At 39.9% G+C, this 104,131-nt stretch overlaps 1 protein-coding gene across 5 annotated transcripts; it reads left to right on the forward strand.

Moving 5' to 3' along the window:
• The first annotated feature begins 25,209 nt into the window (after window positions 1-25,209).
• stat3 (signal transducer and activator of transcription 3 (acute-phase response factor)) lies at window positions 25,210-74,833 on the forward strand. 5 transcript variants are annotated; one of them, XM_060848978.1, is made up of 26 exons: window positions 25,210-25,456; window positions 27,296-27,375; window positions 45,139-45,325; window positions 46,405-46,554; window positions 47,558-47,702; window positions 48,649-48,747; window positions 49,594-49,686; window positions 53,659-53,740; window positions 53,881-53,975; window positions 54,104-54,255; window positions 54,385-54,543; window positions 55,147-55,239; window positions 56,063-56,122; window positions 58,262-58,291; window positions 59,323-59,416; window positions 61,523-61,570; window positions 63,084-63,167; window positions 63,720-63,818; window positions 64,899-65,034; window positions 65,827-65,879; window positions 66,267-66,361; window positions 66,656-66,795; window positions 70,673-70,885; window positions 71,720-71,762; window positions 71,968-72,083; window positions 72,223-74,833. In XM_060848978.1, exons 4-26 carry the CDS (start codon window positions 46,427-46,429, stop codon window positions 72,276-72,278), a joined length of 2,313 nt encoding a protein of 770 aa, XP_060704961.1. In that variant the 5' UTR covers window positions 25,210-25,456; window positions 27,296-27,375; window positions 45,139-45,325; window positions 46,405-46,426; the 3' UTR covers window positions 72,279-74,833. The 5 variants fall into 5 exon arrangements, with proteins under 5 accessions (XP_060704961.1, XP_060704964.1, XP_060704963.1 ...); XM_060848979.1 differs by lacking the exon at window positions 25,210-25,456 and adding an exon at window positions 25,477-25,589; XM_060848981.1 differs by lacking the exon at window positions 45,139-45,325.
• Window positions 74,834-104,131: the final 29,298 nt, after the last annotated feature.

The raw sequence follows: 104,131 nt of genomic DNA on the forward strand, positions 1-104,131 counted from the left end.
CCAACAAGTCCACACCGACCCGCCACATCTAACACTAATCTGCACATTTTTGGACTGTGGGAGGAAACCGGAGCATGCGGAGGAAACCCACGCAGACACGGGGAGAATGTGTAAACTCCACACAGACAATCACCTGAGGCAGGGATTGAACCTGAGTCCCTGGCGCTGTGAGGCAGCAGTGCTAACCACTGTGCTACCATGCTGCCCGCTAACATGCTCCCATTTTGTCGAAGCTACTCCTAAGTCACACTGGGATAAACTTAAACATTTTCCAGTTCATACACACCCTGAAGCAAACAAAAAATCTGACAACCGGCTAACATTTCATCAAACATCCACACACACTCAAATGTTACTGGACACTTGCATTGGTAGAATCTGAACAACCTAACTAACAGCCAGTTGTGAAATAGAGGAGAGCTGTGGCCCTTTATCATGTTACCGAAAAATAACTGAGTGGACAAATTAACACTGAACTACCAAAATATTTTTGAAGAATGTAAATGCATTGGAAATAGTTCTGAGGAGGTTTACTGTACTGATCTTTGGAATGATTGAGTTGTCGTATGAGGATAGATTGAACTCATTGGGTTGGTTTACCCTGGAGTTGAGATGAGTGGGCGGTGATTTGATCAAAGAATATAAAATCATGAATGGTGCAAGTGGAAAGGATATTTCCTTTTATAGGTAAATCCAGACAAGGGAGCACTGAGTTAAAATTAGGTCTCACTCTAAGAGAACAGAAACATTTATTCTCAGAGTACTGTGCGGGTTTGGAACTCACTGCCTCTGAAGGCAGTGGAGTTGGGAGCATTAAGCATACTTAAGGTGGAAATTGTTAGATTCTTGTTAGCCAGGGAAATAAAGGGCAAGATGGGAACATGGGAGGTGAAACATAAACAGATCAGCTATGATCAGCTGTGAATGGTAGAGCAGAGACAAGGGCCCAAATGGTCTGCATCTGTTCCTATTTTATATGTTCATAAGAACTTCATGCTTTCCTTAACTGGCTTCACCATGTAAAAGAATGGCAGGCTACTCAACTGTGGATAGGGTTAAAAAAAGGCTGACAGTACCACACATATCTACTTTTACTATCTGGTTATCAGACTCCACTGTCCTAAACTTTGCATACTAAAATACTTTGTTGTGGCAATTCTTGTATAGAAATACAGATTGCGAAACTTGGGTAGCAAGCTCAGGCACTCAGCAGTTGATCACGATGAGAGACAAAATAGATCCCCAATCCTGCTGAGATCCTGATCTGCTGTTTAGAGGGACTGATCAGAAAGCCTGCTCCTCCCAGCAAGTTGGAGGAGAAATGAATGAGGACATTCTCACCCGGTCAGTTCCCAAGTCCCCAGAACATTATCGAGGTATTTGGAATGGCAGTCCAGCAATGATACCACAACACTACCACCTCTCCAGATCTCACTTATTCCACTGAGTAGTACCATTGCCGTTTTGTCTATTTAATCCAGTGTAATATTTCAGTGGGATAATGTTTTCCACACTGATAGACAATATCCATTTAAGATAAATAATGAATTTTGAGTAACAGCTGCTTGATCCTAAATGGCACATTTACTCCTCTCTAGAGAAGAGTCTATTACAGCAAACATATGGCTCTCAAACAGAAAGAGTAAAGTTCACCAAGAGTAGCTAAACTCAGAGAAACAACTCAATAACGTATTACCAGCTTTTTTAAAAAATTGGGCTCAATCTTTAAAAACAGGGAAATTTACACTGCACAAGACTAAAATAATTGATGCTTTGACCATGTGGATGGAAGGATTTTCTATCCCACTCCTCCACTAATTATAACAACGAAATGTGACCAGAGTGGTGATGTGGACAATTATATGGTTATCTGCTTGAGTATTAGAAACAAAATAACCAGTTTTCTTTTATGAACAAAGAATAAGTAGTTTCTGACAAATTGTCAAACCTATCACCTTATCTTTACAACTGAATTTCTCAATGTTCACTGCCCGCTGCCTCTTGTAGCACAAATTGATATGCCAAAAATTTATCACAATGAACTTACATTCCTAGACATTGGCACTGGCGCTGGGAGAGATGGCACTGAACAAGCTGGACAGGTTGCAGCTGAACAAAGCTAGGACTGAGTTCCTAGTAAAGTGTTTTTCTGATTCTGTTTGGATATTTCAACAAACCAGGAGAGAGTACTAAGAATTGATATCTGGGTACAGAACACACTGGGAGAGATGGATAACACTAAAATAGAGACTCACAAGTCCCCACTCATAGGTGGAGTTCAAGTAAGAGAGAAAGTGATGAATTCTAAATCAGAGTCATATGCACACAGATAAATATATGGAGTACAGTTAGAATAGCAATTTTATTATCACATGTACTTTTCTAAAAATAATCCGTGAATTGCTTTTAGAAGTCGCCATACCACAGTGTCTAAAGTAACGACAGATGTCATAAATAAGAAGAAAAAAAGTAAAGGTTCATTACAGTTCAATCAATGACTCCTAGATTTGGAGTAAACTGGAAAACCAGATCAAAACTGTCACACAAAGCAGGGCTGAGACCGCACCAAACTCCAAGACAAGACCCACACACTAGGACTCAACCTCCATACTGGGACTAGACCTCCACACTGGGACTAGACCTCTACGCTGGGACTAAACCTCCATATGGGGACTAGACCTCCAGACTGAAACTAGACCTCCACGCTGGGACCTGACTTCCACACTGGGATTCGACCTCCGTGCTGCACTAGACTTTCTCGCTGGGACTAGACCGCCACACTGCACTAGAACTTCACGCTGGGACTAGACCTCCACACTGGGACTAAACCTCCATACAGGGAACTGGACCTTCACACTGAGACTAGAGCTCCACGCTGGGCCTAGACCTCCACGCTTGGACTAGACCTCCACACTGGGACTAGACCTACACACTGGGACCAGACCTACACACTGGGACTAGATCTCCACACTGAGATTAGACCTCCACGCTGGGCCTAGACCTCCACACTGGGACTAGATCTCCACACTGAGACTAGACCTCCACACTGAGACTAGACCTCCACACTGGGACTAGACCTACACATTGGGACTAGATTTCTACTCTGGGACTAGACCTCCACACTGGGATGAAACGTCTACTCCGAAACTAGATCTTCACTCTGGGACTAGACCGCTATGCCAAGACTAGACCTCCATGCTAGGAATGGACCTCCACGGTGGGACCAGACCTCCATGCCGAGACTATACTTCCACGCTGGGACAAGACCTCCATGCTGGGACTAGACATCTACTCCCGGACTAGACCTCCACACTGGTACGAAATGTCCACTCTGGGACTAGATCTTCATGCTGGGACTAGAACGCCACACTGGGACTAGACCTCTATTCCCGGACTAGACCTCCACGCTGGGACTAAACCTTCACCCTGGGACTAGGCCTCAATGCTGGGACCAACCTCCACACCGGGATTAGACGTCCACACTGTGATGAAACCTCCATGATGGGACCAGACCTCCATGCTGGGACTTCCACATTGGGACTAGATTTCTACTCCCGCTCTAGACCTCCATGCTGGGACTAGACGTCTACTCCGGGACTAGACATCTATGCTGGGACTAGACCTCCACGCTGGGACTAAATGTCTACTTGGGGACTAGGTCTCCAGACTGGGACTAAACCTCCACTCTGGGACTAGACTTCCACACCAGGACTATACGTCTACTCCAGGAGTAGACCTCCACGCTGGGACTAGACCTTTGCACTGGGACTAGATTTCCATACCTGGACTGGACCTCCACTTTGAGACTAGACTTTCACACTGGAACTAGATCTCCACGCTGGGACTCGACGTCCACGCTGGGACTAGACATCTATGCTGGGACTAGACGTCTACTCCAGGACTAGACCTCCGTTCTGAGACTAGATCTTCACAGTGAAACTAGACCTTTACTCTGGGACTAGACCTCCATGCTGGGACTAGATGTCTACCCCAGCTCTAGATCTACCACGCTGGGACGAGATCTCTAATCCAGGACTAGACCTCCACACTGGGACTAGACCTCCGTGCTGGGACTAGACCTTCATGCTGGGACTAGACATCTGCTCCAGGACTAGATCTTCACACTGGGACTAGACAACTACTCCTGGACTAGGCTTCCACACTGGGACTAGATCTCTAATCCAGAACTAGACCTTTGCAGAGACTAGACATCCACACCAGGACTAGAACTCCATGCTGAGACCACAACTCAACTCACGGACAAATCTTTACGCTGAGACCAGACCTCCATGCTGAGGTCAGACCTCCACACTGGGACGAAACCTCTATTCCAGGACTAGATTTCCACAATGGGACTAAACCTCCACACCGGGACTAGGCCTCCATGCTGGGAATAAACTGCTACTCCAGGACTAGACCTCCACCTTCCATGCTGGACCAACCTGCACACTGGGACTAGACCTCCACACTGAGGTCAGACCTCCACACTGGGAAGAAACCTCCATGCTGGGGCCAGACCGCCATGCTGGGACTAGACCTCCATGCCAAGACTAGACCTCCATGCCAAGACTAGACCTCCAAGATGGGACCAGACCTCCATGCCAAGACTATACCTCCATGCTGGGTCTAGATTTCCACACTGGGATTGGACATCTACTCCAGGACTAGACCTCCACGCTGGGACTAGATTTCCACACCGGGACTAGACCTCCACACTGGGACAAGACCTCCACACTGAGACTACTTCCATATTGGGACTAGACTTCCACATTGGAACTAGACTTCCAAGCTGGATCTAGACTTCCACACTGGGGCTAGATGTCTACTCCAGTACTAGACCTCCAAGCCAGGATTAGACGTCAACTCTGGGACTAGACGTCCACACAGGGTCTAGACTTCCAGACTGTGACTAGACCTCCACACTTTGACTAGACTTCCATATCAAGACTAGACTTCCACCCTGGCACTAGGTGTCTACTCCGGGACTAGACCTTCGTGCTGGGACTAGACCTCTACTCTAGGACTAGATCTCCATGCAGAGACTAGACGTCCACACCAAGACTAGACCTCTACCGTGGGACTAGGCGTCTACTGCAGGACTAGACCTTCGCGCTGGGACTAGACCTTCATGCTGGGACTGGACATCTACTCTGGGAGTAGACCTCCATGCTGGGGCTAGACCTCCATGCAGAGGCTAGACATCCACACCTGGACTAGAACTCCATGCTGGGACTACACCTCTGCATCAAGACAAGATCTCCAGACTGGGACTAGACCTCCAAGCTGGAACTAGACTTTCACACCGGGACTAGATGTCTACTCCAGTACTAGACCTCCATACTCCAGTACTAGACGCCAACTTCAGGACTAGACTTCCACACCGGAACTAGACTTCCATACTGTGATTACATTAAAAATCACACAACACCAGGTTATAGTCCAACAGGTTTAATTGGAAGCACACTAGCTTTCGGAGCGACGCTCCTTCATGATGAAGGAGCATCGCTCCGAAAGCTAGTGTGCTTCCAGTTAAACCTGTTGGATTATAACTTGGTGTTGTGTGATTTTTAACTTTGTACACCCCAGTCCAACACCGGATCTCCAAATCAAATTGTAACTAGACATCCACATTGGGACTAGACTTCCACACCAGGACTAGACCTCCATGCTGGAATGAGACGTCTACTCTGGTACTAGACCTCCATGCAGAGACTAGATGTTGAAACCAGAACTAAAGCTTCACCCTCGGACTACACCTCCACCCCAGGACTAGACCTCCACAGTGGGACTAAGCCTTCACCCCGGGACTAGGCCTCCACGCTCATACCACCACTACACCGGGGCTAGACCTCCAAAACGAGATGAAACCTCCACGCTGGGACCAGACCTCCACATTGGGACTAGACCTCCACACCAAGACTAGGTCTCCACGCTGGGTTTAGACTACCATGCCTGGACCATACCTCCACACTGGGACTAGGACTCCATGCTGGGATGAGACCTCCATGCCAGGACTAGACCTGCATACTAACAAAGGAGAGAATCTGTGTTTATCGTCAATGCCAGGTTGCAAATACAATTGAGAACCTGGCTGAATACAGAGGATCAAAAACAGAGCCTGAAAATTGTAACGATTGGAATGAGATATAGATGGATCTCATTGAGTATGAGATCCTTGACTGAGGTTGTTAAAGTGGGCCAATCAGGGAGCTCTGGCTGACAGATTTAAACAGGGGTGTCTTTCCTTTCTTCCTGGTGGTGGAAATTGAATAAAGATTTGTACATCTTGTGTCTTTCACTGTGTCTCACACCTGCCAACACACAACATGGGTGCTGGGAAAAAGAAAAAAGAAACAAATAGGAGTGTCCGAGATTCTGAAAAAAAGAGATAAACAAGAAGGTCAAAAAAAAAATAAAAAGAAAAAAATAAACAGGATTGTCAGAGTCTCTTCACTCCAGGGACTGGCTCTGAGTTAGCTGTTCAGAGCCATTGTGCTGTGCTTGTGTAAATAAAGAATGACTTGGTGACAGGATACCAGCCTCTGTGAAGTTACCTCAGAAAGCAAATAAGAGAAACAATGTGAGTTTTGAAAAGAAGACAAGAAAAGGGAAACTGCAAAGTCTTCTATAACCGAGTCAACAGTACAATAATGGTAAAAGGAGGAGTAGGGTTGATTAGGGGACAAAAAGGGGAAAAATGCAGAGACAAGAGACATGGCTGGGTTGTTAAATGAATATTTTGCATCTGTATTTACCTACGAGATACATACTGCCCAGGCCACGGTGACAGACGAGGAAACTCAATCATTAGAAGGGTTTGAAATTGATAAACAGGTATTGGGCAAGCTGTTGGCACTTAAACTTGATAAGGCACAGGGACTAGATGCAATGCATCCAAGGATATTAAAGGATGTATGAGCGTAAATTGCAGAGGCACAGCCAATTAATTATCTTACAAACTTTCTGAGATTCAGTGAGGCACACGAGGAGTGGAGAATTACAGAAAACTGCCCTTGTTCGAAAAAGGTCAGACAGATCAGCCTAACAATATCCGATCAATCAGTGATGGGAAAACTTCTCAAAACAATTGTTTTCAATAGAATTAATAGTCAGGCAGAAAAAATGTAGGATAATTTGAAGTCAATTGACTCATTAGTTAACGGAAAAGTATGTTTAAATTGCTAGCGTTTTTTGAAGAGATAACAGAAAGTGTTGATGAGACCAAAGATGTGATGTATGTGGATTTCCAAAAGGCATTTAACACAATGTCACACAATGGGCTAGTTCTCCAGGGGGTGGTGCTTTTCCTGTTACAAATTAATGAGCTAGATCATTGAATCCGTACAATGTGGAAGTCGGCCATTTGGCCTACTGAGTACACACCACCCCTTTCAAAGAGCATCCCACCTCATCCCTGGAACCCTGCATTTCCCATGGCTGACTCAGTTAGCCTGCACATCCCTGGACACTTAAGGCAATTTGGCATGGCTAATCCACCTAACCTGCACTCTTTTGGACTGTGTGAAGAAACTGGAGCACTCAAAGAGGAGACCAATGCAGACATGGGGAGAATGTGCAAACTCCATGCAGACAGACATCCAAGGGTGGAATCAAAACCTGGGGTCCCTGGATGTGTGAGGTAGCACGGAATCACTGTACCTTTACTCCTTCCACACCGTGAACAATAACTACCATTGCTTCTTCTAGAGATCTCAGACTACCAGGGAAAATTTCATAATTCGTAGCAACACAAAAGCTGAAGGAATTGTAAGCTGTGAGGAGGAAAGTACAGAACTTTAAAAGAACATTGACGTTTTGGTGGAGTGAGCAAATAGCGGCAGATGCAGTTGGAGACATGTGAGATGATGCATTTTGGTCAGAAGAAGTGATATAGTGTTTAGGAAAAGGATACCATTCTAAAGGGTACGCAGGACCAGTTGTTTAAGTCTTTTAAAATGCTGGGATAGAAGGACAGAATGCAGCATTGAGTTTCATTAATAGGGCATTGAGTACAAGAGCAAGGACACATGGCATAATTAATAAAGGAAAAGATTTAGTTACAGCACTTCCACGTGAAATACATTAGGAAGGATGTATACACATTGGAAACATATAGATGAGGTTTACAAGAATGGCTCTAGGGATTAGAAACTTCAGTTACAGTATTAGGTGGCAGAAGTTGGTACTCTTTTTCTTGGAATGATAAGGCTCAGAGGAGATTTAATAGAAGGTTTCAAAGTCATGAGGAGCCTGGAGAAAGTAAATAGGAAGAAACTCTTCTTACTGTAAAAGGTTCAGGAATGAGAGAGAAAGATTTAAATTTGAAAAAGAAGCAGATGCAAAATATGAAAATGTCTTTCACATGGTGAGTAGTTAGTGCACTATCTAATAACATTGTGCAAGTATGTTCAATTAAGACATTTAAGAGGACATTGGGTGATTATTTAAACAGAAACAATTTGTAGGGTTGCAGTGAAAAGGCAGGAGCTTGGCGCTTAGCCAAAGTGCCAGTGCAGACACAATGGGCCGAATGGTCTCCTTCTGACTGTGATAATTCTGTGAATCTGAGATCAAGGCATTTTAAAAATTTGTTTTTGGAATGTGGATGTTGCTGGCTGGGTCAGCACCGAAAACTGCTTGCCGTCTTTGAGAAGGAGGTGGTGAGCTGCTTTCTTGAACCACTGCAGTCTATTTGGCATTGATAGACCAATGAGGAAGAGCCTTGAGGAGCTAGTTCTGGGATTTTGACCCAGTAACGCTGGAGGAATGGCGATATATTTCCAAGTCAGGATGGTGAGTAGCTTGATGGCAATTTTGTAGATCGTGATATTCCTATGTATCTGCTTTTATCTTTCTAGAGAGAAGTGGTTATGGGTTTAGAAGGTGTTATTTAAGTAGGCTTGGTGAATGTCGGCTGATCTACAACCTAACTCCATTCATCTGCTTTTACTGTAGGTCACTTAATATTTCTTGATAACAAAGATCTATCAATCCTAGATTTAGAATGAACAGTACATCTAGAATCAATTGCAATTTGCGAAAGAGAGTTGCAATCAATACTGCCCATTTGTCTGGATGAGTGCAATTTCAACAACACCCAAGGAGCTTGACACATTTCAGGACATTGTAGCTGTTTGGTTGGATTTACATTCACAAACATTCACTGTTTCCACCACTGATACACAGGAACAGCAGTGGGTACCACCTGCAAGATGCACTGTGGTAACTTGCCAAGGCTCCTCCGACAGCAAAACCTGTGCCCACACCTCCCCCCCTCACCTCCCTCCAAAGCCCCTAAAGATAATTTCAAATCCAGCAGAGATTTACTTGAATATCCTTCAACCTCATCTATTGTATCCGGTGCTCTTGATGTGGTCTCCTCTTCATCAGAGAGACCAAGCGCAAACTTGCAGAATGGTTCAGCGAACATCTCTGGTCTCTATGCACTAACCAATCCAACTTTCCTGTGGCCATCCACTTCAACTCCCCCTTCCATACCCTGAAGGACATATCCATTCAGGGCCTCTTCCATTGCCTACACAAGGCCACCCTCAAACTGGAGGAAGCACACCTCATCTTCTGCGTCAGGAGCCTACAACCACACGGCATGAAGGTTGAATTTACTGGTTTCCAAATCTCCCTTCCACCTCCCCATCCCAGATCCAACTCTCCCACTCAGTTTCACCCGCCTGACCTGACCTACCTGTCTATCTTCCTTTCCAGTTATCCACTCCACATTTCCCACTAACCAATCAGTATCACCTCCTGCCTTCGCCCACCTATCACCTACCTTTCCCTTAGCAGCACCCCTCCGGCCCCATTTATTTCTCAACTCCCTTACCCCTCCCCATCCTGAAGAAAGGTCTTGCCCAAAATGTTGACTATCTTGCTCCTTGGATGCTTCCTGACCTGCCTTTTCCAGCGCCACGCTTCATCAACTCTAATTCCTCCAGCGTCTACAGTCCCCATTGTCTCCTAACTTCCAAACATGTCAAGAAGGACAAAGGCAGTCGATATCCCTCTCAAGGTTTGGTTACCCAGGTTTCATCAAAGCATGATTCTATATTGCTGAAACATGGCATCTCATATTCTATTCTGAAGTTATCATGAAGGACTCTCCTTCACAACCTTTCCCTTCACCTGTGGAATGGTGACCCTCAGGTTAAACCAGCAGTCATCATCTCTCTTTAAGGAGAGAGCAGCCTTATGGTCTGGACTTTTAAGGTTCTGTTCCTAGTATTATAGGAGCCTTTTCTGATTATTTTTGCCGACTTGTACATAATATTTTAAAGATCCATGTACCTGAAAGTCCAATTTTCCTGAGATTTCCACTATTTCTAACTTTTCCCTCTTAAGAAAGTAGATTATAACACAATTTGTAGTGAATTATTTCACGTTTATAGACATTTGAATACATTCGCCACAGTTTTACTTTTTCACTGTAACCATTAATAGCTCATTTGTAGTTTAATGTGTCTGTCTCCACTGCTTACAATGTTGTCTACCTTTGTGTCTTTGGTGAATCTAGATGTTGTTTTCTACCTCAGCCAAGTGAAATTAACAACTGCTGTGAAAGTTAATGACACAAGGCAGACCCTTGTGCGATTCCACTAGTCACATCCAGTCCATTAATGCCCTGTCACGAGCATTCTCAGTAACTAGCCTTTAACAACAAAACTTCTCAGAATTGATGGTTTACTTCCGTGTACACAGCCACCATTCACAGAAATTTGTCAGAATTTCAATGAAAGGCAAAGACTTTGCCAAGATGAATCATCAGTTACATTGGGCGGACTCTTAGAGGTCCTTGCTTGATAAGAGCTATGATGAGAAATATGACATAATCCAGTGAGTAGTAAAGCAAGGTCCATCTTGACATTAAGAGCAATTAAGTGCATTTTCCAGCAGACTTCTGAATCAGAACAGGATTATTGCCTGTCATCACCCGCATTGACTATAAATCTCACTTCATTAATGGGCAGATTCTTATCGTATCACAGGGCTGATAGAAATAGAGGATGAAAGTTCCTGAAAGTCAGAGTAGGTGACTCCAGTGAACTGCTTATTTCTTTGGACTGCCAACTTAGCCACCTGGCACCAATATCTCAGGATGCACCTCATATTCACTTTGACATTCGCTAACGTCTTTGCGGCATTATTACATCTCTAATCCACTTATTGTACTCTTCCACAGCTCAATCCTGCACTTTGGAGCTGCTGCAAGGACACGTTGCACACAAAGAGAGATGGCCAACTCAATAACTAGACCGGGCTTGACCTCAGGTCTGCTCACTTACTTTCTTCGAACTCACTCTCCTAGCACCAATCTAGATTCTCATAGGATCCGTACTCCGCCTTGACTTTTTGCATATTGCGCTCTCTGCTGCTCATTGTACTGCTGTATTGTTCTGTTCAGCACAGACAAAAAACTAAGTGGCTTGTCTTGATGGTCAGTGCTCATCAGTCAAAGGGGTGAACATCTCGCCATCCAGCATGTTGGTGTCTCAGTCTCACCCCTGCACATGTGCCAGCAGCTTGCATGGTAAACACACTGCATGTGTTTCAACCAAATGTCACAGGAACAGACTCTTCAGTCCAACTCGTCCATTCTGACCACGTTCCCAAACTAAACTAGTCCCATTTGCCGCATTCGGCCCATATCCTTCTCAACTTTCCCTATTCAAATGTCTTTTAAATGTTGTAACTGTACCTGGATCTATCATTTCCTCTGGCAGTTCATTCGACATACAAAGTGCCCTCTGTGTGACAAAGTTGCCACTGATATTCCTTTTAAACTTTTCTCCTCTCACTTTAAAAATATGCTCCCTAGTTTTGAACTCCCCCACCCTAATGAAAAGAACTTTGCCATTCACCTTATCTCTGCCCCTTATGATTTTATAAATCTCAATAAGGTAACTCCTCAATCTCCTGTGCTCTAGTGGAAAAGTCCTAGCCTAACCACCTTTCCCTATAACTCAAATGCTCCATTTCCGGCAACATCCTGGTAAATCTTTTCTGAACTCTCTCCAATTTAATAATGTCCTTCCTATAACAGGGCAACCATAACTGCCCACAGTACTCCAAAAATGGCCTCACCAAAATCCTATAAAACATTAACAAGATTTCCTAACTCCTACACCTAATGGGCTAAGCAATGAAGGCAACTATGCTAATTGGCTTCTTAACCACCCTGTCTACCTTATTGCAACTTTCCAAGAAGTCCGTACTAGGCCGCTCTGTTCTACTACACCACCCGGGGCCCTACCATTAATTGTATAAGTCCTGCCCTTGTTTGCTTTAAACAAAATGCAATACCTCATATTTATCCAAATTAAACTCCATTTACCACATCTCAGCCCATTGGCCCAAAAGACAAGATCCCTTTGTAATCTTAGATAAGTTCATTGATTATACTACCAATGACATTCACGGTGTTATCTGTAAAATTGCTAACCATGCCTCTGAAATTCTCATCCAAATCATTTATATAAATGACAAACAATAAAAGATTATTGTCATTGGTGAAGTCCATTCGACGTGCTTCGATCAGGGGGTCCCAGTGTAGTAAGTTAAGGGCATTGACCAGGGGCTTGGATGTAGTTGATCGGCCAATTGGGGTGGTCATGGTCAGTTGTGTATCACTACAGTTTGGGTGTAAGCACGGCCAGCCTGTAGTTTGGGTTTAACCAGTCCAGGAAGTCTCATTGTATCAAGGCCTATTAACCTCATGAAACCATCTGAGTGGGATGGGATGTAGAGTAGAATATTTAAAGGGGTATTTAAAATGGTCTGCACTTGCAGAGATCCAACACAGCCCATACTTGGTTGCATAGCCTCTGCATTGCAACTATTCATGATTGTTAATTGTCTGCAGTTGACAGAAAACTGGTGGGTAGGCAGAGAAAATGCTCTGTAAGATTTTGCTGGTGTTCCAGAGTTGACCTTGCATTGAAGCTACACTAGTTCTCCTTTCAACACAAACCTCAAGTTTGAATGATGTTGTCTGGGCCCCGATTGATTTGAGCAATGCAGTATCTTTTATTCAGTGTAGCAGCTCATAGCAATTGAGATAAAGAAGCTGTAGTGTAATAATTGTCTCAGCATGAGTCCATAAATTACAGGAACTGCTGCAAAGTGACATCATTAACAATGTATTGAAGATAACAAAAACAAAAAATAATATGCATTTGGAAAACTGAGTTTTTAACCCTCAGTTTAATTTTCTTTCTAGTGATCTCCCTTCTTCTTTTTGGGATGATGACTCATTCACTGGGCACAGTTCCATGAGTTTCCAGTATCTTGCCCTCTGACTGTTACTCATTTATGGCCTTTAATACTGAGAGAGGACATTACAGTTTTCCTCAGCCAATTTTCATATGAGACATGCTTGCAGTAAATGTCTGTACAACAATTGGCTGCTGGAGCAATGACTAGATTTCTCTTTCTGGACTTTTAGCTCTCCATGATTTACCTAAGCTACTTTAACAAAAATTGAACATAAACCTTGACTCTTCCTGGGCACATGATTCCGATAGTTTGTCATGTCAAACCCCTCACAATAAAATCAAACCTTAGAAAAATCAGGTGCAGAAAGAGACCATTCAGCCCATCGTGTCTGCGCAGGCTAAATAAACAAACCACCCATTCTAAAGCCTCTTTTCTGCACCTAGTCCATAGCCTTTGTGGTTACAATGCTCAGGCTCAGGTTCTGATTCCTTTTAAATGAATTACAAGTTTCCACCTCAATCCCAAATTGGGCAGTGAATTCCAGATAGCCACATCCTCTGGGTGGAAGATTTTTTTCTTATGGCCACTCTAATCCTTCCACCAATGACTTTCATTGATTTCCCTGCTAGGGGAAACAGGTCTTCTCTGGCCACTCTCTCCAAATCCCTCACTATTTTGTACACATCAATTATGTCATCACCTCATCCTCTTCTGTTCTAAGGAAAACAACCGATCCTATCCAATCTTTCCTTATAGCTGCAATTGTCAACCTCTGATAACATTTTGTAAATCTCCTCTGTACTCTCCCTAGAGTAATGATGTCCTTTGTGTAATGTGGTGACCAGAACTGTGCACAAAACCTCAGCTGTAGTCTAACCGTATCTTTTATAATTCGAGCATTACCCCCCGTTTTTGATTTCAAGATCTACCCAATAAGGGAAAGCATCTCATGTACTTTCTTAATCATCTGATTTCCCCACCCCTCCACCTTTAAAGACTCTAAGGCTGTCATTTCTTTCACCTGCCTTAGCTCAGTTGGCTGGGTAGTTGATTTGCAGTGTAAAGTGACACCAACAGAATGGCTTCAGTTCTTCTATTGGTTAAAAACACCATGAAGGTTACACCTTCCCATTATTGTGGTAATCCTCAAGTGACTTTTCTTACAAAAATGCATTTTATTCATTAAAAAAAATCTGTAAGTAAATACAAAAAGGCTATCATTCTGCACTACGGAGCTGCTTGAGAAAAAACCATTATATCTCTCTCCAGACTTGCTTTGTAAAGGCATATTCCAGTAGGAGATGTGTGACAGCGTGAGGGCCTCAAACCATTACCAGTTATCTCTCTCTGATGAGGGAACAGTCTTATGGGACGGACATTATGGTGACTGCACACCCCTCATTACTCTTTTTTTAAATTTGTGTTTGTTGTGTATTCCTTTACTTGTTTTTCCTCCAAATGCATAACCACTTGGACGTGAAAATAGTGGATTTTCATACAATTAAACTTTTATTTGCAATGTTGGATTTAAGTTAGTGTCCACATATTACTGTCTTACTGTATAATTCTCAGAGAGGCATGGCTGGCTGCTGAATGGCAAAGATTTGCCTGGGTCCAAAATTATTTGCAGACAGTAACTGCAACTAGTGCAGTTAGGGATAAAATGAGCTTATAGCTAATAACCAGATGAGTTTTCTAACTATGCTTGCCATCACCTGTCATCCAGACAGCGTTATTACTGTCAATATTATTATGATCTGAATAAAGTGGACTTTGGGGACTGGATTGAAAGCACAAAATGAAAGTGATTACTCAAAAGGAACTCATCTCATAATTACAATTGTGGTTAATAGCATCTTAGAAATGGGTTGAAGGGTTTTTTAGACTTATTTTACTGCTTGCATCCAAAATGATTCTCTGAATAAATATGATAACGTCGCAAGGGATTGAAATTGTCTATAAATGTTTCCCCTTCACTCATCATTTGCCTAAAATTGCCTGGACGTTGACTATTTCAGATAATCAGTGAGAAGCTTCACCCCTCAAGTTACTAACCTCTTCCTTAAAGTCTTTGTACACAGCTACAGATATGACTTACACTGGTGGGTTTTTTTTTGAACACTTCACCAACAGCTTTGTGACATTAGTTTACAGACTATGGGAATGTCAAAGATAAAATATTGACCAGTATCCTCTCCAAAAACATAGGCTACAAATTATGATGCCAAACTTTAACATCCTAACTTCTACTTTTGTTAAGTTTTAGTCGTTATGTTTTCACAAAGTGTGTGAGTAATACGTTCAATTAAATTCCAATGCTGGAATGGTTCAGTCAATGTGAGGGAATGTGTCTGAATTAACATGGATATATTGGTTGGACCATTATAATAGCTAAGGGAAATCCTTGGTCATTAATACCATCAGTGTAGAGCATAATCTTTTCTTCTATAATTGTACTAATGTTCAGAATTCCCAATAACTTGCAACTCACTTTGGAGAGCTGGACTGAGATAAGTCACTTGACCTGAAGCTTTAACTCTTTTTCTTTTCACAAATGGTGCCTGTTCTGCTGAATTGTTCCAGCAGTTGTTTTGTCTTTATATGCAAGTTTTAGATATGGTGGAGAGTACTAATTTTTCTGAGCAAAATACCTGTTAAATTACAAATCCCTCCTGAATACAACAGTCTCTTAATGATGAGTAATGTTGAACAGCTCTTAGAACAAATGCTGAAGATGGGAAGAGTCAAAACGGACATTGTTACCTCAATGACTACCTTGATAGCAGGGGACCAACTGAACTTATCGAATTCTGAGGGACGTCATTCTCAAACAAGGTTGAAGGCAATGGTTATGACTCTATGCTGAGTGAATCAATCCTTCAACAAAAACTACTAGTTTGTATCCTCCCCAATCTACCTGTTATAGGGCAGCTAGTCCTGACAGTATGGGGAAAAGGGGAAGCCCCCGTGCTAAATGGAATATATTGGAACTGATGTAGCAGCTGAAAGCTGGGCAGATATGAGGTACATTATCATCAGCCATAGAATTGCAATCAACTTCAATCTATAACATTATGGCTCACCATCCCCCGGACTTTGCCATTACAATCAGCTGAGATCAACCCAGCTTGTCCAGCTCTGCAATTTTTGATTGCAAACTAATTTGGTACAGAAGAAAGTTTGTTCATGTATCAAACGCTGCACTTAAACTTTACAAATGTGCCCAGACATCTCAAGATGGATGATCTGAAACAACATGCAGAACGACAGAGGGGAAAGCTAATGAATACTTGGAAATAAATATATTGGTCATTCTGGAATATCATTTTGAGGTATACAAGATGAGACAAATCAATATATCTCATTCAAAAGTATCACTAGTTTTTCATTCTGAAATGTAGATACATAACTATATTTTTGTCCCTTTTGTACATTTGGTTAACAGCACAGGTCTAAATCTTTCCAATAGATTATTCTGTCTCATGTATTACAATTTGGTCACTGCAAAAAACATCTTTAATATTTTTGTGGATTGCATGCAATCCTAAAACATAGCAAAAATAGAAAACTTAAATAAAGGCCTATATTTACAAAATCAATGCAGATACACCCAATCTCATGGTCAGAAAATATCCCTCTTTCTGCCATTATCGTCAAGCCAAGAGTGATTCAATGAGGAGCATTCGGAGAGCCAGAGTAGCACTTGGCATACCAAACAATGTGATGACAACATTGATAAAGTCACACAGACTACATGGAAAACAACAGAAGCAGCATGCTGTTGGAAAGCTGAGTGATTCCACCACCCATGGATCAGATCAAATTCCTGGAGTACAGTCAGGAACAGTAGTGGACAATTAAACAACCAATGGGAAGAGGAGGCTCCATGAACATAGCCATCCTTAATGATGGAAGAACATTGCACATAAATACAAAAGACAAGAATCAAGCTTTTCTAACCACTTTCAGTCAGAACTGCCAAGTTCATGATCTATTTCCACATTTTCCCAAGGGATCCAATGACACACATGCCAACTGTGTGCCAGTTTGATCCACTCCAGAAACATCAAAAAACTTGAATGCACTGGGCACAACAGACCTTGGATCCTGACAACATCCTGGCAATACCATTGATGTTTTATGTTTCAGAACTAGCTGTACCTGTAGCCAAGATTTTCTAGTACAAAAAGTGGAAAGCTATGCTATATACACACACACTCTCTCGCTGTCTTTCACATGCTCTCTCACACAAACACACACACACACACACACACACATCAGGAGCAGGAGCTGGCCATTCAGCCCCTCAAGCCTGTTTCCTCATGCTGTAATATCATGAATAATCTGATTTTAACCTCAGTCCAAATTTGCACCTACCCCTATAACCTTTCAGTTCCTTTACAAGAACCTATCTACCACTGCCTGACAAAATTCAAGGACTCTGCTTCCACCACATTTTCAGGAAGAGAGTTCCAGAACCTCATCATCTTCTGAGGGAGTTTTTTAATTGCAGAATTTCTGTATTACATGAGCAATCCCTGACTTTTACACTGTGGCACTTAGTTCTAGATTCTCCCATAAGAGTATATAGCCTTCCCAATCTACCTTGTCAAGATGATTCAGGATTGTATATTTTTCAATTAAGTCACCTGTTACAGATACAATCCTAGTTTGTTAGATCTTTCCTCATAAGGCAAACTGCCCATTCGTGTAGTAGAGTACTAAACTTCCAATGGTTCCAATGGATTTACACAGTACTGCAGAGGCAGTCTCACTAGTGCCCAGTATAACTGAAGCATAACCTCCCAGTTTTGTAATCTATTCCTTTCCCTATACATTATAACATTCTGTTAGATTATTTACAGTAAGTATTGGGCCCTTCGGCCCAATAAGTCCACACTGACCCGCCGAAGCGCAACCCACCCATACCCCTAACCTAACACTACGGGCAATTTAGCATGGCCAATTCACCTGACCTGCACATCTTTGTGACTGTGGGAGGAAACCGGAGCACCTGGAGGAAACCCCACAGACACGGGGAGAACGTGCAAACTCCACACAGTCAGTCACCTGAGGCGGGGAATTGAACCCGGGTCTCTGGCACTGTGAGGCAGCAATGCTAACCACTGTGCCACCATGCCACCTACTGGGACCTTGGTGTTCATGTCACATTACAGGTGACCACCATTGCACTATATACACACACACACACACTCCTACACGCACAAACACACACACACTCCTAATACACATACATACACACAGACACAAATATACACACACACTCCCACACACACACACAGGCATCGTCTCAGAGAGTTAGACCACTCTACACTCATGCACACACATATACACTCTCTCACGGACACTCACAACCCCCCACCCCAGACACACACACGCAGACAAAGAAAGACCCACATGCACACATATATTTTGTGTGGTGAATTTGTACTTGCAAAGTTACTTTGTACTTTGTTCAAAAACTGCATGAATTCATGTAAAACTCTGACCTCAAAAACTGCATGAACTAATGTAAAATTTTGTTTTCTCACTTTTTAGATTAGAATCAACCTAAACATCATGGCATAGACAGAAAACACAGGGGTTAACACTTTCAACATATTGTCTAGCTAACACCCATTGTTACAACTAACCTGAGAATGCAACTTTTAAAAAAAAGGTTTTGTGATCTGCACATGAAAAATGTGAAACTATCATTATATTCAAACAGATGAAAGACTCAACAGACAATCAAGGTATTTTTCAATGTATAATTTCAGTTACATCACACTGTAAATTTTTGCTATAAATTCTGTGCCTTAGAATTGTGTCCTCCACTATCACCTGATGAAGGAGCGGCGCTCTGAAAGCTAGTGTGCTTCCAATTAAACCTGTTGGACTATAACCTGGTGTTGTGTGATTTTTAATTTTGTACACCCCAGTCCAACACGGCATCTCCAAATCATGACTCTATATAGGCATTATGAAACTCCCAGTGTACCTGTCACACAGTTCTAGGAAATGGCACTGATGATCACAGGCTACTTGGATGTTAATGGTTTGGAAATCTTTTCTAATGGGGTACTCAGCTACATTTGGAATGGTCCTGTGGTGGGTGTACTGTCTATCACACCCTGCGCAGGAGGAAGCCAGCTATATTGTCAATACCAATGCCCAACTGCAGATGTGTTGCTGGTTAAAGCACAGCAGATCAGGCAGCATCTCAGGAATAGAGAATTCGACGTTTCGAGCATAAGCCCTTCATCAGGAATAAGAGAGAGAGAGCCAAGCAGGCTAAGATAAAAGGTAGGGAGGAGGGACTAGGGGGAGTGGCGATGGAGGTGGGATAGGTGGAAGGAGGTCAAGGTGAGGGTGATAGGCCGGAGTGGGGTGGGGGCGGAGAGGTCAGGAAGAGGATTGCAGGTTAGGAGGGCGGTGCTGAGTTGAGGGAACTGACTGAGACAAGGTGGGGGGAGGGGAAATGAGGAAACTGGAGAAATCTGAATTCATACCTTGTGGTTGGAGGGTTCCCAGGCGGAAGATGAGGCGCTCCTCCTCCAGCTGTCGTGTTGTTGTGTTCTGCTGGTGGAGGAATCCAAGGACCTGCATGTCCTCGGTGGAGTGGGAGGGAGAGTTAAAGTGTTGAGCCACGGGGTGATTGGGTTGGTTGGTTCGGGCGGCCCGGAGGTGTTCTCTGAAGCGTTCCGCAAGTAAGCGGCCTGTCTCACCAATATAGAGGAGGCCACATCGGGTGCAGCGGATGCAATAGATGATGTGTGTGGAGGTACAGGTGAACTTGTGGCGGATATGGAAGGATCCCTTGGGGCCTTGGAGGGAAGTGAGTGTGGAGGTGTGGGCGCAAGTTTTACATTTCCTGCGGTTGCAGGGGAAGGTCGAAACGTCGAATTCTCTATTCCTGAGATGCTGCCTGACCTGCTGTGCTTTAACCAGCAACACATCTGCAGCTGTGATCTCCAGCATCTGCAGACCTCATTTAATACCAATGCCCAAGCTGTACACTGACCATGTCATGTGGCCACAAGATGAAAAGCTGTGATCTTTGTGTCAAAGGGCAATGGCAGCTGTGTCGTTAAATATTATGAAAGCAGAGGTAGAAAGATTCTTGTTAAACAAGTGAATCAAAGCTTATCAGGGGTAAAAAGGGTGTGAAATTTGAAATGAATACAGGTAAGCCAATTTCTTATTGAATGGCCGATACTACTTTTGGGACCAAATGTCTGCTTCTGCTCCTATTTTCTATATCCTTGCTCTTTAGCTAAAAAGCTACCACAGCGATTGGGTGCTAAGCCAGTAAGCACAAAGTGAATGAGTACTAAGAAATGAAACTAAGAGTCCTAAAGCATATTCTGTGTAGATGTATGAGATGAATGTGTTTGCCTGGGTAAACAGTGATCTGACAGGAGCTTGCAAGTCAAAGATATCCCTGAGCTCTAAAGTAAAGAGCTGAAATGGATTGTGAGTTGGTCCAACGTCAGCAATGCTGATGTTGTGATGCTGATGGTTTGCTGATGCTGACTTCAGTTGATGAACATATCGAGGACATTGTCTATGGAGCATTCAAGGACATATTGATGGAAGAGCATTAAAAATGGGGAGACGGAGAAAACAGCAGCAAACTATTGTTGCCAGGTGACCGCTCTGGTTTTAATATTGGGAATTGAGTGTCATCTAGACATTTGGGAAAGGAAGAGTGAATCATAACTTGCATAGAAATATGGTGCAATTAGCTATTAATGAGATCTGAATGTATGGAAATAAAGTAGCTTGTGCTCATTAGTCAGATTCATGTCCCATATATAAAAACTTATTTCTGATGGCCTCCACAATGTTTTAAGGCTTGCTGAATTTTCTCTGAAACTTCATCCTTAATGAACAGTCTTCTCCCTATATGTGGGACACTCAAGTGTTCAGAGAAAGTGGGCTAAGCCAGGGAGATGATTGCTCATTACTGAAGCAACTTTTGGATTTCTCCCAAAAAACAATTGGTATGGCCTGTAGCCCCCAACTATTTGCAATGAATTCTTTGCTTGGACTGTCCAAGCCAAGGCAGATATTGACTTACAACTTATGTTGGTCCACTAAACTTTTATCATCCATCACTGTATGATTTATTTTACGGATTCCATACTAAAGGGACTTATTCCTGCAGTGATCATTGTTAAAATGTTCATGTTTTCACAAGTATCCATAAATTCACGATGTACAAATTGTCAGTTGAAAATTTAGCCAGTTCCCCTAGTTTGGATTGTATCTATTTCTCCATTACTTTGCTCATAATTACTCTTTTCTTCTAACCATGTCTTCATGTGGACTGGATAAATCTAGTCACAATATTTATTAAGTGCAAAATTATTTTTTTCTATTCAATACATTGAAGTATGTTGTGACAAATTTTAAAATGTCTATTTCCACAAGGAGCTTCATTGTTGATCATGATGATGTTCTCCTTTTCTTTTTACATATTTCACATTTACCTCTGATCGCCTTCAAATGTTTATTGTATTCATTCTTTACTTGAATTTTTAATCTATGAGAAAATGGATGCACAAACAGCCAATGTAATTTAAGGTAACTAGCATTTTCTCCTTTAAACTTCGTTCTCCTGATACCAATAGCACCTGTTAAATATTTTGTTTAGGAGATTGACCTTGGTTAATAGAATACAAAAACGGCTGGATTTGTAAACTCTAAATCCACTGATTTCACAAAAACAACTACTATGAATGCTTCATATACATTTAACATATGTTTTTTCTTTTGAAATTTTCATCCATAAATGTTTATAAATGATAAAAACCTTCATCAGTGTCTATTTCTAGAGGGTCCAGCTCTGAGAATAATTTGCACCCGAGCCTGCATTTATCAGTGCCAAAACCATTCTTGGTTTTCCCTTTGGGAAGATTGTAACAGTTGTCCATATCTCTATTTACATGTTTTCATTAATGATAAGTTTGAGCTTCACAGAACATGGGTAATAATTCAGAAGCTCAAGTTGATCAGGGGATGTGGATTCAAATTTCCACCTAACATCTACTGACATTCAAATTTAAATAGTTAATAAATCTGAAAGTTTCTCTCAGTAGTGGTGTTATGAAGCTCTCATATTTTTGTAAAAACGCATCTTTGGGTCTTATGCCCGTACCTCTAGTACTAGTACTGCTCGGCAAAAGTAAGGACTTCAGATGCTGGAGATTAGAGTCGAGAGTGTGGTGCTAGAAAAGCACAGCAGGTCAGACAGCATCCAAAGAGCAAGAGAGTTGACGTTTCAGGCAAAAGCCCTTCATTAGGAAGCATTGACTCTCCTGCTCCTCGGATGCTGCCTGACCTGCTGTGCTTTTCCAGCATCACACTCTTGACACTTACCCCTAGTACTACTGTTCTGAAGGTGTGTTATAACATGTCTGTGCAGGTTATTTTAAAAACATATGTGGTTTATCTCCTTCACCTATATGGTCTGGTCTATGTATGGCATCAGACCCATAAAAATGTAGTTGTGTCTGAGTGATCCACTGAAATTACCTAGCAAGCCAAGTTGTTGTACCAGACTGCAACAGGAGATATACAACACTGGCATAAAGACTTTAAAATGTGGCACTTTGTGACCATATTCCAGTCAGTATCAGTCAGTTCTGTCAGGAAAGGAGAGAAGAAAAAAAATGTGCTTCTTTAAGTAACTGTAACAGTAACTGTTTAAAAATGTATTCAGAAGCCTGCCAAACTGCCAGTAGGCAGACAATATCTGACTAGGCAAAAGTGAGGACTGCAGATGCTGCAGATCAGAGTCTAGATTAGAGTGGTGCTGGAAAAGCACAGCAGGTCAGGCAGCATCCGAGGAGCAGGAAAATTGACGTTTCTGGCAAAAGCCCTTCATCAGGATTTTCCTGCTCCCTCGGATGCTGCCTGACCTGCTGTGCTTTTCCAGCACCACTCTAATCTAGAAAATATCTGACAGGCTCACTACAGCTAAATAGTTAAGTTCTGCAATAGCGATTGTTTATTCTAAATTCTGAACATTTTGTTATCGTACTGTTAATTGTCTCCTGTAATGAATGATCTAAAACATGTGTTGATTGTACACAGAGCCAGAAACATCTGTACACATGCAACCTAAATTATTCTGGAGAAGCATTAGCACCACTGCGTACCCCAATAATGCAACAGGACCTGGAATTGCGAGAAACTCAGGGATCAAAGACAGCTCTATTTACTAGCAAACACAACAGTACTAAAAACAAATTGCATCTCTGCTGCACTTAAAGAATACTAAAATCTTCCCAAGACAAACCATAAGAATTGCCAAAATCGAGCCATATAAGGCTAAAGGAAATGAATATAATATCAGAATTGATTTTAATTTCCTATTCAAATCCTGGAAGTTTGGAAAATGTGGCAGTTGTCAAGAGGAATCAGACAGAGGTCTGTTGATTTATCTAATCTCTTTCAGATGTTGACAGATTTGCTGTGTACTTCTAATTTTTCCTGTTTTCATTTGAACTTATAAACTACATTTGTGATGAAATAGTCCTGCCTGAGGGGAATTTTGGGCGGGTTAAATTCCTGGAACAGACGACATTAAGAAGTGCAAATATTATCTCATTGGTTGCTGCAGTAAATTTAAATAATACATAATTATATATTATATAAACCTGTTATTTTACATTCTAACGTAATAATTTACAGTCCCGATGAAAACGTCCTTCTAGCATTGCCAAAACACCATGTATTTAATATCCCTGAACAACGGATGATAAGATGTTGAAAAGAAAGATGCACTTCTAAATTAAGTTTGGATTGAGCAAACTGGAAATTGGCATTAATACTCCTATGTGAACAGTAGGTTTCCTTGCCGTTCAGCTATTAGAATAGTGGGAGGTGGGGGTAATACATGAAAGTTTCAGTTTTACAGAAAATGGTCATTAATCAAAAACGCAAATTCTACTTGTCTTTCCAACAAATGTTGGCTAGGCTGCTGAGTCTTTCCTGCACGTTTCTTTTCTAATTGCCTTCATTTGCAGTATTTCATTTTGCATGAAAGTTCAATTTACTGGAAATTCTTGGGTATAAATATAGATATAGATTTGATTGCAGATTCTGTCCTAAGTGCTGAGTTATCAGAAAAAAACTTTGCTAATAAGCCATGTGGGGTGGACAAAGTTAAGAATCACACAACACCACTTTATAGTCTAACAGGTTTCTTTGGGAACACTAACTTCCAAATAAACCTGTTGGACTATAACCTGGTGTTGTGTGATTCTTAACTTTACTCATAAGTGATAATCTGCAATTTTCACATCCTGAGCAAGGGTCTTCGGACCCGAAACATTAAGTGATTTCTCTCCACAGATGGTGCCAGACCTCCTGAGCGTTTCCAGCAATTTCGGTTTTTGCTTCCCATTCCAGGTCCTAATTTAGTGTCATAATCCTAATCACGCAATGAAAACATTGCTAGTTAGTTTTAGTTTCAAAAGCCCCATATAATTTCATCAATCAGAATCCAGCTTTTCGAAAGCGATGATAAATATACAAAATTTTGCATTAAACAATATGCAATCGCCTGCTTTTCCTTTTTTAAGTGGTGAGGGGGAAAATAAAAGGTTTAGTCATTTGATTGACAGCAAAACTCCCATCAATTTGGGCTCTGGCACTGGCCCTCAGGAGTGAAGACGTCATCGCTGCCAGGAACTCAGATGATTTCGTCTCGCGGGCTGTTCCAGGGAGCGGTCTGTCCCCCCACCAGTCAGCGCTTCCGGTGCCACGCAACCCTACAGGCACACCGCGTGCAGCCGGGGGGAGCGAGGCGGCAGTTGGAACAGCCGGGAGAGGGGCGTGGCATCCCACAACCGAACTTGCCGCCCCCTTCCTCGCCTCCATTGGCCGAAAACGACCGGGGGGCGGGACGCCTCCGGGAGCAGGCCGTCCGTCGATTGGTCGAACCGGCTGTCAATCCCGGTCAGCGTGGTAGGTTGTCGTGCCTTTGACGGGGAGGGGGTGGGGGTGACTTCTTTGGTTTTAAAAAAAATCTTGTCGTGGCGAAGTGCGTCAAAAAATATAATCGAATCGGCAGGTTTTTAAAAGACGTTTTGTTTGAGGTGAAGAGAGGATCAAATATCGCCGCGTCCGAGGCCTTGACGGGATTGAGAATGTCCCAGCTGTAGGTCGAGGTGTCAGAAAGTTGGAGCTGTCAGTCTGGAAAGTTTTATTGCTGCAGGTACAGTGTGCCTTGTATTTTATTCTTATTTGTAGCAGGCCTCGTCAGCAGAGTGCCAAGCCGAAAGTTTCACAGTTAAGTGTGGAGTGACCAAATAACAACAGGTTCGGCATCGAATGGAGCATTTTGACAGGTAAGTGATAACTGAAAGCCTCTGGGTTTTTATTTTGGTCTCCAAGGCTGCTGAGTCTGATCCAGTCAGTGTGGCGCAGCAGGGAAATGGCAATTATTGATCTCGAAATAAAAGCGTACAAGGCTGTCCGACTTGTGTTTTTTTTAAAAGTCCTTTTGGAAGCGCAGCCTGATCCGAGGTAAATGGGCTGCTAACACCTGACTCACATTCTTCCCCCCCCCCGCCCCCCAACACAAAATATAGGAGGTATCACTTGCGACTTGAAATATTGTCCTTCAGCGACTGCTAACAGGAAGTGGGGTTGCTGTGTTAAAGGGAAGAGTTGTGGACGCATGGTTTATCAGCTTCTGGTGAAGTGTTAGCGCTTAAATGGTATTTTATGACAGAGTAGTGCATTTACTTTGTATTTATTGCGTGCAAATGTAATCTTTATGCTGCCTATAACCCTTCAACAAAGCATCATTTATGAAAACTGTCGTGTTTAAAATCCAAACTTAACCATAGATCCCTGGTGAAGGGCTTTTGCCTGAAATGTCGATTTTCCTCCTCCTCGGATGCTGCCTGATCTGTGCTTTTCCAGCACCACTCTAATCTTTTACATAGGCCATTCTACTTAATTATGGGATTCTGATTCAGCATGTGGATTTTTTTTTGTATAGCTGCATAGAATTTGAATGAAATGTTAACCAGATTTAATCACAGTCAATGTGGGTTATCATTGAAATGCTTTATGTAAAGGAAATAAACTACTGTAAACCTGGAGGTGTTGTCCTTTATGACAAGGGTGGGCTATTTGCTAACTGTGTTAAATGATTCTCACCTGTACAGGCACGATGTTGTCGTGATGTTTATTGGTTGATCTTCAACATTTTTTCATTTAATCTGTTGCACATGTGTTTTCCCCAATCACTATGTGTACTCAAAACAATACTAAAATGATGGATTCTGGTAACCCTCTGTGTTGCTCATTATGTAGTCAATAGCTACTTAAACTTTTGGGTAATGAAATATCAGTTCAATGTAGCAGTGTGGAATCACCCCTGTCACTTGTGGCTATCATGTATGATTGAATATTGTTTTATATCAAAATCATTAAATCTGCAGTAATACTGCTAGGATTTGTTTCACTTCTCAACAAATTCACAGTATTGCTCATTTATTGATGCTTTAGTTTCTGTCTGTGACACAGAAAGTGGCATACAACTCTATAACGTTATGAGTAGCTAACGTGAGTAGATTCTTTCAAAGTCTATGCGGTGTTTGGCATCAGCAATTTTTAATTCCTCGAATATTGGGGGAAAATTCATTTTGTTTTCAAGAATCTGAGAAAATATTGGCTGAGGTCAGCTAAATCTGGCACTGTATTAGATTAGATTAAACAATGCATTAAAGATAACATTGTTGATACCATTTGCAGAATAGTTTATGAAAACAGCATACTGTGTTTTTGTTTTATTGAAGGATTGTTTTTCTCTGTGCATAGAATACATATTTGGAGAACCAAAAATCAGGATCATCTTTTTCCTACCTTTTTAACTTAGTAACTGACAGCAAAAAATCACTGTTGTAAGACTTTTTTTTATATGTCCCGTCCATTTGACCAATTTTCTGCTTAGTGATTTTGAGATGTTTGTTTGTTTATCTTATCCATTTAAGTTTTTGTCTACCAGCTCACACTATGTCAGTTATTTCTTTCTGCCTTTCAGCATTAAAGTGTGATAAAGGTGTATTGAGAAAAATCTTGAGAGAGAAGGAAAATTCTGTAGACATCAGCTGAGGCAATCAGGTAAATTGTACTAATATACCACCTCATCATGGATGTTTCTCTCCGTTCCAAGCACTAAATACTATAAATAGTTTAAAAATGCTGCCTGTTTAAAATGCATTAAGATTATTACTAAAAACAGCATGAACTGTTTTTTTATAATGTAAATTTAAGAATTTGGAACATAGTTTTGTTTGAAAGGAGGAAGCACAGTTCAGAATTCTGAGAGCTTGGTCTGTTAAGTGGGTAGTCCTGAGTGAGTGTAACTTCAGTTTTCCCACATTTTGAAGCTGAATTTTAAGCAAACTGATTTTGAAACCAGAAGCAGAAGGTGTGATATTTTGGTTCGTTTACAAAAATGGGGAAGGATACTCCATTTTAGAGGTCATGTACTGATAGTGATTTCAAAAGACCAAATTTGCAACAGCACCTTGTGCATAGGAACATCATGGTATTTCCAGTTCTTTAGAAATGGGGAAAAATATTTTTCTATGTAAGTTAAATATTTACTTCCTTATTAATAACATTTGCTGCAGTGAGATACAGCTCCTGGAAGTAGTTTAAAAGCTGCAGCTATTTCAGGATACATCAAAAATTGTGTATGTGAAGGCTTGTTTCTTTCACAGTATTGTGATGTAAGTTTTCTTTCATATGTACATTTCTTGTTTAGTTTAGAGTTTGGATTTTGAAACAAGTGGCAGAGGATTTTCTGGCTGTATGTGTACGAAGAGATTTTATAATTGTCAGTATTCCTGGAATTGCATTTTAAACAAAACTGAGTATGGGAGTGAGTTCCTGGAGTGCACATGGGAATTTGTTTGCATTGAGAGAGTTGTATCAGCTGACAGGGTATATTAAGCTGCTTTCAGCTGGAAAGATTATGAATTTCTTGTTTTAATTTATTGGGAGAATGCACACAGCTTGGGGTTCAGTTTGCAGAATTTCTGATTGAGGTTGGATGTATGAAACAGTTCTGGAAAAAAGTTAACTCAGAAAAGTTAGGAAATAGATTACTTTAGTATAAACAGGTTAGTTTGAAAGATCCAGACCTGCGTGTTTGATTAGATAATGAAGGAATTATTCAAAACTGAGGAAATCTAATTTCAGTTGTGTGAATACTTAAAGAATAGGCTGCCAAATTCTCAAGACTGCAAATTGAAAGAAACAGTTAATGTTCTACCTGTAGAAGGGGTAGAATAGCAAATTGTCTTTGTCTTTGGTATTTTAGTACTGTGAAGTGTTGATGTTGGGAGAAGTGGAATTATATTTTACTCTGTTTGGAAAATATTTAGTGTTATGTTATTTGTCAATAGCTTGGTTTATTCTATTTCATCTTCTGTTTCATTGTTAATACTGGACTTGTAGCATTGCGTGCTTTTTGTGAATGACACCCTTTTCAAATTAAAAATAAATCAAACCAGATTTCAGCCTTGGGTCTGATATTATAACTGGACATATCAGTTCAGATTATAATGGTAAAACATTATTCAAGTATGTCTCCATCCCCCGCAGCCTTTTATTTAATTCTCCTTGTATGTTTCAGTTGTGTTTGGGACATGTATTTTGATCACTTCTTAGAAAAAGGGGATTACATTACCCTATGCAGTTGGTATAGTTGTATATTCTGGCACTGTGTTGCCTTCATTTAGCATCATATGCTGATATTATGGCAACATACTTTTAAAAATAATATTTCTGTGTTAATTGTTAGATATCTTGTGCACCACTTCCATTTTGCCTCTTAATTACTATTCATTTCATAGTTCAATGTTAAAATAGAAAACTGCTTGTGGGAATTAAATCAGTGAGTACATTGCAACCATGCCAATTTCAAATTGAAACCTATTCTGCATATTTAGAATTTTAATGCGTCATAGAGCATAGACCACCCAAGCAATAGAGTCTGATGAACCTAGAAACCTCATGTTCTATCTTCCCAGTCATTGGCATTTTAGTTTTAATAAGAGATATGTTTTATGTGTTAGAACCTTGTTTCTCTTGTTCTGCCAAAGAGACATGAGAATTAACAGCTTGACCATTATCTAACTGTTCCAAGCCATATGTGCAGCCCTCTAAATTATATTGTTTAAAATAATTCAGTATTTAAAGTCAGTCAGAATTAAAGCATTAGTGAATAAACTGCTGTGTAAGAGCACCTAGTCAAGATTGTTCTCTGCTAGACAGGGAGACACAAAATAATAGCAATTGAAAACAATTTTTTGAGTTGAAATTAAAATGTTGTAAAGTTCCCAGTGTTTATTACGACAGTCTTTGAAGCAAAACAAAATGTTCAATTGATTTTTCAGCATTCTTATTCGACAAGAATCTAAATGAGCTTTTATTTGTACTGTTGCCCCTATAAAAGTGTGAACATTATATCTTGAGTTGAAAAATTTAGTGCTATGTTTTATAATTTCCTGAAGTTTGAGTAGTGTTTAGGGTTTCCTCCATCACAAGTCATTAATTAAGTTTAAAATGAGTAAGGATACAATGCGATTGTAAATGGTACTAAATAAAACAAGGTTCTCATTTACAGTTTCCTAAAGTTAAATACTAATCTGCTGGTTGATGTGAACAAAACCAAAGTGAAAAGTCTGGAAACATTAAAACTATGTTTTTATAACTAATAAACAAAATAATTCATCGAAGAGGAGGAAAAATTGTTTACAGGAATGGTAGCTAGAGGCAAATGAAATTGCCAGGAATACAATCAGTTGTCAACTCCATGTGGATTTTTTTAATCAGTCTGTTTTAGTTATGTTATTGCCCACTTCTGGGGCAGGTGGGACTTATACCCAGGGTTCCTGGGTCAGAGGTAGGGGCACTGCTAATGTGCCACAAAAGCCTTTTGCCAATCTTATGTATAATGTATTTCTTTAGTAAGACAGGCCTTCAGGACTAATTAGGTCATCCCTGCATTTTTGCCTGCATGATTGCAAAGTTGAGAATTGCTGAAAGGCAGCATGTTAACCACAGTGTAGTTGTATAAGAAAAGTAAAACCGAAAGGAGAACATTTCAAACCAGAAACTTAACTTTTTACAATCTTAACACAACATGATTAATCATCAAAGATTATGAAAACATTGTTACTTTTGCTGTAAGATCACAATATGATATATGGGATTGGAATTTGGATTTTGGCAAAGAAAAATAATTTTAATTTGATAGTAATACTATAATTCTTGGTCTCATTGTTTGTCAATACTGAATATTTAATTATGCAATGGTTAACACCTGTGTTCAAGTGAAGGGAGAGTATTTAAAAAAAATCTGAGTTCTAAGATTTTTGACCTAACAACAATGAGGGAACAACCATATAGGTCTAACTCGGATGATGTTTAACTTGGAGGGAATCTTGCAGTTGGTGGTTTCCCATGCATCTGCTCCTCTTTGTCCTTTTAAAATGGTAGAGGTCATGAAGTAGAGGTTTGGAAGGTACTGCCAAAGAGACTTAGTGAGTTGCTGTGTGTAGGTAGTACATACTAGTGCTCGATTGTGTTGGTGGTGAAGAGAGTTGATTGTTGAAGATGGGGTTAGGATATCAGTGAGGGGGCTGCTTTATCATGGATGGTGTCAAGCTTCATGAGTGTTGGAGCTGTATTCATCCAGGCAATTGGAGAATATTCCTAATTGTGATTTTTCAAGTAGTGAACAAGCACTGGGGAGACAGGTTGAGTTCCTAACCTCTGACCTGTTCTCATAGAGACAGTATTTCTCTGGGAGTTGATCCAGTTCAATCTGTAGCCGATGGTAACCTTCAGAATGTTGTTAGAGCGGCATTCAGTTATATTAGTATTGTTGACTGTCACAGGGTGATGGTTAGATTTTCTCATTGCCTAGCATTTATGTGATATGAATGTTACTTGGTACTTATTAGCCCAAGTCTAGATATTGTCCTCGTCTTCCAGCATATGGATAAGATTGCTTCACTATCTAAGGAGACATGAATGGTGCTGAACATGGTGCTGTCATCAATGATTGTTCCACACTTCTGACCTCATAATGGAAGATAATTGTGCTTATGACATAATATTGTGCCTCAAGATCTCTCCACTTCCTCAATGGAAGTGTCCTTACCTCTGATCCAAGAGATCCAGGTTCAAGTCCCACCTGCTTCAGAGGTGTGTCATAATATATCATATGTTGCTTGAAAAGAAATCCTCCTTAATTTTAGGGAGCTGTTGTGGCACGATGTAACGTGCCAACTTCTTAGCCAGAAGTCCAAGTCCCATCTTCAGAAGTGTGAAATACATCTGAACAGATTGATTGATTGGAAAATGTCTGCATTGAGGAAGGGGCTTTTATGGTGCAATGGTGATGCCCTTACTTTCTCCATAATACAATACATCTGGACAATATTTTAAAATAAACAATGTGCCTCGAGAAACTTGTCTGCAGAGATGTCCCACATGATTGACTTCCAACAATCACAGCCATCTTCTTTTGTGTAAGATATGACCCTAACCAGTGGAATCATTTCCATTGATTCCAGTTTTGTTGGGGCCCTTAGATGTAAGACTTGGTGAAAAGCAGTCTTGAAGTTCAAGGCCAGTCACTCTTTCCTCACTTCTAGAGTTTGTTTTTTTTTGTCCATTTTTGCAATGAGGTCAGTAGCTTAGTGATTCTGGCAGAATCCAAAGGGACCATCCGTATTCACGTCATTTCTTTGCAAGTGCCACTTGAAAGCAGTATCATTTAATAATGCTTTCCGTCGCTTTGATAATTGAGAGTACACTGATAGGGTGGTAACTGTAGAGTTTGGATTTTTCCTAGTTTTTGTGAACAAGACATAACCTGGGCAAATTTCCATATAGTCAGGCAGATGTCAGTGTTCTAGAGCACAAATCCTAAGTACTTTTGCTCCTCCGCCCTTGAGCCCCGCCCCTCCAAACGCCACCAGGACAGAACCCCACTGGTTCTCACCTACCACCTTACTTCTCTCCAAGGCCCCAAGGAATCCTTCCATATCCGCCACAAATTCACCTGCACCTCTACACACATCATCTATTGCATCCGCTGCACCCGATGTGGCCTCCTCTATATTGGGGAGACAGGCCGCCTACTTGCGGAACATTTCAGAGAACACCTCTGGGACACTCGGACCAATCAACCCAACCAACCCGTGACTCAACACTTTAAACTCCCCCTCCCACTCCACCAAGGACATGCCGGTCCTTGGACTCCTCCATCGCCAGACCATAACAACATGACGGTTGGAGCAAGAGTGCCTTATCTTCCGCCTGGGAACCCTCCAACCACCAGGGATGAACTCAGATTTCTCCAGTTTCCTCATTTCCCCTCCCCCCACCTTGTCTCAGTCGAATCCCTCGAACTCTGCACCGCTTCCTAACCTGCAATCTTCTTCCTGACCTCTCCGCCCCCACCCCACTCTGGCCTATCACCCTCACCTTGACCTCCTTCCACCTATCACATCTTCATTGCCCCTCCCCCAAGTCCCTCCTCCTTACCTTTTATCTTAGCCTGCTGGACACACTTTCCTCATTCCTGATGAAGGGCTTGTGCCCGAAACATCGAATTTCCTGTTCCTTGGATGCTGCCTGACCTGCTGCGCTTTTCCAGCAACACATTTTCAGCTCTGATCTCCAGCATCTGCAGACCTCACTTTCTCCTCCAGGAATCATAGCTTATTGTCAAGCAATTGCTTGACTAATTGAGTGACACCTTGCCCAGGTATGGCACTACTACAGTTTAATTTTGCACCTTTTTAATGTGTATGTCTGGGGAAATGTGGTTGCGATTTAAAAAATCCTGAAGTTCAGAGCTTTGTTTTGTAGTTTCTAATTGTTTGCAAAGAGTGTTAAGGTTAGAAGATCTGCCAGTGGTAACTGAGTTTCAATCAGATTGTTAGGAAATATTAATTGTGTTGGTATGGCTGAATTAGTTGATCTGGTTTTTATTTTGAGAAGACAAAACAGAACAGCACTACACGGCCAAAGACTGACATATATGAAAGTGTATAGTTACACTCGCCACTGGTTTCATATTACGTCATAATGGAAAGTAAAGTTAGCTTTCAGTGTTTTTTGTGCGAATGAATCTGAAAACCATCAGTCAGTTCTTATTCTGATAAAGTAAAACTGTATTTTTGCATTTCTTATTGCAGTATTTCTAGAATTAGAGACAAAAATATATCGCTTGCAATGTCTTTTTTTTGGTAGTATGTTTAATTGAATATGGTAATTTGGTTAATCAACTTTGTGTTGACTTTGACTTTGCCTTCATAAAATAGATTTCACTGGAGACTTTGCCTTTTTTTTTGTTGTGCATGAAAAAATCATTATGTTCAGTGCTTTTGTTTTGGACAGAAGATCTGTGTCAGTAAATAAGACCTGAGCACAGAGATCATTGATTTTTTTTTGGGGAGGGATAATTACCACATCTAATGCTTAGTTGTAAATCAGTGTTCTGACAGTTGAGGATGGTATTGATTGGCCTTATAAAAAGTGCCCAAACAGATATTCATTGTTTGCTTTTGCTTTGTGGAACAGAAACCATTCATCATATGGCTAAATCTAATTTGTTGTGTAAGATACTTGTTCTCGTAAGGGTACAAGGCATAGATTGGTCTGCCGTCTATGAGGGACCTTGGGGTATGGGTCAGCATGAATTGGGCTTGAAGCGTATATGCAGAAGTCGGGGATTGAGGGAGCTGGAGGGGGGCTTTTTTTAAAGTATATTCTCAAAAAGTACTGGTGGGATGTGGCAGACCGACCACTCGGTGTGCCTCGGCTTTTGGCAGCTTCCATGTACAACGCCATAGTCGTCTGTAATGACTCCATAAATTGAAAATTTCATGTTTCAGTACACATTTTCCTCTGAGTTTGTACAACTGAATTGTAAAAATTTAGACCATGAGCTGTTTGATTTGTATCATCTGAGATGCCCTCAGTTTAAGGTAGTACTCTAATTCCCAAACAGATCCTGTATTTTAATCTTAGCTAGTTTAGTTCCGTAGTAATGCAGTGCTTCTCAAAATTTAAAGTAATCTGTAAACTTTAAGCCTACATGTTTGGTCTCCATCAATACATTCCAAAAGATTTATTAGCTAGGGTATATTAATTAATTACTTGTGTTCTTGCTCCTAGTTAAACCTCTGTTTAGTTACTTTACATCCTTTTCCTCTTCAATCTATTAATGCCTCGAGCTATTCAATACATCAAAATGCAATTTCGGCCTGACGTTATGTCTGGTGCTGGATATTTTCATGGTTTGCACATTTATTGTTATCTCTCTTTAGTTTTTCAACCCATATTTGTTTATTATGTAGATATATTTTCTGTAAAACATGTGCTGTCAGAGAATATTCAGAGAAAGGTACGGAAGGAAAATAGGAAGCTCACTGAATCTCATGCATTTTGAAGTTGGATCAGAGACTGCTAAAGTCACAGAATCGTAATAAAGCAGGCTATTCAGCCCATCGACCCTCTGAAGAGCATCCCACCCCCCCCCCCCCCCCCCCCCCCCCATCCACCCCCATAACTCTGCATTTCTCATCACTACTCTGCCTAGCCTGCACATCCCTGGACGCTATGGGGCAATTTAACATGGCCAATTCACCTAACCTTTTCATCTTAGGACTGTGACAGGAAACTGGATCACACCGAGGAAACCCATGCAGACATGGGAGAATGTGCAAACTCTACACAGACAATCACCTGAGGATGGAATGGAACATGAGTCCCTGGCAGTGTGACGCAGCATTGCTAACCACTGTGCCACTATGCCACCCCTATCAAGTCGTCACTTGATTTTTTTTTAAAAAGTCCCAGTTAAATTGGATGATGTTGTTGGTGGTATTATTATTATTATTATTATTATTAATAGTAGTAGTAATTTACTCATGGGCACATAGCACTGCAAAAAGAAATATAATGTATAAAATTTTTAGTTGAAGAGGTAAGGTCTGCACCACTATTTGTAGTTTAGCTAGCTATAATTCAAGAAATGTTCAATTAATTTCAGCTGTTGGACTTCAGTGCAATGTGTGTGGAATTTTACATCTCACCTTAGCAAACTTAGGTCACAAATGTGATTTCCTGTGTGGTCACCATTTTGGTTTGTTCATTTCTGTATTGACTTCAACTAGCAGTATCATGCCAATAGAAGTAATATTAAAAAGAATTTGCTAGTGGTGACTGCACAATACTTTCATAAGAGATTTCTTAATAAATCTTAAGTTTGTGACGTGCTTAAGAGTTTATGATTGTGTTACAAGTATGGCTAGGCACAAAGTAAGCATTCTGCTTTTTATCAGCCTAATATATACAAGGTGGACATCTGTTTACTTTCAAACATTCTAGTTTCTGGACTACCTGTTCAGTTTAGTAATGGGTTTGTTTTTTACAAAGTGATAAAAAGAAATTAATTTTAACCCGTACTATGACTGGTGGGCAAAGGTCTTAACAAGTAATGTATTGTTTTAAAAAGGTGCAACTCATTGTAAGCATGTCTACTTTTGGTTTAATCACAGAATTTGGGAGTGGTCAAGTAACTTACTCTGAGAGACAACTGTCTGATAATTAAACATCAGATTCTGTGAACCATTTCAACAATGACATCTGCATGCAGGGCTTGGAAAACCCAACTGCTGGAAGTAGATAGGAACAGCTTAAGGGTCAGTGCTTTTCCAGCACATCTTGTGGACCATGAGGAGGAGGAAGTCTTCTACATTTGACTCTTCAAACAAGCTTGCGTTGATGTCACTTCCCTGAACTCCTTCATTCCTGACGTCCACTCTCGTTTTCCTCAGATGCTGCCTACCTGTGCTTTTCCAGGGCCTTCCTTTTCGACTCTGATTCTCTAGCATCTGTAGTACTGACTTTCTCCTACAAAAAGTCTGTTAACGCTCATTCAACCAAGTGTAGATCTGATCTGACTATAACAGTCTTTGCAGCTGACCAACCTTCAGTTTGTGTAGCTGCCAGTTAGAAAAAGAGTAAATTCTGTTGAGGTCCCTTCATTAAATTTGGCACGACCCCTACATTCTCATGTTTCCTTGCTATTAATATATACACCGCTCCCTTTCTTAGGTGTCAGGCCTAAATGTTCAGTTTTCTGGACCATGAAGAAGCACATTGTGGCGAGCGAGAACTGCAGGAGTATGCAAAGACTTGACTTTCCATTCATACACAGTACAGAGTAACTTAAATCAAATTCAGACTTCTTGCTTTCTGCAAATAAACCCATTACAGAAACAACAGACCAAACTTTTCATATTAATCATTCTTAAACTATGTTGCTCTGTGTTTACCTGTGCTGTTCAATTGAACTATTTCACATGTTGTTGACTATTCCCTTTAGCATTGTCAATTCATACTTAAAATAGTATTAATGGGGGATTTTAATCTTCCAATGGACTGGGGAGATGGAAATTCACCTGCCAGAAAGGTTGTGAATTTCTAGCGTGTGTCTGGAATAATCTCGATTGGCAATATATCTTGGATGCGCCAAGCGATAAGCAATTTTGGATCTAATACTGAGCAATGAGTCTGATTTAATCAGTCACCGAGTTGTTCATGAGCATTTTTTTCAAGTAGTGATCATAATATGATCAAGTTTCATGTAGCGTTTATAAAAGATTAGCAAAGATTGGACACTAGAATTTTGGATTTAAGTAAGGCAAACTTTAATGGAATGAGGCAGAAACTGTCTGTCACAAGCTGGAGAGCTCTGCATTTAGGTAAAACAACTAAGGAACAATGGAAAGTGTGCAAAGAAATATTTAATGCTACTCAGAAGCAGTTTACACCCATGAGAAAGAAAAGCTCCTCTTCACAAAGAAGGCATCTAAGGATGTAAGCAAATGCATTAAAATTAAAAGCATATTCATGACATTATTAAAAAAAATCAAAAAACAGTACAGATCCCACAGAATGGGACAAATTCAAAGATGGACAAAAGACCATTCAACAGCTTACAAGAGTGGCTAAAAAGTGTTGTAAAAGGAGGCTTGCAGCAGAAATAGACACAATACTGAGAGATTTTATAGCTATATAAAAGGAAAGTAACTGGTTCACCGTATTGACTCACTGAAGGCTGAGAGTGGGGTATTGACAATCTCCATTGGGAACTGGCAGAGATGGTGAATGATTCTTTAGGTTCAGTATGCACAGAAAAGAAATTAACTGAGGGATAGGATGTACATGTATTTGGAAAGGCAAGGACTGATTCGGGAAAGTCAACATGGCTTTGTTCGTGGGAAATCATGTCTCACAAACTTGATTGAGTTTTTTTTAAAGAAGTAATAAAGAAGATTGAGGGCAGAGCAGTAGATGTGATCTATCTGGACTTCAATAAGGCGTTCGACAAGGTTCCCCATGGGAGACTGATTAGCAAGGTTAGATCTCATGGAATACAGGGAGAACTAGCCAGTTGGATACAGAACTGGCTCAAAGGTAGAAGACAGAGGGTGGTGGTGGAGGGTTGTTTTTCAGACTGGAGGCCTGTGACCAGTGGACTGCCACAAGGATCGGTGCTGGGCCCTCTACTTTTTGTCATTTATATAAATGATTTGGATGCGAGCATTAGAGGTACAGTTAGTAAGTTTGCAGATGACACCAAAATTGGAGGTGTAGTGGACAGCGAAGATGGGCCAATGGGCTGAGAAGTGGCAGATGGAGTTTAATTCCGATAAATGCGAGGTGCTGCATTTTGGGAGAGCAAATCTTAGCAGGATTTATACACTTAATGGTAAGGTCCTAGAGAGTGTTGCTGAACAAAGAGACCTTGGAGTGCAGGTTCATAGCTCCTTGAAAGTGGAGTTGCAGGTAGATAGGATAGTGAAGAAGGTGTTTGGTATACTTTCCTTTCTTGGTCAGAGTATTGAATACAGGAGTTGGGAGGTCGTGTTGCGGCTGTGCAGGACATTGGTTAGGCCACTGTTGGAATATTGCATGCAATTCTGGTCTCCTTCCTATCGGAAAGATGTTGTGAAACTGGAAAGGGTTCAGAAAAGATTTACAAGGATGTTGCCAGGGTTGGAGGATCTGAGCTATAGGGAGAGGCTGAACAGGCTGGGGCTGTTTTCCCTGGAGAGTCGGAGGCTGAGGGGTGACCTTTATAGAGGTTTACAAAATTATGAGGGGCTTGGATAGGATAAATAGGCAAAGTCTTTTCCTTGAGATCAGGGAGTCCAGAACTAGAGGGCATAGGTTTAGGATGAGAGAGGAAAGATATAAAAGAGACCTAAGGGGCAATGTTTTCACAGAGGGTGGTACGTGTATGGAATGAGCTGCCAGAGGATGTGGTGAAGGCTAGTACAATTGCAACATTTAAAAGGCATTTGGATGGGTATATGAATAGGAAGGGTTTGTAGGGATATGGGCCAGGTGCTGGCAGGTGGGACTAGATTGGGTTGGGGTATCTGGTCGGCATGGACGGGTTGGACTGAAGGGTCTGTTTCCATGCTGTACATCTGTGACTCTATGACTCTAACTGAGCATCAGAGTAGAGTCTAAATAAAATTTAGCTTAAATAAATCATCAATATTGGGAAAATTAATGGAACTCGACGATTCTACAGGACCTGATAGTTTCCATCTATAGGTGTTAAAGGAGGTAGGAGAGCACATTGCTAATGCCTGAACAATAATTTTTCAGAGTTCCCTGGCCTTGGGAGGTGTACCTCTGGAAATTTTCTCATGTCACTCTGTTCTTTAAGAGATGTTATAGAAGAAACCAGGAAATCACAGACCAGTTAGCCTACCATCTGTGGTGGGGAGATTGTTGGAGTCAATAATCCAGGATATGGTAACTGATCACCTCAAAAAGTTTGTTAATCAAGGGGAGTCAGCACTGATTCATGAAGGGTAAGTTGTACCTGATAAAACTCTTTGAAGAGGTGACAGAAATGTGGACACAGGTAAAGCAGCGGATGTTGTTTATGTGGACATCTAGAAGGCTTTTGATAAGTCACATACAAGAGATTGTGAGCTAAGGTGGAAGGCCACAAAGTTGAGGGCAAATAACTGAAGTAAATAGGAAATTGGTTAAGTGACAGTAGACTGTTGGAATAATGGATAAGTACTTAAATTGGCAGAATATGACTAGTGGACTCCTGATTTTGGGTCTTCACTTATTCATAGTATTTGTTTATGACTTGGATAATGGCGTAAAAGTCAAACATTCATATTTGCTGACAACACAGAATTGAGCATCGAAGTAGACAGCATTGGTGACAGCATAAAATTACTACAGGATATTGATAGATTAGATAAATTGACAAAGCTGTGGCAGATGAATTTTAATATAAGGACATGTGAGGTTATCCATTTCTGACTGAAAAAGGACGTGTCAGGGTAATTTTCTGAAGGCACAAAGTTAAATACAGTGGATCTCCAACACGATTTAGAGATTGAGGGTCGTAGCTTTTAAAATGCCAGGAATGGCTGAAGAAAATAGTCAAGAAGGCAAATGAAATACTGGCCTTCACACTTCAAGGGCTGGAATATAGGGATGCAGGTGTTATGCTGCAGTTATACAAAACCCCACTTTGAGTACTGTGCACAGATCTGGGTACCACAACATAGGAAGGATGTTTTGTCCCTGTAGCAGTTCATTGCAGGTTTTCAAAGTTGATAATTTAGTCCTTGAAGTCCAGATATGAGGAGAAAGTAGAAAAATTAAACTTTTATTCTCTTGAATTTAGAAGGTTAAGGGATGGTGTAATTGAGGTCTTCATGATATTAACAGGGAAAGAAAGATAAACTATTTCTACTGGTTGAAAATTCTAAAACCCAGGGGTATAGTTAGGGCGAGGGAGAGATTTATATACAGAAAGAATAGTGGAGATTTGGAACTCTCTTTCTCAGACAGCAGTCGATACTAATTCAGTTGTCTACTTAAAATTTAAATGAAACGAGGTTTTATTAAGCAAGGGTATCAAAGGATAGGGGCTCAAGGCAGGCATATAGGATTATGCCCCAGATCAGCCATGATCTTATTGAATGATAGAGCAGGCTTGAGGGGCTGGAAGGGCTACTCCTGTTCCTGTGTTCTTAAAACAACTTCTTCAATAGGTTCCTTGTCCTGCAAGTACAATCTTTTACTTGTTTTTGATGTCAGTACTATGTCAACATTCAAAATGTAAATTAGTTTGTATTAGTGTCGTAACGCAAAACATCTTTGACTTGTGCAATACTATTGCTATTATGCAATACTATAGGGACTTGAGGCTGTTTTCGTTAGAGAGAAGAAGGTTGAGAGGTGACTTAATTGAGACACCTAAGATAATCAGAGGGTTAGATAGGGTGAACGGTGAGAGCCTTTTTCCTCGGATGGTGATGGCTAGAATGAGAATGCATAGCTTCAAATTAAGAACAGATGTCAGAGGTAGTTTCTTTACTCAGAGTAGTAGGGGCATCTTAAATGGCCATTGGATAGACATATGGATGGGAATGGAATAGTATAGGTTAGGTGGGCTTCAGATTGGTTTCACAGGTCAGCGCAACATCGGAGACTGAAGGCCTTGTACTGCGCTGTAATGTTCGATGTTCTATTGAAAACGTGCTGAGAGTGGATTATCAGGTGAATGTGGGGAAAGGATGGAGCGAGAGAGTAACAAGCAGTTGAACTGGTATAAGTTAAAACACTCCACTAGTTCTTCAGATTGTGACTAGAGCTTACTAAGGAAAGTTGTGAGATTTATATTTAATAAATTTGACAATTTGTCATCTTCAGGGGGAAAAAAATAATATTGCCCAACTGTGCCTTTCTTGAGGGAAAAGAAAGAAAATCTGTCATTCCGGACTGATCCAGTTGGATGACTACTTGGTTTCTGAAGTGGCTAAGGAGTAACTATGGCTAGTCAATAAGGATGATCTTGGATGTTTCACCTCTTTCCTGAGAATGTTTTTAACAAAATTTGTTTGTACACGTTCCCAATTTTCCTATTCTCCATTTTGAAGTGGCATAAGACTTGGCTCAGTTGCCGAGGTTTAGTGCAGTCAGAATCAATGGCCTTGAGAACTAATATGATTATTTTACTTTAAGCTCACTCCCAGTGGTCCTCTATTTCTGACTTGGATATTTGGCAGAAACATTTAGAGAAAAAGGTACAAAGCAGGGTTTTTTTTATTGCTGGGGCTCACTGCTACGGGAGTCTTGTACAGGTTGATGTGTTGAAATTAGAATTTCTAGACTTTTGTGGGTACATTGTAGATTTCGTGTATCTTTCGTGCTCCATGTGAGTCAGGGTAGGACATGCAACTTTATATGCAATAATGGTAAATCAAAAGCATACAAAAAGGAGAAGATTTTCACTTGAAAAATCTGATTTGGAATTGTTTTCCCTAGTTCAATGTTACACAAAATGTAAATTCTGTGAAGGAAGAATTTACTTTACAACAGTTATTTATTAAGGGTAACATTTAATTTTTTTTACTATTGACAATACTCCTGTCTGCATGTTTTTGCTTTGTGAATAATCCAACTTTCTTTTGCTCAAATGATTGATTGTGGTTTTTGAATGTGTACTTGGAATTTCCTTCATTTTATCCTTACTCCTACTTCAAATGTAACCCTTTTTTGATTTTTTTTTTCCCTGTCTAAACCAAAGGATATCTTTGTCATGGCAATATGGTGAATCACAAATGAGTAACTATGAAGAGGTCAGGTTTTCTCAAAAGAAGCCAGAGTACTCTTTAAATTACAAGCTTTACATTTCAAAATGGAGCTGATTAGATCTTTAGTTTAATTTGATGCAGGGTAGTTGAAATTTCAATTTTAAGGCATAGAAAAGGATCCATTAAATACTACTAGCAAAACTAATGTCATTTACTAGATACTATGCTAGGTCTGTTTTTTGAAAAAAAAACACTACATTGGACACACTAGCAAGAAACTTGCCACCAGGATACATGAACACCAACTGGCTACCAAAAGACATGACCCACTATCACTAGTTTCTATACATGCAGACAAAGAAGGCCACCACTTTGACTGGGACAATACACACATCCTAGGACAGACGAAACAAAAACATGAGTGAAATATCTTCGAGACATTGCGTTGCTAACCAGAACTCCGTCAATAAACATGTCGATTTTGACCTTATCTACATTCCCTTGAAAAAAACGAACCGGAAATGACATCAACCACCTTCAGAAACCAAGACTTATAAATAGAGAGGCGGGACATACTACCAGCGGTTCACCGGAGACTCTCATTGATGTTACCTAGTATGATGACGAAACGTTTGAAAACCAACCTTCAAGCTCAGCGAGCTAACTTGCATACCAAGGAGGATTATTCAGTTTATAACTGTAGAATATTTGGGAGTTTCAGGTTTTAAAAAGATCAGTCCCCTGGTATCACAATCTTATCTGAATGTTTTATAATTTTTTTTAACCTGCTGTTGCCTCATTGGAAGTTTACAAAGTTTATGTTTACTTGGCTTGGTATTTCCTGGGCTATACATCTCTTGTTCCTTAGAAATCAAGGACAAATTTTATAATGTCATCTATAATGTTACTCACTGGGATTTGTTTTGTTTTGTATTCCTTCTGTTTTGATGGGATTCTGTCCAACTCTGTGACGCTCTACACCTTCAGTTAGATAGATATTCCAGTAAGTTTCATTTTCATTTTAAAAACATGCCTATCTGATTTGTGATTTCAATTCATTTTGGATGTAAACAGTTTTGCAAAAAGACTATAAAAGTATTGCTTGAACACTTACACCATGGAGTGAGTACATGTGATCATGACAGAAGATGGTTATAAAAAACGTGTTAGTGGGGAATTTACCTTTCTGATTTGAAGTTGATTCTGAGCTAGTAAACTTATTTTCACATTTGATCCAATAATTGTCTGCATAAACAGTTGTAATTACTGCTACTTGGTGTTTGAACATCTGATAATCAAAGATTTGCAAAACAATAGTTTCGCATGCTTTAAATAAACGTCTTTCTTCTGGGTTCTTCATGGTTCTAGTTGCCATTGAGTGCTCCTCTGGTGCATTGTCTGTTTGCATTTCAAGGTGATGTTATTTAATTATGCATATTTTCACCCTGTCCCAGAAAAGGCTATGGCATCGTGGTATTGTGGCTGGACTAATTATCCAGAGACCTAGGTGAGGTTCTGGGGCCCTGGGTTTAAATCCCACCACAGCAAATGATTAGAATTTTACTTCAAACAATATGGAATTTAAAAATCTAATGATTGTAGATTGTCATAAAAACACACTTGGTTCAGAACTTAGTTTGAGCTCCCTTCCTAACAGCCTTCTATAACAGTTCAAGGAGATAGCGCAGCTCATCACCACCATCTCATGTGCACTTGGACTTGAATAATAATGACCCAGTCAACAAAGCACCAGACCTGGGTTCAATTCCCGACTCAGGCGACTGACTGTGTGGAGTTTGCACGTTCTCCCCGTGTCTGCGTGGGTTTCCTCCGGGTGCTCCGGTTTCCTCCCACAGTCACAAAGATGTGCGGGTCAGGTGAATTGGCCAAGCTAAATTGCCCGTAGTGATAGGTAAGGGGAAAATGTAGGGGTAAGGGTGGGTTGCACTTCGGCGGGTCGGTGTGGACTTGTTGGGCCGAAGGGCCTGTTTCCACACTGTAAGTCTAAGTCTAAGATCCCAAAAATGCCAGTGAAGGAAAAGAAACATTGCCAATAATTCAGCATCTGCTCATATTCACTGAAATTTAAGTAAAAGTATGAATAATGAATCTAAATGATCCATTCGAGTAGTGGTCTTTCCTTTTTACATTTGTTAGACTGGGATTAGATGTTTCTAATAGAAGTCACTTGTATTTGTAACCTACGCCTTTTTCATCTTGTACAGCAAGGGGGTTTACATCTCTACATTCCCAATTGAAAGTTCGCTGATTATATTAAAATCAAACTGTAATGCAAAGTGAACAGAGTTATATTTGTGTCCTATTCTAATTCACTAAAATACTTTAATAGCATCAAAAGCCATTGTAAATCTTTTGAACAAGGCAGACATGGTTTAGCTCCTATCTAGGGCATTTTCATTTCTGCACAGTGATAGCAACCTTGCTTTTACTGTCATTCATGTAGTAGACTTAAAAGGGAAAACTGACTGCAAGACAAAGTAGAGTAGGTGGTGAAAATTCTATTGTAGCTCATTCTACCGGTTAAAAACAAAATTCCCATTGCTCTTACGCAGTTTCCTGCTGGTGCACAATAATGAGAACAGTCAATTCACAAGTAAACTTTTGTATATAGGAAAATTAAAAATAGAACGTGAAACCATTCTGATCCAGGAGTTTTGTGTTTTTATTCCTCTATCCATGTTCATGCCAGCTAACGGTGATGGTCTCTCTCAAAAATGCACAGAGGTATTCAGGGGTGTCTTAAAACCAAAACAAATTTCCACAAAGGAAAAGAATTATTAGTAATTTAATCCTTTTAAAAATACCTGGCTTAGAATGAATGTTTTAAAACTACTGTTCACAGACCTTAAAGGATTTGAAGGATTTCCAGTCTTCCTGCAAAATCATGCAATTTTTGCATTTTTACGCTGTGCCACTGTTATAAAAAATATCACTTCTTTAAGTCACATCAATTGAATTAGTTGACTTAGTTTCTAGAATTAGCTGAATGTTGGTGATTCATACTGTTCAAAGTAGTGACGTTTGTTTGCATGTAAGTTCGTTGTCTTAAGTGATAGTGTCTGGGATTTTCCTTTTTTAATTTTAAGTGTGGGGGTGGACATTTTTTAAGAGTGAATAATAAATGCTCCCTTTCTTCATTTTCACCCCCAACTACTATCACCACCACCACCACCTCCATTAGCAAGGAAGCTTGCTGAATCAAATGCCACCCGGCACTTACGTGGTGACCTAATGAGCATCTTGGTCAGTCAGTTCTCAGGGCGGTGATATCCTGACTCCCTACCTACCAATCAGAGGCCAGCAGCCACTGTGAAGAGCAGTGGTACTTTGGAAGCTCAGCAGCATTGAGATTCAGGAATAGCAGGGAGGTAAGTGACCTGTTTCTTGGGAGGGGTGGGGTTTGCATGAAGAGGGGTTTTAAGTGATTTGAGTTAAGGGCTGAGGATTGGTTTTCAGTGGCCATCCTCTTCCTCCATACTGCTATTCTCATCTGCTAGGGTTAGTCTGACTGGTGGCGGGATAAGGCTTTAGGTGGTTGTTAATTGACCACTTAAGCACCTTTTAAATGTTGGCAAGTTGGGGAAGTGAACTATAAGGAGAAAGTGAGGTCTGCAGATGCTGGAGATCAGAGCTGAAAAATGTGTTGCTGGAAAAGCGCAGCAGGTCAGGCAGCATCCAAGGAAAGGAAATTCGACGTTTCTTATGCCCGAAACGTCGAATTTCCTGTTCCTTGGATGCTGCCTGACCTGCTGCGCTTTTCCAGCAACACATTTTCAGCTCTGAAGTCAACTATAAGCCTTGATTCCCAGAACCTAATTTCTGAGGTATAGGAAACGTGGCAGATACCTCCCTGTTGTCTTAGCTGCCCAATTATTCACCCATTTGACCACCTTTCTTCCTACCTCGCAGGAAAGGAAAATTATAGCCATTATTTTAGTTCAGGAGAAATTAGACTCATTTTAGTTTACAGACAGAAAAGAGACACACCAGCCAAATAAAATGTCTGTAAAATGACAGTTGTGTGGAAATAATGTAGAATGTGCAGGCCGTGCTTTGTATGGTTGCGTCACATCCTGAATGCTTTCAATATTTCTGCAATGCCACATCACTGACTTTATCATTGAAAAATCTGGCAGATTACATTTGGAAATTCTGGTGCTTTGGCTTAATCATGCTTTTGGAGTTGATTGAACTGCTGAATTCCAAAGGAATATTTTTAGGTGGACAAGTGTTCATGGTATTAGATCCAAAAGTTAATTTTAAATGCTGTCTTTTACAAAAATGTTTATTTTGTAGATATTTTCTTCAGGAGGTACAAACATCATGTAATCTATATATTCTGAAAGTGGCTCTTCCACTGTATGTGGACTGATTTGTGAGAAAATCTCTTTAGAAGTAGAAGTAGAAGTTACAGATGGCAACTTATCAGAACTTTTATTCTTTCCAGCTTTCAATAATTTCCTCCTACAATGGCGCAGTGGAATCAATTACAGCAATTGGATACCAGATATCTGGAACAACTGCATCAACTCTACAGTGACAGCTTCCCTATGGAATTGAGGCAGTTTCTTGCAGCTTGGATTGAGACCCAAGATTGGTATGTACAGCAATTTTGCAGATTTGAAATTTCTTTCAAGAGTGACAGTGCGCTGGGAAGAACTTTTTTTTTACAATTTTTTTTGTTTGCTTTTGATTTTTGAAGAAAAGGCCCCCATTCTAATTTCAGGCATCTTTGCCTTGATTAGGGAGGGAGAAGATTTGCTGTGATTCCAAATCTTGGTCCACGGCCTATCATCTGCTCCATTCTGTGCTGTATTGTTCAATGTTCTATGAACTCATCTGATCACGAGTGTGTACTAAATTAACCAGCTTCTTGAAGGCTGCCAGGGAGCTTTCAATCCAACATGTTTTATTTGGAAAATCCATCTATTCTTCTTCAAAATAAATGTAAGGTTTCTTCACTGGTTTCCATTTTTTAAAAAAAAATACGCTGGAAAGTATTTATTAATTTTTTTTGATACTGTGGAGCAACTAACAATTTTCTTGTTGCTTGTCGCTTGTCATGTTCTATTATCCATAACTTCACTGAAATTCCTTCAAGCTGTTCACCACCTTGATTTGGGAACATATCACCGTTCCTTCAGTGAATCTGCGTATACCAAATGGATTGTAGTTTTTCTAAAAGGCAACACAGAACCATCTCCTCAAGGGCAAATAAGGATAGGGAACAAATGCTGGCCCAAAAAGCACTGCCCACAACCTATAATTGCTTCTTTTAAAAAAAAAATCATATTTATGTCTGAGTTATTGCAACAGATCAGCAGCAGCCAGTATCTTGGGACTGCACAAAACCAGTGTGCATGTCCTACAAAGTACTAATTTAGTTGCTCATTTTTCATTTACTTTCAAACTTAAGTTCTGAAATATATTCTGTTTTTCAGTTGTTTTCTGATCCTCTTTGAATAAATTTTGTTCTTTCTTTCTTATTTTGGATATGTTTGCACTATCCATGATGCCACATTTTGTAATTAAGGTGCAGATGCGGTAGCTGAAGCACAATTTCTGACTTTTTAAAAAATCATCATTCTTTAACCTTCCAGGGCATATGCTGCAAGCAAGGAATCACATGCTACACTAGTGTTCCATAATCTGTTGGGTGAGATTGATCAACAATACAGCAGATTTCTACAGGAATCCAATGTACTCTATCAGCACAATCTGCGGAAGATTAAACAGTACCTGCAGGTACATAGTTTGCCATTGATTACGTTTATGTGAATATCAGTCATTTAAAAATGGAAAATAAGAGAAGTGACAGAAGTTGTGTGCTTCCACTTCAATTGGAATAGATTTTGTATTTTAATTTACAAGTGCTGCCCATTAGGTTTTTTTGAAGTGATGATGCACTATAAAAGGTAGAACTCTAAAAGTTCAGATATGCGTGTGTTTAAAAGATTTGAATATTTTCCTGATCATAGGAGAAAATTGTTTTTTAACATTTCTTTTTGAAAAGGACTCTACAATTCTCCATGGCTTTTCCTTGATTGGTTTATTGTCAGCCTCCAGCTATCACTCAAAGATGCATTGGTCTCTGCGTCTCTCGCGCGCTCTCTCTCGCGCTCTGTGTGTCTGCCTCTCTCACGCAGACACACATACATAGACCTGCCACCCCTCGAACAGACCATTGCTGAATTGTTAAGATCTGACATTTGCCTGAACTGATTTAACTGTGGTTACATTTGTATAACCAGGGATTCCTGAGGTATGGGTACTTGTGACTATGCAGTTCCATCTGCATAGAAAAGGTTCTCTTTTAATGCCATGAAAGGGTCACATTTACAGATTGCCCAAGAAGGGGAAGTATTAGTAATGGTTCCCAACTGCTGGATATGTTTTCCTGTTGCTATGATTATCCTTTTGGTGTGTCAGGTTTGCGTGTAACTTATGTTTTCTTCTTTTATCTAAAAAGTTTTGAACTTTCTCAGATATCCATCCTGGCTTCCAGGCCCAAAATTTAGTTCATCTGGCTGCTATTACTCGTTTGTTTGTTTGAAGTTGTGCTCTATCAAAATGGGTATAAATGGCATTGAAGAAGAGACTTTCTGTCTCTCATTTAATGAAAAATCATTTAATTAAAATTGCCTCTGAAGGAATGTTCCCATTTTAATTAATTTTCCTTTTTATTTTACAGAACAGGTATTTGGAAAGGCCGATGGAAATTGCACGCATCATAGCTCGATGCTTATGGGAAGAAGCACGCCTTCTTCAAGTTGCAACGTCAGTGTCACAAGTGAGTGAAGTGAGATTGCAGTGTTACCAACCAGACTAGTAACATAAGCCTCTTTATACGTGCAACATTTATGCACATTTCTTCTGATTTGTAAATCTGCACCCTTTTCTTTAGAAAAATAATGCAAATGGCATTATTTTGGAAGTAAAGTATGTAATGAAAGGTGAAAATAAAATTCAAGTGTCATTTGGCCTATCGTCTTTGCATTGGCATGTGGCATTATTTCAGTATACTCATTTGTGCCCTGATTTGTTTTTTGTGCCATTATCAGGGAGGCAGAGGGAGTCATTTCTTAGTCTGCAAGCCTGATTTTTAAAAATGGCCACCCAAATTCCCAATTTTCAATCTGGATGGACAAACTGGATTGGAAGTTGGAACAGATATTTCTGAAGAACTGAGGATACTACTAGTTCTGAGGAGGGTTTGGTGGATTGCCTGCCTTCAGACTTTTTTTTTCAGTACATCCCAAGATTTAAAACTAAAAGGTTAAAATATGAAACATTCCTCTAGCCATCACACATTAAGTACAGCCCAAGGAACGCAGGACCTTTCCTACCTGGAATTGGAGTGTGGGGATCAGAGTGTGGCCTTTCTCTGGGGGGTTATGGAATGTCACACTTCTTCCAGAGTTGGGTGGGAGGATGAAACTGAGAAAATTTTTAAACGAGCAAAATAAGTGCCATGTGCCTCTCCAAATTCTTTTTGCTGCTATATTTTAATAAACTGTTACAATTAAGCAGTAGATATGCCTTCTTATTTTCATGTTAGTCCACTGCTGAAATGCATGTCGGACATTAACCATATGTACTGTAGCTTATGTTTAATCTTTTTAAAATGTCTTTCCAGCAAGCTGGACAGTCACCACATCACAGCTCGGTGGTAACTGAAAAACAGCAGATTCTCGAACACAATCTACAGGATGTACGGAAGAGAGTTCAGGTGAGTCTATGAATTGCTGAGAAAAACCTGCATTTTTTAGTTACAGTAGTAAAAAGGAAGTCATAGTTTTATACTAACAAATAAACTGAAAATTGGAGTCATATGGAGTCATACAGTATGGAAAAAGACCCTTAAATCCAACCGTTCATGCCAAACACAATCCCAAATTAAATTCCTTCTAAAAAGTGCAAGGCCTAGAAAGATGAGTGAGAGTCAAACAAAAAGAAATGGTTGTGTATATCAGACTTTGTTCAACATAAAAGTTTTAACCAATTTATATTGTTTTGACAAATTTACTCAGTCAATGCTATTAATGAAAATCATTGTCAGTTGCAATTTTTTGGTAATTAATTCTTTTTGGATGGATTAAAATCTGGTGTTTCTAAAATCTGAGGATTTAAAATATATATGTAGTAAAATATTGCTCAAGGGAAGAAGACGCTTTATGGATTACTTGGGAATAATTAGGCAGCATCCAAGGAGCAGGAGAATCAATGTTTCGGGCATGAGCCCTTCTTCAGGAATGAGGAAAGTGTGGTCCAACAGGGCATTAGCCTGCTGGACACGCTTTCCTCATTCCTGAAGAAGGGCTCATGCCCAAAACATCGATTCTCCTGCTCCTTGGATGCTGCCTGACCTGCTGCGCTTTTCCAGCAACACATTTTCAGCTCTGATCGCCAGCATCCGCAGTCCTCACTTTCTCTTTGAAAACATGTACTCAAGTACAGTGATGCAGGAGTACAGTGAAAAATGTACTATCTTGCTATTCCTGGTGCCATGTTAGGTACAAAGTAGAAACATAAATGAACAAAGTTAAAAGTCAAACATTACAGTCCTTCTTAGTATTAAGTAAAAAATAGAATATTTAAAGAAAAGTTAAATATCATAACAGCTTTGTTCTGTACAAATCCGCAGCTAATGCTAGGAACATAGGAACTGAAAGAAGCTGTTCAGCCCCTCCAACCTGCTCTAAGTTGTTGATGCTCCACTGTTTACAACTGAAATTGAGGCTTGCAGTCTTTAAATTGATTTTTAGTTGAAGCACAAATGCTCATTTAGTGTTAGCTTCTCTTTTAAAATGCAAAACAATGTGAAGCACATTTCAACTGCCTGTTTGAACAATGATATTCAATTTGGAGTTGTTAGTGTAAATTTACTCTGAACTATCCAGAGGCCATATGGTTTAAAATGACAAAAGAATTATCTGCTATTATTCATTTTTCTTTTGAATTTCATGTGGTTCTTGTCCAACCTACTCCAGGCTCAAAAACCTATTGCATCTGACTTTTCTTGTTTTGCGAAGATAGGTTACAGATGTGAAACAGTGGGCAGAATCTTCCCAGCATCTGAACAAATTGGGCAAAGGGCAGACAGCTGGGGGGTGGGCACGATGTGGATAATAGACAATAGGTGCAGGAGTAGGCCATTCTGCCCTTCAAGCCTGCACCACCATTCAATATGATCATGGCTGATCATCCTTAATCAGTATCCTGTTCCTGCCTTCTCTCCATAACCCTTGATTCCACTATCTCTGAGAGCTCTATCCAACTCTTTCTTAAATGAATCCAGAGACAGAGTCTCCACTGCCCTCTGGCGCAGAGCATTCCACGCAGCCACCACTCTCTCTGGCTGAAGAAGTTTCTCCTCTTCTCTGTCCTAAACGGTCTACCCCGTATTTTTAAGCTGTGTCCTCTGGTTTGGTAAATGGAGCCGTTTATCACTACTCTTTGTCTCCTATCAGCCAACCAACTTTCAATCCAAGTTAGTAGTTTGCCCCCAATACCATGCGCCCTAATTTTGCTCACTAACCTTCTATGTGGGACTTTATCAAAAGCTTTCTGAAAGTCCAGGTACACTACATCTACTGGATCTCCCTCGTCCATCTTCAGAGTTACATCCTCAAAAAATTCCAGAAGATTAGTCAAGCATGATTTCCCCTTCATAAATCCATGCTGACTTTGACTTATCCTGTTACTACAATCCAGATGTGTCATAATTTCATCCTTTTATAATAGACTCCAGCATCTTTCCCACCACTGAGGTCTGACTAACTGGTCTATAATTTCCTGCTTTCTCTCTCCCACCTTTCTTAAAAAGTGGTACAACATTAGCCACCCTCCAATCCGCAGGAACTGATCCCGAACCTATCGAACTCTGGAAAATAATCACCAACGCATCCACGATTTCTCGAGCCACCTCCTTCAGTACCTTGGGATGTAGACCATCAGGCCCTGGGGACTTATCAATCTTCTGACCTAACAGTCTCTCCAACACCAATTCCTGGCAAATATAAATTCCCTTCAGTTCAGGTCCTTCAGCCACTGTTACCTCAGGGAGATTGCTTGTGTCTTCCCCAGTGAACACAGATCTGAAGTACCAATTCAATTCTTCTTCCATTTCTTTGTTCCCCGTAATATATTCCCCTGTTTCTGTCTTTAAGGGCCCAATTTTAGTCTTTTAGATGTGAAAAGTCTGATCTTGTTTTTTAAAAAAAATAATAATTTTCTGCAAAGTTTCGACCACTGAATAATTAGATGGCAAGGGCCTTATTTGCATACATTAACATTTCACTATCACCTATCTGCACCCTTCATTGGCAGAAGTCAGCATTGGTAAAGCTTCAATGTCATTTTAGCACATGTCGGACTAACTCTGATATTGTTCACTTTGCTACTGTACTTCAGAGCTTACTGGCCAGTTATGTTGGAGAACTGCTGCTGTGCTGTGGGAATAAGCATCTGTCACCTGCATTGGAGCAGGGTGCATGTTAGGGCTTTTAGCTTGCTTTCCTACTGCTCACAAACTTTGCACTTACAGCCTGACAGCATCTTTTTAGTGCAGGTAGAAAGCCACATAGCTCATCACCGGACAATGAAGAGGGGTAGGCACAGCATATGGGACCACGTTACCCCAATGTCATATTTACAACACATGGCAGCAGCTCACACGGCATGGTTACCAATCTCACTATTGCACGTGCTTCAGTCAAGCAGCCACATTTTAAAGTCTACATTATCCTAAGTCCGTTCAGGGTGGGGATGGGGTGGGGTGCTGGCCAGTCTTCAGTGAAAAAAACTGGTGAGGTGTTCTGAGTGAGTGAGTAGGAACTATATAGTGCAGGAAATCTTTGGTATTTTGGGGAAGTGGGAATAGTAAGAGCCATTGAGGAAAGATTGTGCGTGCAGTAGTGAGATTGGTAGCCATGAGCCTTTGGGATGTGGGTGCGATGGTGAAGTGAGAGTGAGGCATTGGAGAGAGGATGAGTGATCCCTAACCATGCAGTGCACAGAATGTTTGGTTGTAAACCTCTTTATATTTTGCTGAGTGTTCCTCTGCACCATGAACACCACACTCATGAGTGGTTATTTCAGACTAGACTGCCAGTATGGTCTGCTGCGTCAGTCCTGGGGAAGACGAACAGCCTTCCTCTCCACAACACTCCATCAGGACTGCCATGCCCCTACCTGTGAAGAAGGTTGCCAATTTGCCTCTTCTTCAACTATGCCATTTGGAATTTCACCCATAGGACATTAAGGGCAGTTCCTGAATGGAGAATTGGAAATGATATGCTGGTAGGGTTTAAAAATGATGGCCATTGCATGCACATCACAAGGACCTGACACTGACAAACCTCTGCTGAGTGCAAGATTGCTTGAGTGTGGTGCTGTAGATCTTGAATAATTAATAAGTGGATCAGCAGAGAATTTCTTCAGAAAAGTCATCAGGGCTCACAGAGGGGCACCCTCCATGAATTGTCTCAAAATTGACACTTGACTAAAATGTGGACAAGTTCATCCCACTAACTTTGTTTCTTTCGATAGATGCAGTTACTACTTACGGAGTACTGACAGCATTTTCCATATTCATTTCAGACTTTTGGCATCCTCAGCATTCTACTTTTGAATTAAAATTACATATTTTATTATTAAAATGAGGTGTGTAACTAAGGGCCTAAGTGTATTTGTTTTACAGGACCTTGAACACAAAATTAAAATACTGGAAAACCTACAGGATGATTTTGATTTCAACTATAAGACCCTGAAAAGCCAAGGAGGTGGGTTACTCTGATAACTGGTTTAAAAAGATCTGGTATTATATAAATTAGTCATAGGGTTGTGTCAGGAGTTTAATTATTTGAAGTTGTGTTGGATCCTCACAATCTTGAAAACACATTGCTGTTCTAAATGTTTATAGATGTGCAAGATTTGAATGGGAATTCACAAGCAGCGACAAGGCAGAAGATGGCACAACTGGAACAGATGTTAACGGCTTTGGATCAGATGCGGAGGGTACAGTTATTTAAAAAATTACGGTTAATTTTCAAGGATCTTTCTCTTTAGCTGATCATAGCTCAAACTTGCTGTTTCTCTGTTCAGTTTAATATTCGTTCTTGGTATTAAATCTTCCTCTATAACAGCAAATAGTAACTGACCTGGCTGCCCTACTGTCTACAATGGAGTTTGTGCAGAAGACCTTGACAGATGAAGAACTGGCTGACTGGAAAAGGCGGCAACAGGTCGCATGCATAGGAGGTCCACCAAACATCTGCCTTGACCGTCTTGAAAACTGGTATGAAATATATTTGAGAACAGAACCTTTTTGTTTTTAATATAGCCATTTTGAGATATTTTGTCAGACGCTGATGACAAATGGAGTTTTCACATTGCACAATGTACGTGTTATTCTGCCCAATATCAGGATTACATCTTTAGCTGAGTCTCAGCTACAAACACGTCAGCAGATTAAGAAACTGGAAGAACTACAACAAAAGGTTTCTTACAAAGGCGATCCTATTGTTCACCACAGACCTGTTCTGGAGGAGAGGATTGTTGAATTATTTCGGAGCTTAATTAAAAGGTACTTCAATCAAGTGGATGGTTCTCTTTTCTTCTGATCTTCTACAGCTTTTTGCATTCTATTAAAGTGCTATTCTATTCTAAGCTTGAGAGGGTGCATCATTTACTTTAATCAGTTTAATATTTGTGTATGCAACAAGAGAATTGATCTGAGCTGATCACCAATCCCCAATGTCCTAACTGCATGCTGAACACCATGTTTGTTTTGTACCATGGGCACGTATTCACTAGAAGCTGAGTTGAGAAAGCCAGAACTCATTGCTTTAAAATTGTCAGAAAAAACAACCTTAACCTTATTTATCTTGATGAATATAAACCTAGATCATGTTGATCCATCAGACAATATGATGGATCATTTTTACCAATTCAGCATTTTTTCCCACTTATTGGCTGCTCTTCGCTACTGCTAACAATCTCTGAAAATGAAGACTTATTTGGGAATGGGGAATAATGATTACCTATTATATAAAAGCCAAGCTGGAATTCTACTTTTATAAAATACACTAACCCAATCTGACTGGACTCCAGTCAAATACATTTAATTGACACTCAGTCAACTAGTCTTGTAGAGTTTTGGGTTTATTTAACCTGTTTTTCTTCTCAGTGCTTTTGTCGTGGAGAGGCAGCCATGCATGCCAATGCATCCAGACCGTCCTTTAGTGATCAAAACAGGTGTTCAGTTTACAACAAAAGTGAGGTAGGTAGAGAAATACGTATTGAGAACTTTGTCATAATAGTACTCGATAGCAAAAGCTTACAGAATTCTGCAGTGGTTATTCATCTGGATGTTGGATATCAGACCTGATGTGAGAAAGAAACAAATACTGATCAATTATAGTCAGCAATATTTAAAGTAGTCATTGCTATGAATTAAGATATTTAAGTGACTTTATGTATTTACTTCCAATACCAAATTAAATTTTCAATGAATGTCGAGGGATTTCACTAGGCTCCATGCCCTGCACTTCAATGTCACCTTGATTCAACCTTCTTTTAGAAAATAAAGAGTTTAATCTCTATTACAGTACTATAGGATTTTATCTAAATTAATACTTCATTGCAGTACTGAGTGAGTGCTTCATTGTTAAAAGTAAAAGCTGATTCGCCTCAGGCTGGAGTTGTCTGGATCTAGGGTGGACCCATGTAATTAAAATCCTGTCTTAGTGCAAAATTCTGTTGTGAAAAACTACCTTACTGTGACTCTAAAACAACTTTGTATTGAAGCAAAAGTTGCTGAATGACACTCCTGTTTATTTTGCAAATAAAAACTTAATAAACCTTTCTTAATTCAGTCCTGCAGTAAGATAATTTCCGTACCATGCAGACATCGCTACAACAATAAATAGTTTACTGGTGTTTAACAATATAAACTTACGCTATTTACCTAAAAAGCTTCTGTGCACCTGTTGTTTAGTTTCTGAAGCTTACTTATGTACATGTTCACTGTTATCTTTTACTTCATTATGTTTCAATCTATCGTAACTTGCTTATTAAATCTAAGACACACTTTGTGTTCACAGGTTACTCGTTAAATTTCCAGAATTGAATTACCAGCTTAAAATCAAGGTTGCCATTGATAAGTGAGTGAAAAGGAACTAATATACCACCAAGTGTGTTTGTATGTCAGTATTTTATTTGCCAGTGTATTATTGCCTCATCTAACAATTAACCTCCATCACCATTTAATTAAATGCTTCTCGATACTCATAATTTTTGCCAGAGGTTGTATATTTGTTTTATGTGCTTTGTTTTTAATAGACTTTGTGAAACTATTGTGTATTGGCCTTTTATAGTAATTCACAATTGCTTTCAAGTGCTACCCCAAGTCTGTCACATAGTGACAAATATAGCAGTGAACCTGACGTGTTGGTCCTGTTTTATACATAAAGTCATACAGCATGGAAACGGAACCTCTATCCAACTCATCCATGCTGACCAAGTTTCCCAATCTAAATTAGACCCATTTATTTGCATTTAGCACAATCCTTCAGAACCTTTTCCAAATGTGTTTTAAATGTTATAACTGTACCTACATCTCCCTCTTCCTGTGGCAGATTATTTCATGTACGAACCACCCTCTGTGTGAAAAGGTTGCACCTCAGGTCCCTTTTAAATCTTTCTCCTCTCACCTTAAAGATATGCCTATGCTGTCAAGTTTTTAACTCTCTTGCCCTAGCGAAAAGACCTTTGCTGTTCACTTTAACTGTGCTCCTCATGATTTTATAAACCTCTATAAGATCACCAGCAACTTTTTCCCTCCAGTCAAAAAAAGGTTCCAGCCTATCCAGCCTCTCTCTATAACTCAAACCCTCCAGTCCTGGTAACATCATCGTAAAACTTTTCTGCACCCTCTCCATCGGGATGCCTTGGGACGTATTAGGACAAATAATGCCTTTAGGTTTTCTCTCCATGAGAAGGAGCTGGACTTCCCTAATAAAGAAAGGTCTGCTTATTAACATAGGATGTGCTGTGCCTAGTGATTTATATCCCCCGCACAAGCACCACGTAGAATGACTATGATCATTTTTAAGTTGAAAGAGATATTGTTAAAACAAAGTGGACTAGATAGTTCAGGTGTCTCCTGGGACACTTAAAACATTGACCCTAAAATGACAAATAGAATGTCTGCCTTTGTCTCCGTGGGATTGGAAGACAATGGCGAGTAAGCTATATTTCCCAGTGCCTTGGTCAGAGCCCTTCTGGATAAGGCACTAAGGAAGGATGTATTAATCTTGGATGAGGGTACAGTATAGGTTAAAAGATTTAAAGATTAATTTATGAGGATAACCTGGCTTGTTTAGTCTTGTTTAAATGGTTGAAGGATGACCTAATTAATACGATGAAAATATTAGAGGGTTTTGGTAAGGTAAATGCTGAGTAACCATTTTCTTTGAGGGAATCCAAAGCAAGAGGGAAATGATTTGAAAATAAGAACTTCACCAATCTGGAATAATATTCAAGTCTTAATTTTTCACACATGATGATGGTAGAAATCTGCAACATTCCTCCATAAGGCTCTGGATACTGATTCCAATCATGCTTTCAAGATGGATATATCAGAATTTGGGAAAGGTTGGTAAAGAGAGTCAAAATATAGATTAAGTGTGATCTAATTGAATGGCAGAGCATACCTAAAGGGCTGAATGGCCTACTCTTTCTATGTCTCACATCATCAAGTGTTGAATAGCTGTTGTGCTGCTCAAGCAGTCCAGCTGCATTTTGAAGCTTGAGTTTCATCAAAATATATTCACTATCCTTTTCTAATGAGCATTTTGTGCTGCTCAAGAATGTTATGCAATAGTACATCAAGCAAAAACTGTGGACACAAAACACATCAAGCCCAGGTGAATTTCACAATCTGACACGTGAATCCAGTCACTTGATGTATTTACTCTGCAGATACCATTTGCAAATATGTCACAGAACTGTTTTGAAAGGGGTGATTTAGTGTAACCTTTCAATGTATGACCAGTAGAATCATGAATGCAACTTGCTATTTTCAACTTCAAAACTCCAACTTATTACAGTAGCTATTTCCTAGTTGTTTGTGTTTTTTTTAAACATTGAATCAACAAGTGTAGAACATAATAAAACTGCAAAAATTTAGTAAATCAGGTATCCAAAATACTAACCTGACTTACTTTGTATTTTACTTGCGAGTTCAAACTACCATGAACTCAGCAGAAAATAAAATTGGTATTTTCTTTCAATTTTTTCAGGGATTCTGGAGATGGTTCTGCACTGAGGGGGTGAGTTTTTTTTTTATCATTGTTTGTTTGAAGTAATGAGCAGTTTTATATCTGTGCAAGAGGCTACTGAGCAAAGAACAATAGCTCAAATCTGGTTGAAGTGCATATAAGTATCCTAGATAAAAATGCACCTGAGCAAAGGTAGTGCCTTGTTCGGCATTTGTACTGTTTATATATCCACTTTTTTTCTCAAACATGTGAACGATTGATCGTAGCAAAGTTGTATTTATTGCCCATCTCTAATTGTCCTGAACTGCTCGATTCTTTAGAAGATTCTTTAGATCTCAATTGGAGTCAAATAATCAAATAGGTGTTGTCTTTCAGTCTTAATTTGGACCCATAATATATTTGGCTGGGGTTTAAGTCCATGGCACCTAAATGCACTTGAGGTGATAGGAATTAGCTTCTGAGGCATCACCAGCTGATTTCATTTAAAATTCATAATATGTTGGTCAAGAACAAAAACAAATTCTAGTGTTCAATACTTCAACTTAAAAGAATAAACTTTTGCAGCATATTAGATATTCTTATAATGACATTATCATCCATTCTGGTTCAGTAATGCCATTTCTCTGGGGATTGCATTTGTATTGCTAGTAGGGTTTGTAACAGATGCTTTGCACTTAAAACATCATAATTAGGTTATATCATTGAATAAGTTTACATGACCGACAGGAAATATTTATATTTGCATCCTATTTTTTGTGTAAAAACTGGAGTAATATTTACCGAATTTCCACATTGCAAAGTTACTGTACAGGCTGAAAAAGCACTATGTTTACTTCTGCTACTATATTATCTCATACCCTTGTGATAGTAGCGCAACCATAGCTGGTTCTGAGTACTTCAAGGCACATATACTGCACTCTTGGTTTGGCTGAGAAAGGCAGCACAACACAAAGTGCCTTCATTGAATTGATGATTAAATTAGTTGAGTGTAAAAGATTTGTATTGGAATATTGTCTCTGTCTGTCTGTCTTTTGCTCTGAGTACCTGCTTGAATGTGATTTTCTAGTTTTATCATATCTTAGGTCACGGAAATTCAACATATTGGGCACTAATACAAAAGTTATGAATATGGAAGAGTCAAACAATGGAAGCCTGTCAGCAGAATTTAAGCATTTGGTGAGTATTGTTGAGAAACTGCTCTTAAGCAAAGGTCATAAGTTGCTCATACAATACAAATTTAGATATTTACTTTGCAAATAATACTATCATATACTCTGTGATAATTGCTCCATACATATTTAAAAATCTAATTTGTATTGCTGGCCAAGTGTCTGAGGGCAGAATCTAATTAGTGTATGTTGAGAATGGGGTGGGAGCTTCTTCATTCAGATCAAACCGGATGCTGGGAGAGACCTCAGCACTTTCTGGCCTCAACCTGATTTTGGGCAGCCTTCCTACTTGGTCACTAATTGGGACCCTTGGGGGAAAGATTTCCCCATGCCCCTTCTACTTTATATCCCCTCCCAATTTCAATTAGCACACTTCCCTCCCCTTATGCTCTCAGCGTAAGGGACTCTGAGAGAGGATACAGGAGAATATAGATAGACTGGAGAGTTGGGCGGAAAAGTGGCAGATGGTTTTCAATCCAGCCAAATGTGAGGTGATGCATTTAGGCAAAACTAATTCTGGAGCGAATTATACGATGAACAGAAGAGCCATGGGAAAACGTTGATGGGCAGAGAGATCTGTGAGTGCAGGTCCATTTTACCCTGAAGATTGCTGCACAGGTGAATAGAGTGGTCAAGAAGGCATATAGTATGCTTGCCTTCATTGGACGAGGTATTGAGTATAAGAGTTGGGCAAGTCATGTTAAAATTGTACAAGACATTGGTTCGGCTGTATTTAGAATACTGTGTACAGTTCTGTCTACGTTACCAAAAGAATGTGGACGCTTTGGAGAGGGTGCAGAGAAAGTTTGAGGATGCTGCCTGGTATGGAAGGTGCTAGCTGTGAAGAGAGGTTGAGTAGGTTAGGTTTATTTTAATTAGAAAAAAGGAGATTGTTGGGGGGGGTGGGGACCTGTTGAGGGTTACAAAATCATGAAGGGTATAGACAGGGTGGATAGAGACCAACTTTTTCCCAGGGTGAAGGATTCAATAACGAGAGGTCATGCTTTCAAGGCGAGAGGTGGAAAGTTAAAGGGGGATACATGCGGCAAGTACTTCACACAGAGGGTGGTGGGCGTTTGGAACGCGTTGCCAGCAGAGGTGGTAGAGGCAGGCATGGTAGATTCATTTAAGATGCGCGAGTAGGTGGGGAGCACAGGGATACAGAAGCTTAGGAACTGACCAACAGGTTTAGACAGTACATTTGGATTGGCTCAGGTTTGGAGGGCCGAAGGGTCTATTCTTGAGCTGTACCTTGTCTTTGTTCTTTGATCTCTATTCTGCTGAAGGGTCTTACCTGTCAGCTGGGTCCTTTAGTGATTCTAGGACTTGAAGGAGTATTGTCACTGGCAGCAGCCACCACTGCATGTCATGATTATGAAGAGCTTTCAGCTTCTTAAGGGGTGGGATTTCCAATACTAGAGGTCATAAATCCCAGGTAAAGCATGCTGCGGACTAGATATATGCTCAACTGGAACTTAATATGGTAGGCCTTCCCCCAACAAGACTCCTTATCACCGAGATTAATTTCTGCACTAAGTGTACATTTACAAATCTTTTACACTTAACTAATTTGAGTGCCCATGATGTGGAGGTGCCAGTGTTGAACTGGGGTGGACAAAGTCAAATGTCACAGGTCACCACCTGACGAAGGAGCAGTGCTCCAAAAGCTTGTGATTTCAGATAAACCTGTTGGACTGTAACCTGGAGTCGGATCACTTCTAATTTGAGTGTAGTTTGTATATTCCAATTTCTTAACATAAATGTTTTCCACATGCATTATATCTCTAACAAAGGACATCCAAAGCTGCTGAAACCACAGTGAAGTTAAGAGCATCAGGGTGTAAAGGGTAGTGTAAAGGGTAGGGAGTTGCTGACATAATGTGAACAAAGTCCTAGTCATTCCAGTGGAGCGCACTTGTATTTCATGATGAACGTCAGGATTCTTGAAGTCACTTTGAGCACAAATCTTTAATTTGACACATTTAGATGTATTTGATATGAAGAGGTATCACTAGCAACAGGATTCTTAATGTTTTACAAGTTTTATTGTTTCTGATAAGACGCAACAAGCCATGATCATATTTATTTATTAATGTGATCTTTCTCCCTCCAGACCCTGCGAGAACAAAGATGTGGAAATGGAGGCAGAGCTAGTAGTGATGTGAGTACAAATTTAAAATGTAAAATTGCTTGCAACTAAATGTTTGCACTCTGCATTGTACAGTTCTGTTTCAATATAGTTAACTTTCGTATTGCAGTGTTAGTACAGGTACACAAGGGTTGAAACCTTTGGGACCAGCTGGTTTTCAGAATTCAGAAGTTTTAGGATTTCTGAATAAGTGACAGTTTAATGGTGAAATTTTTAAAAATCTCACTGAAAAGCAGACTATGGATCCTGAGTCAGAATTGAGTGCTGGGTCACTCTCCCATGTCACATCTGAGTGATGTGGGTCGAGTGGGTGTGGAGTTGGGTTAGCTGTTTGCACGCTAAACAATCTTGTTAATGAGAAAAAAACTTCATGATTAAACTTCGGATTTTGGAGCTTTTTGGATTTTGGATAAAGGATTGTCTACCTGTATTTCCTTTCTTCTTTAATTTTGGCCGATAAATCTCAGGGCATCTTGGGTTCTCTTTGAATAGATGCAGATCCTAACCTAAGTTTTTATGTGCTTTGAAGTGGAAATTATTTGCTTTTTGTACAGTTTCTGAGGGGGAAGGGTTAGAAAAATAAGTATGATGGAGCAGAAGGTGTCCTTCCCTAACAGCAAACGAACTCTGCCAGCTCACCATCACATTCGTACGCAATTAAAAATGAGCAATAATTGCTGGTCCAGCCGGGAAAGCTCACTCTATTAATTAATGATAAACTGTCATGACTTAACTGGAAAAGGTTACACCTATAATTGTACCCCACTGTTGCACAAGCCATCACAAAATATGTAGAACCCCCAAATAGGCTACCAAGCTTATCAATTTGCCTCACTGTCGGCTATTCAGGACAAAAGCAGTTTATATCAGGTTTCTTCAGTCACAGAAAACAAACCGATTCATTGTAACACACAACTTTAATAATAGAGAAAAGAAATGTGCAGCTGTGCAACTCATGCTGTACCACTTTTAAAATCCCAAATATACACGCACTTGTTCATGATAAACACATTGATAGTTTGACACAATATCGTTGGTGGTTAAAGTGTGTCTCATTTTCTTTTGATTTCGGCAATGGTGACTCACTGCTGCCTGTAAAGTGATGATTGTATCTTCACTGAGAGTTTTCTGTGGACCAAGGTCTTTCCTTGTTAGACTTATTTTTAAAGCTGTCTCGGTTTTTCTGACTTCTCATCTAGGCATGGAGTGAGGGCAGAGAGAAAGATATGTTCTGTTGCTCTGCACATATAAATTTGGAGGAAACTGCTGCTTAACCAATCAAAGGGCTGTCATCAGTCTTTCCTTAGCTCAGCCTCCTAGTGTCATTCAGCTTCTGTAATGATCTCACTGGTACAAAAACCATTGTCTTGCACAGCTTAAAAAATGCATCACTTAATTTTTCCAAATTGTAACATTCTTGATGTTTTAGCTTTCCAACTTTCATTTCAGTTTATTGTACAGAAATCGAAAAATGTTACCCCTTGTACGATGTTTTAGATAATTGTTTCTGTTTTTTTTCTTTCAGGCTTCCCTCATTGTGACTGAAGAGCTGCATCTAATAACCTTTGAGACTGAGGTTTATCATCAAGGACTTAAAATTGATTTGGAGGTAGATTACAACAACATTGCAACATTTGTATTAAATATTTATTGTTAATATATGCCAAATTTCCTCTTGTTTACATATCCATTAAGGAATTCACACTTCTAATTATTTTTGCTTGCTAGTTGTCTAAATTAAATTCTTTGTGGAACGTTTACACTTTGTGGACTTATGGCATGATTAATGTAAAGTATTTCCAATCTTTTGTGTGATTAGCATATGCCACCTTAACTTTGTAAAAAGAAACAGCACTCTGCTATGCAATTAAATATTTGTAGGTTAAGCAGGCTGAACACTCAACCCACTTAGTCCTAACTCCTGTTGAGAGTGGCAGCTTTTACTTATCTGATCACTATTTCCATCATTCTCAGCAGTGTAGGAGGAAATTGGGAAGGCCACATTATAAGGTGCACAGTCTTGTTTTGCAAGTGTTTCTCAGAACGTGGTATTCCAATGTACTTTTGTGATGTAACCAAAATGAAATACTTTTTAAAATCTGCAGAGTTTGAAGCAGTTGTTTACACGTGCTATTAACCAGCTACATAAATTCTTTAACAGACGTCGTCACTGCCAGTTGTGGTAATCTCCAACATCTGCCAGATGCCAAATGCTTGGGCCTCAATCCTTTGGTATAATATGCTAACCAATAACCCAAAGGTATGAAACTCAGTTGTTGTGGAAATTAAAATTCAAGGTTTAGCTTGAAAGGGAGCATTGAGTGAAACATGTTTCAAAGATATTGACTAAAATAATGTAAATCACTAATTGTGTGCCCAATGTAAGAAGGCACCTAAGCTTATAAACACCTTTGCCGATATGTAGTATAATTTATTAGAACCGTTTGTATGTGGTTTCATTCATTGAGGTCAGCCTCGACACTGTTCGCAAGTTTATTTCTGAGTCAAAAAGTCTTGCTTTCATGCTGCTCTAGGAACTTGTGCACATAATCTTGGTTGAAGTTAATGGAAATAAAAATAAAAAAGGCTGCCAATTTAGAACTGCCTTTAGGTTTCTGAAGAGATCTTGATGGTTATCAGAGTTTATCGTAAATGTCTGTTGATGCTCACAACTTCATAACTTATTCAGACTCAACATGCATTGGATGCAGTTTCTTTTAAAAGTTTAAGATGTTCAGAAAACATTACTGCAACCAGTCTTAAGTATTCATTCATGGTACAGGGACATTGCGAAGATAAAATAAAATCTCTGTAATTTTTCAAAATTTGCCATGAATTAAATTTTGTGTTTTTGGTCCCTATTCACCTTTTGTCATAGCTTTAAAATTATACTTTCTGATACATCCATCTTTTCTGATTTTCTGAAGGATATATTTGTTTGATTCCTTTTATTAACATCCTAAACAGCACTACTTAAAAATTGGTTTAATGTTTATGAAATCTTGCACCTTTTTGAGAAGTGGGGTGGTGATTGTCATGAACATTTGGCTAAAGCTATGGAGGAAAGCTGTGTTTATAATTTCTTTTTGGCAAGAGCACAGACCTGTTTAAACTGTTTTAAGTTATTTACAGATGCGCAAGTATTTTTATATAATCAAATTTTAGTGTGTTTAAGGGTAATTAAGTTATGTAACGAAGTTTGAAGGTGATAAATTTACAGGATATAACAGCTTTAGTGCTGTTGGTAAAAGTACCAGCGAACATAAAACATTTTAAGCAAATATCATTACAGCACAGCCACAGTATATTAAGATATTGATTGCATCCTGTTTTCAAACAGAATGTGAACTTCTTCACGAAACCACCAGTTGCCACATGGGATCAGGTCGCAGAGATTCTGAGTTGGCAGTTTTCTTCCACCACAAAAAGAGGCCTGAATATGGAGCAGCTAGGGACACTGGCTGAGAAATTGCTTGGTGAGTAATGAAAATATCAAATAGTCATTGAAGTTACACCATGAGGTAGCATGTCTAAGCACTAAGTTGATCGAAAAGATGTTCTCCGCTATTTTAATCAGTTTAAAAATAGTTTAACCTCTGACACTATTGTGTGTATTCTGATTGAGAAATTAAATATAGTATATATTTAGCCTACAGTGCAGTTTACCCTGTGTGTTAAAATTGCTAAATCTACTTACAATGTGTAGTATTGAGATTACTATTTTATTTGAGTTCAATCCTTAACAATATTAAATTTGTAAATATAATTTTGTTTTAAAATAGATATAAAAGATTGTTTTTTTAAATCAAGCTCTGGTCCCTTTTTTTTCGTAATCCTGTAAAAGAAATACGAAAAATTGTCCTACTGTCCAAGCCATGGTTTCCCTTTAACAAATGATGCTCAAAAGAAATGAGCTGGTTATTCTCATTGTGCTCACGACATCCCACATGATAAAGTGCTGTTATGCAGTCTAGAAAGTAACGCATTCAAAAGTGTCAAAATCATTCTTTTGTAACCGATGTTGATTTAGAAACAGAACGTATGGAGAAAAAAAGTCTATTGGTGACTAAAATGCTTTATTTCCCTTGTGTGCATTTCTAATTGTATGCTGTTGTATGATCATTTTAATAAGTGGTGCTGAAGCAAGAAATATTAACAGCATGTACTATGGAGTACCTAAAATACTTCACATTTGTACTTGAGTTTTTAAATTTATTTCCTTTTATACCATAAAATTCTTTCTGTAATGGTTTTGTTTGTGGTTTTAGGTCCTGGTGTCAACTACTCTGGGTGCCAAATCACTTGGGCAAAATTCTGTAAAGTGAGTGAACACATGTCTTTGTTAAATTCTGTAATGGCATCATAAAACTTGCTTTTAGTTTTAAACTTGTTCTTTGGTATTCATCTTTTGGTCACAAAATTCTCCTTTTACAATGCTCTTAATTTTTTTATAATAATTGGGCAGCATCTTTAGTATACTGTTTTAATGTTTTCAGTTCTAAAATAAAACTCGCTTAATACTAAAATTTTAAGTAAACATCCAGGGGGTTTCACATACCTTCATTGTATCTTATGCTAATTGTTCAGAGGTTCCGTTGCACACTGAGCAAGTTCAGGATAGCACATTTTTTAGTTGAGTCATCAAAATTTAAATAACACGCAAACACTTTAATATTCTTAAATTTGTTTCAATAAATTTTTCATTTAGGAGAATATGCCTGGCAAAGCATTTTCATTCTGGGTATGGCTGGACAATATCATAGACTTAGTGAAGAAATTTATTCTTTCTCTGTGGAACGATGGGTAAGATTTTACTACATCTCTCCTATTTATCTTTATATGCTTATTGCAAACCTCAGTGAACCTCCGTTTCTCATTGCCTAATTCAGCAAAGATGTGCTAGTCGATAGCAAGAGTAATATGCTTCCCTCTGCAAATACTTATTTTACAGTTTGAGAAGATAAATCCTACAGATCGCTGCAGTCTGTTATGTTACATCTTGATGTAAATCTTAGAAGCTTGGTGTGTTGCACAAACTTTGTATTTTTAATAAAACTTGTAATCTTCATAATCATGATTAAATTTGTTTTGTAACAGGTATATTATGGGCTTCATAAGCAAAGAAAGAGAGAGAGCTTTACTGAATGTGAAACCCCCAGGCACTTTCCTACTTCGATTCAGTGAGAGCAACAAAGAAGGAGGAATCACTTTTACGTGGGTGGAAAAGGACATCAATGGTATGTAACTGCTTTTAAGTTAAATAACGTGATGTGAAATAATGTCAGAAAATGGAGAAATCAAAGCTTAATTAGCAGTATCATTTGAATGATTAGACCTTTTACCAAAAAAAAATCTAATGTATAGCAAACATTTCTTATGTCACAACAACTTCCTGTAAAGCTTCAACCCTTTATACAGTTGAGGGTTGGTCAGCACTGTTGGCTGGAGGGCTGGTTTGCATTACACAGTATGGGTTCAGTTTCCATGTCAGCTGAGGTCCCACCTTCTCAACTTCACCTCTATCCTGAGGTGTGGTGACCCTCCGATTTAAGCTCTGCAATGAATGAGTAACCCTGTTGTCCTGAGGTCCTGGCTGATCTGTGGCCTAACTGCAGATACAGAATTAAAGGCTCACACTGAACAACAACAGGCTGTTCGAACCCAACTTTGAAAGAATGAGTGTCTGTGCCCCCCACCGCTTCTCTCCCTTTCGGTCTGTGATGTGATGTGATGTGTTTCTGTTACTGGACCAATAATTAAGAAAGCATGCGTTCAACCATGGCAGTTTGATTATTTAAACTGTGTAATATAACATGGAATGAATAAGAGACCAAGAAGGGGTTAATTTTTACAGTTGGTTCTCCTTGTTTAGACACTGAAACATCACACTGGGCTGAAGTCGTTCTTAACAACAAAAAAACAAAACTGTATATAGTCATTAGAAAGGCCTTGATGAAAACTGTAAACAAAGTTTGAGTTTTCTTTTGTTCCCATACTATTTCTGACTCTGGCCTAAATCTTTTCAGTTCTAACAACCTTGAAACTTTCTATTTAAACTCTTTTGGCTTAGAGGCTCTACAAAACTAAAACACTTCCTTCATGGTAACTTTTTTTTCTGAACTGAGACTTTGGTCAGTTTTTTCTGGTTAAAACTGAATGAATGGGTTTCTTCGCTGATGTAAGCTCAGCAATATAAGCAATCTCTTCATGCTTCCAGCTCACTGCCTTTATCCCTGATGAAGGGCTTTACCCCAAAACGTCGATTTCGCTGCTCGTTGGATGCTGCCTGAACTGCTGTGCTCTTCCAGCACCACTGATCCAGAATATAAGCAATCCCACCATTAACTCTGACAGGCATGTGACTGCAGGCTCATGATTTCATAGAATTGATGCACTTGGTGAGGAGGGGTCAATGATCTGTGTTTTAAGAAAAAATCATTTTGGTTGGCCCATATTATCTGCCTCCATTTTTAAATCTAAATGGGATAAGAAAGGTATTAAAAAGTAGTGTACACCATTCATCGCACAAATAAACCATTTAGTTGAATTGAATATTCTATTCAGGATGACCTGGCATTATTTGAATCACAAGTGACTCGAGTGGACAATAAATAATAGTCATGCCCATAGCAAAGAAATTGTTTTTCAAACTTCTAATGTACCATTGGTGATACCATGGCACATCTAGTACCAGTTTTGATCGTAAGAATGTAATGCAGATTTATTTCAGCAGATGAATTTTGAAGTCTTCTAATACAGTGAGAATGAAAAATCTGAGAAATGTGTTTGCCTCAAAGACAGGTTACTAAGAATGATGTTTCATTGTTTAGAACTAAGTTCCAGTACATCTTCCTTAAACATGAGAAATGGCAAAAGCAATTTTAATATTAAATAAGTATAAATCAATGAGAAAAAAATTATTATGGTGTGGAACAGTGCTGTCTCTAATATTTTTAACACTGCTACATAGACCTACAGTAGTGGGTTTGCAAAGTGGAAGCCAGTATTTCTATGCACTGAGGTGGTGTGAATGGAAACATCTCCCCCACCACCACCACCACCACCATTACCTATACGTTCACACAGCCGCACAGCTTAGTGTGGATTATTTCCATAAAAATGCATCCATTGAAAAAGCACTTACTCCCCTGGGGCTTTACAGGTTTCCCCTGCTATCTGAAATAGAGCATTTCCATGAAACCTTTTGTAAGTCAAAATGACGAAAGCAAAGAAGCAATTTTAGCGAAAATCCTCTTCAAATTTCTTTTGGTTAGCGAAAACAAACGGATGCTAATGTAGATCCTTTCTAAAAGCAAAGTGACATAAAGCGAACTTTTGAAAAGTGAAGTATACCCGTTCATCCAGTCAAATCCACCAGCTATAATTTTAGATTCTGCATTTATGTTTCTATATGACATTGTGCTTCATGCCTTTTTCTCATTAGGAAAAGAAAATGAAGGTGATTATGATGTTTTATGTTGCATCACTGATTTCATCCAAATCAACATGAATGTTTAGTAGAGTAAGGTTGTCATAACATTTGAATGTGCTTAATAAGTTGAGTGATTCAGAACCTACTGCACTTTCAAAAAGGAAAGGTTTGTGTGTGAGGAGTTTGGAGATCAAGGTGTCTCAGGACAGAAGTCAAGGGGTGTTAATTGTCAAGAAGCAACAAAGAGATCCAGCATGTGTTAGTAGTAGGTGTTAATAGCTGAAAGTACAACAATGAAAACAAGACACTGGGGGTCAGGATGCAGAAGGCATCAAAATGACGGAGTTTACATTGAATCCAGAAGGCGGTAAAGTGCTCAAGACAATGAAACACTGTTTCTCCAGCTTGCCTTGGGCTTCATTGAAAGAATTCAGCAGGCTAAGAACAAATGTGAGCCTGCGAGCAAGATCCTAAATTGAAATAGTAAGCAACTGGAAAATTGGGATCATCCTTGCGGATTGGAGGTGTTCTGCAAAGTGGTTTTCTGTGTTTGATTTCTCTACTGTAGAGATTTTTGTAAGCAGCCAAACAATAGACTTGATTTAAAGAGTAAAAGTAAATACAATTGTCTGTTGTCTTGTACAATGAGGAGGAAGGAACTAAAATGGCAAGTGGCATACCTTCTGTGATTGCGCAGTAAAGCAAGGAAATGATTCCTTCAGAATGGTGATGGTGAAGGGAGGAGACACGTGGTAGAACTAGCAGGATTATATTGCAGGCAGTTAAGATTTAACAAGTGCGTTTGACCTTTCTGTCTCTCCATATGATGGATTGCTGATGTTTTTTTTCCCCCAACCTCCCACTCAACAGCTTGAGTTTGAGCTCCAGGATGAGTGGGAAGGTGTTGGGATGGGCATTTGTCATATTTCATATGCCACGTAACCCACTCAGAATGCACCCAGCAAAGGCATATAAAATTGTAAATTTTAGTACCTTGCATGCTAAAAGAGCCGTTATCTTAGGTAGAACTTCTTTCAATAATAAATGTGGTATGGTTAGCTGAGGTGCATGAAAGCAGTCTCTTTACTTGAAAGAGGAGAGACTAGTGTGTGGGTCTTCATTGTGTTTGCAAATATAAGTGACCAAGTTTTTTTTCAATTTATAACCTTGAAGTTTAAACAGGTGTAATTTTTTTTTTATTTAATGTCACATTCTTAGTGTAGGTACAAATCTAATCAAATGTACTAATGTCTCAGCAACTTCTAAGATGCAGTCACGATAATATTTCTGATGCATTATTGTTTCACATCCAGAACTTTGGTTTGTGTTCAGTTCGATTAGATTGAACAGCTTTTTTTTTTAATGATCTGAAAGGGGTTTGATTATTATCAATCCACTTCCAAGTGGGCAGATGTGCTTGACGCTTGCACAAGATGTCCAAAGCTGATGGGTTCCATTAACCAGAATTATCACAAATTTTTGTCTGATATTTTTTGATTTGGCAAGATTATAACTTTTGCTTGAAAGTCTCACATCTGAACTATGACATGCTTTTTCATTTTTGGTGTAATTTTAAGTTGAATTAATAAGATATTTGATTATATTAAAATGTTCCATTGCTGTAATTCTAGTTTTTGAAATTTGGATTATTTTATACATTTGTTTTAACCACTTTCTAACAGGAAAAACCCAGATCCAGTCTGTGGAACCATACACCAAACAGCAACTAACCAATATGTCTTTTGCTGACATTATCATAAGTTACAAGATCATGGATGCTACCAATATCCTTGTGTCACCACTAGTGTATTTGTACCCTGACATTCCAAAAGAAGAAGCATTTGGAAAATATTGCTGCAGTGAACCTCAAGAAGCTATTGATCCCAATGATCCAGGTGAAGCTTTCAATCGTGCCTAAGTTCTCATTCTTGGTCTTCTGTACTCTTGTTCATATTACAAGTGCAGAATGTTGGTAAGAAGGACGTTGTTCACCCTGCATGTTGAATGCTAGTTAAAACTTTGAAATTGGGAATTATCTAGCCAACTGTAAAATGAGAGAAACCAGAGACTTCAAAATTACATTTTAAGTTCCACATGTCAACTATGGGTGAGTTAGCTTATTTGACTACATTGACAATTCCCTATCCAGCTGATGTAGCCATGAGGTAGATGTCCTCGCTCTGTCCCCGGGGGTGGAAGGCAATGGTGAACAGACACTGACAAACTGTCATTAAAATGACTCCAGATGATGGAGCAGCAGACACTAACCTTCCTGTACTATTATAGACCATGATTGCTTATTTATTTTCTCAACAAAACTATCCCTGAGATTCATGAAGGGTCTGATTCCTGTACTTCACTGTGTTGCTGGATCCATCAAGAATTGTAACTTTATCTAATCTACAACCTCTTTAAAAGTTTCTGCACGCACAATATAACCATTTAACAATTGTATTCCCATTATCTACTCTCAATTTTACCAGGCAATAATGACCATGCAGTAAACTACTTTAAATTGGGCAACCCATCTTCAGTGGCTGCACTAAGAACAACTATTCATTGTCAAACCCTTGGATACTCCACTTTTCAGTCAGGAAAATAATACTTAGTTCTTAGAAGGATTGGGAATGGTAGTTGATAGTCTTCAAATTTATAACTTTTAATTGTAAATTTTGCTTTTCTCTTTTCTAATACTGTAAGCTCATTTTGATTCTTTTTTAATATTGCAGAAACATTTGCATACCTGAAGAGAAAATTCATTTGTGTGACACCGTAAGTAAAAACTGATGTATTGGATTTTTTTTGGCCGATTTTAGAATATGCTTCAGTGACATGTTTTATATGATCGTCTAACCACTGTCATGAAGCAACAAGAGTATTTTGCGTACATTAATAGCAGTAACTGCTTTATATAAATTTAATGATACAGGCATCTCAACTTGAAAATCTATTTGCTTTATGTATCTAATTTGTACAGAACAAATTCTGGCAACACAAGTGACCTTTTCCCAATGTCTCCACGTACACTGGACTCTTTAATGCATTGTGGAAGCAATAATGAAGGACCTGAACAAGGAGCAGCGGGTGGCCTTGGTAAGTGACAAGCAGGATTCTCTCCAAACCCGTACTGTTCACCCGGAGGAGTAGTGGAACTCCAATCCAATTACTACTTTTCAGAGGGATTTTCAAACAATTTTAATTTTACTGTTTTATTTTTCTATTGCTTTTACAGATTCCATTACTCTGGACATGGAGTTTGGCACAGAATGTGCTGCTTCTCCAATGTAAATTCTGTCCACCTTTTAGGCAAAGCAGGATCTGTTATCTTGGTTATATCTTCAGTATGATTAACCACTAGTTATAATAGTTTACATCGTAATTTGTTTATATCTATTGTCTTTTGAAACTTAAGTGCTTTGATAATGTTACCATTTACTTGCATATAATGCTTTTACCATATGTATCATGTTCATTTCCAGCTGTTTATTTCAAATCTAATACAACCAAGAAAGATTTGTTTCATACTGGTTCAATGCTTCAACCTGGATCCTATTAGCCCCTGCATTGGCAAATGATTCAAAATGAAATAAACTTGTCTGCAGTATGTTGCAAGATTCTGGTGCACTAGGGCATTATGCTACCCTTGTATATTGTCCTTATTCGTATGGATTTATTAATTGTATGTTCTCAACGGTTTCAAGTATACAGTCTCACCACGTGGTGGGATTAAAAGTAAATCATCAGAAGCGTCTCCACTGTCTGAATTCAGCAATGATTTACTGACGAAACAGTAAACTACATTTCTGCGACTTGGCCCTGGTGCATCTTGTTTGGCAATTGACTCTCAGGTGTGTGGAAACCAACTGTTGCGCATGACCAGTGTTTTGAACTGCGTTTTAAAAATGTTTTTATTCATCCTCTGAACCTGAACAGCCGTGGGAGACTGGCATGGATTATCAATACCTTGTTGCCTTGAAAAGACGGTGGCATACCTTTCTTGGACTGCTATATCGGTTTGAGACAGCTGAGCAGATTGTTAGGTCATTTTAGAGCATGTTTAAATCAATCATGTTGGTATGGACTTGTACTTGCACATAAGCCAGACTGAGTGAGAGTAATAAATTGTTTGCCTTAAAGGATGCTAGGGAATCGGTTGGATTTTTATCGCAACCAAAACCAAACTGCTGAGGTCGCTTACAGATACCAGCTTATTTCCATGTGTTTTTATTAACTGAAGTCAAATTCTGTAACTGCTATCATGGGCATTCTATTTCCATGATCTGGATTGTTAATCCAGGCCTGTACTGAATAGAGATGAGAAAAAGAGATGGATGCTGAAACTGGACTATATGGAAAAAATATCAATTATCTTGTTGATAAACTGCACCTTCTGTGACTATTCAGTAGTTCTCACAAGGGAAGCATACTGCCATGATGCATTGGACGAGCTGACTACTCAATTTATTTTAAAAGTCAGCTCAATTTTCTTTGCATGACTGGATATTGTAATGCATTGCTAAATTTAGCAATAAAATTGGATTTTTAATGTAGCTCACCATTAAGTAAATCAGTAAAATTGTTCTCAAAAGTAGATTTGTTTTTATATTAAAAGCATTTTTTTGTTGTTGTTGCAATTCTTAAACAAGGTTCTAAAAGACAACTATATCTATGTGGTATATTTCCACCAAAGGAAGAGAAGAACTTAATGTATTAATAAACTTAGAAATGATTGAACATGTAATTTGCATTAAATTGTGGGGAATTGTATTATGTCTGGGATTTGTACCTTTTTAGAGTGGTATTGTTGGAGCTGAACAATAACAAAAACTGTTTGAACTAGCCTGGGCCAGAAGCAGAAGATTATAATTCAACAAGGTCTGCAACCATTCTGTCTTTCAATGATGTGATATTTATCATGCACAAAAGTATATACAGAGCAATGCTTGATCTGACTGTGGGAATGCATTTTCAGAATTCTTGATGGTGTTCTCAAACTTGAGATTGATTGAAATAAATGGAATGTGCAAGTGAAATGCTACATATGACCATGCCTTTTGACCCAAGTGCATTTTAAAAAGCAAAAAAAGATTTTGCTAATAATCAATCAGTATTTTCATTTCCCCTGTGTAAAACGTCTTTGCAGATGACCACGCAGTAGTGTGTATAATTCCAATAAGTATGCATTGTACTACCATATGGATAATGTTGCCTTAAACATATAATCATGAATTTTGACTTTTAACTCAGAAATCCATGATTAAGATACACTAAAAATTGCTTTGGAGTATCTTTGTGTATTTTTCCCCATTTGTTACAAGAGAGGGAAGAAATATTCTACAAGTTTGAAAGATTTTCTTGATCAGGAAGCTAAATTCATTGGAAAAGTAATTATTTAACAGAGCTACTACATAGTGTCCAGGTTTGAATTCAACTGGCTTGAGTAAACTTTTTTTTACACCTCATTTCCCTGATTCAGTATAAGGCAGTAATATTTAACTGTACTGTAAAGCCAATTGTATGCATCTGCTTTCTTCAAAAAGGATTTACTTTTCAGAAGTAGGGATGCATATTTCTATTCCCCGAATTGTATATTGAGAAAAGAATGTAGGATGTAACAAATTCTAAAAATGATTGAATGTCATTAAGTTGTAAAGCATTCTAAGACAATGCATCCAATTCTAATTTCAATGTTTTTGTTTCTAAGTTTCATTTTTGAAATGTATGTTTGACTATATTCAAGATGTGTATATGAAAAGTGTGTGTAAATGAAAAAGGCAGCGTTTATATATGCTGTAAATCTCCTTATCCTTTTACTGATTAAAAGGCAAAGCTTTGCATGTTCAGTTGTTCCAGTTTTTCTTTCACACAAGTTTGGATTTGTCAAATTGTCTTCAAATTATCATTGTGCTAGAAATCAAATATATTTTCATCACCATGAATTAAGAATGCATTTCTTCCAATGTACACATGATTGTGTCAAGAAAGAGAACAACTGGTATTATCTTGGGCATTATTTCACTGCTATTTCCCTGTATCTGTTGTAAGTGCATGAAACAAAATTCTAAACTACCTTACTCAGTAGTAACACCATATCAAAACATCTATATATTTAATTGATGCATCTTGATTTTCTATAAAGTCAGATTTAATTATATGTATTTTATTTTTAATTTTAAAGCATGGAATTTGCAAGGGTTTTGACAGCAAAACTTTTGCGTTCCCTTCGATTATCCTTCAGAAATCTGAGCACAACTTCGAGTCTGAATGCATGCACAAATTAACACCCCCATCCTGATGTTGCTATGTTCTGTGTTAACTGGTTTGCCACTGTTGGAAATTAGAAGCTGCTGTCAGTTATCAGAACTCGCTTGACATTCTTTGAAAAATATCCTGAGATGTTTTAGACTTGGTGAGTAAAATGTGCCGAACCAACGGAAGAGAAATTACGAAAGCTTTTCAAAGGTTTGGACAAAAATAGATGCTTTAAACCTAGAGAAGCAAAGAAGGTATGATTTGGGAGGGAGGAGGTGGGTGGGGTCATTTCCAGAGTGAGGAATCCAGGCAGCTGAAGCTGAGGCCACCATTAGTGGAGTGAAATGAAGAAGAAATTATTCACAATTCAAAAGTGACCAGTTCCAGGATTTTCAGGACGTTTCATTGAAATTCATTATCAATAAGGCGAACCCCTATATTCCACAAGAGAGTAAATAAATCCAATTGTTTCTGCTGGTCATATTTCACCAGTGTAGATATCCCCTAAATGCAAGTAACTACTATTGATGGACACTGTTTCAAATCCAAATAATGTGGCATGTTAAATTCAATTAATTAACATAATCTCTAGAATTAAAAGCTAGTCTAAATGGTCTACTCTTTGTTCATATATAAAAACAACATTTAAGAAGCTCCATAGACTGAATGTTAAACCATTTGTTATCAGGTGGATGAAAGATTCCTGAGGATATGCTGGAATGTAGAGTTGAGGTTAAAATAAGATCAGTCATGTTTAGGTCAAGATTCTTAAAACTTTAGTTTCCCATCTGACTTGAATCCACCCTTGTGAAGCTAAAATGCCTCCTCCTAACTCTACAACTCTAATCTCTGCTCCTTGTTTTATACATAATTAGTGAAGGAATTGCAAAACAAAAACAAACTGCTGGAAAATTCCATTTTATTTTAACGGAGGAATTCAGATAAATAGCCAATACCCACTTGCTGATTGGCAATTTGAAGACCAGTGAATTTCAGTATGGCAGAGCTATAGAAACTGTACTTCAATATAAGCCAGTCCCTCCAATAAACAAACATGAAGATATTAAGATGGCTGAAACACTTGTGAATATTCACTTCCAAATTCTTTGATGTCATTACATTTTATTGTTAAATTAATTTGTTTGATTGTGACACAGTGAGTTCTTCAGATCCTAATGGAAGCTCACGTCACACTTGGTAACTGGTGTACTGTGTATTAATGTAGATAGGTTTTTAAAATGGTAAAGTTACAGTAGTAGTAGTAGTAGTAGTACAGAGTTGTTCAGGGTTCAATTTATTTGCCTGATATTTTCTAATTAACCTTTTCAGAGATGTCATGATTCACTTCTAAAGCAGGTGGGATTTGAGCCCTGACCTCTTTGCTCAGAGATAGAGATACTACCCCTAAAAGGCTTTAACTTCTTCATCAGACACATACACAGGACTGAGTTCACTATTTAGCCCAAAGGCTCATCCACATAATTATCGAACCCTATTACTATAATTTCCATACTAGCTAGGTTTTGATTCAGTATTTCTAATTTTATTTTTCTTCAATATGTTTACACAGTTCCTTAAAGTTTTAAGTAGTTGTATGATTACTTTTTCAATAGGTGTTTATTCTTCATTAGTACTGAAGGATATTTCATATTGTGAGCAGGGAAGAAAAAAACAAGGTTAATGTGAGATGCCCTGAAAGGCACTATATAATTGTTTATAGTGTTTTTCTTTCAAGCTACTTTATTCACTATAATCAATTTGCACACAGCAAGCCCCCACAAACTGTAACCTAATATTGGTTGAAGGATAAATAGTGGCCAAACCATCATTGAGAGCTCACCTCTTTTCAATGATAATTTAAATAAAATAAAATTTTCCAAGATATTGCACTGAAGAGAGATGAAGCAAAGTTTGACATCAATTCCAATCAGGAAAAATTGGGGCAGACAGCAGACAGAGAGAGATTCTACGGCGTGACCTAAAAGAAGGAAGAGATGAGGTTAAAGAACAGACTTCCAAAGATCTTTGCACATAAAACACGACCATCAATAGTGAAGTGACTTAAATATGGGGAAGCTTATGAGCCACAAATTAGTTGAGGGCAGATACATTGTAGGGATGGAGAATATTAAAGAGAGGGAGGGGAGAGGGTATAGAGAGGTTTGATGATCAGGATACTCAAAATTTGAACACTACTTGACTAGCTGTCAGCGTATGTAAGCACGCACAGGTGCTGGAGTGAAGCAGATGTTTTATTTTGTCCCTAGGAAACCCAGTTGACTTCAAGATTACAGAGAATAGAATGTGGAAATGCGGCAGGAATGCATTACAATCATCAAGCTGAGTAGTAACAAAGACCTGAAAGAGGGCCTTGGCAGCAGCTGAGCTGGGGCCGGGTTGCAAAATGTTATGGAAGTGGAAATGAATGCTTTTTACAGATGTAGGTCTACAAATCTGGAATAAATGATACTAAGCTTTTCAGACTCTGATGATGGGAGAAAGTGGGGACTACAGATGCTGGAGATAGAGTCAAAATGTGTGGTGCTGGAAAGATGGGGATGGAGTTAATGGACCGGGATTGAAGACAATAGCTTCAGGATGTTTCCAAAATGTAATTAAACAAAATTGTCTTCATCCGGTATTGAACATCAGATGAGCAGTTTTATAACTTATGAGATGGGTGAAGTTAGCTGATCACTGAGCTGGATGTAATCATGTGATTGATGCTATGCTTTCAGAAGATGTTACTAAGGGATGCAGTGTATATGGGGAAATAACAGAGCTACGGATAAATCCTTGGATGACATTGGGGTAACAGTGCAAGAATGAGACACGAAGCCATTTCATGTGGCGATTCCCTGGCTTTGATTAGAGAAATAAGAAAGGAACTACAGTCCCACTGAGCTGAACAACACGGAGTCTTTCGAGGTGAACAGTGTTTTAAATATAGGGAGCTATGTCAAAGGCTGCAAATAGTTTCAGAAGGGACAGTTTATCACAGTCACATTGTTTTAACAGTTGAAATATGTGGGATCATATCTGTACCTTTTACAATTGATAGTAGTTAGCTACCCTTTCACAAGTGATGTGATAGGTATTCTAATCTTCAAATTATTTTAAGACCTAACAATGTTCTCTAGGTGGTGTTCATAATTGGTCATTTTAAAATGGCCCAATCTTGATGTTGTTCATATCTCTGCCAGCAAGCTATAACTACATTGAAAAGATTTTGAAAGGTTATTCCTGTGTTGTGTTTTCCTTACAATCTGTGCATTAACTTATTAACTGAGGCTATTGTGTTTAAGGAGATTGAACAACCATAGCATTTGACTCGGTCTGTGATTTGCTGTTCAGCAGATTGGATTATTTTTCAAATGAACAATAGTTTGGGTGATTTTTATTTTCTTTTTCAATTATAGGCTATCTAATGCAGTTGACAACTTTCCAGTCAACTGGTGATCGGTAATCTGAGTCTGAAAGGCTCTTTATGTTACTTTTAATTTCATTCTGAAGTGTGTATTGAAGTAGCACTGGGTTACTAATCACTGTTTTCCAGTTAAGTCCACTTGATTACTGTAGAAGTTAGGGAATTTTGCATCATGTGTTTGATCTTACTGTATAACTACTTTGTGAGGTCTCTGTTCCTCAATGCAACTATTTAATAAATGTGGTTTTTAAAATTTATTTGAATCAAATGTAAACTCCTCTTACTAATTGTTAATTCAGTTAAATAAAATTAAATTATCTAATCAGCATTTTCAAACTATGAATATGATTTATGCTCCTACATGTAACATAAGCATTTGCAACTGAGAATTAAAATTAAGCTACATGCTCCTCTGCTAATATTTGTAGAGTGGGGTTGTATACATATATTAAATAATTCTTTAATTTTGTGACATTCCCAACATATTGAAATAATGCAGTAAAATAATGCCTACTCTTACTTGTTCCTAATGTTTCATTGACGTATTTCTCAGCTGATTCAGGGTTCAGAAAAGATTTACAAGGACGTTGCCAGGGTTGGAGGATTTGAGCAATAGGGAGCAGCTGAACAGGCTGGGGCTGTTTTCCCTGGAGTGTCTGAGGCTGAGGGGTGACTTTAGAGGTTTATAAAATTATGAGGGGCATGGACAGGATAGGCAATAGGCAAAGTCTCTTCCCAGGAGTCGGGTAGTCCCGAACTAGAGGGCATAGGTTTAGGGTGAGAAGGGAAAGATATAAGAGACCTAAGGGGCAACTTTTTCACGCAGAGGGTGGTACGTGTATGGAATGAGCTGCCAGAGGAAGTGGTGGAGGCTGGTACAATTGCAACATTTAAATGGCATTTGGATGGGTATATGAATAGGAAGGGTTTGGAGGGATATGGGCCAGGTGTTGGCAAGTGGGACTAGATTGGGTTGGGATATCTAGTTGGCATGGACGGGTTGGACCGAAGGGTCTGTTTCCATGCTATACATCTCTATGACTCTATAACACAGCCTCAAGATGTAACATTGTCTCATTATGATGGACTGTGAGAAAAGTAAGATGAGCTTTCTTTTATTTTTAAATATCTGAGAGAGAATGAACATCTCAGTTCTAAGTATTGGACTAAGTCAGTGATCAGGTGGGAATGAAAGGAAAAAAGTAGACATTGTATTTTTTTCTGTGATGTTCTTGTCCTCATTACAAGTTCAATTAGTGTCTGAGATTGAAATGAATAAAGTTTACCTTCAGAAAACATCTGTTGTTGAGATATTGAATTAATTTGTTTGCTGTTCTTTAAGTGCTAGCTAGTGAATTTCAGGAAACCTAGCAGATTCCATCTCACTGGTACTCCACAAAAGAGACAAACTAAAAAGAATGAAACTCTGGCTCTGTCAATTCTGTCACCAGAAGGAGCAACTACTCAATGAGACTATAGTCCCCAAAGATCATCCTGAATTTAAAGTTTAAAAAATACAGAGAAGTTCCCCAACTTACAAATTAACAAAAGAAATAGTATTGCTTTTTCAAAGACTTGAGTCTGAAAATCAGTTAATAGCATATATGTGTTTTTAGTAGTCAGATTGTTTAAACAGGGAATTGAGAAAAAACAATCTTGTTCAGGCCTATATTTATAAAGAAAATATTCATAGTTTTTCTTACTCTTTTGCTTTGAACAGTTTCCAAAAGGATTTCATGAAATTTTAAAAGTTGATATGCAGCTGTATTCTTATTTGTAAAACTGAACTTAATTATCATCCTATTGAATTCCTGGTTGGACTCCTGAAATTACCAGCCATAAACTGGTAGAAATCCTGCACTTTCCCTCCACTTGAAATTTATTTTCTGTTATGTTAGACTTCATTCTTTATTTCACACTATACCTAATATATTTTATAAGTCCATGCATAAAATTGCCTTTATGAATATCAAATTACTTCCTGAAGTTAACCTTATACATCCTTCAAAACTGCATTAGCCCTATTTATTACAATGTATATGGATTGAAGCCATTTAACCCATTTATAACTGTGTCTTGTCGCGTAAGGAAAGTTCAAAGAGAAGATCACTGCACCATTAGGTATATAATGATAGAAGCAAATGGCAATTTAGTGAAACAAATAAGAACATTTCAAATGTAAAACACAGTATTGAATTTGTACAGGATATCTATGTCACGTGTCACTGTTCTTTCTCATTTTACACAATGAAATAAAATTGTGATTGTGGAACCCATTGTAGGAACATTTCTGTTATTATGGAAAAGCCTTTTGCATTTCACGATTTTTCTCTTCACATTTTTTGGAAAACCTTGTGCCAGCACATTCTTTCAAAGGCTGGGCCTTCATATCCAACCATTATGAATTTTGCCATTGAATGCAATTTTAGTCCAGCAATTGAAGAGTTAACAAGAAGGCATTCACCATCTCTCCCTGACTCATACAACACAGCAGCTGATGGCTATCTTTTAAAATAATATTAAGCTGAATTGATATCTCTATGAGCTTTCCTTGTTAATCGTGCTGTTAGTCCAAATGTTACAAATTATAAAATCAAATGTTCCTTGTAATATTCATGTACTTGCATTTTCTTTCCGATGGAATGTGTTGCTATCTTAAAAGCACCAAACATCCCCAAAAATGGAGTTTGTTGGCAATATTTCTCTGATACCTGGCACTATTCCTACATCTGAGTATGCAAAGCATTTAAATGTTATTGCAATGCGTAGTTGATACTGTTGCCTTAAAAGGTAATGTTTTTTTTATTTAAACTTTGCTAGTAATAAAACTGAAAAATATTTGCCAAAGTTTGTGACTCATGAGGCACTTCTTGTAATAGTTCTAAACCCACTGGTGAAAGATTGTCTTTTCTCAATTCTCTGTTTCAATTCTGGATTCCCATACCCTGAACATCTTACTCTGTGGTTTTATTATGAATGCTAAGTTAGTTTCACACTGAGAACTGCAGTAGGTACATTTGGTGACAAGTAAAATTGAGCTTCCTTTGAAAATAACAATCATAATACTCTTACCTTGTAGCTCAGCAGGCAAATGGAATACCTGCTTTGCAACTATCCCACTGATTAGAATGTTTCAAATAAGCTGAAAGGCCATGTACTTTTGGAGGGGTAGGAGGTGTGAGTGTGTAAAATTGGTATGGATACCTACTTTTGAGAGGTCACCTGTGATTGCAAGTGTCTCATCAGGAAAAGCATTGTTTTTACTCTTGGTCGACCTTGGCCCACATGGCCATGTGCAACAAGAGTCAAGAGAGATGTTTTTAAATTGCTAACCTCTGATTTCCATTTGAGAAGTAGGAGACAACTGTTGAATCTTGAGAAGTTGGGAGTGGCTAGCGAGGTATCATTTCTCCCACTGGTGGCCAGATGTACCTGATGCAGTTTTGAAACAAGCCTGTGATTGGGCCGGGATATGGTTTGCTTTGTGTTAAGTAAACCAAGGATCAGCAATGTGTAGTAGGCACCAGACGCAAGCAGTGAGCCAACCCCTTTTTCAAGGGGTCACTTACGGATCCAAAAGTTGTTGGGGGAGAATTTGCATAGGATCAGGAAGGCTGATATAGATAAGACTGCAGCTGTTACTTGCTACCACTCTTTACCCAACCACTAATCACTACTATAAAGACAAAATAATGCAGCTGCTAAAATCTAAAATGAGCACCGAGAGCGCTGGCAAATTCACTTTGCCACACGCTGTTGGGTGCTAGCAGAACTCAGGCTATGTTGGCAGAAGACACAAACACAACAGGGTTCGATCTCCTAGCTCCAGCACCTGATGAGGGACGCAGTTGTTCTATCTATGTGAACCCATTTAGGAGAAATGCAACAATTAACCACGAGCGATTTCAGGAATGGAATCTGGAGGGTGTGGGATGTGGGCAGTGAAGCTGTTGGGCATTTAACCACGGAAAGTAGCAGCTGTGAATAAATAGGAAATACTCAAATAAAGAAAAAACACATTCTGAATGACAGCTAGAAATTCGTACAGTAAAATTTGGGTAAGTTTTGATTTTTCCAGTAAACTGCAGCCTCAAGAATTCTGCCTAGTGTAGGTTAGATTAGCACAGAAGGAATGAAAAATAATACAGTAGCTTTGAACAAAGGATTTTGGTGACCTTTCTGGACCACGGATTACATCTTTTTTAAAAAAAAGTATATCCAAGACAACCATGAACTGAGGAATATTCTGCAATTCTCTGTATTCCACTTATTTAGATTTATAATTGTGATTAATAGGAATCTAAAAGCCAGTTTCAGGTGAAGTTGTGTGATTCAATCCTAAAGTCCTAAGAAGGTTTGTGACATTGAGGTTTGTGATTCAATCACAGTAGAATTGGCTCTCACCTTCTAAGCAATACACTGTTTGTGGTTTCCAAAATACCTGGAAACTGAAACTGGGAAATATATTTATACCCATTACGAACATAAATCTTCCTTTGTAAAAATAGCTTGAGAAATACAATTTAGTCCAACTATAGCATGTGACACCAAAGTATTGTATAGAATATATAACTGATTTCATCTCCCACTGTTTCTGCACAGCATATAAAACTTACTTCATAATCCACTGTTATTGTATATCATATAAAATGTATTTAATATTCTACTACAATATGAAACCACCTCATCCTTTCACCAGAAATGGTGACTGAGAATCAAATGCTCACCCTTTCTTTCCACAGCATGATTCATGGGTTTCATAATTTGATATTTTGTAATTTGCTCTCACAAAGATGTGAAGAATTTTCAGAAAAAGAAAATAGAAAGACCTGCATTTAGATCAGAACCTTTCGTGACCTCAGGATCTCCCAAAGTGTGTTTGAAATGTAGTCCCTGTCATACAACAGGAGTCACAGTGGCAAATTTATTAACAGCAGGTTCCCACACACGGCAACGTGATCATGCCCTGATAAGCTTCTTTCGATGCTGTGGAAAAATGATATGACCAGATGAGGTTAAAGATCGAGATGCTGGAAAATTATAGGAATATACCGATGATACCAAAAAGAAATCTTGACTTTCCCCAAGTCAATATCATAATCCATACTTTGCATTGAGATATATATATATGTGCTAATTAAAGTCAAAGCTTATATCCTTTACAACTGCAACAAAAATAAACAATTTCCATCATCCTTTTCATTATGTCTGCAGCCTTTGGCATTGTTGACTACAGCATGCTCCTTAAAGATGTTCCCCTTGTCATCCAGTTGGGATTTTGGAAAGTACTTTGATTCTACGGAAGGACTAGTTCTCCTAATTTGTGAATTCCTAAGGTGAATGATCAGATTAATCCATCAATAACATTCACTTGTCACCACTCGCCCATGTGTTAGAACTGGAATATGTGTGAAAGGCATAAAGCTAAATTGGTTGTGTGCCTTCTGTAATCTGAGACATGTACTGACACAGCAACTAGAACAGTCACAATCTTCTGCTCCTGATTGAATATTTTCACGTTAACCTTGGTTGCTAAGATCTCTGTGCTCAGGATCCTCTTAACAATCTTCACTGTTTATTTGGTATACAATGCATTTGAAGCAAAGATATGGTGCTGTTTGGTGATAAAATATGGTCTGCAATCTATATATAAAAATAATACAAATGTGCTTATATCATCATGAAATTGCAGTTAATCAGTCAGCTACTGTGAATGCACTGATTTCTGTCTTTTCACTTCCACTTTTGAACTGGTCACTATGTCTTTCTGGCAAACAACTTGAATAAATTTAAACAAGCAACATTACAGATTGTGCAATACAATACACAAGTGCCTAATGAAGAAATAACTTCCTGGTTCAAAAAGGGAAATCTGAAAACAACAGAAGAATAAACTAAGTAAACATATTAAACAGGGCCTAATTGTTTCCGTGTTCAACAAACCTCATTTTCTGTTTGTAATGTTCTGGATGGTTAGCTTAGACAGTTAGTGTGTTGGTCAGATTAGCAGCATAAGCATGTGGTTCAATCCCTGTGCTGGCTGAAGTAGACCAGGGGTCTGCATCCTTGCCTTGCCCCATAACTGAATCACAGCATGATGTGCATGGATGAGCAATTCTCGAATTGAGTATGTTACTAAGAGAAAGAGGATCCAGAAGCATTGTGTTCCAATAAAGAGTGAGGTGGATTCTGATGCCTCAATATATTGTGTGTGTTTGTGGGGTTTTTTTTAAATCAGAGAACCAAAAGAGAGGATAAACTTCAAGTATTTGAACCAGCTGTTTGCCACACCAAAATAACATTCCATTCCCTCTGTCCTAGTGACTCAATTGGCAAGTCAGTGTCATGTTTGGGATCAAGCAGCATAAATAATTTATGCTGAGTTGGCTCATCTCAGCCAGCACAGTGACCAAAATGATGTAAAAAGAAACAACTGTGATTGTTGTTCCTGACCCTAGAGGTTAATCAGTAACTACATGTGAAAAAGCTCGCACAAGATCTTAGGTGAGAGGTAGTTTGACTCAGACTCCTACCTGCTCCGCTGCATCTACCATCAAAGACATTCACTGATGTGACATCTTAACACAGTATTTTACACAGATAATAACAACATAGGATTGGACTCCAAGCCATGGAAAGGAAATTAAGAAAGATGGCTGGAAGTGACATCAAATCATCACATTGCAGGAAGGTTTGAGAAGGACAGAGTCGGGCAGGCTGAGGAAGAAAATTGTAGTGTGTGTGTGTCTAACTTCGCTGCGATCAATAGGACCGTGAAAGGGATACATGGGTAGGTAAAGCCAAATGCCTGAAAGGTGTGGAGTGATAGTAAAAAATGAGGTCTGCAGATGCTGGAGATCACCCATTCCTGATGAAGGGCTTATGCTCGAAACGTCGAATTCCCTATTCCTGAGATGCTGCCTAACCTGCTGTGCTTTAACCAGCAACACATTTTCAGGTGTGGAGTGATTGCAAGCTTGAAGCAACTTGCAGCGAGATGAAATGTGTACAAATTTGAACATTTCAAATTGAATCCACTGAAGAATAGGAGTCTCATAAAGAAAAATGAAATCCAACATAAAGGTTAAATGTGACAAAATCCAGAAAGGCCAACATGAATATTCTGTCATTCTAATGTGACCCATTCTGCCTGTGTCCCTCTAATGCACTTTACCTTCATTCCCATCTGATAAACAGCATTGTTTTGGAGGATATCTCTCCAGTAGTTAGTCACATGAAGGGTTCAGCTAATGAAACCTGGCAACCCCTTTCAGCAATCACTCTCTTTTCATGCAGAGAGTGATGGGAATCTGCCTGGGAAGGGAGTCGAGGTGGGAAAACTCACATTTAATGTACATTCAAGGCTATGGATATAGTGCAGGAAAGAGGGACTAGTATAGGTAGTCATTTGAATTTATCTGTATAGGCTTGTTGGGCTGAAGGGCCTCCCCTTTATTATATGATTCTATGATTCTCTGATGAGACTTGTACATAATTGATTTTGATAATGAACACTGTTTCCTTCCAAGGTGCTTTGATGATTAAACCACACTTTCTTTTATTTATGGAAAAGCATGTTGTATTATAGCTGATTGCAAATTACGTTTGATCTGAATTAGGGAAAAATTTTAAAAATCTAAGAACTATAAATGGTATAAGAATGGATTAGAGGGTTTGCATGTCATATCTGACCATAGTACAACTCATGAGATGCTTGATTGAATTTGATTTGAGTTCACCAAGCAGAAATAATTCTGTAATAAATACTTTGGACAGAATTTTTTACAGAGGCTGGGATATACAGAGGAACCTCAATTAACCAAATATCAATTATCCGAATATCGAATTATACGAAGAGCATGTCAAAGTCCTGATAGAAACATTATGTCAAAAGGCTGTTTCAACCCTGATCATATCTTTTGCTTACAGGTGCAATGATTAAAAATGAACTTGGCTCACTGAAATGCTGCTGAGAACAGATGTGAGCCCAGGCACTGTCTCCAAATGACTGACCTCCCGCCCTCTGTCTCTCCCCCCACTTCCCCAGATAATCTCTCCAACATTGTTCTCTACAGGGCAGAGGTAGAACCTGTCAAAAAGGTGTGTGTGTGTGTGTGTGTGTGTGTGTGTGTGTGTGTGTGTGTGTGTGTGTGTGTGTGTGTGGAGATTTACCCCACAAAGGAGGCAGCAGTCCTAATGCTGATGTACAGTTCAGCTACCCCAGGGGAGGTCGGACGGAGTTGGGGGTGGGTGACTGGGGATGGGGTTGGGACGGGCAGGGGCGGATGGGGGGATCGGAGTTGGGGGGGGGGAGGGGGTGAGGTCTTGCCCGCAGTGTGCTTTTGCCCAGTCTCCTGAACGGGGACCAGATTTCACAGACAACTCCGAGCCCCGGAAGAAATCAATTAACTGAATAATCAACTGTCTGAACAAAATAGTGCCCACCCATCTTGTTTGGATAATCAAGGTTCCTCTATATTGGTTGTTCCAATCATGTCTAAACGTGCCTCCAGTTTCATCTGAGCAGCTGCCACATTTTCAGCTGTTTACATCACATGATATTGATGAGTAATAGCAATTCATGGTGAGTGATGTTGATCTGCAAAAAGGAGCAGTTGGCACAGACATGTGAATAAAAGCAGAGGTAAGCCATTCAACCCCCTTGTTCCCTAGTTTCCCATTCAGTAAGATACGAGCTGATCTGTTTGTGGTTCAATTCCCACATGCCTCAATTACACTTGATTCCCTTTAGCTAACATGAAACTATTCATCCATCAAAATATTCAATGACCCACCTCCTTCACCTTCTGATGAATAGAGTTCGAGAGTTGCACAAATGTCTGAAGGAAAGAAAATGCTCCTCTTTTCTGTCCAAAAAGAGTGACTCCTAATTTTTAAACAGTGTTCCGCATTCTGGACCTAGCCACCACATCAAATGACCAAGCATTATTTCCACATTCACCCTGTCAATTTCATTCAGGGTCTTGCACACATCAATAAAACTGCCCTTCACTCATTTAAACTCCAGCAGACATACACCCAGTCTGACCAACCTTTCGTCATTTACTAATGTGCTTATTCCAAGTGTCAATCTATTAAATCTCCTCAGAACTACCTTCAATGCATTTATAGCTTTCCTTTAATAGTGATTAAAACCAAACACATTGCAGAGAGTACAAAAGAGGTTTGCAAAGATGGTTTTAGAGATGAGAAACTACAGTCATGAAGATAGATTACAGAAAGTGATACTGTTTCTCTTGGCTAGGAGAAGGGTAAGAGGAGATTTGATAAAGGTTTTCAAAGTTATGTGGGAACTGAACATCATAGACAGGAAGAAACTGATACCTCCCAAGAACAAGACAGCATAGATTTAATGTGAAATGCAAAAAAACCAAAAGTAACATGAAAAAATACTTCTGATAAGACAAATTGTTAAGTATCTGGAAAATAGTGATAAAGTGGTTGAGGCAGGTTCAATTGAGATATTCAAGAGAATTTTCGTATATAGAAGCCATGTGCAGGATTTCATAAAGAAGGCAGGAGATAGGCACTGATTTCATTGTCCTCATTGGGAGAGCTGGTACAGTAAGAATTTAGCTTAATCCACGTATAACATAATGTACAATCTATGTAATAGAATGTCAAAAGCTCCACTGAAGCAACATTAAGAACCATTGTTTCTGCAATTTCCTCTTCATGACATAACATTGTACAAAGCCAGCAACAGCCACTGCTTCCTGTTATTTTGCTAAGCTTATCAACTGGCTATTCCAACTGTTAAAACATTTCTAAGTGTTTTGATTGACAGAGGGCCTCTGATGTAATCAGAACCACACTGGAGAGTTGTGAAATGTCCTTTTCCTGTGCAACAAACTTAGCATAAAACAAGACATAAAGACTATTGACTACAAGTTCTGCCCCTCTGAGATCTTAGGTAACTCTCGTTTGCATGTGATAAAATGCAAAGTGGTCCAACAATCCCACTTTAATAAGACCTCCTGTCTACTTCCTAGACCTGGCACACTGGACAGAGAGAATGGCATCAATGTTCCTCAAAGCTGGTGCTCAGTCTGCCCCAAGATACATGCACAGGGACCCTCACTTCCTTCTCACCAGTGAAGGGAGAGCAGAAAATGCCATACTCCTCACATGTCCAGAGGGCTAAAGAGTTGAAAATTGTTTATCATAATAGGATGGTGTTCCTATTTAAAAGGTAAAAGCATTCTCATTGAAAGCATATTCCTTGTGGAATATTTTTCATTGCAGCAGATAGGAAATTATGTGTCAGAGTTGCTTTCTATGAGTATAGGAGTTGGGTTGTCATTTTGAAGTTGTACAAGACACTGATGAAGCTTCTCCTGAAGTATTCTGTACAGTCCTAATCGTACTGTGTAGGAAGGATGTTATTAAGTAGGAGAGGGTTCCGAAAAGATGTACCAGGACATTGCCAGGAATGAAGGGTTTGAGTTACAAGAAAAGGCTGGATAGGCTGGAACTTTTGTCACTGGAGCGTAGCAGGTTGAGGACTGACCTTATAGAGCTTTATAATATCATGAGGGGTATTGATAAGGTGAGTAGTCAGGGTCTTTTTCTGAGGATGGGGGAGTTCAAAACTAGGGGGCATATTTTTAAGGTGAGGGGAGAAAGATTTAAAAAGGACCATGGGAGGCAACATTTTTACACAAGGAGTGGTGAGTGTGTGGAATGAACTTTCAGAGGAAGTGATGGATGCAAGTACAGTTACAGCATTTAAAAGGCATTTGGGTAAATACATGAATAGGAAAGATTTGGAGGAATATGGGCCAAATTAGTTTGGTTTGGGAACCTGATCGTGGACTAATTCGACCAAAGAGTCTGTTTCCGTGCTCTGCATGACTCTGTCTTTTCCCCAGGATAAGGAAGTCCAGAACTAGAGGGCATAGGTTTAAGGTGAGGCGGGGGGTGGGGGGGTGGGTGTGAGATTTAAAAGGGACGTAAAGGGCAACCTTTTCACACAGAGGGTGGTGCGAATGTGAAATGAACTACCAGAGAAGGTGGTGAAGAATGGTATAGTCACAACATTTAAAAGGCATTTGGATGGGTATATGAATGGGAAGGGTTTAAAGGGATGTGGGCCGTGTGCTGGCAAGTGGGACTAGACTTACTTAAGATCTCTGGTAGGCACAGGCAAGATGGAGCAAAGGGTCTGATAAATGGGGTCTGATACCCCCTATGCCATACATGGAGACATTACATGTTAGTTCGAGATCTCGCTTGGGATCAGCTTGTGAAAACGATTCATTACATTGGGCACTAATGACATCTGCAATTAAAACTCTCCAGAAGCTGATAGTATGGAACATTGGATTCCCCAAAATACCCAAAACCTGTTTTTCATTGTACTTCTCTCTTTAAAGTCACTCAAAGTGGAGTGCAGTCTAATGTGCAAGTTAGATAAAGGAGAGCCAGTGGATATGATCCATTCGGATTTCCAGAAGGCCTTAGACAAGGTGCCCCACAGGAAGTTGCTGAACAAGCTAAGAGCACATGGTGTTAGGGACCAGGTACTGGCATGGATAGAGGATTGGCTGACTAGCAGAAGGCAGAGAATGGGGATAAAGCCATCTTTGTCAGGGTGACAACTGATAGCTAGTGGAATCCTGTAGAGTCAGTGTTGGGACCACTTTAACAATCTGGACGAAAAGATTGAAGGATATTGTTGCTAAATTTACATGTGGTATGAAGACAGGTAGAGGGCAGGAAGTGTTGAGGAAGTAGAAAAGTTGTAGAAAGACTTGGACAGGCTAAGAGAATAGGTAAAGAAGCGACAGATGGAATACAATGTGGAAGGACTGAGGTTACGCATGTAGTAGGAAAAATAGACGCGTAGACGATTTCCTAAATGCTGAAGGGCTGCAGAAATCTGAAGTACAAAGAGACTTAGGAATCCTAGTTCAGGTTAACAGGTAGATTTGGTTGGCAGTTAGGAATACAAATGCAATGTTAGCATTCATTTCAAGAGTACTACAATACAAGAGCAGAGATGTATTGCTGAGATTGTATAAGGCTCTGCTCAGACTGCTTTTGGAATATTGTGAGCAGTTTTTGACAGAGTATCTTAGGAAGGATGTGGTGGCCTTGGAGGGTGTCCAATACAGGTTCACAAGAAAGATCCCAGAAGTGAAAGGTTTCTCCAATGAGGAGTGGTTGAGCACTCTGGACCTATACTCAGTAGAGGTTAGAAGGATGAGGGAGGATCGAATTGAAACTTACAGGATATTGAGAGGCCTGGACAGAGTGGTCATGGAGAAGATGTTTCCACCAGTAGGAGAGAACTAGGGCACAGGGTCTGAGTGAAAGGACAATCCTTTCAAACTGAGATGAGGAGGAATTTCTCCAGCCAGAGGGTGCTGAATCTGTGGAACCTGTTGCCACAGAAACCTATCAATGCCAACTCACTGAGTGTCTTTAAAACAGAAATAGACAGTTTCTTAATTAGTAAGGGGGTCAAGGGTTACAGGGAGAAGGCAGGAAATGGGGTTGTGAAACATAAAAGCCCCAATTGAATGAGAGAGCAGACCCACATCTTATGGCTTTATATTCTATGTTGCCATTGCCTCAGTACTGTCCTCCCTTGGCCTTGACATCTGAGCACTAGCTAAGCCTCAAGCCAAGTTCCTCTTCCCAATTTGCACACCTCAGTATCACAATACCGATTGTATTTTCCTACTTAGTAACCCCTCATTTTAGAAAGACCTTGGGAAAGAGTGAATCAGTCACAGTCATGTTACCCCAATCAGGCTGCAACAGGAGAACTGCATTAACAGATTTTACTTCAGGGATGTCAGTGTTCCACTGTAGACACCAGCTGGTCCAAGGTACTTAAAGTGCTGACCTGTATGTACATGAAATGAATGATCCTTTCGCTTTACTGGTCTTGGGGTATTTTGACATCACGCTCCATGTCAGTGTTACAGCTAATCGTCATCGTCAGCAATCACTTGCTATACAGTATGATTGTCCACCTCGGGAAGTTGTGGCTCTGGTCATGTGTTCTGTTGTTCTTTGTGTGGATGATGAGCCCAAACCTAGAACCACATCTCCACCCACACTTTCGGCAGGTGTTTCCAAGAGGTGGAAGTGGTCTTTGACCTGGTGATTGCTGGCGGTTAATACCTCAGTCGGGACTGGGGTTTGCACAGACTGCCTTGCGCACATCACCCAACTCGCCTTGAACATCGGGGTCATACAAGGTCTGGGGAAACAAGGAGAATATGACAAGTAAATCTTGGAAGGTAAATGCACTTCAACATTAAGCAAGGACTGACACTGCTGTCCAATGTAAGCCATAGTTCACTATCACCAAGTTTCCTAAGTTGCACAAGTTAATCAACAGCCGGTTCAGCAACAAACAGCATATCACCAGATCAAAATCTGGCAGGCAGTTGATTGATGTCTCTTGCTGCCGGGAAATATTTGGCAATGTTTCTCTGCAGTCTGCTGTGTCCTCTGTGGCATTGACAATTCACCTTTCAAAATGTTAAGAGCCACTTACATAAAGCAGGCTGCACTTTTGGCTTCTTGGTTATTCCCAGAAACTCACTTCTGATTTCTCATGGCCTTGTGTTGGTGATCAATGGGAGCAGTTAGTGCTCGGTTTATTCTGAAGCTGTACCCTTGTCCAGTCGATTTGGGAAGTTTACGCAGCTTCCCGACAGTCGGGTGGTGGAGGAGGTGGTTTACTGACATCCCATTGTGTTTGATAGTGTGCTGCTGACAGGAAACACATTGTGTACTCAGTGATACTGCAGTGAAGCTCAGCTTTGACTACCATTATCAGGCTTCAATGTTTAAACCTGGCTGGAATTCTAGGATTAATGAGCCTACCCCTATCCCCAAGAAATTGGATAAAGTTCATTTCTGACCCCTTCTGGTTTTCAGGGATCAAAGGAAAAAGAAAGGAGCTGCATTTGTCAGGTGCCTAGCTTTCACTACCTCGAAGTGCTCTGCAACTAATGCAAGACTTGGAAGTGCAGTGTCTGTTCTAACATGGGGAAACACAGTGGAAATTTACAAACAGCAAGAGCTCTTTATGAATATTTATTGGAGGATAAATGCTGGCAATGGGAAAAAAAATCTGCCCGAAAAATCCTCAGGCTCAGATGTTTGCAGCATAGAAGGAGGCCACTTGGCCCATCATGTCCATGCTGGTCAAAAAGGATCTGACTACAGTAATCCCATTTTCCAGCTTTTGGTCCATAGCCCTGAAGGTTATGACATTGGAAGTGAATAATTAAATACTGCTTAAATGTTATGAGAGTTTCTGACTCCCCCTTCATTGTTCCAAGGAAACCAACAGCAGCCTTATCAACCTTTCCTCTTAGCGCAGACCCTGCAGCCCAGACAATGTCCTGGTAAATCTGTTCTCCACCCTCCCTAGTTCTTCCTATAATGTGGTGACTAGGACTGCATGCAGTACTCCAGTTGTGGCCTAGCCAGTGTTTTATGCAATTCCACCTCTACTCTTGTATTCTGTACCCCAGCTAATAAAGGCAACTGTCCCACATGGTTTCTTAACTACGTTATCTCCTTGTCCTGTGACCTCTGGGGATTGGTGGATCTGCACACCAAGATATCTCTGATCTTCCAGGGTATTAGTCCCAAGAGTAGCAGTGCTGTGATCAAATACCTGAGCTTTGCTTTTCTTCATTTTTTTCTTGCTTGTGTTTTTTCTTATTTTACCTTTAGTTTAATGTCTTTTACTTTGGTGAGGCATTGGTAATGGGTCGTGCCCCAAGCATGTTCTAGGATCTGATGGGGAATCCAGCGATCGGAGGCTGTGAGCAGGTCCTGCTGGAGCATGTCCCGGGATCTGGTGAGGGATCCACGATCGAAGGCTGCGAACAGACTCTGCCCGAGAATGTTGTGGGATCTGGTGAGGAATCTGGCAATCAGAGGTCGTGAGCAGGCCCTGCCTGAGCATGTTCCGGGATCCAATGAGGGATCAGGCAATCGGAAGCTGCAAGTGGGCACTGCCCAAGCATATTCTGGGATCCAATGAGGGATCCAGCATCTGGAGGCTGAGAGTAGGCCTTGCCAGGGCATGTTCCGGGATCCAGTGAGGAATCCGGTGAGTGGAGGCAGTCAGCTGGCCCTGCCCGAGCATGTTTCGGGATCCAGTGAGGGATCAGGCCATCGGAGGCTGTGAGTGGGCACTGAGTGAGCATATTCTGGGATTCAGTGAGGGATCTGGTGATCAGTGGCTGTGAGTGGGCACTGTCTGAGCTTATTCTGGGATCCAGTGAAGGATCCGGTGATCAGAGGCTGCGAGCCCTAGCAGTTACAGGATCAGAAGCAGTGGGGATAGCAGCAGGAGGAGAGTGGAGGTGGTAGTTAGAGCAAACACTCAGCTTCTCCCAAGGCTCCAGCCTGTGGCTTGAGCCAGGCACCTGCTCAGAGATAAGACTTAAGTCAGACATTAACATCTGGATGCTTCTCATTCCTTTTCACTTTGTTTCTTTTATTTCTGCTGGTTTTTAAAATTTAATTCCGGTTTTATAATCAAGCGTGTAGTCGAGATGGCGGTGGCGATGTGGATGGAGGCAGGACACTGCTGAAGAGAGGGAAGGCCTTGATTCCAAGGGCAGCCCAGAGGACCTGTGCCTGCTGACCAGGCCTCTGACCCATGACAGAGCACTTAATAAGAAGGTCTGTAAAGTTGGATACTTGCTTTATATCTCCATTTTTCTGCCTTTATATTCTATGTTGTGGTTTATTTTTCTGTGTTTTAAGATGGAGAGTGGTGACACTTTGCACTGCATTTTATGACAGGGTGCATGTGACAATAAATACATCCGGTCCAATCTAATTTGTATAATCTCCTGCCTTATTAGTTCTCCCTAAACCTCGTTGATTGCTGGATTGAATTCCTTCAGACTATGCTCTGTCCATCTGGCCAGTCCATTGAACTCCCTTCGTGAAGTTAACCTTTAGAACTTTTACTCCCAGCTTATCCTTATCCTTTTCTGTAACTATCCTGAATCTAACACTAAAATTACAGGCAAAGTGCTCACCTACTGATATGCATCTCACCTGCCTAAGCTTATTTCTGAATATTTAGGTCCAGTATTACTCCCTCAGTATGTACTAGCTAGAAGTTCTCCTGGATGCAATTTAAGAATTTTGTTCCTTCTCTAACTTGCATACCAAAACCTACCCAGTTAATATTTCTGTGGTTAAAACCCCTTACTGTGTTTATTCTTACGCTTCTCTGAAATCTGGTTACATATTTGATTCTGTATCTGCCCCTGATTCTTTAGGGACCGATATCACACAGTCATCTGCGCATTTACCCCCTCTTGTGTTTTTCACTTCTACCCAAATCTTTCTGAGATATCCTCCCTTCTCATTGCTCTAATTGATTCCTTCGTCTGTCTTAACTAGCCTTTTGGCAGGCTCCTTGCACTAAATTCTATTCCATTTAGACTTCTTTCTTATCTAGATTAGAGTGGTGTTGGAAAAGCACAGCAGGTCAGGCAGCATCCGAGGAGCAGGGAAATTGATGTTTTGGGCAAAAGCCCTTCACCAGGAATAGAGGCAGGAAGCCTCCAGGGTGGAGAGATAAATGGGGGTGGGGGGAGTGGGCTGGGGAGAAGGTAGCAAAGAGTACAATAGGTGAATGGGGGTGGGGATGGAGGTGATAGGTCAGAGAGGAGGGTCGGGGAAGGTAGTAAAAAGTACAATTGATGAATGGGGTGGGGATGGAGGTGATAGGTCAGAGAGGAGGGTGGGGGAAGGTAGTAAAAAGTACAATAGATGAATGGGGTGGGGATGGAGGTGATAGGTCAGAGGGGAGGGTGGAGCTGAGAGGTGGGAAGGGAAATAGACAGGTAGGACAGGGTCATGAGGACAGTGCAGAGCTGGAAGGTTGGAACTGAGGTAAGGTGGGGGGAGGGGAAATGAGGAAACTGGTGAAGTCTTCTTTCTTATCTAGCCTATGTTTCCTCAGCCTTCCAGATTTAAACTCTGACTAGAGTTGACCAGGGAGTACTGCTCAGGTGAGGACTTGTTATAATGAGGTTTAAAATCCAGATCCTGCAGCCGTACCCCTGTTCACATTGTCAGAGATTTCAATTATATTTTCTTTGGCTTAAAGTCTGTTGTTTTCCACTTTGTGAGGGTGTTAGCTCGAAGCAATGGAAGACCCATTGTACATTTAATGAGCCACTAAGTCCTGGTTGTTTTATGTTGCTTCCTCCACTGCCAGGAGGCTGTTGAACTTCCTTTTAAATTTAACATTTTCCAGTAAGGGTCTTAGTGACCACCAGGATTGGTGGCCTGTTGCTGGGTAACTAATACAGGGAGCCCATAAGTTGGTTAACGGCGGCACCCAGTGGCTGGCTCAGGATTTACAATTCATGCAAACACTCAATGTGACTTTCACACACATGGGTCACAATGACAAACAACAGTGACTCTTCTTCCAACTCTCTACACTGAGATGAGACAGTGATCTGTTGCAACCACAGGTTAGACAACTTTCTTCAAAAATATATTCAATCATTAAAATTTGTCAAGATAAATTACTTAATAGATCAAAATATGGGCAAAATAAGTCTGTTTGTTCAGAAAAGATTTACAATGATGTTGCTGGGATTGGAGGGTTTGAGCTACAGAGAGGCCAAATAGGCTGGGGCTATTTTCCCTGGAGCATCGGAGACTGAGGTCTGACCTTATAGAGGTTTATAAAGTCATAAGGGGCATGGATAGAATAAATAGGGGACAGGATAAATAGATAAGGTCTTTTCCCTGGGATGGGGGAGTCCCGAACCAGAGGGCAATGATTTAGGGTGAGAGGGTTGAAGATTTAAAAGGGACCTAAGGGGTAACTTTTTCATGTGATGGGTGGTGTGTGTAAAGAATGAACAGCCGGAGGAACTAGTGGAGGCTGGGACAATTACAACACTTAAAAGGTATCTGGATGGGTAAATGAATAGGAAGGCTTTAGAGAGATATGGTTCAGGTGTTGGCAAGTGGGACTCGATTAGGTTAGGATATCTGATCGGCGTGGATGAGTTGGACCAAAGGGTATGTTTCCATGCAGTGACTAACATTGTGTGTGATGTGGAGTTGCTGGTGTTCGACTGGGATGGACAAAGTTAAAAAACACACAACACTAGGTTATAGTCCAACAGATTTATTTGGAAGTACAAGCTTTCAAAGCATTGCTCCTTCGTCAGGTAGCTAGTGATCTGTGATTTTTATCTTAATACTATTTATGGCACTGTATGGTGCCTCTTAAAATTATAATTACAACATTCAGCCGACAAGATCGAGGGGTTTTACACAAATTCTAGCCGCTCTGTGTTCTGTGATGGAAACCCTTAGGCTGTGGCCTTTTCCCATTAAGTTTTTGCAGCAGCCCCAAACTTTAGTGTATCCCTTAACACACACTTTTGAAATATCCCAAACTGCAGCATCTCCCTGCAACGGGGCTGGTGGGGGGGTATGCAGCAAGTTTGGGGCAGACTGAAGAGAGTTTTTCACTGAGTTGGTGTTTTCTGTGGTGTCCCACACTGGGAACAGCGCATGGAGCAAATACCCTGGGTCACAGAGTTGTTCAGTACCTTTTCATTCCTTTCCAGACCTGCTTTCCAAAAGCAGATTCAACAAGGAGGTAAGACAATGTTCTCTTCAGACTGAGGGCAGCACACAGAGACTCCAGAATAGGACAGGGAAAGTCTTTCTCACAGTGGGGAACTAAAGGACTGTACTGAGTCAACTAAATGAACACAGAGTGGGATCTGGACTCTGTCCAAGCAACTCGAGAGAATCAGAGGGAAATGTACTCAAGGACACATTTGTATAAGCACAATACTGAGCTGAATTGTGATGTTATGTACAATCAGCCTGTAGACACTGAGGGGCAGGCTTTGGAAAGGTGGTGACAAAATGTCAGCTAATGAGGAAAATCCTCCTTATTCAGAGAGTTAGTCATCCAAATTGGTCTCCTACCTCAAGTGAATTTTACTCCCCAATGGCAAGACTGCATCGGGGGTGCAGACACGGATCCTTACTGTTTTATTGTCCCCCCCCTCCATTGTTGCCAACCAGAGACAAATCAAATTTAGCCCTTCGTGTCCGGATTACACACAACATGCAATTGTTAAATGCTTCCTGAATTAGGGGGTTGTGAAGTAGGCATTGTTTTAGGTCATTAGGCTTGGATATTGAACGCAGGAACAGTTGGTATTTTGGGGATATATTTTGCATGATCTGGTTATTAATGTCTTCACTGTTTAAATTATAGAAGTGAGATGTAAGTGAAAGGACACGTGGTTATATGGCGTTCCAAATTCTGGCAACTCTGACTAAAGAAATTTCTCCTCATCGCATTCTCAGCTCCCTTGCTGGCAATCTTGAAATTGTGACCCCGAGTTACTGAAATCCCATATTTCTGAAATCCCACCCATCCCCATGACTCTCTACAATCCCTGCACTTTCTCGAATGTTGGAATTGAAATTTTTGCACACCCTTTATTTTCATCACTCCAGCTTGGTGCAAGCCTTCAGCTAGATCAGCCCTTAAGGTCTAGAGGAGCCTCCCAAAGACCTCTCGACCTTGAGCATCTCACCCTCTTCACACCTGCCTCTGTGGCCAAACCTTTGGTTGCTTGTGCCAACAGCCTCATGGTCAGAGAAAGAAAGCCTTATGGAATAAAATGAGGTCCACTTCAACTGCAACAACGTGTGGGAGTAGGGGATGGGGGGGGGGGGCGTGGTTGTGAGTTGGTGATAGCTGGTGACTACAACAACTGGGTCCATGGGAGTCTAAAGCAAGTAACAAAGAGACCTTGGAGTGCAGGTTCATAGCTCCTTGAAAGTGGAGTCGCTGGTAGGTAGGATAGTGAAGAAGACGTTTGGTATGCTTTCCTTTATTGGTCAGAATATTGAGTACAGGAATTGGGAGGTGATGTTGCAGCTATACAGGACATTGGTTAGGCCACTGTTGGAATATTGCATGCAATTCTGGTCTCCTTCCTATCGGAAAGATGTTGTGAAACTTGAAAGAGTTCAGAAAAGATTTACAAGGATGTTGATTGGGTTGGAGGATCTGAACTACAGGGAGAGGCTGAACAGGCTGGGGCTGTTTTTCCTGGAGTGTCGGAGGCTGAGGTTTACAAAATTACGAGAGGCATGGATAGAATAAACAGACAAAGTATTTTCCCTGGGGTCAGGGAGTCCAGAACTAGAGTGCATATGTTTAGGGTGAGAGGGGAAAGATATAAAAGCGACCTGAGGGCAATGCTTTCATGCAGAGGATGGTACGTGTATGGAATGAGCTGCCAGAGGATGTGGTGGAGGCTGGTACAATTGCAACATTTATGAGGCATTTGGATGGGTATATGAATAGGAAGGGTTTGGAGAGATATGGGCCGGGTGCTGGCAGGTGGGACTAGATTGGGTTGGGATATCTGGTCGGCATGGACAGGTTGGACCGAAGGGTCTGTTTCCATGCTGTACTTCTCTATGACTCTATGATTCTAAGAACAAAATGCTATCATCACTTTGCTGACTGATTTATAGTCCATCTCAAAATCACTAAAGGAGTTTCCCACTCACTCTGCTACAGGCTGTTGAAGAAATATGAATCAACAAGGTGTCACTTAATTTGTAAAAATAACATTCAAAGTAAGGGACACACCTTAAAGCATAGGACAACTTGAATTTATCCATTCATGGGGCTAACACATGACTGGCCATCATTGATTGCCCAGTCCTCATTGTCCTGGAGCAGATCTTGGAGAGTCACTTCCTTGGATCAGGGCAGTTTATCACAAGTGGGAACACTCAGAATGTTGTCAGGAAGAGAGTTCCAGAACCTTGACCCAGTGACAGTGAAGGAACAGAGATATAACTTCAACTCAGGATGGTGGATAATGTTGAAGTCATACTTATGCAGGCAGGTATAAGAACATAAGAAATAGGAATGGCAATTTAACCCTCAATCCTACTCCACCAAGTAATATAATCATGGCTAATTGCATCACAGCATCAGCTACACTTTCCCACCCACGATCATAATCTTTTAACATTTTAGTAATTAATTATTTGTCTGTCCAGGCATTCACTCTGTAGTAGGGAATTCCCCAGATTCACAACCCTTTGAGAGAAGTAATTCCTCCTTGTCTGTGTTTGAAATTTGTTATCCCTTATCCTAAAGCTCTGACCTCAGGTTCTAGGTTACCCCACAAGGGGAAAAATCCTCTCTACCTCTACCTTGTCAATTGTCTTTGGCATTTTATATAGTTTATCTTAAATCTCCTCTCACTTTTCTAAACTCTAGCAATTATAGGCCTAAACCGCTCAATCTCTCTTCATAAGTCAAATCTCACCTCTTGAATTAATCTAGCAAACTTTCTCTGAATTGCCCCCAGGGCTTACATTCCATCACCCACCTGACCTGTGCCTTGTAGGTAGTTACTAGGATTTGGGGGGAGAGAGGATGCAATTATACCCTCCCATAGGCAATAGTGAGAAAGGTGAGAGAACAGCAAAAATGAACATTTTTACTCAACATACTGGTTCTGATTTTTTTCAATTTTCCTCAAGATTGAAATAGCAACTTAGAATCTCACTATCGAGTATTGACTTCCTATCTCCATGCATTTGCATTTTATTAATAGCCCAACTTGCCTTTGTTTCCATCCCACTTCCTAGTTCTCCTCTCCCAGGAAGCTAGCTAGCGCAAATTCCCATCATTTGGCAGCTGCAGCCTGCAGACTGCAGCCATCACCCAACAGTACCTTCAACACAGTGCCCCTGTATGCTCCAGGGCCACTCTCCCCCTCTATCCTTTCTCCATACAAGTTGGCAATGGCACACCATCAGCCGCAATGCAGCATCATGTCTGCTGTCACACCATCTCACACTTTAGACCTTTAACACTTTGTTTGAACTTCAGGGACTCTCATGATTAACATGGTTCTGTCAGGTCACTTGAAGCACACTCTTACTCTTTCTCATACACACACACACTCTCTCCCATACACAGACACACATTCTTACTCTCACAAGCATGCGTGTGCGCACACACACTGACATACACACTTTCACTCAGGCACACTCAATTTCTGACACACATACACTCTTTAACATACACACTCATATATATACACACACTCAAATACACACACACACTCTCACTCTTACATGCATGCGCGCATACACACATACATATACACTTTCATACATGTACACTCACTTTCTGACACCTATACACTCGCTCACATACACACACACTCACATACATTCATGCACACACACTCAAATGTAAACACACACACTCTCTCACATGCACGTGCACACACACACTTTCACTCACGCACGCCCACTTTCTGACACACATACACTCTCTCACATACACACTCACAAACACACACACTCAAATACACTCATATATACACACTCACACACATACCTCATGCACCTACACAGGATGCTCCTATGGCTTTTAGTTTGCTTCCTTTGTGCTCGCTAATTTTGTGGGTATTCAGACTTTGCTGTCTTGTGTTGCATTTTGGAGCGTGGGGTCTTCAGTCCTCAGGTCCAGACTGTGAGCCTCCATGGCTCATTTTAATCCATGTGGAGAGGCAGCAACTTGCCCCTGATTGGAGCAGTGAACAGTGACTGGGTGGACATGTTGCAGTATAGCAACGGGCTCTGTCCCTGTCACACTGACTACATGTGTCACCAACAAGCACACCATGTGCTTCAAACAAGTTGGGCTTGTGTGAGAGTCTAAGAGCACTGCAGTCAGAGATTACCATCACACTCAGTCAAGGAGTTTGTCAGGTTCCAGTGCATGGAGTTGACCATGGTCACTCGAGGGCTTGGTCCAAGCAGAGCCCAAGGATCCATTTTCTTGCAGGTCCAGGAAATTGGCAATGGTCAGTCCTGTTGTCAGAAGTAACCAGTCTGGGGATTACAGGTAAATCAGTCAGAGTTTGTGGAGACATCAGCCTGGGGTGGGGTGGGCCAATACTTCCCACAATAAGACAAAGGGAGGAATTGAGTGTGCTGGAAGTGGCTGGACGAGGAATGGAAGAGTGATGATGCAGATACAGAAGAAGTAAAGAGGCCGCAGTGAGTGAATAGAGAGCAGATGGCAGGAAAGGTGGGTGAGAGTTATTGAGCGGACATGAAACGTGCAATAGGGAGAGCTGTTGACTGGGAGCCTTGAACTGTGTTTGAAGTGGCAATAGTGAGATTGAGGTGGCAGAGAAAAGATGATTGCATTAACTCTTACAACGTGCCGAAGATAATGGACCTTCTCCCGCATTGCTGGGCATTGCTCCTATCTCAAGGCCAGGACGGACCTGTGTTACTGTTTGGATCCATCCTGACGTCCAGTGTCTGAGAGGTGTGTAAAAATACAGCCAGCAATAAACCCAATACTGGAAAAGACGATCACCTCTCTGCTGCAACAATTCCACAAGAGCAACAAGCCCAGATGCACAATGCACGAGGCGAAGAGCAGAAGATTGAGAGAAATGCTGCTGTGAATCCCTAGGGATCAGGCACCATGGATCTCACTCAATGATACAGTGTAGCTGAGTTACTGACTGTTATTGCAGCATTGTATTTATATGGCTGGTCCTTTACAGCTTCTGATCGATGGAAACTATCAGGCCAATGATCCAGCAATGACAATGCCATTGAATTCAAGCGCACCCTGTGAACTGCTGTTAGTTTCTACAGCATTAAAGATATTGCATAAATGTTTTCTTGGTTTTTCTAACTGTATTTCTGTTCAAAATACAGCAGGCACTCAATGCTGCCACTTACTGGCTATTTGACACCACTACAATAGCTGATCTTGTGAACAAAGCAGCAGGTATTGAACTCACTATGCGTCTGGAAAAGCAATTAAAAGAAAGGAAAGCAGTAAATTGAGGTCTCTTCTGGCATAGTGGTAGTGTCTCTACCTCTGAGCCAGGAGGTCTGGATTCAAATCTCTCTAGCCCCAGAGGCATTTCATGATAACTCTAAACAGGTTGATTAGGTAAAGGATGTAAACTGCCCTGAATGAGCAGTTGTTAATCAAACCCCCATCTCCAGGCTTACCCTCCAAATGATTTGATCATACACTGTACAAACAGTATAAGAGATGCTTATATTGATCTGCTTACAGCACAATCAGATCCTTCCTTCTTATTTTACCTCCCCTACCCAGCTGACCCATCTTATCAACTTGTGTGAATTGAGAGTTGGTCAATACAGCTGTGTCAACTTCTCATCAGCGATTGGAGTGGGCATTTCAAATTAGCTTTTCTGTCCCAAATTATTGTCAAAAAGTGTGGCACTGGGAAAGCACAGCAGGTCAGGCAGCGTCCGAGGAGCAGGGGAATCAACGTTCCTGACGGAGGGCTTATGCCCGAAATGTCAAATCTCCTGCTCCTCAGATGCTGCCTGACCAGCTGTGCCTTTCCAGCGCTACACTTTTCGACCCTGATCTCCAGCAGCTGCAGTCCTCACTTTCTCCCAGTCAGAAATTATTGTCAACACAATAATTACTGTTTCACCAAATTAACTACAAACTCCACAACCAATGACAGGAGAACACCGAAAACGCTTCACTAGTTTGCAATCCTATCAACACTTTCCTCTACTTTTAACTAATTTGTTTAAAGGGTAAGAGTCCCTTGACATTCAGCAGCATCGCTACCTCTGTCACCATCACTATCAACATCCTGAGAGTTATCATTGTCCAGAAGTTGAACTGGACCAGCCATATAAATAGAATGGCTAAGTCAGGTCACTGGTGAAGACATCCACAGACATTCACTCCCTCCAACACTGACACTCAGTAGCAGTAGTGTGTAGCATTTATAAGATGAACTGCAGAAACTTACCGAAACTACTTCTTAGAAAGCACCTTCCATATCCGTGACCACCTCCATTTAGAAGGCCAAAGGCAGTAGATACATGGGAACATCACCCCCCCCCCCCCCCCCCCCGCAAGTTCCCTCTAAGCCTCACATCATCCTGACTTTTAAATATATTGCAGTTCATTTGGCATCCTGGATTAAACCCCTGGAAATCTAACAATACTGTGAGTCTAATGATATTGCGGGTCTACCGATATTGTGGGTCTACCGATATTGTGGGTCTACCAAAATCAAATGGACTGCAGCAGTTCAAGAAGACAGCTCACTGTCAACTTTTCAAAGAAAACTAGGTTTGGGTAATAAATGTTGGACCAGCCAGTGCCATCCACATCCTGTAAATGAACATAGTGTTTAAAACAGCAGTCAATTTGAAAGCTGCCAAGTTTGCAGTGAAATGAGCAGAGATTATGAAGGTGATTTAAATGACTTGGTAATGAATCTTAATGCAATTTCAATCAGGCATTCCAATTGTCTGATTGGCTATTTCTGAATTCGTCCCAAATAGGACGGACTCCACCCCAAAAGCAGTTGGA

Source organism: Hemiscyllium ocellatum, chromosome 32 (genome assembly GCF_020745735.1).
Source record: "Hemiscyllium ocellatum isolate sHemOce1 chromosome 32, sHemOce1.pat.X.cur, whole genome shotgun sequence".
Classification (NCBI taxonomy): Eukaryota; Metazoa; Chordata; class Chondrichthyes; order Orectolobiformes; family Hemiscylliidae; genus Hemiscyllium; species Hemiscyllium ocellatum.

Bases quoted from the DNA above. Each gene is read 5' to 3' on its own strand.
- stat3 (XM_060848978.1), top strand. From the start codon at position 46,427: ATGGCGCAGTGGAATCAATTACAGCAATTGGATACCAGATATCTGGAA. The intron at 63,819-64,898 runs GTATGAAACTCA...GTTTTCAAACAG, and splicing joins TGCTAACCAATAACCCAAAG to AATGTGAACTTCTTCACGAA. The intron at 72,084-72,222 runs GTAAGTGACAAG...TTGCTTTTACAG, and splicing joins AGGAGCAGCGGGTGGCCTTG to ATTCCATTACTCTGGACATG.